Below are 142,169 nucleotides of genomic sequence, written 5' to 3' on the forward strand. Positions count from 1 at the left end.
AGCAAGTCCAGATAGGGTCCCGGAGGTCTGGAGAGTTAAAGGGCTAATCTCTATGGATCATCTGTGCCTCAAAGAAGGTCAAAATTGGCTTGTGTAAAAACAAGCTGTGCCTGGGATTAAAGCACTAGTCATTATGCAAAATCTATTTGGGTCTCACATGATGTATCATCCAAGTACCAATTAAAATAGCTTGCTTTAAATTCAAGATGACCTACTCATCTTTAAATGGGCAGATGGTAAAGCATAAAGGTATACTTGTCCAGAAAAGTCTGCCCAGTTGTCTAAGAATCATAAAGTTGAGCCATGAGGTATGAAAAAAAGCTAAATATTCCATTTCTTATACTTCTGTTTTTGTTCTGTTTAAATCCTTACTTGTCCATCATTTTCCTCCCACACATCCTTCCCTAAATCTGTCTCTCTACAACAGATAGCACGACTCAAACACTCTTGGCAAGCTGCGAGACTTTCACAATCCAAGAGAACAATGTGAAATTAGGAATCAGTATGAGAATCTGACCACTGAAGGGTGTTTTGAAGGTTGAACATCTTTAGAATGATAATTTTTCTTTTTTGTTTCTGCAAAACGAATAGATTTGCTGAAATGAACTCCAGAATTTTGGCTTCAGGACAGTACTGCTCTAAGCAAGCACAGTTGAGGTTCTTTGAGTTTGAGGACAGAAAATGGACTGCACTTCTGTCAGTATTTCCACAGGCCTCTGGATCTCCTCACCATGTTGACTAGTCATCCAAAAACCACCAGGAAATCGTGGTACAAACTGACCCAGACAGAATCCCAAGCGTAAAACCATGTGACGTCAACATGACCAACATCTATCATTAGCACATCTACAGATTTTATCTTCACAATCTCTTGCACATTAAACTAAAGCAGGTAGATCTAATGAGCTGAAGGCAATTGGCTTGTGAAAAAGATAAAGTGAATTACTTTTTTAATGAGGACATGAGTTTAGTTTAGTCCAGTGAAGTTTTGGGGGGGTTTTGTTTGTTTTTTTAACAGTACCTCAATAGATCTTTAGGGAAATTTGTTGGGAGGATACGACTGTCTGAATTCTGCTTTGCCACTAATCCCTGTAAATTACAGTGTAACTGCATCCATGGAAAGTTAATTCAGCCACTACGCCCCTCCTGTTCATTCCAAATGAAAACTCCTGAAATAGCATCTATATTTATTGCACCAATGCAAAAAAATATATACTATGAAATTACAGAGACATTTCTCCTTATTTACTCATGTACATTACCTGAATATTTCAAGACTATATTTAAAACTGAATGTATATATTTACACATTTTATGTGACAAATTAATCTGCCAAAAGTTGAAAATCTGTTTAAGCAAATGGGAAAAGAAGAACATTTCTTGGACTGCAGAGTTCAGACAGAAAAGGCTTGTTTATGTTTGTCAAAATAATCCTTTGTGTCAAATTTAAATTCTGATGTAAAAAAACTTATTGTGAAGTTGAACAATAATTCTAATAAAACAATTCAAGACTAAAGGTATAAAAAATATAAGTCAGTCACTGTACAAAGGTTTTCATTGTTGCTCAAACAAACATAAACATTAATTTGTTCATCACTTTGCAGAAGTTTTGCTTCAACTTTAGAGTTTAGATCTATAGCACCAGCCAAACCCAGCCTGAAATTTGGGCTGGGCCAAAATTATATGCTTGATGGTCGGGCAGTGTCGAGCTTCTGTGGTGCGTTTTTAATAAGCCTACAATAGAAACCACAGAGAGAAGCATAAACAAAACTGCATGGTATAAAGATGTGTTAATCTATTTATTCTAGTCTAAATAGAGAAGGACGTAGTTTACCCTGGTCAGAAAATAAATAAAATAAGGTGCAGAAGTTAATCGTCCTGTAACAAGCACAGCGCACATGTTGCCCGCCCTTCTCCACTCCTGCCAATCACAAATCCCAAAAGATTTGCACTTGCCTGACCCAGCTGTTACAACAGGCAACAAAATGGAGCTGGGAGATGTCAAACAAAAGCTAAAAAATGGGAAGTTACACTAATAAGTCAACAGACAGAAGAGTCAGAGGTCTGGAAAATTATTAAACTGGTAGCAGTAAAAAACAAATATGTTGAGTATACTTTGAACTCGTGACTCTAATTAGAGCTAATTTGTCGGGTTGGATCAGGTTTGGACACGTGTCTACGATCTCGGGTCGAGTGGGATTTTTTTAAAGCCCAATCTAAACTCTACTCACAGTTCTTGCTAATGTTTATTCGGGGGTTTTTTTAGACATCTGAAGCTATTAACAAATTCAGATACTTTTCTTTAAGCTCTGGAACCATATGTATACTTCACATATGGTTTTAAGGCTGCCTTTCAATGAATTTTGCCTTTTTGTGGGGTGGAAGGGAATGTCACAGCAGATTAGGCAACATTCAAAGAATTTAATTTCATATTCAGTCTTACTTGAGCGGGAAACCAGTGATAGCACTAGTAAGCATGACAACTTTACAGAAAGGTTGATTTACAGAACTTTGTCAAACCTTATTTTATATTTATTCATGCTATTTTTTTAAATTAATTACACTATTAACATTTACATGTATTGTTCATTTGTGTTGAAAATGTTTCATTTCCACATGGTTGTACTATATTTTAGTTAGTTGTAACTATTTGATTGATTGATTGATTAACTCTTCTACATGGATTTGGAAAGTGGGAAAATTGACAATTGAGGGTTTTTTTTCATTCAACAAACCCTTAACTGGTTTACGTGTGGGTTTATGAAATAATTGATTAACCACTAGGCACGAGTTTGATGCCTTCAGTTTGCAGCTGCAGGTCATGTGACCTCTAACCCCACATCCCACATGATTAATGATTGCACTGAGATTTTACCTTTGCCCTCACTTTATATTAACATGCTTATATTTGTCACAATAGTCATGTAAAATGTCTGCTGTAACATAAAACATCTCCTTTAAATACGACGTGCTAGGCAGTCAGCTTTTGCAAATTATGTTTGCTACAAAATAGCACTTTTGGTGACTTCTGAAGCAAAGACTAAAAGACTAGCTTTGAACACGATTACATGGGCAGACACTTACTGTTAGAGACACTTACGTATTTCTAACTTTAAGAAGAATTGCTTGCCATATGTTAATTTATTATTCTGCATTACCTTAGGAAAATCCCACTTTAAATTGTAATTCTATCAGCTTTGAGAATGATATGTTAAGAGTTATTTTTTTTGGTTCAGGAAGACAGGATCTGACAATGAAGACGTATTTAGACTCTGAATGAGATTCTTTAAAGTGCTTGCTTGAGTGGGCGTTGGAGAGTTATGGCTTTAGCTGCCCTGTAGTTTATGTGCGCTCTGGGTAAAATGCAAAGCACTTTGAGAACATTTATCATAAAACACTGGGAAGGGACTCTGGTATAAAATGGCTGCTCTGTTCTGCCTTAGTGTCTGCAATCTCATGTAAACTCTAGATATCAATAATGTATGATTCTATTGTTGATAAAAATGTCAGATCACCTATTATTTGTAGCTTCAGAAATTATAATGTGTCTCTTTTTTTTAGTTGTTAAGACTAATGCTCCCTCATTTGTACTATACTTTATGAATGATCACCATAGAAGTTAATGCTAATGTAGAGTTATACTGAACAAAGTAGCTTCAATTCAAGTTGCTGGTGTATGAAGAAATGTAACCAAAGAGAGAAATTCCAGACTAACAACACAGAAAGGTAAACATATGCTAAAAACAGATCACTAATAATAATAATCTGCATTCACTGATATTTTTGAGTAATTTGTATTCACCATTTAAAGTTTCTGTTTTCTCTGATTAAATACTTGATGTCATAAGATGGTAAACCAACATTAAAAGCCACAAAAAATAGGCCTTTTTTCTGCTAGCTCAACTTACATATAAATCAGCTAAATGTCAAAACTCAGAGCCCCTTGGTCCTCTTAATTTTTCTCCCTTTTGTGTATTTTTCCGAAAACATAAATAAAACCCACAGCCACTCTCTCCAAAGGACACAAGTAGTGGGGGACTCCGAGCACATTGGCAACATTTAGCAGGTGACAAATGGAGTTTCTCAGGCTGAACCAGCCCAGAAGGCTTACTCAGATGGGTTGATGAATGGAGAAGTGAGGCCAGACAGGCAGGTTTATTTTTATTACGTCTGTCAGAGAACCTTCGCTGTGTCTCCAAACCAAGTCTGCATTCACACTATGTGCCACTCCAAGAGGGGAGTAGTCTTGAATCTCAATGATGGACTTGCAGAGTGCAACTGTAGCTCTCTATAGCTTTAAATATTGCGTGGGGTGAAGGAAAAATCTTGAAAACGAAATTTACATCAACTATTACAAGTGTTTTCCCTTGTTCAGTAAGGTTAAAATAAAAAGAAGCAGAGGAAAACAGAAAAAGATACATGAGGGCGATATCCAAACTTCAACCAGAACACCCCAGAGCGAGAGAAAAGTGTGGACACCAGGTGACACAGCTACTAATTGAATCTAAAAACAAGACAATGAAGGGCAAACTTACAAGAAGTGGCGAAACACCCATCATCAATTCACTGAATTTCCTCCCCAATGAGAAAACACATGATGGCAGTGAAAAACACTGTTTCTGTATTTGGCTGCACAGAGAGTACTTTATCTACTTGACAGAGGATGTGAAATCACAGAAAAGGTGTGCAGAGAAGTGAAAGAATATTCTTTTTAAGAGAATGATTCATGGGCTCCTGGCTGCACAATTCATGAGTCAACAATGTACTGCGGGTGTCTTTTGGGGGTGTGTTCAGGGAGGGGTGTGTATCAATAGGTAATAAATCTCCAACCATTCCCAGGATGAGGACAGCCTCACAGGTGTCTCCCTGTAAACAGAGCAGCTCCAGCAGTACACACAGGTCATAGAGATACTGTGACTCTGCAGACCGGTAGTTCAGAGTGGAACAGCATTTTGTGCAGAACAAGGAAGTATCAAGGTAAAACGCTAATAAAAACTTTCACACATTCACAAATAGCAATGCAAAACAGGAAGGATGCGAAAGAGCTGACAAACTGTGTTCTGATGAAATTGGAAGCAGGTGAGACACCTTAAATAAAATTAGAAAGTTGGTTCTGGAGCTGAGCTGTGTAAAATTTGTGGAGAAGGCCTAGGGGGGCACGATGAGTACAAAAAAAGCTATCTGTCAGTTAACAAATGAATGGTTGTTTTGCTTATTTCCATGTCCAGCCAAAGAGGAGCTCGATAATGAGAGGTGTATTAACTCGCTGAGTCCTGCAAGTTAGTCTTTCTGAGTCAAATTAAGAGCAGCATTAAAACATGTTCTTCATTAAAATAGGGAGAGGAATCCTAACCTGCTTAACAGAAACTGGCATGACACAGACACAGATTTAATGTTGTGGTATCATGCAAAAGTCTACAACTTCCCCTAAAACCACCAAGAAAGCAGTCATAATGAGATCAAAGTGCGCTACCGGTTGATGAGATCACTAAAAACCCTTTGGAACCACAGTGATCTGTGGATAAACCTTTTACATTTTATTAACAGTATTTTATTTTTTTTACAACACAGCAGTTAAAGTTTCACATATATGTGCAATGTAGAGTTAATTTATGTTTTTTTATTAATTTATGTTTCTTTATTAAAAACTATAAAAACTTGCCATCATCATTTTTTTAATCTGCTCTTTTGTTGCCGTAGGAGGTAAACTTAGACTTTTAAAGTATGAAAAATATACATTTTAACATAATACCTAAGCTGTATATATAAATTTCCACAAGCTACTTATTATCACACATCGTTTTGTCAATTTTAAGCCTTATTTTCTATAATTTATATTGTAGCACAATGCAAATCCACTTGAAATATTGCAAACAATCATTACAGTCTGTTCTTCAACAATAGGTTACCATTTAACCATTTTTCCACCACAAGGATGTTAAAGCTCCAAACGGCATTCCTGAAATCAAATGATTACATATCTGAACTTCTCGGGTCATGACATCCTCTTCTGATGTGTCATCTCCACTCCAGTCAGCCAAAGAGGGTTCTCGTCTCTAGTTCATCTGGAGTTCAGATGGAGGCTCAGGGATTGTTTTCCCTGTCTGTGTCTGTGAGGTGTCTTTTAAGTAGCAGCCAGGGAGGAATCCTTTCAATTAGAATGATTTATGGGAGACCTCATTGAGCTTATTACGCATGGGCTAAGGCTGGGTGTTTTCCGCGCCATACAGAGGGTCATTTACGTGTTGATAACATGAAGAAAAATTGGAAGCATTGGAAGAGCATCAAATCTCATCCTGACTCTCATCAATCTGCAATAACTTGCGCCCCATTAGTTTTAATGAAGTCTGTCTAACCAACAGTTTTCTCCTCATTTTCAGCTGCATGACACAAACAACAGAAACAGACCAAGACAGTTTTTTTTCCACGGCAGTCTAACATTTTTGCATGATAGCAAAGGTGGATATTATTAAGCTTTCTCCTCTTCTGATAGATTTGCAAATAATGCATATTTTAGCAGTTTCATACACTACCTGCTGTCTCCCAGGGTAGTCTAATGGCACCCCTAATAATGTTATCTTACAGTGTGTCTGCCGTGCAAGGAAAGCTTTTAAATCTCAAACAATTATGCCGGTTCTCATTATGCAATTCAGCAAAGACATTTAACTGGAACACTTCAACTTTGTAAAGATGAAAAAATACATCTTTAGGCAGAGATAAAAGGTATAAACATGTGTTATTTTTCCCTTGTCTAATACAAAACAGAGTTTGGGAAAAGTTGGACTTTAACAGTAATTTTGAAAGTCAGCACAAAAATACTTTTAACACAGGTTCTGACAACACTGTGGCTTTGCTGAAGAGAAGACAGAGTACTGAATTTCATCTTTTGACAACAAAATGAGTTCATGTCAATTAATAAAATTGCCTTTCCAGAATTATAAAGTGCAATTATAAATTACAAGCTTGTTTAAATTAACTTTAAAGATATCATTATGTAAAAATGATTGAATTAAATCAATTATTTATTGATTTAATTTGTGCAAAGTTTTTTTTTTTTGAATTAATAAGTTCCACCATTAGGTGAGACACAGATGTGTTGTTCAGGAGCTCAGCACAAACCCACTCATAACCACACCACTACCCAGAACTGCCTGAGCGGAAGTTATTAAAATCGCATTGCAAAAGTAGCCAAAAGCGTGGCGGCAGCGTTACAAAACAGGTAAGGATGCTAGATCATTATAGACAAAATAACTTGTATCAGACAGCTTTCACTAAGGTTGTTATTTAGCCACTCAATCTATTGTTGTTCTTTCATAAGAGAAACACAGGTTCATTTCCTGACTACACGGATGAGCTGCCCAATTTTATGCCTGCCTTTGAAGATAATTTAATGTTGCTCGGGCTTCTCTGATTTCAACTTTGTAGGAATTATTTACAGAGGAAAAAGGGGCAAGGTGGCTGTATCAAAATACTCTATGCCCCAGGTGATTATCCACTAGTCTAAGGCTGGACCTATTGATGAAATTGGCTCATGTTTATGCACGCGAGGGGGGATTACTCTTTCAAACAGTCGGACCACCATTCCATTTCTTCAATATGTAATTATAAACGGATTAGTCTGCATTCGAAATGCAAACACTCTCCTTACTTGGAACCATATCCTGTTTCAAATATTATTGCCAGATTACACGTGAGACAATAAATGGAAGGTGTGTAAAGAAGAAACAGACGTATATGGTGAGACAATGCTTTTCGCTTCAAATCCACGGAGCTTCACAATGTTAAAGTCATATTGGGCTGCAGGCAATGAGAGCAAGAAACATGGTGAATTAATTAGCCTGGCAAAGAGAGAGTAGTGCCGTCCTGACCCTCTGATTTCATTGGTCCCTTAACCTGTCTGCCAGCTACATAATCATCAGCATTACTAATTAAGAAATACCAGTACAAACTCTGTCCTTGTTTTCTGGCATTAGACAGTTCTCTGTACTAAAGGTTAAAAAATGAGTATGCTCAGACTTTGTGGTGTGACCATTCATCTTACGTAACTTCAAACAATGATATTTTAGAATTATTAGCCTAAGTTTAACAGTGTTGTCGACTGACTAGTTTTCATAAAGATGTTTTTTTTAACAGTTAAGAAATAACAGAAGCAAAACATTTCACCAGAGATCCACCACAAAATGTAGTTATTGTGAAGGAAGGTTTTATATCTGACCAGAATCAATTGAATGTTGTTATTGGTGGGGCAATGAATGTTGTTATTGGTGGGGCAATAACAACATTCAATTGTTATTGAATGTTAAGCTACATAGATTACAATCAGCAGTTATAATATCTACGTGACTATTCATAGGCAACACAAATCAGTCGGCTGAGTGTCTGATTTACTCATTGAAATGAAGCTTTGCATGTTGTTAAAGAATAGATGCATCTCAAACAATTAGGATGTAGCTGAAAAGTTGATTTATTTTATTTGTCAAAAAAGACAAAGATAATTGATATATTTTAGATTCATTACAAACTGTGTAATATATGAGTATCTACGTATATATGTCATTTTCTGTGATTATGGTTTAAAGTTAAAATAAACCTAATTTTATGTGTCTCAGATATTTAAAATAATAAATAAATTGCATGGCACAACTACAAATCTACTAAAGTTTGTAGGAAACCCAACAAGCATGTGGGAAATGGGTGTCTTGTATGATGAAACCAAAATGAAACTTGTTGCGTTGCATGCAAAACTCCAAGTGTGGTGGAAAATGAACACTGTCACTGTACAACACCCATAACACGTCATTTGTATCAAAAAACATGTTGATTTCATCATGACAGCACAGACTGGGAAGCTGGTCAGAACTGATGGGAACATAAATGGAGCTAAAGTCAGGGCAATCCTGGAAGAAAACCTCCCAGAGGTTGCAAAAGACTTGGGACTGAGGAGAAGGTTCTCTCTGTCACAGAAAAATCACTAATAAAAGAAAACTCACATATTAAAATGGCACAGTTATCATCCAAATCTAAATATAATTGAGAATCTGTGCCTAATTTTCAAAATGAATGTTCACAGACGCTCTCTTCCAGTGTGACTGATCTATACCATTTCTGCAAAAAGGAGTAAGTAAATAATTCAGAGACATACCCCAAAGGTCTTGGAGCTGTAAATGCACTAAAAGGTGATTCTACAAAGCAGTGGGTCTGCAAGGCTGAATACAAATGAACAAAACACATTTTTACACGCAAGAACTTGTATAGTTTTTCTTCACTTTACAATAGTGAAGATCAGATAAGTTTTTACTAGCAGGAATGTTTTTTGTTACTCTACATGTGTATATATTTCTCTTATTTTTAATATATTTTATTATATTATACCGTTCTTTAAAAACTCCAACATGATCACTTTAACATTGTAGAAACAAGATACCAAACTTGATGGTTGACTGAACTAGACACATTCAGCACACATAGGTTACCTGAATGTGGCTCTTAAACAGGTTTTGTAAACTTTTAGAAACTAATAGTGGTTGTATGACTCTTTTCCCTTTAATCAGTAAGATGTCCCACTGCACAGTGTTATGATGCTTGCAGGGAAGCATTATTACAGCTAAGGGAGCATTTTGGCACGATAAAGAGGTGGAGGTTGAGAGAGTCTAGCCTAGTCATTCGTCCAATATGGAGGAGTAACATCAGAGACAGAAACAATAACTGCTCTTCCTCAGCAATGAAGCCTCCATGCATCCAAATGCAGAAAAATGACAGGAGGTGACGTTCCCGGCTGCATTACTTTTGAGTTATGGAGACGATTTGCAATTCAAAGAGTCTAAGGAGTGCTGACCACAACACTAACGCCTCCACAGGCCCACTGAGGCAAATAAGACCAGGGGCAATTTGCAGCACTTTTTGCTTGGAAACAGTTTTAGGCCAAGTCATGTAAAATAAAAATATGATAAATACCAAAACTAATGAGGCCAAATTTTGTTTTGAGATAAAAATAGGGGTGGCGTTGGGACTTCACTTAATGTCAAGGATACCTGCTCTTGGCTAAACTTTATTGGCCTTGAGCATGTTACGAAGCAGCTTAGATGTTCCACGGATAAATGGATGCTTTGCATATCTGCTTAGCCAGTGAAATCGCAAGTTAGGTGTTCTATTTAAAACAATGTACACATTGTAGAACTCTAGAACCGATCTTATGCAACAGGGACCAATTACTCCTGCCAGCTATAACGTCTTCATCAGGTCTGTTGGAACCACAGACGTACTGGTGCAATATTTCTCAAAGCTTCTCTTCTAGTCAAATGCAAAAAAAACTTGAACACATGTGATAAGTGATGGAGACTTACACCACCACTGCTAATATAGGATGAATAACAAAGGCCCACAGAGAGAAATAGAAGAGAGCAATTTTTTCTTACCACTGAAATGGTGCATTTTGTTGCACTTCTATCATCACATCACATCCTCTAGAGGTAGGACTGGATAAAGTGCATATATTTTAAACTTGTATACTACAGCAATGATTTGCAGATTTTCTTGCATGACCACCTGTAAATCTAATTGATTAATCGACAAGTTGACCTCTGCAATGTGAGAAGGCAAAAGCCATTTTCTCATGCAAAAGGATCAATCAACACAACAAAAAGGCATCTGGCTGCTAATCAGAGAATGCAGGCTCAAGGTGAAGATAACCAATTTGAGGTTTTCTGTAATTAAAACCTGAAAGAAATGACACAGTCTAGTGTCATTTTTGTGTATCATCAAGCTTTCCATCAAATGTAAGTTAAGGTAAGGTGAAAAGAGAAAAAAAAATCCTCACCGAGTTTTAAGTTGTAGTTTGTTGACAAGCACACATGACAAAAATCACTTTGATTATGTTTAACTTTAGCAAGAACTCAGTCTTTTTGGTTCCGAGTCAATTTGTGTTTGAGTTTAAACCAACAAACAAGCTCAGTGCTCACACTCTCAACTCAGCTTCTGAAATGTGTGGTAATTCAATTAAAACTTGCATTCAGTCTCAGTAAACTGGACATTTTCCAAGAGTGCATTTTACACAACACAAATACCACAGAAATATTTAAATATTAAACCTAAAAAGGGCACTGCCAGGCCTTTTAAATATCGAAGAGAGTATCCACATTAAAGTCTTTGCAAAATAACAAGCTGTTTTGCATTTGAAAGAAACGAAGCACTAAAATTATCAGAAATATCATCTCACATTTAACTTAAAAATGTGTTCACCTCACACTGACTTTAGAATAGCGAATATAGGTAAATGGTAATACTGGTGCAGCACCATAAATAAGAACAGCTTTAAAAAAATAACTTATTTCTGTAATTCAGTTTAGACAGTAAGACCCACATTACATAGACTCATCATACACATAGTAATATATTTTAATTATGTCTTGAAGCTCAAAAAAACTCAATTCAGAAATTTCAACTTATTAATTACAGAGTTGTCAGTCTACTGAGAAAAATGCCAATGCACTGTAAGGTTTATGATGTCAATACTTAGTCTGGTTGCTTTTTGCATAAATTACAACATCAGTGTGGCACGCAAAGATGTTCATCCTTCATCCCATCTGGATTGTTTGGTTTGGTGTCCCTCATGTTCCTATTGACTATACCCCGAGGCCATCTGAAAGTTTTAGGCCTGACAAGCTTGCTGGACAATCTGACACAGTGATACCAGGACCTTTAAATAAAGCATCTCTGCAATTAGCAGCATGAACAGGCATCAAGCCCTGCTGCAACATGAAATAAGCTTCTTCATAAAGAGAAGCTGTGATAAGCACAGGTTCTCCAGACCATCACTAACAATGAAACTTCACACTGAACTGTAAAGCAACTTTGATTGCGTGTTTCTCCAATCTGCAAATCAAATCAACATTTTACCTTTCTTTAGAAAGAGGCCTTTGGATAACAGACCAGTCATTTTTTGAAGAGGCTTCACACATAAATTGACATTTGTGACTTTGTGATGGCACTTGAAACAATGACTTCACCAACAGTCCACGACTTATCCCTGTTGCTTGTTGACCTTGTCTATCACACTTTTTCCTTTTATTCAACTTTCCATTAACATGCTTGGATACAGTGCTGCATGAACAGCCAGTTCTATTGTCGATGGGTCTCTTGAATGTTATCAATGACTCTCTCCTGGACAACTCCCAAGTTAGCATTCTCCCTCAGGCTTGTGGGCAATAGCATAAATTGTCTATATATATTTTTTTTCATTCCTGTTTAGTAATATTCCGATTTTTGAGAAAATGCTCTTGAAATTTTGAATTAAACTCTGAAATAAATCAGGTTGTTTATTATATTCTAATATGCTTATACATACATGTATACTACATCAGAAAAGGAATAAAATCCAAACCAACACATAACACACACACATACGGCATATTGCTGCCATGTTTTCTCAATGCAAAATATTTCTGTAGATCCTCATTCAAACCATGATTTCAGAACGAAAACACAAAATCCCAGTAAGTGTTTAAAAATAAGTAAATATATAATTGTTACAGACAAAAAGCATGGGAATTGTTAATTTTTTTCCCCCACAGAAGACTTAGGCTGAGAACAAAATGTTCACCATCACCCATATCTGATGTTTTTCAAGTTCCTATGTATCACTGCCTTTGGCATATTCCTGAAAACAAACTGATTCCAAGCCTTCAAATCTCAAATAATCACCAGGGCTGATTTATAGTAACTCTAACATCATTTTAGCAGGTGGAGAAGGTACCAAAAGATGGAGACAAATGATTATATAACACAATACAATGACAAATCCTATTAATTTTAACACTAAGGTCACAGTTTTCATTCAGAACTTGGATCCTGTTTTATTATTCCTCCAACTACCTATTCCTATGAGACAACAAACAACATAAATCCTTCTAATAGGATTATGGTCAATGAAAATATGTCGGTGCAAAGTGAAGACAAGAAAGGAGCCAAGTGAAGGAGAAAAGAAGAGGGAGGTACTTTCCAAATTTCAAGGTCAAAAATAAACAGAAATTCTCTAAGGTGGTTATCAAACCTGTTTCCTCTGGATCCATAGTTAAGTGCTGAGTTGTGCTTATTTATTTAGCTTCTGAAACATTCCTCAGGTAAAGCCAACAAATAAAATAGAAATCCACGTCTTAGCATTAATCTTCTTGATTCTGCATTCTCCTTTTCTCAGGTTTTCTAAATTACTTAAAAACACATCTGTAAATGAAAAAAACAAAAAACAACCTAGCTTTAGCTGTTAAATAAGAAGCAATTTATCATTAGCACTCATCTCCCTTTGATTTTCTAATGTTTGCTTTGGCCTGAAACTGACTTCTGCCCACAAGGTTATGAGAGTCCGTGGTGGGATCTAGATCTGCTGACATCCACAAATACAGGGCAGCCGTCATATTTACACAAAATGGCACAGGGTGGGAAAGAACCTCTTTATGGTAGAGTCTGAAAAAGGATTTAAAAAAAAGGACAGGCACAATTTTGCCTGTCACTTTGCATTAGAAAATAAAACCTTCCAGTTAAATGTGCACCAAGAAACTTCTAAACAGGCGTTCCTTCTAACAAACTACTGCTTGGTGATAAACGGTCCTGTGCTTCCAAAGGACCACCTACCTGACAGGAAAATCAGGTCATCCACCTGGAAATGGTCAGAGCCACAGACACTAACAAACAGTATGTGATTAAGGTTGGCTATTACTCAAGACTTTGGCTCACACACAGAGTAGACAGAGGTGTAAAGGGGAGGATATTTAAATTGAAGTTTCAAGTAAGCAGTGCACTGTATTTGTTCTCCACAGAAGCAGATGAGGGCCACCAGACAAAAAAATACTTCTGACTTTAATCTCAGAATTCTGATTTTTTTCCTCAGAATTAAAACTGTTTAAATTGTTTATGCACCATCAATATGGGATAGGCTTTCAGTGTGGATAAATTGCAGGTTTACAATTTCTATAAACAAAAAAAAGCCATTATGTGAATATTTATCACACAGCGTATTATCAACATAACTGAAATGCACCTGAGAGTGTTTGGTTATTTATTTGGATTTTAACATCAGCTGACTCAAAATCCATGTCAAAATCCACAGAACCTGAGCTTAAAGTAAAAAAAAAAATAATAAAAAAAAAGATGTCAAAATTTTGAGTAAAAAAGATTATGATTTTATTCCCAGAATAAAATCATAATTTTGAGACTAAAGTCTTTTTTTGCCCCAGTGGCCCTAATCTTCTTCTGTAGCTTTCTCTAAAACTGGACAATATTAACAAACGTAACAAAAGTTTAGAAATGAAATATAGATTCTCACTGCACCCAATTTTTGGTCATGTTAGTTTATTTGGAAAAAAAATAAACTAACACTTTTTTCAATCTGGTTGTACAGTTTTAAGTACATTTTCACACTACCTGAAATGAAAGTAATGGCATAAGCAGTATACTGCAGGTGCAGGAACGTTATGGCATTTAGTCATATTTAGACTGTATTCTTGCTTGTAGATCTTTAATAATTAAATTTGGTCATACCATTCTTCCCTGATCTGTTTAATGAACTTGTGCCATCCTTTTTAATTCTGAAGTTATTTTGTTACAATTGCCTTAATCACTAATGAGTCTGTGGGTGGAAATAGAGTTTAGTCTTTGGGCAGCAGAGGAACATCCATGCAGTTGTTTTTCCCTGTAAATCAGATAACAACCCCCAACAAGCTGGCCACCTAACTCCTACTGGGACAAATTAATTAGCACTTTCTGTATACAGTCTATCCCAAGCCATAAATACATAATGGCCAAAAATGAGTCATATTCAGACAACAGACATGTAGCACTGATTAAATACAACCATTCAAACAATGGCCAGCTATTAATGAAACCCCAAAAATTAGAAGCAAAATGTTGCTCTTATCAGTGGTAAAGTGGAAATTATTAAAATTTATAGTTTCTAGTCACTACAATTATTAGCTATATCTCAGCTGTGTCATCTAAGACCAGATGAAAGTGACAGACCAAAAAGAAAACATGTCACAATCAGCACAAAGAACAAGTAAATATTCTTCAAACTCCAACTTTAAGTCTTTTTTTTTTTGTCTAATTAATGTGTTAACATGGATAATAACTTTAGTGATCCTCCTCTCAAAAGCCGACTCTGTCTTTGCTAAGGACGATGAAAAATGCAGCAGAAACTGGCAGATCATTCATCTCTGTTGCCCCGGTGGGTGGCGCTGGCTACAGGTTGACTAATGGTCCTGCTGAAATGCTTCACATGTCTGAATAATGACAAGCTATAAAAGCTAAGCTGACTATAGAGTCAACTGGCGATTTTGTAGCATTGAAAGCTGTAAAAGTTTTAAAATAAAGAAATCACACTGGATATGATGATGTTGGGCCCAAGAATTTAGGCGGTACTGACATAATAGTATCTCAGGTAAACATGAAGAGCACAAAGGTTACAGTGCATCCTATAAGAGTGCTTTTTTATTCCAGACCTTTTTTTAACTATTAAAACAACGAATGAAAAGATAAAACTAAACATAATAACAGGTCATTGAGGTTTTTTTCTTAATTCAGTTTTAAGGACATATATCAAATAATTCTCAATAAATGCTTTACTGGTCATAAATGACATCTCTTATACTTGATTTTAAAAAATAACACATAGACTGTAACATTTTACTAAACAATATTTTGGAATTTTTACTCACTGACTGAATCCACACACATTTCAAATTCAAGTTAAATAGTATTTCTGGTCATTAAACTGGCTCCAGAGGAAATGACAAACCACACATTAAAAATGCTTTTTTTGTTTGTTTGTTTGTTTGTTTGTTTTGTTTTTACCATGAAAAATAAGATACCAGAATGTGCTTAAAATAATTTGTATTTTTTGTATAATATATTTTGATCTGGAAAAGCAGAGAGTTATAGATTTTGAAACATAGCTTGTCCAGATGGCAAAAATCAAATATGTGGCATTATTCCAGGCTTTTAAAAACAAAAGCCAGTTTCCATGTTGCATTGTTTCCTGGTTTGTGAAACAGAAAACAATAATTTTCTACCATTTGGCATTTCAAAGTGAATTAATTGCACTCACATATGTAGATTGCAATTAAAAGTGTAGAAAAATCTTGAAAGGAGAAAGTTGGATCTTTAAAAGTATGGCATTTTAAAATGAGAAATATGTAGGGACCACAAGGGCCCAAGAAAGACAGCACTAGAAGAAGGAGGGCTAAAGTCAGGATCTGTGTTGAGTCTGGAGTTTTACCTAATCTGCATTGCTCCTGCTAATACCCCTCCCCGCCTCCAGCCTTGCCCCCCTCTTCTGTTATTGCTCCTTCTGCTCCTCATGTCTGTTAAGTCAGCATGACATTTTATGATGCCTGGATATTAAAACGCAGTTTCTATTATGTGTGAGAGGGAAGTGGAAACAGCCATGCTCATGCTCGGTAATTAGGGGAAGCAGGCCGAGGGTGTATTTATGAATGCAGGGAAAGGCTAGAGGGGAACCAGGGGAATTGGTGTGTAATGTCCTGCTGTCAGAAACAGTTTTCTCTTTAACTCTATACAGAGCACCGTTAAGGGTGGAAATCATTTTGAATCTCATTTATGATCCATGATTCCTCTGAATCATTTGGTTCATTTGTCCTCTGTGATCAGTCCAACAGAATAATGCTTGTTGGAGTGCTGATGATAGTAGCGCTAAACTGTTTTAGCAAATAGCGCCGTGGCAGGATAGATTTGATTATACCTGATGAGATGAACGCAGAGGGGTAACACAGTTAGTTTAGTCTGTAACACAGGCTGCTTAGTGCTGTCAACAAGGCCATTACGCTTGTAAATTATTTTTCCTTATGTAAAAGTAATTGCAATACAATCCAATTCCTACGTTGTCCTACAGCTAAAAATAATATACAAGCTGGTCTTTAGTCAAGAACTATAATAGCACCAATAAGCATCATTGTGAATTTGCTTAGGAATACAAACCATGCATTTTACATGACAACCAGCACAAGTGTATTTTCAGAACGTTTTGCACTTGCATCACATTTGTATTTCTCTCTTCTTTTTTTGCAAACTGTGCAAACAGGGAAATATAGACATCTAACATGAAGTAAACTTTGGAGCACCTTCATCAATGTTCTCGGAAAACACAATTCCTATATTTTTTAAATTCTTTAAGATAAAGACGTATCCAGTTGTTGTTAATATATCGTTTACTTATTTTTTATTTCGACTGTACACAGCTGTAAACATGGTAAATTGGTAAAACCTAATCAAACCTTAAATTACACAGTGTACTGGTTTGGACATCATGAATAATGGAGCTTTTGCTGTCATAGCATTCAAACTAATAAATGACTCAATTTATAAAATATAACATTTTTAAGGTTACACTCTACAATCAGCCATTTTAGACAGTATTGCCAAATTTTGTTTGTTTCTTTTTTTAAGGGTTTTGATCATTTACACAAGAACAATAATGTGAATCAAAACATTTTTGTGATTCATTTACAAATGATTTTATCCCCAGTGTCTTTAGTTTATTGACCGAACCTGGACAAGACACATTTTGCCCAGGTTATTTTTCATATCAAACAAAATTGATTTATTTTCTTTTCTGGAATTTAAACAATAAGCTCTATCTTCAGTCATTTAGAGAAAAAAAAGAGTTTATGGAATAAAGAGACTGATGATTAGCTATCAAGTTTGCTTAGATGTGCTTCTTTTACACCTTGTATATTCATGATGTGGCTTAGGCCCAGTGAAGCTGTACTGTAGCTTGCTTTTCCCTGCACAAGAACATTAAACAATATTTTTAGTAAGACCCACCAGGCCCCCAGCTCAATAACAGTTTGAGGCTGTGAGAGAAAAGAGTGGAGGTGGTTCAGACACCTCTGAGCCTGGAGGGCTGCTCCGAGCTCTCCCAGGAACCACAAAGCAACACAGGTCACTCTCAGGTTTGTTGCTTTTCGTTTTCTCCACAGCTCAGGGACAAAATGAAGCCTTAACCTTGTAATCCAACCAATGTGTCCCCTGGTGGCCCTTCTGGATTTAAAGCTGGGAAATTACACTTCAGGCCTAAGAGGTAAGGTGGGAGAGATGTGATTTTTCAGCAAAGCCAACAGAAGCCGACAATTTAGATCACAAAACCAAGAGACCTGGAGTAAACACTGACTGTTGTTTGATCACACCTTCAAGTGCAATATTCTTTCTGACATAGGCACTGAAGTGAGTTGTTACTTATATAAACAAAGAATATATAACACCTGTGTTTATTTTTGATCTGATTTTATCTTTGATGGTTTTGTTTGGAAAGGTGGAGCAGGCTGAAAAGTGACAGCAGTCACTCTGCCACCTGTCACAGTGTGGTTTTAAGAGAAAACATACCAGCATTCTTTCTCCTCAGAGCCAGCTCAGGCCCTTCAGCCCACTCCATCTGCCGTACAATCAGCCCTCTGTTTGAGACTCTGGGTGGGTCCGTCTCCTTCCACCAACACTTCTGTGAAAACAACCTGATCTCAAACACAGACTCTCCCTCTCTCGCTATTCCATGGGTAAATACATACTGCTGAACCCACTTCTAAACCCATTGCCCACCACAGAGCAGGAGGACCTATGGGGAACCCGACCCCATTCCTGCCACTTACCATTATATTCATGCCCTTCTACTTAATGGAAAGCATATGCGTGGGTGTATTTAGCGCAAAGATGCATGTAAATGTAAGTCTGCCAAGGCTACACTGAAGCAATGTTGGCTGTGACTGTACACACCTATTTCAAAAGCTCACAAATGTTGGCAGGACACATGATTTAAGCCATTTCATGCCTTCACTTGAAGCCTTGATCTTTACCTACCAGTCAAGCATATTTCCATAAACAGCTATTTTGACAAATCTAACCGTGCCATCGTCTGACCACCGAGGTCAGATTAAATCAATGCAACAATTACACATACTAGCTCATTTTGCATGCGCAAAATGTTGCATGAACAAGTCTGCTCTGTTTAATGTCTGAATAAGCATTCTCATCAGACATGAGCATCACAATGCTTTTCTGCTGGACTGAGCAACACTTCTGCACAAAACGATACATTTTGCTTTTCAGATTAATGGCGGAGTTGCAGCCATGCCAGATTAGCCCCTGTGCACACAGAAACACTTTGCAAAAGTTTATATATATGAATGGATATTTACAGGCACATTTTGGAAAACAAGTGATACTCAGAAATCCTTATTAATTAAAATGTTAAAGAATGTTTCCGGTAATAATTGTCTGATCTTGTTTTATTTGTCTCTGAAAAGAAAATGATTTGATTTCAGGTAGGCACAGCAACTGTATCATAACACCAAAGAGAACCCTGAAATTGAAATATGAACAACCACTTTTACAATACTGACTAAGGATGTTATAATCATGTGCACCTGATGTGATATGCCTTTATAACATTAGAAATGGAATTTGAAAGTGGAAGTGAATGTGGATGAGTCCTAATTTATTCCTCCTCAACAGTAGAACTATGTAAATCATGAAACATGACACTTGTCTACATTAGAAACAGTTTTATGGTGGATAAGTCTTTAAAATCCATGATAACCTTTAACATTATATAGTACAAACCAGAGGTACAAAACAGCTGTGAATTTCATGTGGTAGTAACAGGTATCTATGGTTTAAGAACTAAACAGTTTTCTTTTCATTTAGTTGAAGGAGAAACAAAAGAAGAAAGTTAAACTCTAGATCTTACATGTACAGGACGACCTACTTGTCGTTCCCTCAGGTTGTCATATGATTCATTGTCCTGCTCTCTAACACCTTAACAACTCGACTACGATACATGACAGCAGGGACGAGACTTTCTGTGTGAGCATCCTCTGTACTCTCATTATGTGCTATGACACCAGGGAAGCTCTTAATGTATAATGATGAAAATGTGCCACTTTGACAAAAAAAAAAAAATCTTTGGCTCACTGAGAGAAACACATGAGCCGACATATGGTTCAGTGTATTGCAGTCGACATTGACATATTGTAAGTTGAGCTGCAGAGGGGCTTACATGAAGAGGAGGCTCGTCCAAACGCCCGACTCCATAGATCATCAGAGACAGAGAAGTCTCCCTCAGCCTGTTCGTGTTCCTAAAGTGGGCTCATTCAGTCTGAAATGAAAACAGAGAGAAACCCATTTACATTTGTGGAGTATGACTGCATATGTGTGTGGTATGAATCTCAGACGGGCCCAGCAAGGCAAGTCAGTTTTCTTTGCTCAGACCACACATGCAACATGCTTAAATGCACACATTTGACCACTAGAACAACCAAATAACACACAATTTAAAGCACAAGCCAAGAAAAACTAAGCTGCACTTTCACCACATCCACTCCCTGTAACAGAAAGCTCAAATAAGTATTTTTGGTTGCACTAGTTAAGGACTCTCAGAAGTGATGTGTCTTTGATGAACTTTGTCAAATGATACAATAATTACAAGTGCAAGTGTTTGCCAGAATACTCAGCCCTACCAGCTCGATCCCCTGGGAGGCTAGTCAGCCAAATAAACAGATCCGGTTTCTAATAGCTGAGACATGTAATGAGGAGTCATGCCAGATCAAACTGCTACCCATTACACTCATTCGTCCGCTAAAATATTCCTCAAGTTGACATTCCCCATTCACAATAGTGATTGTGCTGTTGCTGGAGGCAGGAGTCTTGTTTATACTGCCTTTTAGTAAGGCTGTCTCTATTTTGAGAACACACTGGAGGATTTTGTGTCTCCAGAACATCTTCGACACACACAAAAATAGACAGAGAAGAGTAAAATATACAGTAGATAAGCTCTCACTGACAGGCACACACAGGCGATAGCCCAATTGATTACTTCTGGCACCAATGCATCACTCAACCCATAACTCACAATGAAACTATAATCACGAAAGGCAGTGATACACTGTCTTCATTTCGAGACAATAAAGAAGAGGAGCAATTTTTTTTTAAAACGACTCTAACCTGTGTTTTTTCATTACAGTTTTGTTCCTTGAAGGCCACTTTATTGACAGCAATTTTGTCCCAGAGGACACCATCTATGCTCACTAAGACCAATGCCTGTTATCATTAGATCCTAAACTCAGGTATATTTGTTCTTGCCATTTCCACAATATTTCAGGTTGTTAATGTGAGAACTGACCTCACATTGCATAGGTCAACATGAATGTTGTCCAGGCTCAAATACAGAGTACAGGTGCATCTGCTCAGATTGGAATAGCATAAATAAGCATATTTATCTTTTTTTTTTTTTCAAATAAAATAGTGAACGTCTTACTGTATAGATACATTACACACATAGTAGTCAATTTCAGCATTAGGAGAGCAACACCAGAGGTGAAGTCCAGACTGGTTCTTCCGAGATCAAGACCAAGACCACATACTCCAAGACTAAGACCAGATCTTCCAAGATCAAGACCAAGTCCAAGGCTGAATGTTTAACTTCAACAAATATTTCAGGACATTAGTTTTTTGTACACCATACAATGCAAAGATTAATGGAAGAACAGTTAATCACTCAACTAAAAATATTGTATTAAACTAATAATGGTAATAATAAACTAATATGCAAGTTATTAAATGCAGCTACAGCTAGATACACATTGTCTAAACTGAATTAATCTACAAAACATTTGTATGAGAAATTGGGAATAAAAAGTATCAGATGTTAAAAAGCACACTGTTCCTAAAAAACACATCCTGGACATAGCAACACATTAGTAGACCTTTTAATAATATCATTAGTTCGTGCAGGTTTGCCAATTGCCTCACAGTGGGAATTCACAAAACCACCAGAGCCAATAAAATCTATGGTATTTATAAAAATCACCAAGCCAACACAAATAATCCAGGGACAACAGATTACAGGAGCCAAATGGAAATATTTTCTCTAACACAGATTATAGCCATGGCTTGATGAAATGAACATTATTATTATTATTATTATTATTATTATTATTATTATTATTATTATTATTATTATTATTATTCTACTAAGAATGTCAAAAACTCACTTCCGCTTACTTATATTTTGGATTAATCAAGAGCACTGTAGTTGTTTATTAACAATATAGTAATCCTCAAAAATAAGACTAGCCAAATAATTGTGCACACATTGTTATGCAAGTTTCACTTTTTCATTTGATTACCATCATAAATTCACTTTTTGATTATACTCCCATGTATTCAAATTCCCTTGTGTTGGGTTTTAGACGTTTACACTTTGATTCAAGTAGAACACAGTCTGTTATACTTGTATGAACTATAATGTACAAAAAGGAAAACAGACAACAATCACCAACCCTTGCTCAATAATAATATTTTCTACCACTGTGATATTGATAAACCTGTTTACATGTTTATAGACTCAGTATAAAGTATGTGCACATTAAGTGTCATATAGATAACTACAGTTTGGTTGATAAAATTCAATATTGACATATTCAAATAATCCTCCACCCCTTTGTCTTTTGCCTTCTTTTGCGCTATTCTTATTTCACTCCTGGTAATAAGAATCTGAATACATAAAAGATGCTGCTCAAGTCCTTCCTGTTTATATTAATGTTTTATTTAGTGTTTTGTATTATCATAATCAAAGTTCCAATAAAAATAACAAAGTGGAATAAAATATACATATCAAGTGACAGCCTAGTTCTGTAACCTGTCCCGTGTGGAATTTTGATGTTATGTTAACAAACAAATTAGCATTTAAATGAGTCCTGCATTTTATCCTTCAAGGTTATGTTGTTATGGATATTAAATTAGAGAGTGTGGAATTGCTTGTGTGTGCATGTGTGTAGCCGTGTGTGGTCCACAGGGTTGCCAACCAGCAAGTCCCCCTGAGAGGTGTTCAAGCGGGTTTGTTTAGGGTTGGCTTGGGATGGAGCGCGGGGTGGAAATGTGCACGTTCCAATGAATGCGGTTTTCGGCCTGTAGACACTTTAGTAGAAGCCTTCCAGACATTTCCAAACTGTGGAAAATGGACAACAGTTGGAGATGATTGTGTCCTTAAAGACGTTGTGCATGTGGTTTCTCTGGGTTGGGGAGTAACGTCTACATACAACACTTTGTTCCCATGGGCAGGATGGTTTGTCTGTGTGCTGGCCTGGTTAGGCTTCTCGTTGCGTTGGCTGAGCTCCTAGGGTAGCAGGAACAGCAGTAAGTGTTTCGACTGTTATTGCTCTGGTGCTACGTTGTTTAAACAGTAAACAGTGCTTAGCGGCGGCTGCCAGCAGGCTCAACAGTCAGTTTACATTGTAAACTCTAAAACCGAGACTTTCAGTGTTGAAAAAGTGTTTTCAAGATTTTCACAGTGATTGATCTCATGAAATTACTGCAAGGGATACGAAAGTTAAAATAATCACTAGTTTTTTAAGCGAGGTGTGATAAGTGCTGACTGTTAAGGTTTACTAATAATTTTGCAGAAAATGGTAGATAAAGAAACAAAAGAACAAGAATCTTAAGTAAAGCGTATTATTTTAGCGATAACTGTAACTTCCGTCACTGCCACGCATACCACTGAGGGGTTTAAAAATATAGATATATCAGAGTAAAGTCAATTTTATTATCCTTTCACTTCTTCACAGTAGGAAATACATGAATGAAACAGAAAGGCTAGTTCCATTGCACCTTCAGAACATACAGTTAAGTGTCAAATTATTCTTACCACTCGCAGATTAAGGTCTAAAATACTCATAAATTTACCAACATTTTACCAACACTTTATGGCCACTTTGAAAGCCATTTTATTGTCACAGAACCACATATGTAAGCATTCATCCATCACATGAAATCCCATTAATCTTCACCTTCCCAACCCCATTATTTTCACGACCACACAAGCCAACATATTACACCAGCACATGATAAGGAACCCATAAAGCTTACGTTGAAAGAAAATGTTGAAAAAATATAAATTATATAAACTTTTCTTCTACAAACATCTTAAAACTGTAGCATGCCTAGTCAGTCCCCTTTACTCTGATAAATCTCAATAAAACGCATAAGTCACCTAATTAGCAAATAGATTTCACTGGTAAGTAATTTGGTTTGATCAAAACGGAGGGAAAGAAACCAACTCTATTTTTGTCGATTGTACTTGGCAATATCAGATCAGTGTTAGTGAAGCATCTAATCAACAACACAGAAAGAAACAGAACTCGCACAGTGATATCAAGCATAAATATTGGCTGTCTTATGTTGCACACATTAAATCTACAACTAATATTGCGTTGAGTTCACACTTAATCTCTATGGCAAACTAATCTCCCATATAGATGATTCATGAACCTTTTCAAAAACAACTTTTTAATCTACCCCTTGCCGGCTCAGCAGCTACAATAAAATTTGGATTAACTTGTAAGATGGGTGATATGTGGATTTTTCTTCCTGATTCTTATACCAGAGCAGCTTCATCTGTCTGCAACAGTAAATATGTATGCTAATACAGTACCTCATAAAGTCTTTAAAAACACCTTCCTGTGATATTATGGGCTGGAAAAGCCTATTCAGACACATGCATACTTTCTATATGTCTATACAACACAAACAACTTGCCTCCATCAGCTAGTGTGCCAACTCTGCAAACTGACAACAAATATTTATTTTTTGAAAATTAGTGCATGTGTTAACTTGTTAAAAAATAAATCGGACATAATTTTTTTATGTCATGAGAAAAAACTGAAACAGCTTTTTTTCTCGGTTTTTATTTGGAAATTGTGTAAAGACAAAGCTTGAGATACTTAAACTATTTCACTTTCAGAGCCTTTCTTAGAGAGCCTTGGTAATTTAGTTTTTGTTCATACAATTTTTGTGGTCTACCACACCCCTTTAATCCATAGGTGGTGTCCAGCGATTTGATACACCTTGCACAGAGCTCCTTTGATTAAAGCCATGTGGGCTTGGTTACAGTTGGGTCCACTCCTGGTTGCCTGCTGCCTATTAATTCATCTGAAACTGTAGCTACACTTAAGGATCACCATTCGGACATTCCAAAGAAACACTGATCCATCACAGGGATGGAAACCTGGAAGCACTCAGATCCCCCCAGCAAATCATTTCCTGGAACCACCCTTAAACCATTATCCTGCCCATATATTTATTTATTTAGCGTCGCAATCCTGAGCAGTTTGGGTCATTGATAAAACCTAATTGGAGAATTGGAGAGCTTGGTTTCAAATATAAGCCGTAAAGAAATGTTGAATATGATTCTGTGGGTTGGTAACAGGAAAAAAGGGATTTACAAATTAAGTGGAAATCACTTTAGTACTTGAACATAAAAAAACCTGAAAGTCCATATAACAGTGCCATTTCATGGCAGTGGATCTGATTCTAAGTCCATTTACAGAAGTCAAAGGACGTTTCTGATTTTTTTTTTATTTCCTTAGCTGTTTGCAGTGCCACAACAGCTACATTAGGTACACATTTCTTATTTTTGAATTAATGACGTATACCTAACTTTCAAAATCTTAGATTTAGTAAAATTAGGGTCAAGTTTAGATTGATGTGGGCTTCTGTGACAAAGCCATTTTTGGTCCCTTAAAACACACACAGGTTTCTTTGGTGTGTACACATTACAACCGATATATCAATTTCATGGGTTTTAGTTCTAAAGCATTCTTTAAATGTATCCTTTTTTTACATTCATCATGAATATGGTTTTATTTCTAGATATGACTTCCCTCAAACAAATAAATGTTCCAAAACATTAGTGTGTATACCTAAACTACTGAGGAATCAGAGGGAGTAAATGTACAAGTCAAAATCTGTATGTATTTCAAGATTTCTAAATGATCAACCCCAGTGGTTATGCTCTGAGGCAAAAATGGACAAAAACAATCCCATCAGAATATTTATTATAAGGTTTTGAGAAGGAAAGAACTTAGACTCACTTCTGCTGTATCTGAGTCTTATTTTTAAAAGTACTAAGGATGAGAAGTTGTCAGAAATTATTTATTGTCATAAAAACAAACTAAATGCCATACTTTCTTCCTTTGTTCCCTTCTTCCTTGCTTCCTCCTTTTTATGATGACAAACTCTAGCTGGTGATTTTTAACAAATATTAATGATAATAATAAGGTGTTCGCTTATGCTTTTTGAAAAAAATTTTTCACTGTTGAATTGACAAAAGTATGAACATTTTCTGTTTACATCTCAGAAAAATGCCAAAATTGTCCTATAAATGATGAAATAGTTCCAATAAATAATGTCGTGTCTTATCAGATGTTAGAATTTTTAGGGATTTTACTTGATTTTTTAAAATTCTGAATAGAGCAAACCACTGTGAATGTATCACTCGTTAGAGTTTTGTGCCTCTTTTTTGTGTTTGCAAATGCAACAAAATAACTTAATTCATTTCCTATATATATGTTTTTTCTTTACAGGTTTTGCAAAAACTTTCCTCTTGCTGTTTTGTCAGTCAATCACATACTTAAGTACTTAGATGAGTTTCATTCAATTTGCTTGTGAAATATCTGATTTACAGGTACAAACTATCGGAGAAGAATTTTCTACGAACTCAAAGTTCCTTCTTGTCAGGTCAGAAGTTCATCATCAAGTCAGATCTCAAAATCGAACATATCCCATAACCCACAACAGTATAAGTTCCACAAGAAAGGATGTGAACCGCCCAACCCATTTAACTGTCCTGACAAAGACAAAGCTTCAGTGACATATGATGAGGGTCCATAGACAATTATAACTCAGGAATTGGCATATTAGAATTTTGCAAACACAATGATTGTGTGTGCAGACAGCGATGACAAAGCTCCTAAAAATAAGGTGTTGCCAAACACAGGCCAGACTAAAAAGTCAGACTTAAACCACAAGAGGAACAAATAAATAATACCTATGTTTATTTTGAAAAAGAAAAAAAAATGTTAGATTCACTTTTATGTGCATTTAAAAATCTAGAAGTGGTTTGCCTTCATGGATGCAGTGAACATGAAGGGAGTGAAGAAAGTACGCTCTGGCACACACACAAAGATGTACGTGAACGAGGGACTTGAAAGACCTGCTTAAAGCGTTTGAACTCATCATTACAAGCTCCAGCCTGGGGATCTGCTCAGCCTGACAGCCTTGTTGATAGATTGTAATTGTATGGTCGCAATTGATTGACTGAACCTTGCTCAATGTAATATGCATTTGTTAGAGGTTATAGGTAAAGGGAGAGGGAGTAATGACTTCCCTTCGTGTCCTTTGGTAAATGACTCTATGCAAACTCTGATGGACACCTTTCCAGCATGAAAGAAGTATATTTTTTGTGTTTCGGCATATCTATTCTGCTTACAAGTGAAAAGAAATATCCAGGTTCTTTTAATCAAATTTCAATTATTTCAGTAAAGAGGAGGAAACACTCCAGTTTTATGGCAGAATCGTTGTGTGTTCTCTAAAAGCAGTATTTTCCTGCAGCACCTCCAGGTAATTAATCATCCATACATGTTTTAAAACATCAGCGACTCTCCTCCTCTGTTCTCTTACTCAGTACTTTGCCTCTGTTGTACCAAGGCGTGAGTGATTACCACCAAACTAAATATATTTCATATTCCAAAGTGTGGAAAAAACACATATGGCGTGTTCTTTGAAGCTGTATTTTAATGTGAGTATAACCGATGGGGGAAAAAAGGAGGTTCAGTGGAGAGTGACTTCTAGTGTGCAAACGTGAGAGGTTCAGCATTTTCCTTTATGAAACTTAAATGAGCTCAACATTTGTGTTGAACTCTGCAAGCTATGAATGAGATTAAAGCAACTAGTAAATATAAATATTTATCAAATTTCTATAATTTATAGATGTTCTTGTATTCATCTTTTTGAGTTCATCAACTTTCTATTCTCCCTTGGAACAGCAGTATTTTGTTGTCAATACCTGAATATAGTTATTAAGTATTGCAAAGGTCATTCACAGTAGAAGTGCAAAATTAAAAGAAAAATTATATACCAATGGCCAAGTAAACATCCTATTAAATGTTTAAATTTCCAGTTCATAAGTTTCCATGATTAAAAAGTAGATACTTGTGATCTCATGTAAATTTCATCCGGGAGAAGAATTCTGAGAATAAATTGCATTATTTGTATGTTGTATGTTATAATGTATTTCAGTTGCTTGTTATAAAATATATGTTTAGTGGCTTTTTCTTTTATTTGTACTATGATACTGGTGTATAGGGTTAAAACATTCCTCTTTTATGCAATAAAAGTTATGAGGTGACGACAGAAGAAGTCAAATCAGCTTACAAAAGACTAAAGACTATTTCTCGCACAGAACAGAAACACTTCCCACTGCAGATTGTGTGACAAGCACATATGGCAGAGACACATGGCTCCTTCTTAGTGACACTCACATACTTTGCACACAAAGTTCCCGTATCTAACAATACCACCATTATTCTTTTGTTTCATTGAGCAACCTGGTGGAGCAGAGTGGATCTAAATCAAGCTTCTAAAAGCTGCATGTGTGTCTGAGATGTTTCCTGGGTTATCTGACAAAGACAGAGGACAAAATGAGAGACAGATCGGTTTCACCTCCATCTATTTCTCTTCTTCCTCCCTAAGCTAAGTCTCTCTGCTCTGCTATCCGGAGATACAACCGGATGACACCAGGCCCATCTTCCTTGTAGAAATAGAGAAGGGCTGTAAAAAGCCTTTTCCTGACGTCACCATAAGAACAGGAAGAAGCAAAGAGAGAGGTTATGGGCAGATTTATTTTTATTTTTTTTAAAGTCGCACACTTGAAGTATGCTTTATGTTTTGCAATTTCTTATTTTCTGGGGGTTTTTTTCACTTTTGTTTTCGCACCTGCAGGTATAGTCAGCAGCTAAATGTTTGTTGACTTAGGGATGAAGCATAAAGAACCAATGATCTTTGATGCTTTAAGATAAACTTGGACATATGAAGGAGGTGAGGTCTGATTTCATATTATTGTTTTAAGCTTTGGCCTCCTGCTCTGTTTTATGGGTCTCAGAGGACACTGGGCATAAAGTGCTAATTGGTTCCAAAGCGAACCATAAAACAGATTTCACCAACGACTGTCCGCCTTCATCATCACAGGACCGTAACGAGTGTTTTGCAAACAACACAGTGGGGCTGATAGGAGGCCAGGTGGGTAATTGATGTGGTTACTAAGTGGCTTATTTGCATTCTTTACGCATATCAAGCTAAGCAAGGAGAGAAATATAGGGATATTGCACACAGTTGGGGAAAAAACTGAACTCCTAAATGACAACAATAGCTGAAATTCTTATTTCAGATGGAAAGCTTTATTCTGTTTGCACTGTTTTTTTATTCCTTTTAACATATTTTTATATATTAAGTGTAGCATAGAATTGATATTAATCTTGATATCTATTAAATCCAATTGATATCTGTCTTTACTTCAGCCTGAAGCAAAAAAACTGAAGTTATTTGAAGAGATTTTTGGTTGCTCTTTGAAATACTTGCTCAAAGAATACTAGCATGGTTTTGTGAAAGCTTAATTAGACTACAAACTCCTTTCTCATAATCTGAAGATAATTATGTTTATGTGTTGTACTCTTGGATGACATGAACCATATTAAAATATATATAGAATTTATCTTTTGAGAAGGCAGTCTCCAGAATTGTGCTATTGTCAAAATTTCCAGCTCATTAACAGAAGTGTTTAGCTGACACCAGTGACAAGAGAGAAGTAAGAAATAATAAAGGTTATACTGTATGTGGCTTAATTGTGAACAATGCAATTATTAAGCGTGGTCAGACATAATATTACCATGCCTCCAGTGTGTTGAGCTAAGTTGGTGTGTTTGCATCTTGCATTAAAATGTGTCCAGGGCAAACACGTGTCATTCAACATAGAAGGATATCTAGAGCCATACATGAACCAGTCTGTCATGCAAATTAAAGATGTCACCTGTTTCTGCAAATTTACAAATTCATTGAGGGAAGTAAAATTTACTATCAGGTGATTCACTAGTGTCTCTTTTGTCAAATCACAGTTTATAAATATTTCAATAAGCTTGTTTATGCAACAGGTTTGGCATGAAATGAGTAAAGAGGCATGGATAATTATTCACAGTTTTGCCAAGCTTTATATGTTTGCAGCCCAATTCATAAAAAAGGACATTTTAACCCCTTAAATTTTAGCAACACATGTTGCCATGGTTTTTAAAACTATTTTCAATTTCACTGAAGCTTAATATTTTAACAAAACAGTTTTGGCAGCAGTTACAGCAATTAACAACTAAAATAAAACTTAAACTACAGAAACATAAGTTAATTTACATTCTCATGTTTTTTTTATTTAATTCATGTTCAATCATGCTTGCCAGTCACATTCTGCTGCTTTCATTTCAGTAATATGACACACCAGAAGGCAGTCAAACAAATTACATAAATCCAGTTTGTACAACCTGCATTAACTGGGCAAATGACTTTATTTTCTCTGCATGACTAAATGGTTCACTGCATTTGGTACAAAAGAACCATAGCTCTTCGTACTTTAATTAATAGCGTACCTTGGATTGTGTTCCAAAAACCTAGCAAGGTGCTCAAAATATGATTCAGTCTTCTCCCTAGCCAGGCTTCTGCTCTCTGGAAAGCCCACAGCAAACCAAACAAAAATATATTTTTTAACTCTTCTCTTCTGTTAAAACTCATAATGTGCTTAAAAAACCTACTGAAAGGAGTAGGTTGGACATATAGAAGATCAGGAAGAGACTGGGCAACACAGAGGAGAAGAGACTTGCTGTCAGCTCCTCTTCTGGTATAAAGAATCACTAAAGCTTTCTGTGCCAGATGTTGGCCAGGATCATTAAGCGTGTGGCTAAAGGAGAGGCTTTTACTCAAAGAGAGCCATGTACCAAACCTGCATAATCAGATCTCCCTGGTCCCCTCCAGCTAAAAAGAGAGCCTCTCTTAAGCAAATGAAGCTAAATAAAAATGAAAGTAATTTATCAGTGTTGCGGCCACTCAAGTTGTCACTCTTCATCCTGCCTACTCTCCATTCGACCATTTATTTACATCAAAACCATCAGCCCACACAAAGCAAATTTAAATAGAACCAACCTGAATAATAACAGAATAATACTTTAATAGTCCAAAAAGGAAATTAAATAGATCCTGTAATTGAATGTCTGGATCAGGATCAAAATAATGGTAGATGTAAGCCAAAAAGTGACTTCTCCAGCTGTCCGGGTGGACAAATTAGGATACAGATTTGGGTACAATAGAAGTGATGTCATTTCACTCCAATTAAACTTGCAATTACGATTTACCACACAGACTTAAAACTCTATGCTTGTTTATCGCTGAAAACCTGACAGTTAAGGAAACGAAAGACCATCAGTTACATAAATAAACAGAAAATAAAGCAAAAACAGTTCAGATCTTGGCAAGCCTACCAATAAGGGGTTTACATACTCCTTCATGTCCAATTACCTGCTTCCTATTTGCCACATTGAGGAGATTTTGATTCTTCATTCATCACGTGAGCTGCCAACAGCTAAAGAGCTCAAAGAGTGATCCCCGCTGCTACTGTGCATCAGTGATGCTGCTCCGCTGTGGCAGATTTCCCACCGAACACACAGAAGTGGGAGACAGATTATTTTCGCCAGACTCATCCTCTCCGGGGAGCAATATGTCTGTGTTACAGTAGTGTTAGTCACACAGATAAAAGTGCCACGCTCCACTGCAGCATGCAGAGTTTGGCTCCTTCTTCCAAAGTGGTTTTAAAACACAAGTAATTAGGCATGATGTGTTAACGTAAATGAGTGATTGTGGTGCGTGCTAGCTATTTCCTCCCTTATCAACCATAACAATTGCATTGTAGTAAAAAGAGGAAATAGGAGGGAGGCTTGCAGCCTCAGAGGATAAGTAATTTTGGATGGTTTAATCACAACTACTCTCTTGCGCTCTTAAGTACTCAAGCAGGTGAATTAATAAATTCGAATCAATAACACACTAACCTGGGACTATCTCTTCAACCACAACTACCTTCTAAGTTGTACACTCGCTATGCTTAAAAATACCATCTCTCTTTAAATTACTTGCTGAAGTATTCATACCCCTTGAACATTTTCACATTTTGTTTCACATACATAAACTTTGTGCTTTTAGTGGGAAACTGACATCAAGGTAACGCAAAATGATTTAAAAATGACCATGTTTTAAAAATCAAGTTCCCTTTATGAAGTTATACAACTCGTGAAAAAAAAAAATCCACCTCTGTATACTTTAATCATATTTTATGAAGACCATAGAGCTTTGTTAAGGAACAGGTAATAACTTTTTTAGATTAGGGATATTAAATCACATCCCAAGCTTTGAACATTGTACAGCACAAGATTGAATCATGCAAAGACACAATTTTCAAGTATGGCCATACTGCGAACCTACCATGCATGGTTGTCCACCAAAACTGACTGAGACGATTAATCAGAAGAAGCCACGAGGCCTTTGGTATCTCTGGAGGATCTGCAAAAATCCACAGCTCAGAATATGTCAACAAGAAATCTATAAGTTGTATACTCCACAAATCTGGCCTTTATGGGAGGGTACCATTGTAGAAAAATTCCACGAAATTCAAGTTGTAGTATATGTCACCAGCTGTTTAGGGGCAAACATTTGGAGGAGGGAACTCTGGCGAGACCAAAATGTAACGTTTTGGCCTACATGCAAAACCCAAAGTGCCAATTGAAACATGGTAGTGGAACCAGTAATGCTGGAAATCTGATGAGAATTCAAAGGAACACAGTTGGATGCAATGCTTAAAAATCTTTTACTGCCTGAAAAAAAAACAGAGTATGTTGAGAAATGAGTAGTTCAGATCAATTCAATTCCTTCAAACCCATTTATGTGTTCGAAGGAATATACACACAGAGATAAAGGCTTGAAAATTGATGTCCACTTTTTATTGGATAACAAAGAATAAACCATGCATGTTTCTCCTTCCACGTCACATTATGCATTAGTTTGTTTTTATTGATTACATGAATTCCCATGTGTTCAAGCGGTATGAATACTTTCCACTGAGTTCTTGAATACCAAACCTTTAAATTAATACGTGCTCTTGTTCTCCTTCTTTCTTAAAGGCCATAAAAAGAAAACGGGCATCAGTGGTTTGCAGCAACCTATTCAGCAAGATAGCCATGTCTAATGGGGTCATAATACGCTGCGAGATGGCTCTATCTGCTGGGGACAGACAGGTCTCTAAGCAGCCCTCAGGCCATCGCCTGAGGTCCATTTCAGGGGAAACTCTCAAGTGTTTCATAATCTGACGTTTTGATCACTGAACTGTATTATCTTGCCTTTTTAGCAGTTAGTTGGAGTGCGGGCAGGCAGATCATTACATGTTTTCATTATTGAAATAACCGCCTGCTTATATTCACAAATAGACATTTGTAGTTTATCTTAACTGGTTACTCTGATTGAGTGAAATAATTCAGGGGAGACACTGTGGGCACACAAGATCAAGCTAAGAGAGAAAAAAGCTGCCTATTATGAAGAAATGTTGCGTCAGCACCTGAAACTCCAAGACTTGAGATAGAAAATAAAAATAACAGGAAATGGCTTCTTTATTGCATTTTATTCTATTCCTATATTCCAGTACGTTGGTCTCTGAGGAGAACTGGCATCGATTGGTGAATTAATGCAAGCGTCTGTTCTTCCTTTCTCTCGTCACTCCTCCTCCAATTCAGTCTGGTTAAAATGCCTCTGTTAATCAGATTTCTTTTAAAAGAGAAAATAGAATCAGAGGTCTTGTGCCAAGATGCACTCTATGATACTCGAGTGTTCACTTCATCTTTTGTTTTTCAACAGTTTTCCCCAAGTGGTCTCAGAGATGGGTCTCATTTTTAACTTAGTTAAGCATGAGGTTTGAGAGATGAGAAACAACAGAGTGGGTATAAAAAAAATCTAATAATATAAAATACATGAAACAATGTGGGGTTCTTGTTTTGCAGTTCATTGCTATGGCTCTCTGCCAGTATTTTAGTACTTTGGAGATTTTATCTGATCACCTTTAGGATTCTTTATGTCTGAAACGAGGCCAGAGAAGAGGTGGTGACAGTTTTCATTGTTAACAACCGTGTTAGTCCCTTCCAAGGATCTCTTTTTGCTATCTGTGTCTGACATGATTTACCTTCCCCAAAGTTATTGCACTGAAACCTAGAGAGGACAGTTTGTTGTTTATTGAGCAGGCGCTGGATAAATGCAGAGTATGTTTTCTGTAAGGTGTCTATACACACACACACCCACACAGAAGGGCTACCTTTTTCTTTCAACCCTTGTAATATGTAGCATCATCCCAGCTACCGTTTGGAGAACCAAAAAAAATTAAAGAGTGTCATGTTTGTTTTTTTGGTTGAGGCAGTTTATTTACCTTTGTATGGAGGTAGCCAGAAACGTCCACAGAGACATGTTCATATAATACCCTGAGAGATAAACCACAACTATTCTGTGACTACAGGAAGTGTTCAGGAAGATTTAGCAGACTCTGAAGTGTTGGTTTACTGCTTGACTGGGCAGTTCTGCCTGCAAAAATATAATGTTTCCTGTAGCTACATCACACTATTCAGTATCATAAGTTAGCAAATGAAAATGTATGTTTTTGGAAACAAATTGCATGGACTGATGATAGTATTCCTTTGTTTGATATGTTGACAGAGGAGATGGCTGTTTATTTTTCTTAGAAGAGAAGTTCTTCATCCTGTAAAATTCATGGATCTGTTGTGCTTTGGGCTTGAGTTACAGCAAATGGCCCATAGGACATTTACAAAGAGAGAGGAAGGGTTCAGTTGAACAAATAAATACTGCAAGAATATCTAAAGCCAAACAGAGGATATCGTCTCGCACAAGATGACTAACCCAAGTTAAAAAGAAAACCCAGAGATCTCTACATAACAGTGCACATGCTGAATGATTTACCGGAGCAACCTAAACACTGAAAATCAGTGTGTAGACCACAAAAAGAGCAGTACATGAACAATGGCCAAGGATTTTAACAAGAACCCTCTGTGGGAAGCACAAGAGAAGTTAAAATAGTCATAGCTTACTGTCCAAAGTACAAGCAACCATCTGTATCAAATGGGGGTGTGTAGAAGCTCTTTCTAAATCAGGCTAAAATTTACTTTGCCACTATACTTGCCACTGTTTAGCTGCCTCTCTGGGAAAAATACTCATCTAATGGAAAAATGAACAGAAACCTTTGTAAAACATTTTCTATCATCTTCCTGCTAAAAATTATATTCATACATAACTGAACCTTTCTGATCTTTCATATGTTAATAACAATAAACAGCTGCCAGCACTAAATATATGATCAGCTCCTCATAAGTCAATCATAGTCAACTGATTTATAACCTAATGAGTGTGATGGATATTGTGAAGACATACTTAAATTTTAATTGCCGAATTTAGAAAATCTCAACCTGACTCAGCCACGACTCAGATAAGACTGATTTCTTAATTAATAGAGAAGTTGCTTTGTTTATTTATTTATTTTTTGGGTGTAATTATCTGGCTATGACCCTGAAGGAGGAAAATGCTCAACTCAAGTCAAGGCAAAATCACAGAACAAATGAACACCACTAATATGCTTCCCATTCGATTTATTTAAAGAAATACCTTCTTCAAGTTCTGCACCTCGTTCAGATTTTCTTGTGCTAGAGTTAGAGAGGTCCTTTCATTTCAATTAGCAGTTTTATTTCAATCATAAATAGATTAATAACTCAAAGTGAAGTAATAATACCTTGATAAATACATTTGCAGATTACACATCAAGATATTTGTTGAACAATTAGCTTTTTTTCTAGAACTCAAATGTTGTCAAAATTGTTCAAGCATAAACAAATAAATTCCGCAAGACATTTCTTTATTAAATGGCAATTTTACCTAATTTGTGCCTTTCTTCCTTTATAAGATTGCATCCCTCTATATGATGTCAATAGGGTGCCTGGTTTAGTCACATTAAATAAATTAGAGACAACTGCGGCAAAAGGAATAGGTGGAGATAGGAGTCAACTTTGATATATCATGTATTCAGTGGGACAGGAACAGATGTGACGTGAGATTCCTGGTATTTAACAAATTTAGATATGTACTGTACCTTCTGATATTGTCCTTTTTATTAAAAGTCATTATTTTTTTAGCATTACCATGAATCAGTGACGTATAGTTTCCTGCTTGTTTTATGTGTTCGATCATTAAAATGTGCAGTTAACTTGAGTGTATAATTTAATTATGCAGTATGAAAATTTTAAAAAACATGTGAACAAGACAGTGTCGGTTTACTAACCACAATTAGGTGTTGTATTTGGATCCTTTAAGAAGCCTTACATTTCTTTGCAGAAGATAAGCAGCTCTTGCACTACCATGAGAGCTAATCATCACATTGTTCCTGATGAATGGGCAGCCAAAATGATTAGGCACTCTACAAAAACTCTTAATTAGCAAAATCTCTTCCTCAATCAAGTATCTAAATTACATTTGTACAGTTCAGTGATTACTGACCGAAAAGGAAGATTCTTGAGCTGTAAAGAATAAGCTGGCCCATAAATGGTCCCACTGAATGGGTGACCACTTACTGAATGAATCATGTCCCAATAATTAAATTGTATAGCATAGCAAGAGTGTTAACTTTAGTGGATGTGCATTGAGCGGTTCTGACTTCTCAAAAGGCTTTTAAAGAAATTAAGTGATGGACTAAGACAATAATTTCTCTTTTCTGGGTCATTGATTGTTCTCCTTTTTTTTGGCTTCTTCAGACACGCTTTGCTCTGCTCCTTGATTAATATTGTGGGACCCCTGTCTTAATCCTAGAAACTCACATAAGTTAAGGCTTGGAAAGAAAAAAAAATACATTGGGCTGAGCTTTACAATTTAGAATGGCAGTAATTAAAAGGTTTTTGTTGAACTTTTATCTCTCTGGATTCCTTTTTCTGCAGAGACAAGCTTTCGACATTACCTTCAATCACTGGATTAAGTGTAGACTTATTTCAAATATAAATGTAAAGGAAATCAAACATAAATCAACTTTGGCTTCATTACTGAAAGAAATTTATATTCAAATGCATCAGTATGCTAATATTCAGCACAGATCAGAATCTGAATATATGGATATTGCTCACCAATCTATCAAGTTCTGCAAATGTTCATGCTGAATTTGAATGATCTCTCTCGCTCATATGTATTACTTATGTCATGCTAATGGTGGTGCTTAACCTTTAAAATGACAAGCTGGTTCAAAAAGCTTGATGATAGGGGTGTAATATCGACACCTTACTGCCTTCTTCATGAGAAATGTGTTGGACATTTTTTCTTACAGCGCTGATGATGTCCAAATCCTGCAGATTCCTCAGATTACATTTTGGACCTCGTCAAATTAGCAACTGCTATCTGTCTGGATCTGACAGTTATTTAACTGGTAACTGAAACAGCATATTTTTTTTTACATTTCATACCAATGATCAAAAACAATTAGTGCTTTAATCTTCTCAAACTTTAACACACAGTTCGGTTCTTGTTATTCTGTCATTCTTTAAGCATTCAATGTCACATTTATTCTCTGACTTTTGTTTTTCCTATTTAATTTTTTAAATAAGTTTGAACAATATAAAGCTTCTTCCTAATCAATAAGTAAGACCGTAAGCTAATGCCATTCATCACCTTCCAGTCGTCACTCCTGTTGAGTGATAGATCTCCCATGCAGTCTGTGTCTAAAATTACTCATAAAGACCGATTAGGGTGAAATCGGAACCTTCCTCTACTGAAACTTCAACAAATCATCAAAAAAATAGCTTTCTCGAGTCAACCAGCCACATGATCGACGAGCATTTCCGAGCGCAAGGCCGGGGTATTGTGTGTGCCATGAAGCTTATTTTATAGGGTCCATGATCGATGTTGTTTAGAGCGATTTAAGCGCCCCTTATGCTGGTGTCAGCATCTGACCCCTCCGCAGTGATAAAGCTATCAGAAGGAGAGAGAAGAAGCAGAAGTGAAATACGGAGGGAGTGTACATGTGTGCCAGATAAACTCCTGCATGCTGGGCACTCGTCCAGCTCTGGAGGGAAAATGCCTTCGTCTTACCTGCATAAAACGTAGGAAACACAGGCAGTGGTTTCATTTTTATGACCTGTTCAGTGCACGAACAGTCCGTTGTCACGGAAAATTGCACAAGTCATTAATAACCTATAGGGACCAGGTGAAAGGATGGAAACAGGTGAAAATAAAAGTCAATGTCAAGGGTGACCATGTTCTTTGCAACATCACTCACTGCAAATTAGAATGCTCCTAATTTGCAAAAGAAAATACATCCAAATGCAAAGACAAGAAAAGACAGTATTTGATGATTAGTAATTTTTCCCAGGAAAAAAAAAAGTGCTGGCACAAAAGTGGTCATCATCACAGAGGTTACTCTAGAAAGGAAAATCCACTGGGACAATAACCCCTCCCATCCTTTCTCCTCCAACCTTTATAATATAACCCCTACCCCAAATGAGTAGTTAGGGCTGTCATATGAAATTGAGACCTATTGGTTGTAATCAGGAAGCACGACACCCTGTCCCCTCTAAGAGCAGGTCACCTCTGCTCCCCTGCCCTCTTCCTGTTCTCGTCATTTCAGCCTTCATGAGCCCCATGTTTTATTCCCTATTTCTGTCTGTTCACATTTGTCTTGTCATTTTTCATCCTGCTGACTGATTACTGGTTACGCTGTTGAGCAGATATCCTCTCACAGTTCCCCTTCCTCTGTGACTTTATGACATTATTACATCTTTATCACCACCATCAATACTTCTGGACTCATAGTGGGATATTTGAACACTGAGTTTGTAGTGGAAGCACAGACTGTCGGCTTGGATTTAAAGTGTTGTTTCTTGAATAATGATCTGAAACATTAACCACAAGTCTCTGACTAAAGTAGTTTTCCATAAATTTTAAATTACTGACAATTCATTTAACCTGTAATATTATGCTAACTCTTTTGGTTTTCATGCTGAAGCCTGAAGGTTTTAGGCTGCAGGATGCCATGCTTTACCACACAGAAAGAACCTCAGCTGAGCCTTTCTGTATAGGTTTAGCATTTTCTTCTTCGGCAAATATGGATTTTCTCGGGTGTGATGGAGTAGCAACCTGGTCAAAGTTTGTTTCTGACATACAAAAGCATCAATGAATGGCACTTAAAAATATAAGAATTCACTGTATAGTGTGGTCCAAGAAGCGTTTTATTCTGAAAATGCACCTGTAAATAATGCAGTGTATTTTGCATCTCAGAAAAGGATTTTTCTGTAATGTTAGAATAAATATTAGAGGTTTTATTTCAATTTTAACTTGTTTGGGACATACTGTTTTTTTACTGCTCTGTATTATGTATTTATGTTTTTATTTCTTCACTTTCTAGAAATAGATGTTGGAATGAACTGTTCCTTTCATTGTTTAACGGTATATCTGGTTTAACCAACACATGATTTGTGGTGTGATCTGGTGTGATTCTAAAAATAATTGATCAAGTTTCTGAAGTTTTTTTAAGTCACAGAAACTATGCAATAAAAAAATGTAATATAGTAATTCATTACATGAAACATAATTCAAGCATTCTTAGAACTTTACAACATTATAAGACCAATGAAAAAAGGATTTTTAACACAGAAATGTTAAAAATTTCTGTGTTAACAATATAACACAGAAACAAAACCATATAACAGTTTTTTTATATGGTCCACAAAACTGTGCAGTCACTGAAGCCACAAAAGTTCATTATTAAAGAAACTGGCTGCTACTGGATTCAAGCATCTCAATGAAAAATTGAGTGGAAGGAAAAACTGTAATACAAATAGCTGCACAACAGCGATATCCATGATTTTCAGAATACTGTAGAACAAAGGCCATTCAGGAGCCTGATAGGGATTCATAAGGTGTGAACTGTAGCTGGAGTCAGAGCGTTGTGGGCCACTTCACACATACATATTCAGAACCTGGGCTACAACCGCTGCATTCCTTCTGTTGTAAAGATGTCATAAGAGTCTTACCTGGGCTAAGGATTGTAGTTCAGCTATCAAAAGTCCTCTTTTCATATGTAAGTGAATTTAACTGAATTTAGGAATCAAAGTCTCAGAGTCTGGAGAGCTGCTGTTGGTCCACTGTGCTTTAACCAGTTCAAAGTCAGCTATTGCATTTAATGCAAAAGGCGGGATGATGACCAGTAACTAAATGCATGTGCTGAGTAAACATTTACATAGGCAAACATCTCTGTGAAACAAAACTGTTTTTTGTCATTTCATGAAGTATTCATAATAATTCTTTACAGAAACAAATTATTGAAATTTATATGAAAATGACTACAACTCTAGAATAACAATAATGCTGTAATACATATGCTTTTAGATAACACTTTGATTTACTGGGAAATCATCTGACTTTACAATTCTCACATTTTGGAATGGTTACAGTTTTGGCTTTCGAACCTTGAGGTTTCACACAGTGACCTGGAGAGTATGCCTGGGAAGAGGGATGTCTCTGTGAACCAATGATCTGACCTTAGATAAGCAGAATACAGCAGATTACACACTTTTTATCTCACCTTAATGACCTTGAATGTGTCATAATGATCCGAACAGATAAACTAAAAGTGCACTTGAAGGTAACACTGATTTCAAAGCATTAGCTTAGAAAAAAAAATTGACTAGCTTTATAATAATAATTATAATAAAAATATTTTACCAAAAAAAAAAAAAACGTTTTACCAATAGCAGAAATATTGTTGACAAAACTATCTGATTTCTTCCTTTAAATTATAGTTGCAATGGATTGTATGTTTAACCTGAATTTTCAGTTCCAGTGTGTGAACATGTGGACCTGGAAGCTGTTATCCACTTTAAATTAACTCACAGAAGGTGTAACTTAAAATAAAACATGTTGGAATGTTGTTTTTTGGTTTCAGGTGCAATTTTATCTCAAAGACACTTTCAACACATTTTTCTTTTTAATTTAAGTGCATTTCAGTTTCCTTTGTACAAAAATAAAACAATCCAATTTAGGAGTGAAGGAAAAAAAATATATATTTTTTAAATGCGCCTGTAAAATGTTAAAATTAAAAACTCTCTCTATTTTTCTGTGATTTGTTTTCCTGCATTCATGTATATGCACGCATATACATGAATTGGTGTTGTCACGGTGGATGTAGCGTGTCTCTGCATACGTAATTTAGTGACTGAGGCAAAAAGCAGTATGAACGCCAACATTAACTTGATTGAAATGGCAAATTTTAACACGAGTAAAAGCATAATCTTTACCTCAAATAACACACAGCTTTAGGGTCAGAGTAGTGGAGCACTGGTAGCAATTACTATTGACACCACGCTAATTGTAGCTGAATAATTAATTCTCACTGTTTTGGAGTAGGGAGACCTGAGAGGTGAGAAGTGAGGTGACTGTGGCAGAGTCGTGCTCATAATGAAATTGTGACAAATTAAAAATGGGAATATTTTATTTATTATACTAGCAAAATGCTATTTATTCAAATTTGGTTACATTTTAAAGAGGAGCCTCTCAAGGCTACAGTGTGGGATCTTTTCATCAAAAATACACAATATACTTGCCTTGAACCCTAAAATAAGATAAAATTAAGATAAAAAGTTGGAACTTCATCTGATATAACCAGAAGATCTTGCTACTTTATGTTTGTCAAGATATGAATCGATTCAAATAGGTGAACTAAGTGTCGCCTGTAATGAGATTTGCAATGCTTGTCTGCCCTCTATTGGACAGAAAGCTAAAATGTACTTTTGTTCATGGAACAACATTGGCATTGGTGTTGAACATAAAATGTTTTTATAGGCAAATCTTTTGAGTCTCTTCCTTGTGGAAAACAACAAGAAAGCAACCATGAAGTCATAAACTGTGAAGTTCAAAGAAGGGGTTAAGCAGACACCAAGTAGTACATTTCTCATTTGTATAATGATAAAGACAGGGGGTTACTTTATTAACTTTCCTGATTTAGATTCATATTTAATCTACCCAAAGACATATAGAAAGTCATAATCATCTGTTCTATACAACTCTAGCAAAAATAAGAAATTACACTGAAATAATTTGCCTATTTAACACATTTAAAAATTTAAAGTTCTGGGTGTACTTTCATAGACCTCTATAAAAAAGGATGGCCAATTTGCAAGAAAATTGGACGTTTGAAGGAAGGTTAAAAAAGTTACTCATTTACCACAAAAATCCAAGCAAGAATGAATTATTGCTCTGTTAGATTTAGGATACTAGGACGAATACAAAAGGAGACAGAGTGTTCTTTTCATCGGCTCTGCATGTCTGGAACACTGTTCCTTTGGACCTGAGATTGGTGGTCTCAGGACAAGATTTTTTTAAAGCCAGCTAAAACATATCTTCGTAAGCCTTTTGGTAAATTCTCTAGCTTTTTATGAATTGTTGACTCAGGTAAATTAAGTTTTCCTTTACTTATTATTACTTTATTTCAGTTTTCTACAAAGAATAATTACTGTAGCTTAAAAAGAACTAAAAACCAATATGTAATTTTTTTGTCTGTTACTATTAACTGTGTGTCAAACTGATCACAAATATTAACTGAACATAAATTTGTGTTGTTCTAAATGATTTGGTGTTAGCTACACTCTATGCTACACCAGTTTGGCAGAGAAAAATTGAAGTGTCTTGCTCAAGGACATAATATGACGAAGACAGACAGAGCAGGGCTCGAACCTGCAACACGCCGATTACCAGACAAACGCCTACCACCGTCCCCAACATTACCCATTGTCCTTAAATCTGGTCAGCCATATTAAAGTGACATTTCTTCACAACTAACTAATCTACTGTTGGTTGTTAGTGGTATTATAACAAGATGGAAGCAATTAGGAATAACAACAACTCAGCCACAAAGTGGTGGGCCATGTAGACCCACACACCAAATGCAGACGTTGCTAACTTTCTGCAGAACCAATTGATACAGACCTCCAATCTTCACATGGCCTTAAGAGTAACTAAAAAGCAGCACAAAAATATAGGGTGATTCAAGGCAGAGAGACAGCATCAGAGTTTTGCCTCACCAGTGAGGTCTGAACTACTGTAGTGTTTTCTGAAATGATGACTCATATCTCTTTGCTGGCAATCAAATAGATGAGGGTTTGTTTGGTAGTTACCAGGATAGCTGCAGTTAGCTGACTGCATTTTGTCAAGTGTAGTTTGTAGCTGAGGGAACTAAAGTGTGGGGCTGTTTGTTCAAATGAGGGGCTCTGCCCCTTTGTTCCAATAACGGTATATCCAGCCTACCAGAAGGAATTTGGTCATTTCATGCTTCCAACTTAGTAGAAAGAGCTTGGAGATGGACACTTCTCTCTGCAACATGGCTGAGCAGCAGTGCACAATGCAAGAAACAGAAATCAATGGATGAGAAAATAATATCAATTATCTTGTTTATAGACCTTTATATATTGAAATCTCAAAGGACACATTCACATGTTGATAAAAAGCTACTGGATTGTAGTCACAACTGCCATCGGGCCTTTGCCAGCAGGCAAAGTGGGTGAAAGGTTTTGCCGATTGACCCACCCATTGCAAGGCCCCCTCCTACACAACTGTTACTCCAAATCAAAACAACTGACTGAAATCAGATTTGAAAAAAAACGACTGGCCTGCGAAGTCATGTACTTGAGTCTCAACCCAATAAAACACCTTTGGGAGAAGCTACGACAGCCAGGTCTTCTCAATGAACATCAGCACAAGACGTCAGAAAGGCATGCCAACAACTATTTTTGAAAAATTACACAACCGAGTCATACTGTAAGGTGTTCTCGTGTTTTAGACTAAATAATGCATTTTGTGTTTGTGTCGGAACTAGTACAGCTAAACTTTAACAACAGATCTGGTTGGTTTTCAATTTTGAATGAACTGGCTTAGTTCCAAGCTACAGACAGAAATACCATAAATATTATGTCTATTCCCAGTTTCCTCTACAGTCACATTTGCATACTTTATCTAAGTAGACATACATACTGTATATGGGGAAAATTCATGCACTTGGGATGAAAACAATTAGGAATGCACCAGCATATGGGCATTATTTTACAGGTAAGTTGTCTAATTATAACAACTCTGACACAAAGCAATTCAAAAGAGAATGAAATGTTATCTGGCTCTGCTACCCTGTTAAAGTTCCTATTAAATGCACTTATCCTGCTACAATTTACATAACTACATTTATAAACATTTTATTTACCACTGTATAAAATGTACTTAATGAATCAAAAATGATATGTTTTGTTTCTCCTTTTATAACCAATTGCAAATTTTAAGTGTTGGTTTAACCAATCTGTGGCTAAAGAGGTTGATTGGCTACACCGTCACTGAATATAGGACAACATTGCCATCTAGTGAATAAAATAGGGATGGTTTCCCAGTCAATGCTTAACTGCCATAGAACTTTTCTTAAGACAACTAAAATATCACTTTTTGTCTTCTAAAGAAAAGCATTTTAGGGTATTTCTTTTTGTTCTTTTGTTCTGTATTTTCTAAAGTGAAAAATATATGCATATAAATTCTCTGGCATACTTTTTGTGACCTGATTTTTCTCTAAAAATAAAAAAAATGAAAAGTTAGTTAAACTTCAGTTAAAGCTGGCTATTCCACACTGCAAAATGTGGCTGAATTTGTTATGTCAGGGTTAAATCAGCCTGGTTTACAAGCTGGAAGGTGAGAAATTTACTGACTAATATTTTCTTGAAAACATCTAGTCAACTTAAGGGCTGCACAATGGCACAGTTGTTGTGCAGCAAAAAGGTCTTGGTTCTAATCTCAGTCTGGGTAATTTGCATGACCTCCCTGTGCATGTGTGGGATCTCTCCAGTTACTCCAACAGATGATAAAACATGTCGGTTCGGTTATTTGGCTACTTTGGATACCTTTGGTATGAGGTTGTTCGTCCTGTGTGTCTCTGTGACTGTGATGATTTACTAATGACTTGTCCAGGGTGTATCCTGCTTCTCGCCTAATAACTGGTCCATGTGACCTGACACAGATAACAATTAAAGAAAACAGTTGAATGGATTAACAGTCAACCTAAATAGTGCAGCTGTCTCTACATGTTACTTGGCAGTCATGCACTACTGACAACAAACCAAAGCACTTCCCTTTGAAGAGTTCATCTTACGTTAAAAGAAAATAGGCTGGTCAACAGATCTTAATGACTACACAAATATTTGCTGCTTTCATTGTGTCAGGAGATTTCTGAGTCAGAATGAATTCTGAGGTAGCATAAACGTTGAACTATATTTGCAGACAACAGGTAATGACTCCTCTTGGTGACCTTTACTCTGAATGGCTGTGTCGAACAAGTCAAACCAGAAAGATCTGTGCCATCATGTTTACATTTATTGCTGGGTGTATAGGTTGTATTTTCTTGTTCGTTAAATTACCCCTGACTGTCGAGCTCAGCAAGTCCTAATTTTGCCACCATGAAGCTGGCTCAGTGATCTTAATGCCTGTTTTGAAGCCCATTCTATATCTCAGAAGACTTTTGTTAAATCTGTTTCCCATCCATGTCCCCCCTGCATTTGCCCTTCCTAGTCTTTTACCAGCATAAGACATCAACAGCTACAGAAACAATCCCTTCTGTAAGAAATCTACAAATCACCCAGCAGGGATCCTGGATATGAGGAGGCTTTCATATCATTGGAGCTTGAAAGCAGGGTGAATGCTCCAGATCTTTTGTCATCACCTTTATATTAATATTTAGCAGCTGTTGCAGGAATTTATACAAAACATGTCTAAAAATGGGGGAAACTAGAGTTGAATTTCTCACTGAGTCTGCAACATTAATTAGATAGGAAAAATAAGTAAAACGTTATGCCACCTAAGAGTTCTAGTAACAAAATCAGGCACCATTTTGACTACAGCAGGTCACATATCTGATTGAGACTTCAAAGGGTAATTTTATTTTCTTCTCTTTTTAGACGCAGACTTCCAAAACCTTATCATTTTAACAAATTAGCCTGGAAGTAAATAAATGTAAATAAAATAGTATCCTAAACAGGATTACCTTGGCATCAATAAATGTACAAAACACACAAACCTAAACTATTTTGACTTCAGAATTGAAAAACGAAACCCCCAAAATGGTAATTTCAACATAAAATGGTTGTCTAATATGTTAAAATAAGCTTTATTCAATATGCACAGAGTAGTACTTCATTGTACATTCAAATCAAGCTCCGAAAAATGGCCAAGAGCACAAGAGCTCTGTCCATGAATCAATAATTTATTGATTGGAATAAGGAAGCCCTGTTTACTTGAATTCTATAAATGCTAACGCAGCTTGAGTTAATGATAAAGCCTAAAAAATTATATAACATACCTTTTTTTTTAAACACAATAAAAAAAAAGCACATTAAGATATTAATGGAAATCCCAATTTCTACAAAGTAGGTAGGTAGGTTTTTCAGGGATTTTTCTTTTTTATGCTTGATTAAACAAGTTTAAAATCTGATAAATCATAAGTGTTTAATTTTGTCTTGAAAGTTTTAATGCATTTTAAACTTTAATTTACAACATCATGTAAGAAGTAAGTATTTTTTTACTTATTGCATGTGCCTCAGCAGGTTTTTCCATCAACCTGTTTTTTTTCCCATTTGTTACAAGTCCCAGTTTGTCTAAAAAAGCTAATTAAAGGCAACGTGAGATAAAAATAGTCAAGCTGTTTCTTAGCCTTGGTTGCCATATTAATCTGTTACCCAATGGGCTTTTCTTCACAATTATTTATTTAAGTCAAGCTCAAGAGTTGAAGGATCTCCCTTGCCCAAGATAAAATGTTATCAGTTTGATTTGATTTGAACCTTTGCTGCTTTTTCACAAAATATGTATTTATTGATTACAGAGAAACACCACAGTATTTTTCTGATTGGTAAAAATTCAAAAGGTTTCTCATTTTCGTCTTATTAGCCTCCTTAGTTGTTTGTTTTCTCCACAACAGAGCAGACTACACTGGAATACAGTCTAAAACTGGTGCAGATTTGAGCTGCTGTGCTTCACAATTTATGTCCTCCTACATCTCTGAGGCAGAATTTTCCATCATTTGTGTAGGTGTCCGCAAATATGGATGGAAGAGAAAGCTATCTTTTCTGGGTCATCAATCCTGATTCACTCTAACACAAATCCACCACATCCTCATATTTTGTAACACTTGACATACTACAAATATATACACAGTATACACAGCACAATTTGTGAAAAATGGTTAGTAACATGAGGTCCAGATGTAAAACAGGACAGCTTTGATGTGCATAAGCTTTTTAAGCATATGCGAAAACAGAAGGTGAAGCAGACTGAAGCTGTGCTGTGACTGCATAGAGCATGAGGTTATTTGGTCCATGTAGCATTAATCTTCAAAGACCATATTAATCGTTAAGATTGCTGTTTTGTTGGAAATGAAAAACTTAGCTGATAAATTATAAAGCTGACTGGGAGATCTTGGGGTGAAAATGTAAATCAATAGATTATTGTAATTTTTTTAACTGCCATAAATATTAACGTATCTATGCTGGCCTAAACTTTTGTCTCAAAACAGTTTGTAAGTAAGATAACCTAAACATCATGTATTCCAAAATGCATAAAAGTAATTACTATCGGGTTTTTTTAATTTTCAGACAAAACTGTTTCAGTGGAATGTGAGAATGATCATGACACAGATTTGTAGGCAACTAATAAAACTCACAAAACATTACATTGAAAAATGTTAAGCCTCCATATCACTATAATATCAAACCTAACAAACTGAACACCTATTCCATTAAAAAAAGAAATTGCACTGATTTGTTTTCCATGATTATAAAGTGTGGTTGTCACTAGCTCGAACAAATTATGTGAACTACACTCTGATATGTTAACTCACAATTCTAAGAACTAGGGGCTGCATAAAATACAATTTTCTGGCCAATCACCAATTGTGAAAAAGCCTGACCTGCCAATTGTGATTTTGGCTGGAAAACAGGTTTTAGACTGTATTCCAGGTTTTTTACCAACCGGGTGGGGCAGGTTTGTCAGTCAGCCCTCTCACACTGCAGGAGAGGAGCAGTAGCAGACCAGACCTTTCAGGAGGTAGGTCAGCTAAGATTAAAGAAGGTGGGGCCAATCAATTGGTGCATCCCAAAAAAGAACAAAATTTAAAATCAGAAGGTAGACCTTTCAAGCAGTGGCAATTCACATGACTGCATACTGATGAAAATCCCACTTTTCAATGCAGTGTCTCCTGCATTGAAAAGGGGGACACTGAAAGTCTGGCTCTACACAGAGCCAGACTTTCTTGTATTCATCTAAAATGTTCTTAATCATAAAAAGGTTTTTAAAACTGATAGATAAATAAATAAATAAATAAATAAATAAATAAATAAATAAATAAATAAATAAATAAATAAATAAATAAATAAATAAATAAATAAAAGCTCTGGACTTTGGTTGCTGGTTGTTTCAGTTTATGTCCAGTCCTTGTACCTGGCCATTAGACATATCAAGCCTGAAAAGCTATGTACAGCAAATAAGCAGCTTTTGGAAGTCATGTTGTTAAATGATGCAATATAAGTCCAGACAAAAGCTTGGCTTTGCTGGTGCTAAAATATTATTATATGTACTTCACTGCAATTTCATGCTAATTTACCGAATAAAAAAAGGAATAGGAACTGCTTCTTTGCATGAGGCTATTTGTAGTGTTAACGTACTTAAAAGATCCACCTCAAAAGTCTTGAGTTCAAACTTAAAAATGTCCATTTGTCCATCCATCCATTCATCATCCATCTACAGTTTATCCAAGACCTGGTCATCAAGGAAACAGCATACAGAGATCCCTTCTCAAATGACCTTATCTAGTCTCTCTCCGGGAGACTCTGAGGAATTCCCGAGCCAGCTGTGATGAGTAATCTCTCCAGAGAGAAGTGGGACTGCTCAGACCCCTCCTCCTGGTGACACATTTCTGAAACACCTAACTACTAAGTCATTCAGATGACTCCAGTTGTCTGAGAGAACACCAGCATAACTTGTAATTGTAGTTGAGATTTTTTTTTAGTGAAATCAATTAATATCAATATGTTTTATAGTCTCCCAACTGGGTCCCTTTAGCTACTTTTAGAGTGCTCCGTGCCTTGTTTGGGGGGTCAACAACTGTGAGCACATGTACTCATCTAATAAAACAAGTAAAGAAAAATTTGATTGCAAAATTCAATCACTATTTAAAACTTTAAGGAGAATATTTGATAGTCTGAGGAAGGACTCACATTCAGAATGCTGCAGTTAAAGGGGCAGTACTTTCCAGGCACGTTGTGCCATGTTATAGCTCAATCAAGTAACTGTTATTATTAAAAAGTTGTATTTATCAAACATGATTTAAAAGAAATTTGACTTCGCAATTTAATGCAAAGTATTTCTCAAGCACTCATGAAAGATTCACAGGTATGTTTTTAATGAGGCAACAACATTATAACATGATGCAAAGCTCCAAAAGATTTTACATAATTCTCATGGTTATATGGATGTTTCTAATTCAGATCGGATCAGATTGTGAAAAGGATGAATCTGTAAACTGATTCAGAGACAAAAACTGCAGCAGGTATATACATTAATAGACAAAAAATGTTTTACCTTATGTCGCTGTGTTATGTTGACTCCTACATACATTTGTTTCTCTTTTTATGTCTTTTACCCTTCTTTCTAGCTGAGAGTATGTCTCTCTGTTTGCTTTTGTCCATCTCTGCTTTATTTATGCCCCTGAGCATGGACACTGTCTCCTGCTAGTGAGCGATCTGCTGTCATCCCACCTGCTCATCATTACTTTATCAACACTGCAGTAATCGAATCTTTTCTCTCCAAATTGTTCTGTCTTCCACTGCAGCGAGACACTCTCAGGTCAGCCAACCTGCTTTGGTTAGGTCCCTGTTATTTTTCGCTGTGAACCTCAGGTTGTCCTTCATAAACCTGTCAACGTCAGTCAAACTCTTTACCATGTCATCCCTCATGATGTTCACTGCTGTCATTCTACTTCTAAGAACCACCTTGCCCACTCTCTGCTATCTTTCCCACACTCTCACTTTGGCTCATTCATTGTTGTTGACTTGGCTTTATTTGCCTCAAGCTTCTTTTACTTTCCTTCTTTGGAGGCCCCAAGTACTCTATTTGCTGTTAACATTTTAAAATATAATTTTGACTTTTTATTTGTATTATCATTAGTTGCAGTTTCCTACATCCATCTTTTTTTAGTCTTTTTGCTGTATTTCATTTTACCCACTTCTGGTTTATAAACAGAACAACTTTTTAAATACATGTGTGTTGGATCATGTATCCAGTTTTCCTGGACCACCTCATTTGTACCTTTACAACTTTAGAGCTGTAAAGGTTACACAACTTACCCTAAAATTAAATTGGCTTACCCATCGAGATTCTTTTTTTTTCCAAGAATGTTAAGAGTACCAACTACATTTAAGCTAACTGCAGTACCTCTCATAGTGCTTCTTACTTGGTACCTGTACAACTCAAACCGCTCGGGATTTGGAAAGTAGGACCATGTGGCAAGGCGTCTGACTTCGGATCAGAAGATTGAGGGTTCAAGTCCCTTCGTGGTTGTTTTTAAAGGATCGACACAAGTATCACATAGTGCATCTCTGCAATATTCCATATTTCAGTTCATGTTAGTTAAAAAGCAAATGTCTTTCTCTACATTATATTAAGATTTTTTTTTTTAACTGCACATATTTCATGTGAGCCCTCATCAACACTGCATGACATGCTGTTCATGCAAGACAAGCCAAATCAAAAACAATTGTCTGACTTGCATCTTACATTTCTAAACACTTCCATATAAAAGTCTTAAGTTGTGGAGTCCCTATCAAATCCTACCCAAGGCAAAGTCAAGTTTGTTAAAAATATTTAGGCCACACACTACACCAATCAAAGTTTAGGCTTATATTTTTTTCTTGCAAGCTATATATAAATCAAAAATCGTGTTTATATGCAATAATTTCCTATTTTCTTTATACTTATATGTAAAATAACCATTTCTATTTCTATATGCATGTTCTTTAGCTTTAACACATATTACTAAAATAAATAGTGCTTTCACTTGGATAAGTCTGTAACTTTCCATACAAAAGCAAATTTATTTAGTTACTTGAGTATCAACTGACATAATATGCTCAATTTATTCTGCTTGGTTTGCAAATCAATATTTTGTTTATATTTCCCCAAAGCAATAATAATATTAAATGTACAAATGAAACTAATAATGCTACTAGAACCATTTTCCTATTAAAACAATAATACCTTATCCTCATAACAGCGTACAGGACTCTACACTACTAGTATCGGAGTTAAAGTGAGGGTGGAAAGCGGTATCTGCTTCGTAACAAGCATAGCCTAGCCGTTCTGTTAACATGGTATAACTTTGATAAAACCACACATAAGTTGGTTTTAAAGCACCGAAATCATGTACAGTCTTGTTATTTGATACTTTGTATACATTTTAAGCAATATTACCTGAAACGACGGGAAGCAGCATGCCCTGGTTTGACGTTGCCTCGCTAGTGAGCGGAAGCTGCAACACTGTTCACAAGAAGGTTCCCTCCGTCTTTCAGACCCTATTGCCTTTACACTATACTGCCCCCCTGTGTCGCACTCCACAACCGCATTCACCTAGTCTCAATCTGATAGCAATAAGTACTTGCTAGAATTATTTTTACCTTGAAACTGAAATGCTCCTAATAAATTGTAAATAAACTATTCTCAATATAACATAAACAAATGTTGCTGCACAATTTGTGTGTGTCAAATTTTGAAAGAGGCACGGTATGTTGTTCAGACACATAGCGCCGTTATGTAGCACAGTCAAGTAACTGTTACTGTCAGTTGTTTTAGTAATGCTGTACATATGAAACATAATTCCAGCATCACAACAATGCTTCTCCATAATGTCAATTCTTTTGAAACTTTGCGGCTCAACAAGTTTTACAAAGAATATCTTAGCTTCCTGTCTGTCTTTTCACCGTCTTCCCTGCTTAGGCCACTAGGCTCACTAAAAGTCATATTCATTACTCCTAACATTTTGTCACTTTAAGGGCTCACTTGAGGCTTAATGTGCTTAGTAATAAGTTCAATTTAACCAACACAATTTTCCCTTTACTTTTTCTTCCACTCTTTCCATGGCTGCTCTTAGCTGACACAATTTAAAAGTAAATTTCCACATTCAAAAACATTTGTAAGCATTTTGAGCCAGTATGTTTACACATCAGTACTTCAACATCACTATCACGCTACTTTGCACTGTACAGTGTCATTGGCGTTTTATGTAAATGCATGTACCGAGGCAGCTGAATGAATGTTTTACTACTGAATACAACTACTGACAATAAAACTGAGCGATTGTGAAAGGGATGACAATGTGCCAGCCTTCTGGGGGAAAGATGATAAAGTATGAGTCAGATTATACAGAGGATGTTCTGCTTAGAAAACTGAAAGGCTCCTTTTAAACTAGGCTGAACAATAAAACTCAAAACTCCTTGAAGTTCAAGAGATGTATAAATAAAATGCAGCCATATATTAATAGTTGTTGCTCAAGTTTCTCAAGATTTATGTAAACTATTTCAAGGAAGACTTATAGCAGGATGCATTTAGCATTAGTTTAATGAGGTATTGCATGGTACATTATGTCAAGGCTTTGCAACACAATGTTCAGTTGACAACAATGGATGATAGTTCTAGATCAGTGGTTCTTAACCTGGGTTCTATTGAACCCTAGGGGTTCGATGAGTCGGTCTCAGGGGTTCGGCAGAGCCTCTACCGCGGAGGTGAAGACACACTTGTTTAAAGTCGTGATGACACGCCCCGCTTGGCCATCACTTGCTGCAAGGGGATCATGTTACATTGCTTGGCCAATCGGTGCTGCGGGAAATTTAGTGCATGCAGCAGTCAACTGTTGTAGTTGTATGTCGTGTGGTTTCTTTCTTAATATTTGAATCCATACTAAATATGTCGAGCAAAAAGAAGAAAAGGAACAGACTTTGCTGTGAAGATGACATGAGAGTAGCACTTGCCAAGGTAAAGCCACGCATATCTGAACGGGTCTCCCAAAAACAACAGCAGAAGTCACACTGATTTGCAGGTATGTACTTTGGGCAATAATTTATTCTGGCCTCAAAAAAGTATTTTTGTGGATTCAAAACGACAGAAAACAAATAAAAAAATAATAATAAGTTTTAAAAAAATGTTAAATTCTTCAAAGAAAATCCACATTTATTTTTAATTAGTAAAATAGTAAAAAACTATTTTTTGGGGCTGAAATTCTTTTATGGGGCCAAAATATTTTGGGGGAGGCCAGAATAAAGTAATACCATAGTTTGTTGTGAGTTCATGCACTGTGTTGGTTTTGTTCTTTGAGCAAGGTGTTGTTCATGCACGGCTCATTTTGTGCACCAGTAAAAAAAACATATACCTATGTGTTGAATTTGGGGGGAAAAATCCTATTTTATTTATCACTAAAGAAGGGTTACATAAATGCGCATATGAAACTGGTGGGTTTGGTACCTCAAAAAAGGTTAAAAACCACTGTTATAAATAAAATAGCTGAGCTGAGGTTTTTGGTTTACTATCTTATAAGAATTTCTCTGCTATGAAAGTCCACAACCGCTGTCAACAGTTGGGATCTTTAAACATTTTTAAATGAAAAGAGCTTCAAATTTTTCATTTCAAATTGTCAGATGACATAATGAAATCCAAAATTAACGGTAAGTTTCTCTGCGATTAGCTTACCCAGTAGCATTGATTGACAGCGCTAAGACCTTCTGCCTGGCTCTGTTCTCTGAGGCCTTTTTTGCGCCATCATACGGTGCCAAATGTTTTACTCCACACTTGCACTTAAACTGGTAGTCTTCATCGGAGAAGCTTCTCAAATTTTCTTCAGAATGTTTTACCAACTACTTTGGAGGTTGCTATTTTGACTTTGGTCTCATACGGAGAAATAGGTACATGTGTTTTGCTAATCTGGAGGCTTGTAAAGTAGGAGTGTAATATTTTCTGTGAGCTTATTTGCACAGGTTTCTGTACCAGCATAGTGAAACAAGTTTGTTTGGTATTCATGCTCCTAGACACAGAACATTTTCTGAAACTCGCTGCTGCATTTTTTTGTTAGATTTTTAACTATGTCAAACAAAATAGGTTCATGTTAGGATAGGGGTTGTGATTTAGTTTCTTTTCATAATTTATTTATTGGTTAAGGCAGAGTGGAGAAGAAAGTGTGGAATATATAACAGCTCTAAAAGACAAGTCAAATTGAAAGGAATAATTAATTGTTTTGTGAAATGGCATATTTGATACCTGCCTAAAGGTTATTATTTTCAAAAGGTACTTTTAATCAGACAAACAAACCTCATTGGAAGACACATTCTAACTCACTGAACATGACTGATAGGTACATTTGCTGGGTGATCCAGTACAGTGATTCCGAAAGTCAATAAACATGGTATTGGCACTTTCGGCAAGAAGCACAGGTGCAAAGTCCTTCTTAAAGATTAAATCATCATCTCCTCACCTCCACAAAGCTTGCCAGCAGAGGAAAACATGAAATGCTCATAAATCCCCTGGGAAGGGCGTGCCGTGGTGGCGTAGCGGTTAGCGTGACCCGTATTTGGAGGCCTTGAGTCCTCGACGCGGCCGTTGCGGGTTCGACTCCCGGACCCGACGACATTTGCCGTATGTCTTCCCCCCTCTCCTTCCCTGTTTCCTGTCAGCCTACTATCACATAAGGGACATTAGAGCCCACAAAAGACCCCCTGGAGGGGTGAAAAAATAAATAAAAAATCCCCTGGGAAGGTGTCTGTGCTGACTTTAAACTTGATAAAACAAACTGAACCAACATCATCAGATGACAGTCCACATGTAGAGAATACCCCACAAACTCCTTAATGGGCTTGCTTAACAACTCTCTGTAGAAATGTGATTGTACCCCTTCATTGTACAGCTTTTGGAGCTACATGTTTTCCTTCCACTCAATTTTCAATTCCTGGAAGGAGCACACTGTGAACCCCCAGCTTCTTTTGCAGTTATTTATTACAGTTTACCCACCTGGTGGGTGTTACTAGCTGCCCGCTGGACTATCTTCAAGTCACCAGTCTAGCCCATATAGTTGGGTAGAACATAACATGGCCATAACGTTCTTTGTGTTAAACATGCTTTTTATTGTCATATGTAATCTAATTTTAAGATGAATTAAGGCTGGGGTTTTATTGGGTGCAAAAGAGTTTCACAGAGTGAAATCCACCTACCTGTGATTTTCACTTGTTGAATTGAATTGCTGACTTAACTTTTTATTATAGATGCACCTGTATGAGCTGCTGAATTGTGTACAGGTATGTTTTAAAATATGCATAAGCAAATAAAATAAAAATAATCTTTAGATATTTTATTTTATGTACTTTTTTCTCTTAATGTATTTCCTGTACAATCGGAACACACAAAAAGTGATCATAGTCCAGTTTTCTTATTTTAGAAGGTCAAACAATACTATCACTTATTTCAGTGATCTCACTCATATCACTGAAATAAAATTACCAACATATTTACGTACATTTAAATAAAAAACTGAGGTGAGAAAAATTTTTTAATTAATGATGCGCATGTCACTGAGCCAACACGGGTGTTCTGGTTCCCATTTGGCCATCAATCACTGTATCCAGCATAGTTACTTTTAAAAAAATGTAATTAATAATATCAGGTCAGAAAAGTAGGCAGGTAGAGTGAATAATAGGAAATTACCTTCCAGTTGCTGTGAGTAAATACAGAACATCTAACATATCCCCCGCTGAGTAGTTGGACTGCAACAGAGCTCGGATGAGCTTGGTGCATGCAGACCATCAGTGCTGTGCATTCTTTAGCGGGGGACTAATTTCCAGACCTCCACTTGGGTCTGGGTAAACAGCACCGCCCCGATGGTTGTTTGTTTTAAGTGTGGAACGATCCGTCGCACAGCGCCGGGCTCGATTGACACTGTCTGCTGATCTGCTACTGCGGATTGCTCAGAATAACAAGGCTGCTCGCTAATTCCCGTCTATCGGGGCTTTCGCCGAAACACCGAGAGAGTAGGGTCCAAAAAAAAAAAAAAATCCAACAGGGCAGGCAAGAACGCCGCGCCACCGTTGTCCGCACCCCAGAATGGCTTCAGGAGATCTTTACGAGGTAGGATAAAAGCACGTCCACGCAATATGCTCTGTAATATTGACGAATTATGGAATTAGGAAGTAAAGGGAAGGGCGTCACGTATGTAAAAAGCGGTGTCCTAAGCCCTTTAAGAGGCGAAACTAACCCTCTTCACGCTTTACCAACACGGGGTTGGCTTTATTAATGCTTCTACTTAAAGTCGCTCCTGATATACTTTAGCATAATTCCTATCGGCTGTGGTAAATAGGATGTAATAGAGGGGCTGAACTCCTCAGTGTGTCGCCGAGTTGAAAGTCGTGGTAAAGTGACAGCAGCAGCGCTGAGCGGACGGGCATGGTGAGCTGCCACAGACTGAGTGATGGGCTCTCAAGGTGCGCATTTAACATACCAAAATATATATTTTGCCATGGCAGTGTTTATTGGTCGGGCGAGTGTGTGGTGAGATCGAACAAAACACGGCGGCAGTTTATATTTAGCGAGCGCTGAAAAGTGGTTGGAGTGTGCTGGCTGATGTCTTGCATTTGTGAAATAGTGACTCGGAAGCGTGGGGTGGAAAAGTTGCCCCCAAATTGGAAGGTCACGCTGACCCTTTGTGCGCAGCAGCATCACTCTGGAAACAGTGCCAGAAAATACCCAAAGTCCTGGCACTTTAGCCTCGTTATCTTGTTATGGTGTCAGATGTTGCAACTCACAGAGATGAAGGTTTGATTACAGATGACGTCGTTTTAAGACAAACAAGCATGCCTTTTCCATCGTTTATTAGCCTGCATGTGATGTGGAGCACATTGCTTAGAGTTGCCTCAAAAAGTCCAGCAGACAGCTGGGGTTCTCCCGATTTTCATGTAGATAATCTCTTAACTCCATAGAAAATACTGCAGGATGAGTTAAGGACAATAAATGAAATCAAAAACACTAGGTTATAGTTTTCACCCTGCTATTTTTTAAAATGTGCATTTCAATGTGTGTTTCGTGTATGAAACCGTAGAAAAATACCACTTTGATTGTTCTCACTTCTGTACACTTTGTTATCCACTTTTAATGTAGAGAAGATCAATTCAATTGTAATTTATTTTGTGAATAAGTCTTTGCCTCAGTGATATGAGCAGTACTTTTAATAGAACTTTTATAGTTCTATTTACCAAAATTAGACAGCTTCCTGTGCAACAAACACTGGCTTTGATGGTTTTTGATAAGCAATGGGTACTATTTTCATTAGCTATGTGAAGTAGGCTTTTTGTTTCTCTGTTTTTAAATGTATGATTTAACCAAATGCATGATTTAATCAATGCACTCAAAACTAACCGAGGAAAGGTTGGTGTGAGTTGTTTCTGTTCCAATATGGTAACAAATCAGATGTTGTTAACAATGACAATATTCTGGAAGTGTACAGGTAGAAGACATATGCTTCGCTCAATAAACTAAAAGTATCTGGGTCACCAATAACATGTAAATGTCTAAATTGTACTTTTAGAGCTTATTTAAAATGTATAATGTCTATTTACCATTTCATCTAAAATAATTTGGAATATGATAAAAATCCATATTTTTCTCATTCATTTCAGAAAGCAAAATTGAATTTATATAAATTAAGGACACAGAGTGAAATACGGCATATCAAACCTTCATTTCTTGTAACATTTATAATTATGGCTTACAGTTGATGAAAACTCAAAATTCAGTGGCTTAGACAATTTAAATATAATTGAAATGAATGCAAATATTGAAATGAGTGACACATATAACTTTCTCACAGTATTACATTTTTTTAAAGTGTCCCTGTATATTTAACTATGTACAAATAATCTATATAAGTTTATTCCCTACCTGTCTGTCTGTCTGTTTATTAGGACTGTGTAATTTTATCGATTCTACAATATTTATTGATATTTTTTCCCTCAGAAAGTATACATTTTTCATCCTCAAGTATCGATACATTAAATCGTACTTTGAGTTTTATGTCAACATGTTTATGTTTGAGTTTTAAATGACAGCTATCACACATGACATTTTTTACCCAGTCACACATGTACATTAACCTTTTGCAATTAATTAAATAATGAAATGAAATTGAAAAATGACACTATCTAGTATATGTGAATAAGGCAAAAAAGGTTATTTTTCTGTATAGCCAAATACACAAAGCCACACAATTAACATTTAAACAAAGCAAATGTATAACAAAAACAACATTTATTACACCAGTATTACACCATCAGTTCAATTAATTCAATCCAAGTCTGTGGAACAGTCACAAGATGTCACCAAAATCACTCGGTCCGTCTAAAATCTTTCAGAAAATCTTAAAAATATATTGTATCGTACCGCATCGAATCGTATCCTTTGTGGAATATCGTGATTTATATCATACAGTGTGCAAAATATCGCACATTGTATTGTATTGTGAAATTAGTGTATCGCTGCAGCCCTACTATCTATCTAGTTGTATTCTGTCTCAGTTTACTGCTGACAACATAGAGGTATTTGAGGCCAGGTTTAAATGCTGTGCTCACAAACATTAGTTGCTTACTTTTCCTTTAAGCACTTCTAGGAGAAGCAGTTTTGGAAATTCCTTGAGGGTAACTTCCACTTGTGTATTAGGCTAAAGATATTTTGTTTCTTTGCACACAAGAATGTGCCTAAAAGCCTGTGGTGCTTGATATCTGGTAAAAAAAACATTTTAGTTTAAGTTTTTTATGGCTAGTAAAAGACAATGTCCATCCAAAATGTTGTGATTTATTTTTTTTATTTGTCTGGGAGTTTGTAATAATAATTATAATAATAATAATAAAATAAATCAAAAACAGCTGCTGATTATTCCAGAGTTGGACGAGTTCTTTGATTCGGGACCATACTTCTGCAAGTTTTACATCATTCCTTCATTGAAGGCACCTTATTAAAATAAATGTGTCATTAGAGGCTGAAGATATAATTCTTTCTCAGGTTCATTGGAGCACAGACATATAAAATGTGTACTTACATTAACCTTTTTGCAGTACTCACACACACTTTTTTTTAAATGCCAGTTTTAGTACTTAGCCAACTAATCCCACACTTATATCTGGGTCAACAGCTGCACACCACCTCACACTTACTTCCTCTAATGCTGAATGTGTAAACTACTAGGTCAACTAGTTTCCCCTTGATGTTCTGAGATCAAATTAAAAAGTAGAGGTGACTGAGCATCCGGTGTGGATGCTCAGTCCACACCGGACTGTCAACTGCCCCAAGATTGTTGACATAGCTCAAACTGCTCAAACCGTAGAATTATTCAAACATTTTCTAGATTATTTGGAAGATTTTTTTTTAACCTTTTCTTGAAAGTTGCGTGAGATACTAAGTTTTTAGTAATCCTGTTTCTTTCACTGCATGTTGCATTCAGCATGTGTTTTATTGTTTGCTTGGGAACTAGTTTTGTGATATGTGATAATACATTTGACCTCAAACACCCACTTTTTTCACACTGTAAACACAAAATGTATTATAATGTGTTCCTTTTCCCCAGTATAGTAAAATTGCCTGTTTTATTTCTCTGAAAAGCAATGTAATAAAATTGGAATTAGCAGATGAGACTTGGGGGGGATCACAAATTTAGCATTAACCAATAAAAGCTTAATTATTGCATTTTTTTCCATTTATATAAATAGAGGAGTAGGGCTGGGGGATATGGTCTAAAATCAATTTGATAAAATTAGCAGTTCAACTTGACAACAATAAATGGACTTTAACTCATTTTATCAACCTCCCCATCTCTTTCATTTCTTGCTACAAACTGGACATATCACATGACTCCAACCTACAGACTGTACATGTAGTGCAGTGTCTTAAAAGGACATGAGCATAGCCTATGTTAGTTATGGTTCGCTTTGTACAACCCCTGAACCCCTGGCTATTGAGAAACGATTGCTTGCTGGAAGCATTGACGTGGTTGAAGTCCTATATTTTTAAAAATCGCTTACATTTGTCTGTGGCTTATGTCTATGAAGCTTAATGGAAATTGCCCGAGAGAAGTGATTAGCGGCCACAGGTGTCAAACTCCAGTCCTCAAGGGCCGGTGTCCTGCAGTATTTAGATGTGCCACAGGTACAAAACACTGGAATAAAATGGCTTAATTACCTCCTCCTTGTGTAGATCAGTTCTCCAGAGTCTTGCTAATGACCTAATTATTCTATTCAGGTGTGGGGCAGCAGAGGCACATCTAAAAGCTGCAGGACAGCGGCCCTTGAGGACTGGAGTTTGACACCCTTAGCTTAATCAAATGAATTGGCTGTTAATGTTAATTCAATATTGTAAGTGTTGCCAGCACTTACAACTCTTTGAAAACTACAGGCAGACTATAATCCTACAACAGCACAGAAAATTAACACTATTTCTCACAACTTCTCTTTCTGTTTGCTGATTGGATACTGGAGGAATCCAATTCAATGGGAGGAAGCCCAGATAGAGCACTGAAGAGAGATTAGAATTGAGCGGAGATTGACAATGACCAGGCTAAGCCTACCTAAACATTTTTACATAGCCAAAATGACAAATAAGACTTTTCTTTTTGTTCGTTACACCAAAAATACCGACATGGGCAAAATGATGGGAGTCATTGTCAGAATTTTGAGTTTATCACCAAGGCTTATAGCGGATAGTGTTCTTTGAACTAAACCTTCTTTGTTGCACATTATGAAACGCTTTTCGGTGTTTTTTAATTTGAAAGGTCCTCATGTATAGCTATGACTCAGCAGCAGAAGCATGAATGACACTGCTGTCTTGTTGTATCTTTTTCTGCTTTAAGAAACAACTAATGAAAGCGGCTTTAAAGTGTGAACAACAGACTATAATTTCACTGTTGATACTTTATTATTCAGGTATAAGTTTTGTAAATGGTTTTGGTGAACTTATACTGTGACTTCAACGCAATATTTTTCGTATTTTCGCTGTACATAATGAATTCTGTCTTGCTACCTTTAAAGTGAGATTTTATTTCTGGTTTAATTTTTACCATCACAAGGATTCATCACTTGTTTCATTAATATTAGAAAGGAGCTTATTTGGTAATACTAAAAACAAATAAACATTATAATGCATAATAATAGATTAACATGCATTGATGCAAATACATTTCCAAAAGCACTAAGCCAGTGGTGTCCATTTCCAGTTCTCAAGGGCTAGTTTCTTCCTCCAACAGAGCTCATCAACTTGCCGTTAAGTTCTGCAGAGGCCTGGCAAGGAAACCTCCTTTGATTCAGATGTGTTGAACCAGAGAAAAAATCTAGATTATATTTGCCCCAAGGACTGACATTGAACACCACAGCTGTAAGTCATTCATTTGAGACAGATCAGTGGTTGTTCATTTTTTCCCATAGTTGTGCTTAGAACCTCTTTACTTGTGTACTTGGCTCTTCAATGGAGCCAATTAAAATCAACATCCTTTAGCTTTGTCAATGTGTCCTTTCATCTTGATAACGATAAATGGACTATAACACATTTTAATTTATATAACTTAAATTAAGTCATATAATTGAACATTTTAAAGAAAGCACAATAATTTTTCAAAGTTTTCCACTCTTGCGCACTGTAGAAGGAACTTGCCCCTTACCTAGTATGTCACATTTTCAGTTGTCGCCGTAATTTTCCACCAGAATACATTTTGCTATAAAGTATGCCTGAACAGCAACTTTGGGGGGTAAAGGTGAAACCTAACTTTCCAAAAGTACTCCTGTGTGTGTATGTTTGTTTTATGTTTGTTCCACATGGTTTATCTGAATGGTTGATGTTTGCTATTTGACTTTAAAAATGCACATATACTCAGATGGCACTCATACATTTCATATTAATTTGACCTTTCAAGTCATCTGGCAGGCAAGGAATAAGGTGGAATATTTTGCACAAGGACATCTTGAATTAATTGAACTTCTCATAGCAGATTTAACTTTGGGTCATTAACTGTCTTTTTTGAGCTCTGTTGTTAAAACTGCGTCAGTAAGATGTGATCAAATGGATGCAACTTAAAGACTGAAGGAATTGAGATTGGCCAGGTCCTGAGAGAGACATTTTGCAGACCCTGCATAAGAATTTGACTTCAGCACTTTGTTGTCACTGTATGAAATTTGGAAAGAGTTCAATATTTGGCTTGAGATGGTATATCCAAATTCCATACTGAGTCTCTCATGCTGAATTTTGTTTTCTATGTGGAGTACTCTACAAATGTCACTTGTGATTTTTTTTTTAGCCCATTGTGAAGTGGCTAAAGAAAACAAAACTTCTTTCACAAAACATACGGAGAAAATATGAGATTTATTTTGCATTGTCCTTAAATAAAGCTATTGGAATACCAATATGTCACGCCTTTTTGTAGATCAGAGTGCCATGGCGAGCATGCTGTTCTGCTTGCTGCAAACATGTTAAAATAATTTTTAGATCAGCACCATAAATCAAATTTCAGCAGTCATAGCAGTATTAAAGTATGCAGTACTTCAGCTGTAAATGACTGTTTGGGTGTATGGGTTCTCTGGTAGGATATTTCTATGACCACCACCATTATGCCTTGCATGCACATTTTTATATCCTCATGTCAATATTGACCAACAGATGTTATCCTAATATAAAGCCTTGTTAATTTTTTATCTAGCACTCTGTATGGATACTATATTACATGTGATGAGTTGTGCACTGCAGTCCTAATAATCTTTCCAAGACCTGGTTGAGGTGGTGTACTTTATGGCTAGTTTCAGTGCAGTCTAAATCTGGCATGAAGGGGATTCTTCTAAATGAGATTTAACTTGAAAAGCTACAAAATTGACTTTTTATTGCTTTATATCATGATGTAATGCCTCCACCAAAAACATAGAAGGAGTGTTGCTTTCACTCATTCATATATGTTTGAGAAATCCTTGAATCTCCTGTGGCAGCCATTCAGAGGTGCTTATAAACCCCTACTTATACAATATACTGCATATTTACCTGAGGCTCCACCTTGGAGCTCAGTCCTCAGATAGGTTTCCACCCCACAGAGCAGCCCTCCCCTGCAAGAACATAAAAAAAATGTTCTCTCTCCCACAGTTGCATGAACAAATTGACAATCTCTTATTGCACCCAGCTTTAGGAGTTCTTGTAGCTTTTTTCACATATCTTTTGAACAGAACCTTTTTCTTGCATGGTGTCTGAAAACTAATGTATACAAATGTTGTAGTTGGGGGAACCTTTAAAACTTCAGTACTTGTGAGGTATGAAATGCCGTGGCAGGAAATAACTTTGCTCTCGGTCTTGCCATCTCAAGCAACGGTACTAGTTTCTGCTTTTGAGGAGCATGTTGGGGATAAGACAGGTGGAGCAGCTACATAAGGTCTATAAGCATACTGCAGATTCATTTCCATACTTAGACATGTCCTTGTATTCAGAATAGAAATCAAAATTACAGAGTGATCAAGTAGGCATAACTTTATGCCTCCTTGGTCTGAAGAAAATACACCATTAATCACAGCATTAGTCATCTCATTTGTTGAGTTCTGTGGCTCACAAAGCCAAAATCTTAAGCTAATAAACAAAAGAGATTTGTGTCATCTCTTCTAATTCCCTTCTTTGGTGGGCTGCTCGTGTTCTCACCAAAACCAGGAAGACAGAGCACATGATACCAGTTTTAAAGTCTCTACACTGGCTCCCTATAGCTCAAAGAATAGACTTTAAAATACTGTTGTTAGTTTATAAATCACTGAACGGCTTAGCACCACAATACATTAAAGATCTGCTGTTATTGTACCAACCTTCCAGACCTCTCAGGTCTTCTGGTTCTGGTCTGCTCTGCATCCCCAGAACCAGAACCAAACGAGGAGAAGCAGCTTTCAGCATCTATGCACCACAAATTTGGAACAAACTTCCAGAAAACTGTAAAACAGCTGAAACACTGACTTCCTTTAAATCTAGACCAAAAACTCACCTGTTTAGGATTGTATTTGAAACGTAATCAATTACAAATTTATTGATGAAACTTGACTTAATGTCGTGTTTTGATTGTAGATTCTATGTTGCATTGTGTTTCTGTGTTTGATATGATGTAAAGCACTTTGAAATGCCTTGCTGCTGAAATGTGCTATACAAATACCATTTGATTGATTGAGTGAGTGGTAAATCAGTTTTTAACAAGAAAAAATAAAACTATATTTTGAATAATGGACCACAGCAAAGTATGTAGTAAGCATATAAAGTTTATTTATTAAGCTATTTTCACTGACAAAAGTCACAAAGTACTGTTCAACATAAATCACAATTAAATTGCACAAAGTTTAAAAACAAGCATAAGAAGCATATTAAAATCCTAACAAAGCTTTCCTTAATTCCATGTAATAACTTCTTAACTGATTCAAGCTATTGTATTTTGGTAAACAATATCAGGTATTTATGTAATAATTCTAAACATATTTTATTTTAACGGCGATCCTGCTGAAGCACATATGTTACTGGTGTTGTTAATCCAAACCAGAGTGATGACTTCCAACTTACCCAGGTAGATATGACCAACATCCTGACATGCACTGGCTGGAAATTAAAGGCAGAAACCAAATCAAAATAAACCAGAGGAAGCTTTTAAAATTTGTCCTTTGTTCTCATTGTGTTTTGCATTTGGAGCTCTACCCGCTGTGCTGTGTGGAAGAAGATTCTTCAGTGAAATATTCTTCATTGTTTTATGACCAACTCCATCAAGAACTCTTTAAAATGGCTACTTTTAGCATTTTTTTTTGCTGTTAAGGATTTCAAGTAGCTTTTCAGTCTGTTTGCTTATTGACCAAAATGAGTAATGCAACAGGTGACTCCCAAGATGTTTTCTGCTAATAGTTAGCACTATGTCTTTGCAGCAGGGGATACAGGTGTTTTTCTCAGTATGAAGAAGAAATGATCATTTGTAGATTCTGACCTTTTCTATCTCCAGTATGGCCAAATATTGCACTAATGAGTTACAAGGGACCATTTTTCTAAAGATGCAAAATATGCAGAAAACCTCATATGCAGGAAGCCTCATAGTATAAGTACTAGTATATTATGGAAACATTAGAATTGACTCAGAGTGTGTTTTCTTTCTCTCACTGTTTACACGTAAACAGTGACCAAGCTTAGTAACTGCAATTGTCTTTTACGTTTGCTTTTGTTTGTTTTTGTTTTTGCAAAAGGGGTCCATAGATTAATTTTTTTTCTACAAATAAGCATTTCAAAGTGTGGTGTGCATTTGTGGTCAGCTCCCCTGACTCCGTGCTTAGTGGAAACAGATGCAGCTGCAGGATGTTCAGGTCTGTCTACCAGCTTTGCCAGCATTTGAAGAAATTTTACACACATTCTCAATCTTCCCTTCAGATCTGAGCACTTGCCACTTCCTTGTTGTAAAGAAGCATCCACACAGCATGATGCTGCCTCCATATTTTTCTCTGGTGATTATGTGTCTTGGGTGTTCTAATCCCACCACATAAAGTGTTTTATATATAGGCCTAAAAGATTAGTTTTTATTTCATCTGACCAATGTCCCCACTTCTACATATTTGCTGTGGCAAACCGCCAGCTTGAGTTTTTGTTTTATTGCAAGTTTTCTTGCTCTGTACATGCAAATAGGTTTCATGTCAGCTACTCTCAACTCTACCACCTGTGCATGGGAAGTGAATCTCTTCACAAAACTAACATTATACTAAGATTAAATTACACACAGATTAAATTGTATTTGCTAGCTGAGTGACATCTGAAAGTAATTAGTAACTCTGGATTATATTTAGAAATATCAAAGTAAAAGAGACTAAGTTCAAATACATCCCACACTTTCCCATTAAAAAAAAATCTTTTCTACTAACCAACAGGTATCTGCTACTAACATGGTGGTAATCATGTATAATTTAAAAAATTAATTTAAAAAGCTTATTGAAACGTGTAAGTCAGGGGATGCATACAAAAAAATCTCTAAGGCCCTGAACATCTCTCGAGTTCAGTTGAATCAATCATCAAGAAATGGAAGAAATATAGCCCATGTGTAAAATCTGCCTAGATTACGCCATCTTCAGAGTTATACAAGAAGTGGACTACTGAGAGAGGAAACCAGGACACCTTCAGCTGAAGTATTTACAGCTGAAGCTTCTAGGAGAGTCTGCACACAAAACCGGTTGCCTGGGTTCTTCACCAGGCAAATCTTTATGGCAGAGTGGCAATCAGAAAGCCACTCAAGAAAACTCATATCAATGCTCCACTAGAGTTTGCCAAAAGGCACATGGGCAACTACATGGTCAAGTGCAAGAAATATTATTGGTCTTATGGGACCAACATGGAGCTTTTTAACCATCAGATAAGACACTTAAGTTTGGTGGACACCAAACACATCACCACAAACACACCATTCCCACTGTGACGCATAATTTTGGTACCTTCATGCTGTGAGGATGTTTCTCGACAGCAGGCCCTACAGGCTTATAAGGACTTTTAATTGAACATGTTTTCCAATATTTTTGTGAAAATATTCATACAGAAATATTAACAAACTTTTCCAAATTTTATTAGAAATCAGAACAAATTGGTTATAACTACCTACAGTAAAATAAAAGGCCAGTCGTACACCTCATATTTTTTCTTGGTTGTAAATTAAATAATATTTTGAGATCCGGCTTTGAGTCATGGAATATTTCACTACTGAATGAAGTTCAAACAACTCACAGTTGGGTAATGGCAAGCATGAATCACCAGTCTCTGTAGTGCTTGGACACCTTGTCGCTGATGAAACATTAAAATGTGTTGGAGTTTGATTGAATTGTTTCTCATCTGTATTAAACAGATTACTGGCAAGTTCAAACTTAATTTTCTCAGATTCCTTGTCAGCAAATCAATTTGTGCATTCAGTACTAAGTAGGCTGAGGTTTTAAATAAACAAAAGCACATCTGCCTCTGTATTTTCAGATTCTCTTTGTTTCTAGCTTTTCACTAGGTAGTTTAAATGTTCATTCAGGTTTCAGCTTGAAACGCTTCAAAGGGCAAACACTGGGATTGCAAGGCTTGACATAATGCTGTCCAAATGGATTTTAGGATTTGTAGTTTAACTGAGAGGCCATTATGGAAAGTATGATACAATAAACTAGTCAAAACTGCAGTTACAAACTGTTACAAACTCTTAACTTGTCGTAAAATAATCATCAATATTTCTCTTTGACAATATACTCATCTGGCTGACTTATATTGCCTTTGATTATTAGGCTAGGAAGGTCAACCTGTTGCTGGTCATGCTTAACTTTAATTAGCTGTGGTGAAGAAAAAATACATTGTTTGGCTTTCAATTTTGTTTTAGCACAACTCGTGTGTTTTCTTGTTTAATTGTTGATTAGATACACACTTATTCCTGTTTTCAACTTGCTCAGTACGCTTAATATTTTTTCACAGTAATTGATTTTAATTACTGTAGATATCAAAGTACGTCAAGTACCAGGTAATTGGATAGACAGAACAGTAGAGCTGAATACGTTTTCCTCACATAAGTCTAATGCAACACTGAAGTTGGCTATCATGGCATATGCTTGATGTTTATGTTGTTCACAACAGTTTTGCATGTAGGGAGAAGCTACTTCCTTTTCTCACGAGTTTTAGTGCTTGTTCAGTAGGATAAACTAATGCTTGTGGTCAGAAATGTGTTCAGCTGCACATGTAACCACACCTAAAAATTATGTCAGCTGTGTATGTTATGACTTTTTGTAACCTCTTGATTTGCGGTGAAATTTGTGCAGGTGAGATTTGATAACATCAATAATTCCAGCCACACTTTGCAAATATATTTTATTTGAACTCTTTCAAGACTGTGTAAACTATGGTTATTCCAAAGTGTGGCACATTTTGTTTATGAACATTAGGCTTCTGTGTGACATTGGAACTTTTTCTACTGAAGTTTTTAGTTCTTCCATATTTTGTTAATAAAACTTTTTACTTCTTTTACTGTGCACAAAGCATCTGAAAGCATAAAGTATTACTACATGCAAGTTACATTTGAATAAAAGAATAGACTGAAAACTGTCACCACAGGAATGGAAATTGTACTTTTGGGTTTTTTTCATGCAAGTTGGTGTAGGAAATAATGCAGAGATTTTAGAAAATCAATTCATCTAAACATCACAAATTTGTGGTGCAAATACGAAGCATTTATTCAAGAGAATGAGATCTGTAATCCAAAACCTTCCCCAAGTGCTAAAGACTAAGCCTCACAAAAGAGAAGCATAAGAGAAGCCAGTGTTTGGCATATCAGTCAGGAATCAAAATGCAGAGTATGCTGAGATGATGTCCAGAGACAGTATGACACATTTTAGCAGGTTTAACATGAAGACATGTACAGGGAATTCTATAATCTGGAACAGTGTTCAGGAAAAGATGTGCCCAACATTTATATATAGGCAAGGTTTGGGTACCTATCTCAAGGTATAATATGGTTTTAAAAAATCTACAGTTTTCACAGTATCAGTGTTTTCAGTAATACCATTCAATACCAAATACACCACACATGACACTAACAGGTTTGGTCCTAAGATTTGTGGTGTACAGCCACACAGCAGGAGTAACACACTACACACAAATTGATTTCACTCACCAACACTTGGATGTCGTCAGAAAATCTCGCAAAACCTTGAGGCCAAACGTGAATTCATAGTAAACAAATATGGCGGACTAAGCAAATGTGATAGTTCATGGACTATATTTAACAGAGAAAAAGCAATAAAAGATTTCTCCAATGTCCTCTGGACACTCCGGGACACCATGGCAGTTATTTTATCTCTGCTCCACTACATAAAGGACTTCACATTAAATACACACCAGTCAATGAGAACGTTACACATAACTTCCATGCACGACACCTCCACATCACCATCTGTCTAAATTAGAAAAGATCTTATTTTTGCCAGACACCAGAATAGGTCCGGAGTCGATCTTCAAAAATCACACCACTCCGACAGGAGAATGCACAAGTACAGCATCTATATTTTCAAAATAATTCACCAAGACAGACTACATTTGCTCAAAATACTAGCCACATTAATAAAAATATGGGTACATTTATACTATTATTTATGCATGTATTATTATTAGCTATGCATACACACAAAAGTACATAATTTTAAAACCTATTAAGTCAAGTTCTCTTGCTCAATTCACTGTAGGAGTGTCAGAGTACATGAAGTTAGAGAGCAGTGAAGGAAAAATTGTCACTTTGAAAGTTGAGAACTCCAGTATTTTATGACAACACTCAGCCTTTTTATCACTGGCTTTATCGTACAATCTCTCATTTCCCACACATGCTTCTTGGAGCACTTCTGAGGTTCTCAGAAGGGCGGAGTCTCACATAGTGTAAATTACAGCAGATCCCTTCATGATCACCTTACCAGCTAAGTTTGCAGCAGAACAGAGACGCATGCAGTGTAAATCCAGGCTTAGAATATGTTTAAACCTTCAAACTTATACATTCATAGTAAAGGACCAGATTATGATTTTTCAATACCTAATCCTTTTGGTTCTGTTGGTACATTTACCCAACCATACACTAATCTGCACACATGAACGTTAGCATTCCTTTCTGAATACAATGAAACCTCCAAATATAAATCACATTTGGTTGAACAAACAATTACTATCTTGAGAAATTGTATCTGGGAACAAGTTAACTCATTAAAAATATTAAGCCAAAGCATACCCAGCATCTAGTCCCTACATAATAAGCAATATATGGTGAAATATTAATGAAACACAAAGAATAAACACAATGCCTGTGGGACATCCACCTGTTTGACATGAATACAGTTGAGGTGCTGTTTTCTTCTTTTTTTGAAAGGAAGAAGGCTATTTGAATGAAAAATCAGGGAATATATCAAGATTCCATCTTAAATTTTGCACTGGAACCATAAACAAGCATTTAAAAAGAAACGGCTTTCTAGAACTGTCCAGCTGCCTGGACAAAATGACTTGGCTCACCAGCGCTGTTTTAATTCATTTCAAAGATACTCAATCAAGTTTAAGTCAGGGCTCTGTGCAAGCCACTCAATTTCCCAAATCTGTTCATCCATATCTCTGTGGAACTTGATTTGTGCACTGGTGTACAGTTACGTAAGAGCTAAAATACAATAATATACACACACATGAACTTTAATGAAGATGTTGTACATATTTTGCTTTCTGTGATACTTTTTGTTTTAATCAAAATACAGCTTGTATGACACACCTTGAAAAACAGAGGCAGAAGACATATTACTTCATATATACTCTAAGGTGGCATGCTAATCGGTCAGCAGATGTGCGCTTTTGCTGAACTTTACCAAACTAGAACCTTTTGTAGTCTATTAACGTGTTAGCTAACTCCTTTAGCTAAAAAATAGTTCATTCATGAATCCGTTATCTAAACCCGCTTATCCTGGCAGGGTTGAGTGGGGGCCTTTTCATGAAGGTATCTGGAAGGTTGGAGGGTATGTGAGCTTCTTAGGGTTCAAAGAATTTTATTCTCCAGATACATGACAAAACAAAGGCAGTGACAGATGAAACAAAGACCCATGCAAGCTCAATGGTACATTTAGAACCACTAACTATCCTAGAAAATGTTTTTAACTGTGGGATGAAGCTGGAGTACCTTAAAAAAAGTCACACATGTACAAGATGAGCACACAGGAATTTAAATCTGTAATTTTCTTGCTTGTTGGGTGACAGTGCTAACCACAAGAGCTCTAGCAGTTCTTGGTGTGGTTTCTCGTGCTGTTATGATTTGCTTGTGCATCAGATCTAAGCTAAAGGATTTCTTAAAGCTTCGAAGAATATCTCAGAAATAACTCCAATTTACACAGTGAATTTGAAAGGATACCATATAAAGATGTGTGAAATCTCTAGTGATTCCTTGTTCAAAGCAGTATCTTAGAAAGAAAATAAATGGTTTAAAATATATAGCACCTCTTTAAGCAGTAATTGCTTATCACTCTAAATATCACATCTATTAGATTATGGGGATCTTGGCCATAACTGCAGAGAAAGGATAGGCTTTGATCATGACGGAAATTAGCTCAGAATATTTCTCCCAAGAGAAGGATGAAAAGATTATTTGGCCTGAGAAAGAAAAATTAATTATTGGACAACCACACAGAATTTGTTGAATCAAATCTAAATTAAAGAATATAAAAATCTGATATGGTGACAAAAAAGTGATAATAACCAGCCTGGTAAACACTGAAAATTAATTAGATAATTGCTAAGAATATAGGCATTTTTTAACATCATTAAAAAATCTCTCAATCGCCAATGTTTTAAGGTGTACACGTTGAAGGTTAGCCTACTTCTAATTGCATACTAAAACTGACCTTTGGTAATATTTTTTTATTAAATATATAAGTAACCTTCTAGTTGTGAACTAAGTTTTCAGCCTCATTTACCTTACGATTCTCAGAAAAAGCTACTTTTAGGGACTATCAGAGCAGCATGAACCCATTGGAGGGGTTAGAGAGAAAGTCAGTCAAGCTATGATGAGCTGTCACAGCAGCGTATCCATCTATCTCAGATGTCTGGTGAAACATCAAGTGAAAAAATAGGTGACTGTAGTGATTCTCCATTCGTTTTCTTCATGATTCTGCAAAAAAAAAAAAAAAAAAATCAGTAAATACTGACCTAGTTATTGCTGTAACTACAGTTCCCTCAGGATCAGTGTGATGGGTTTGGACAGACATCACTTTTTTTTATTTTTTAACTATTATGCCCTCTTCAGATTACATGGGGCTATATGGTATTGATTTCCACCTGGAAAGTTTGGGGCATGAGATAAATTGCTTCAAACAAAGCATTTTAAATATTCCATGAATGTAGAATCAATCATAAAGTGATCATACTCTTACAGTAACACAGCGTAATTAACATGTCATCTCTGAATGTTGCGTCTTTTAGGATTTTGCTAAGCAGATGTTGGTCTTATCAGTTCTAAGCAGGGGAATCAGCAAGCTGCACACTTTACAGCAGAATAGCTGATCTAAATGTCTGCAAATCTAGTAGAAGAGATGGTGTTCAATATGTGTCACCTTCACTCATTCACATACTCTACAAAATCCAGTCAGCTCTGACTGTATATTTTCTTCTGCCTTTGTATTTGGTTTTTCTTAAACATTTTCCTGTTTGTTTTGTCAGAAGACTGCTGGTAGCTTTTTTTCTGAGTTGTCTTGCTGCGACATAGTGAAAGGCTGCAAAGATTTGATTAGCTAGGTCTCTTGAATAACTTTTTGCTCTGGTGGCACTAAAGTGCCCAACACATTTTTAAGGTGCACCAGCACACAGGCTAGGTGCACCCAAATTTTCAACTGTTTTACATTTAACATTGAAGTTTTACAGGTTCCCTCTTCCTTTCCAATCAGGAAAGGGGGGACATATTTTTTTATTTAACAATGGGCATGGTCCTTACCATGCCCAATAGATATCCTTATACACGAGGTAAAAGTAATGCAACAAAAACAAGTGGAACACGTGGAGCCATTTAGGTAATTGTTTTTAGCGGGTCATACCCAGTTGTGGGAGAACCAATGGAAAACGTATAAAACACAAGCAGATGAGAAAATGGGTAAATAGAAATTCCAGCTGAAGAGGATGTAGCAGGAGAGCTTCTTCGGCTGCAACTTAGACTGTCATAAAGTGTACTGCTGCAGTGATCATTGCATCCAGCAGGCCCATAATGAGAGAAAATCAGGGGATCTTCGCTTATCCTTCTCTGGCCCTGTGGGCCGATGCACATTTATGGGTTGGCCCGAAGCTGTCATAATTTAACCAAAAAGTATGTTGAAAATAATTTTTTTTATTGATATTCTTGAAAAACATTCAATAAAATCTCTCGGCCCTCATTTGTATGCTTCTCTCACTCATGCCATGGTTCATTCTGGATTTTTTCTGCTACTTTTCATTTCAAAGTGCTGATGTTTGTGTTTCATAGTTCTATGAGGTCTTTTCTGGTGAAATTCTACTGTAAAACGCTCTTACTTGTGGTCTGACATTAGAGAAATGATAGCGCCTCACAGCTTTTCTGGGCTCCAGTGTGCTCACTTATCTTTCCTTTTCAGAGGGCTAGCTCTTATCTTGAACTTGGCAGATATCACAAAATGAACATTTTGTCACTGCCCGGTGAGACTCACAATAGAGTACAACAGAAAGTTTGTCTGTGTCTGAAGGGTTTTAGTAGATTTGTAATTTTAACATGGTATTACTGATATTTAAGCTGTTTGTAAGCAAATAAAAAGGAGCAAAGATCAGATCCTAGAACATACCTTGTGTAATGTAACGTGATTAAATGGGGGGCTACTTCCTCCCTTCCTGGTGGGTTTGGTGGGGATAAAATATGTTAACAACATAGCAACTTTGATTAAAAAAAACAGTTTTTAAGTCTACTTGTTTCAGATTGTATATACTTGTACCACCTTTTGCAGGGAATGATGTTATAATGGGTCAGTAAAATCAGAGGGTGACTTTACATTCTTACATTCAGAGTTTTTTCTTCTAAGGATGGAAAGGTGCAACAGATGATGCTCAGAGCTGTTTTTATTTTTCTTTGTATTGCTTTCCGCTTCAAAGCCGAGCTGTCAGCTTAGCATAGCTAAACAGATGTCATCACAATCTGCAGTGGTGGATTGGTAAAAGCTCAGCAGGTTTAACTGTTTCTTTGCTGCACCCTGATGTGCCACCTACAGTAAATCACTGCCATTGCTTTGGTTCCCCCAGATTGTCTCTGTGATGAATGTCCCCAGGAACCTGTAAGATGACGCTCTCTCCTCACAGTTTCTGTTCATATGGAGTCAGACAACATCCTGTCTTTGTCTCCTAAAGTCAACCAATATCTATTTGGCTTTGCTAGTGTTGAGCAGCAGGTATGGAGTGCTGCTGTGCCACTTCCTGAACCTCCTTCATGTGTGCTGAGTCATCCCCTCCAGTAATAAGTCGCACCACTCTAGTGAATTTAACTCTCTCGGATGTGTCAAGCATCAAGGTGAGGAAGCAAAGTGGGCTTGTTTTACCAGCTCGTGGGTAGCTGGTGAAGAAGTCTTTAATCCAAGCTTAGATGAGGATAAAGGGTTATTACATGTCAGAAATATGTGTTTAACAGTCAGTTCATAAAAAGTATCCTGATGTAGTTCTTTTTGTGTTTTTAATTAACCATTCAGTTCATCAGTGTGCCTGGTTTCCCTGAATACAGGATGGGGTAGACCAAATTTAGGGAGACCTTATGACAAAGTGAGTGTAGCAGAATCAGTGGTTCAGAATCAGATCTGACTCTCTACATTTATCAGCACCTGTCACCATACTCAATAACTCCTTTCATTAGACCATAAAATGTACATGTTTATACCAGGACATGCCTTATACAGAGGAACAGACTTGCTGTGATCAGCCGCTAGGGTTGTCGTGGTGCAGAATTTTCATGTTATTTATATGTGTTGTCTGTGTATTTATTGTCTATTTGGGTAATTGCTACACATTAGCTAGCATCAAGGATTACCACCACCATTTGGCCTTTCCCGTTTGTCAGCCTAATTAGCAAAGTTCCTCAGAATAACACTTTTGCTTTTGCCTTTTCGACTAAAGAGGATTGACTAGCTATGCTACCAGAGTTTTTAAACTTCTAGAAGCAGCTCACCGCTGATTCTAATGATAGTTCTGTCCCCGTCTGCAAGGAACTGAAGGGGCAGATTGCCTGTCTCTGCAATGCTCCCCAAGCTATTTTCATCTTGGCGAGATTAAAACAGTTTAGTTTGAATATACTCATTTGTGTCATAATCCATACAAAGAATTCCTTTTTTGCATCAATCATATTGAAATATTAAATACTTTGATAACCCTTTGCTGTTCTCCAAAGAAGTTGCTAGCCTAATATTAGCACCATGAGTGGGAAATTTAGTTGTTATGCATACACTAGCCATCTTGAATGGTTGATAAAATATTTTAGCCAACCTTTTCTTGCATCCAACCCTAATGTGCTTTATCTGTGTTCCCCTCAGGTGGAGCGGATTGTGGACAAGAGGCGAAACAAGAAGGGCAAGTGGGAGTACCTGATCAGATGGAAAGGTTATGGGCGTAAGGAGGACACCTGGGAACCGGAGCATCACCTGATGCACTGCGAGGAATTCATCGACCAGTTCAACAGCTCAAGATGGCATTCACATAAACGACCTAAGATCCCAAAAAACCACGGGGAGCCCCTCACAGCCAGCCAACATTCAGCTACAGAAAACTCCCGGGCGCGGTCTGAAGCCCGTAAGAAGAAAAGGACTAGTGGTCCAGCTGTGGGGATGAGAGTTGGACCCGTTTTAGGAATTGGAAGTGGAGGGTCGGGACTCGCTCATAAACAGAAGAAAGTAGGTGCTGGTGCTGGGAAACCTCCTTTAGGGGAGAGAATGAGCAAAGCCATGACATACAAGGCTCATCCATCAAGTGGGCCTCACTGTGTTGCCCTATTGAGGGTTCCTCATAATGGACTTCAGAACGGAGAGATGGAGCCTCTTGTGTATAGTACAGCACCAAGGTCACATAGACTGCCGTCAGATAGGGGGGAAACAGAACTAGGACAAAGAGATACCACTGGATCACAGTTCACTACTGAACTAGGTAAGATGTTAACTGAGCAAATCGTATGGTAAGCCCAGATAAGATTATAGTACATTAAAAAAAAAGTTGATTTGTGACAGGTTTCACAATAGAGTCCACAACACAAACACAACACTGCCCTGCTGGTGGTAAGTGCAAAAAAAATTTCTGTTTGCCTGTAAAGCAGAGACGTCATCGTCAGTGGCTAGTGTCCTGTTTGTTATAGATGTTTCTCTTGTTCAAGGCGCCTGGATGAAGTTAATGTTCATTTCCAGGTCTCTATGGAGCTTGACAACATGCTGAGTCATGTAAAATGGATGTGGTGGAGCAGGAAACATTTAAGATATGCAGAAAAGCCCGCTCTTGAAGAATGCAGTTGGAAAGCATTTATATAAAGTTATCGCTCAATTGTAGATCCTTAAATGTTCAAATTAGTTTCAACCGCTTATTGTTTTATATATGGGAATTAATGCTAAAAATGGGTTCAGTAAATGTTAGCTGAGTAAAAAACTGTCCTAAATCACTTTTAGTAAAATTGTATTTTTGAAATATGTAATTCTTTTTTCACACAGTTTTACATAGTCTAACATAAAAAATCTATTAAAATGATTTGTTTTTTCCTGAACTTAACCTTTTCCAGGAAAATAAAATAGTTAAGCTCTGTACTTAAATATCTAATCCAAATCAGCTCTGTACAACCCCCACAATGACAAATTACACCTAGGAAAGATTGTGGTGAAAATATTGACCATCCATTATTGCTCCTGTTGGTTTTTCACTTTATGTCACAGTTCATCATGTATATATCCCCTTGTCATTAATGATGTACAAAACAGAGGTGGGTGTAATATTTTGACAGATAGCTCACTCCACCAATTACATTCAAAGATATTGCAATGGTTAGATACACTGACTTTTAAAATTGTCTGTGGTGCACAGAAACAGGATATATATTTACCAAGATACATTCAGAAAATTATGAGAAAGGAAATGTGGGCACTGATGCTTGTTGATTATATACTAAGGGTTAGAAATTTACAGCTTAGGTGGGAGAACCTGTCAACAGGACATCTATGCTGTTCACAAATCTGGCCTTTAAGGAACAGTGGCAAGAAGAAAGCCAGTGTTAAAAGAAAACATACAATTTCCAACTTGGAGTTTGTCACAAACTATGTGGTGAACACAACTGGAAGAAGGTGCTCTTGTAAAAGGACACCAAAATTTGGACATTAGAAAAGTAACACTCCATATCAGCCTAAATACACCATCCCAACAGTAAAACAACAGCATCAAACATAAGTTTGATACTGTGGGGAGAGGGAAAGTTGGTAAGAGTTTAAGAATGTGGACAGAGTTAAATACAAATAAGTCCAGAAAGAAACCCATTGCAGGCTCCAGGAGAGTTGAAACTGTATAACATACCTTTCTACTATAAACCTTGTGATTTGAATGAAGCTTTACTGCTGTTCCGGAGTTTTTTTTATCCCTTTAGCTGTATTGCTGAGTATTTTTTCACAAAAAGTATCGAGCACAGACTGCTTTTTCTGAACTGGTCCAGAAGCATGGTAAAAGATTGCCAACTAATTTAAATTGGGGATATGCAACATTATTTCTTGGGTTTCTTGAATTGATGTCATTTTTATTATTTTGTTTCTAACTGTCGGGTCACAAACAAATATTTTAACCCTTGGAAGAATTTTTCAGGGAAATTTTCATGCCTTCAAGTCTCAAGAAAAGGCTTTTCAGAACTGTTTTTAGTTCTGTTGTTTAAAAGTTGACCAAGTCAATACTTTTCACAAATCCAATATGAAGAAAACTTTAACATTTATAAGTATCCAAGTTATTAATCTCATCCCATTTGTTTGAACCCAACTACATGGCATGACTGTCCAAATAGGCTCAAATGCTCTCAGAAGCCTGATCAATAAAGAAGCTGAAAATAAGACAAAATAAGAAGTAGGTTATCATTTAAAAATCCTTTAAGCGTCACATATTTTCCTCCAATTATTGCAATTTAAAATTGACATTTCTAAAATGCCTTTTCTTCTCTATGACAGAGTTTTCCTATTCCATGATAATCAATGTACTCTATGATAGAGCTTAGTGCTGAATACTTTAGCAGCCTCACATTTATAATGTAGAGAGCTGTGGTTTTACACACTGGGGCTTGTTAAAGCTCCCAATGAGAGGTGATAACACCTTTTGAATTTCACTCTTGGGTCACAGTCCAGGGTCTGATCCATGGTAGTTAATCATTACTGCTGTTCTGAACAAGTCTTTTTTGATTTAGCAAAATTCTGTATCAACAGGGATTCCTCTCTTTTTTTATTATTTGTATTGATGTGTAAAGAAGAGTCTGGACAATTTGTTATCGTTCCATTTCTTGGTGCTGCGTTGGTTTGTAGCTGCTGTAACTTTGAAAACAAAGAAATAAAGTAAAAACCTAGATATTGGATTTTTGGGTAAAAATGACTAAAGTAGTTAATTTCCCAATTACTGAGATTTCCCCTCCAGGCCCATCACTAACCAAAATGTATATAGGAAAAGACAGCAGTTCAGGCATTTACCATCTTGCTTATTTTCCCATTTAATCATGGAATCATAGCATTAATATAACTGTCAGCTAAATAAACTTTCTCTTCAAGGAGGACTCCTTTAAGATCAAATCGTTTCCATATGTTACCCACACTTAGCAGGTGCACCAGAATGTGAACTTAAACATGCTTTACAAGGATAAATATTTTATCTGTCAGGTATTTATCCATGCAACATTCTCTATATGCTAACAATAGGGTCACATTATTGTGTTGTCTTATAGCAATCAGTCACTCTGACAGCCACTATACATCCTAATCTCCTAATCCTCAGAAGAATACTTCACTCATCTCATTCAACAACCTCAGCTCCACTCATTAATCCACTGCAGTATGTAAATATATATGTAAACAGTATATATTTGGTTGCCAGTACTTGACACAAATGTTCCAAATCTTTAAAATCACAACACATATATTATCAGAAATGAGAATAGACATTAACATATCTATTTCTCTATGGATATTTACATGGAAGATGGGCAAGTGAGATGTTAAAAAGAGCATGTTCATGGAGAATGTTCATTATTTTCCTTATTATTTTTATAGGGACTATTCTCACCCAGTCTTTGTCCACAATCTCATAAGTTCTCAGCACAAAACCTTGCAGCTTCAAAGTAAATTCTTGTGGGCAATAAAATCTCATCTCTTTGGTTCAAAAATTAAATTCACAAAAGTATATTATTCACTTTTAAGAGACTCTTCTGGAGGCATGCTACTTTTGCCACAAACTATTGAGGGACCAGATCACCACCAACTGAACACAACCATTTCCTTAACAGTGCTGTCAATTTAAAAAATATTTTTTAAGCACTTCAGAGGTGAAATCAAATCATTGTTTCTTAAAAAAACGGTCTGTCAAAAAACATGCTTTTTAAAGTCATCCTTCTGAATATTGGATGAATTGGCAGTACAGTGAAAAGGCCTCACCACATGGGTTGTTGTGAAGGAAGTGGTGTTTTTTTCTGAGTGACTTGTGCTCTTGTGTACTCCCACATCATGTCAAGATGTTCTTGGATAAGACATGAATTTCTTGCTAAACTTGTTGTTCTTTGTCTTGTTTTTTTTTTTTTCCACCTGACTGTCGTCATAAGCTGAGGTTGTGCTTTGACGGAAATCCTCTGCTCAGTGTGACTGTGCTACAAATCAAGGTTGCAGCTCTTAAATATTAATGAAATCAGGCTAGAATTCACTGAAGTCCACCGTGAAACTTCAGAGAATGAATTGAGAAAAAGCCTTCAGATGATGCAGATGTGCTATTAAGCTCATTCAGAAGTGACTCAGTTTCCTCCAGTTTCTTACATAATATTAGGCTGAAGCTGAGTCCCCCAGATGTTGTATATTTGAGACACAATGAGATCTGTTATGAAAAAAAAAATAATTAAAGAGTATCATAATGGAGCTGAAGGGATAAGAAATAACATGTGAAATTGGATGATTCTGTTCAACATTTACATTAAAATATAGGACACCATGCAACACCTGTGTGTTTGTCTAACATATTTGGACTTATGAACATTTAATATCTATTTCAACAACAATAAAAAAAAATCTAATTTAAATAAGCAAATAAAAATTGAAAATGTTAATGAAATATAAAAAAGAAATTCAATAAATTACAGCAGCTCCACATGTATTCCCACTTAGAGTAATTGAAATTACACACAATTTTATCACATCAGGTGCACATGATTAAATGGTCTGTATTAAATATTTTGTTGATGGTATGCTCCTGACTGTTTAAGTGAGAGTGAAAAGCATGGTGGGACACAATGAGATGTCTCAAAGAAAAGCACTTCTAGAATAATGTTCTTTGGATAGTTTAGTCTGAATTATTTGCACAACAGAACTGAGGGCTTTTTTTGTGTAAACAAAGTACAGCATAGTAGGAAAATAATCTCAAACCAGGTGAGAAGCATAGAGCTTCATATATCATGGTGTGAGCTGTTGGGCTGCTGCAGAACCTGGCCAGCACAATAAACATAGAATCCACCATGAAGTGTATCTGAGGGTGTTTGACGAAAATGTGAGACCATCTGTAAATATACAAATGCAATGAAGATGACAATAGCCCAAAATGTACCAGTATTTTGGTAACATACATGTATTTTTTTTTTCAATTTAGCTAAACTAATTGTAAGCTTATACAGTTTAGAAAAATAAACACACTTTGTTCCAATGAGTTGCTTGTATATATTCCCAGCCACCAAGGGTTGGCTGGGAATATAGAAAGGGAAAGATGCGTGTGGAGTTGAACCCCAGATCTTGATCTAATGGAGATGCCATGGGGAGACTTGAACCAGGCTGTAAACTCAAAAGATCTTTTAAAAATCTCACAGCCTCTGTCAGGTGTGAGACAGAGGCTCACACCTCTCTTTTCTAAGACTGATGGTAGAGACTGGTAGATCCCTATAAGAAGCATCTCATTAAGGTAATTTCAACCAACTGTATTACACACTACGGAGTGTTATCTTTTTTCCCGGTTAGAAAACACACTTTGTGGTTGATACTTCTCTTTGTAGCAATCCCTCTTCCTAAAGAAGCATGAAGCAACAGTGGACAGTTTATTGCATTGTGTCATTACTTTGGCGCAATACATCACTATGAGTTTGCAGGTAGTGACCGTTTCTATGTTAAAGACATAAGTTTAAAGCAGGAGTAGCTCCTTTTGTGGCTTCATCTACTGTAGGAGAGACACAGCTAAATATATAGAGGCTGATCCAGAAGTAAAATACATGTCATGAAAAGACAGTTATTCACAGCAATGCTCCTTCAGTTTCTTTGTCTAAGAGACAAACACAACAAGTAAAGTTCAGTAGAAAAAAAATTGTCATAATTTTTGTCCTTAAGACTGCAGGTTCAGATAATAATCACTGACTTCCAGTTTAAGTGAAAATGAAAGTCAGTGATTCTTTTTTTTTCTGAACACAGAGCTAATTTCTGCTCCAGCTTAGACATGAAAGCAATTTTTTTCCTTCTGTTTCAACAAGAATTATTCTGTAAACTGCAGTTATTTTACCATTTTTTTCCCATCAATTTGAATGTGTTTGACAAAAATCACATGAAAAGAGCTGACATCACACAGAGCTGCAAAAAGAGCAAATGGAGTTTAATCATAAGTTGTCAAATACAAACTCCCTTAGAAAGAAATAAAAATGATCTTTTCTGTCACCCCTCATTCAGGCTCCTCTCTCACCAATGGGAAGATGCATCTGCACAGCTCAGTAAAGAGGAAGTTGGCGGAGGAGAAAGGCTACGTGTTTGACAAGCGGCTCAGGTATAACGTGCGACAGAACGAGAGCAACTGTCGATTCAGAGACATTGTGGTCAGGAAGGAGGAGGGCTTTACGCATGTCCTGCTCTCCAGCCAAACCACTGACAACAATGCTCTAACACCAGAGGTGAGAGGAAAACCTGCCAACAATTTCTTCCTTTTCATTTGTCTTGTCCCTCTTGGGGGTATTGTTCAGTGCTGTATTGGTAAATAAAGTTCAAGGCAACTTTTAAATGCCTCACATTTAGTATTAGGTTGCATTTAGGAATACTCGCTGTTCTGTGATGTAAGCTTATTTCTACAGCACCATCCCTACATAAGGTCATTCAAGGATATTGAAACAGAGAATTGCAGTAAAAATAAGAAATGTGTAGAAAAGCTAATCAGTTCCATATATTACAAGACGGATTTCTATCTGTTGAATTTTTTCCACATTTCGCCAGATTGCATCCATAAACATCAGTGTATTTCATTGAAAATGTACTGGGTAGGCCTACACAAAGTAGTGCATTTCTGTGAAACAGCAGAAGACTACTGCTTTTCCAGGTAAAAACCTAAAAAGTATGGTGCAGTTGAATTCATCCCTCTTTGCTCCGATAGCCCTCCCTAAATAAAACCTAGTCCAATCAATCACATCCTTGAACAGACACCATCTGTGTGTAGTTAGTATGAATTCAGTTGTTCTCTCCAGACCTCAGATCTTTGCCAGAGAATATTCATGAACAAAAACATAGAGAATGCCAAAGAACACACCAGACAAGTCAGGAATAAAGTTGGAAAGACATTAAAACTGTGAAAATCCTTAAGACGTGGCCTCCTACATGAAATGAGGCGGGAGCAATAATCAAGATCACAGTGACTTTCAAGTAGATGCAGAGATCCACAGCTGAGGTGGGAGCATCTGTAAATCTAAAGGATTCAAGTTATTTTTGCAAGGCACCATAACCACTCCAACTGAGCTTTTTATGTGCCAGATCGAGGAACAGCAGTTCTGTTTGACATCTGCCCAGTGTGATGGTGTCAGCTGCATAAAGCTGCCATTAGCGTACTTCTGGAAAAAAAATGTCTTCTGCCTCCTGCCAAAGCCAGCTTTGAAAAGTTTACTATGAGGGCTACAGGCCATTTAATCCAGAGTTCAGCCATCTGTTTTCACAGAGGCAAGATGATACTTGAACAAGTGGAAAGATTATGCTGGTGATTCAAAGAGGAAAGAAGCTTGTAATAGCCTTTTGAGAGAAGTGCAGACCCTAAAGAAGATTTCCAGTGTTTCAACTGATCTTCCTGTAGCACCATCAATGCTGCACAACATTCAAGCATTTCCAAGAGGACCACTCTGATTACAAAGATATATATTTTGCAGGAGCATCATTAAAAGCAACAAATATTTTTTGGCAAAGACTGAATGCATTGCACCCACTGGTAGCGGGGTCTCCCTATTTTTAGAAGCATTTCTGATTAGGTCTGGTGTACCAGCTGTGTTCTCTCTACAGGCATAAAAGATGCAAAATCTGCACCAAGCTGCGTTTGCCGGTATTTCCATAGTCTCCTCGATCACCTGCTGACGCTATGTCAGCTAAACTCCCTTCACAAAATCAACCTGGAGCGACAATTTGAACAGTGCAACCTGCCTCCAGAGGTTTCTCCCTGACTTGATCTGGTGTCAAATAAAGAAATTACTCTCAGCGGAACTTCCCTGTTCAGAAGTTGTGCTGAGAATAAATTCTCTCGATGAAACGGCATTCATTTCTACAAACTGAATTGTCAGTGGCGGTGAAGGTAAAAAAAAAAATGTGAGAGGCAATTCAGGATGTCAGGTAATGGCTTTCTTCTCAGCTGCTTCATGCGTTGTAAACTGGCTGCCTGCAGGATTCCACCAATATGAGCTTGGATGCTTATTTCCACAATCAGTCAGCAACAAACTGCTACATTTTCTGTGGATTGATTAAGTTACTTGTTTTCTAGCTACATGGCAGCAACTCTTAAGTTGTTGTGGGTTTTTGATTTTGGGAAATGTTTACGGCAAAAGTTTACACATACAGTACAGACCAACAGTTTGGACACACCTTCTAATTCAATGGGTTTTCTTTATTTTCATGACTATTTATAAGGCAAGAAATCCCACTTATCAACCTGACAGGGCACACCTATGAAGTGAAAACCACTTCAGGTGACTACCTCTTGAAGCTCAGAGTGTGTGCAAAGCAGTAATCACAGCAAAAGGTTGCTACTTTGAAGAAACTAGAATATAAGGGCTATTTTCAGTTGTTTTACACTTTTTTGTTTAGTGCATATTTCCACATGTGTTATTCATAGTTTTGATGCCTTCAGTGTGAATCTACAATGTCAATAGTCATGAAAATAAAGGAAACTCATTGAATTAAAAGGTGTGTCCAAACTTTTGGTCTGTACTGTACAAGTTTGTCTATTTTGAGCCTTCATCTCTTTCTTTTCATTTTCAGCATTGCTTTAATATGTGTTTCTAGAGCTCAGGGTTGGGCAGAGATGATGAGCTGGATCGCAGTCATCCACCTCAGCCTGATAACTCTGAGCAAACAGGTTTTTTCTGCTGCTCACATGTTACTCTGAGCCTTCACACAGGACTGTTCTCGCTTTGATGCAGCGTTGTGGGCAAGGCAGCCTGTACCTCACAGGCACTCAAGTGGCCTAAGTGAGGCTGTGTTTATGTGTGTGTGTACTTTCATGTGTAACAGTAAGCCCATAAGATGTGGGCTTATCAAACAGCTCTGATACGTCCTTTTGTGCCTCTCGTTCTTTGAAGCTGCAGAGACAAGGCAATCCCTGGATGTGCTTGCTGAATAGGTTCACTTTAGAAAATCTGGAAATTTATCCCGGTACATTTTTCCAAGGAGGAAAATCTTTCTGAGGCCTTAAGTAGAGTACTTTTTCCTGTTACAGAAGCTAATACGTCATAGCATTCCTATTTTCTGTGCTGCTGTAGAAATCATTGGTTTTAAAATCATTTCTGGTAAGGTTTTAAGGTGGTTTGACTATTACTTGCAGGATAGATATGTTCCTGTGTTTGTTGGCAAGTCTGTCATCCTCAATCAAAATGATCTTTGGAGTACATCAGGGATCCACTCTTAAAATCCTCCTGTTTTCTTTGAACATGTTGTCATGGGGGATGTCATCTGTAAACATAGCATTAATTTTCCCTCTTATGCATCTGCACATCTATTTATTCCCTTCTAAACTCAATTTTACATACAAGCTACAAGATATCAAATGCTGGATGGGACTGAATTTACCAATCGCTCCTATTGACCGGACACATCTGACCTTCTTAGCTGTAAAGTTGGACCTATCCTTTTAATTTTTTTTTTTTTCAATATTCACTTTATCTTAAGTAAGCATGTCAGTTTAGTTTTTTTTTTATTATTATTTTAATGCAGCTTTTGAGTCTCAGGAAGGTCAGTTCAAGTTAATCAAAAATATACTGTATCTTGAGATAGTGATTCATGCAAAATTAGACTGTTGTGACTCATCATATCTTTATCTGAGCCAAGAAAGCTTACAATCACTACAGATAGTTCAAAAGGCAGCAGTCAGACTTCTTTCCAAAACCTAAAAAAGAGACCACATTACTAGAAGACCATCAGTAACTACTCTGGGCCTCCTTTGAAGTGTATCTAAAATCTCCAAACCTGTTTCTCACCTGGCTGAAAGGTCAGCTCCTCTGCCAAAACTCTCCAGGCCACACCACACATTCAGCTGAGATTGAGGTTTTTCGGTCAGGGAATTGATTTTCTTGACTCTCCGACATGCAAACTCATGTTTATCTTCAAAATGTCTTTTAAAAACATAGTTTATATGCAGGTATCCCATGCCTCATACAAGCTATGTTTTACATGTGTTCTAAGAATTTTTGTTTTTCCGAGATTTTATTTTGATTGCAAGTTTAATTTGAGTAGTCATGTTTTATTAGCTGGTGGTATTTTTTATCATATTGCTGCTTTTACTTGCTTGTCCTCTTAATTATTTTGAATCTTGTGTAGCACTTTGCGACTTCTGTTTGGAAAGGTGCAAAATGAGTACTTTATTAGTAGTAATTATAGTAGTAGTTAGTTTCAAGTAGTGTTTTTTTGTAAACTAATATTTTGAGACATCATTTTAAGATAACCTCAAAGCGATAGATCTGGTAATCTCTTCTACACTGTATGCACCACTTTTACAATATATTTTGTAAGCCAGTTCACCTGTGTCTATTCAATAAAACATACCCTGTCCGTGGCCACACACACAGAGAAAAACTCTCTCTCTGCTGCAGCACCATTAGGGGTAAATGCTTGGTTAGAGTCTTTTATGAAAGTCCTTCAGGCAGTGGAAGTATTTTCAATCTTTGATATTTCATCTATTCACTTTGAAAAGCTCTTCAGTTGCTTTGGCAGTGGTTGCTGGCAATTTGGCTGTGGGCTGCATTCCCCATTGCCATCTTAAATGCTCACCAAGGAGGTGGGGGGAGATTCTGAAACCTAATAGATACTTCCTGGTTATTATTATCACTTGGTTTTGTAAGTGTAGCAATCTTTTCTGAGTTTTTTTTGTTGTTGTTGTTTTACCCTTCCTAATGTCAGGTCAGAGTCATAAGCATCCACTTATAGTCAGTTATTTCGAAAGTAAAAGAGAGAAAATAATAGACTTTCCCTTACTGACGGTGATGAAATACAAAGTCTAAAGCAGCAGAGACTAGATGATTGTTTGGGATATACATGCTGTATCCCTGAGTTTTCACTTCCAGGAAGCTGTTGTTCATAGTTTCTGAATTGGTGCCATATTTGTTTGTTTCCAAACACCCTCAAGATGTCTCCTGGCTGCACTTGAATGTCACTTCGACAGCCCTCTTCCGTCTTTCACACAGAGCTGATCCAGCATCTGTTCGTCTTCGCTCCATGTTTGTGAGCTGGGTTTTAATTTGTCTCGCTAAAATGCCGTCATTTGTTATGGAACAGAGAAAAGCAGCTGTTTTTCTATCACTCCAGCAGGCATTACATCGATTCGGATTAATTTCCTGTAAACTTGTGTTGTTGCTGAACATAAAGCCTCTTCTGTAACCTGAGTTGTTTTACAAACCATCATTCTACATTTATCAGACTCTCGATGTGTCAATCAAGAGGGACAAGTCTTTACAATGTCTGTAAAAAGGCTTACATCCCTGCAACATAGGGAAAATATAAGCTCAGACTAAGGTCACGATCAATTGGACAGGACAGATTATACGCTTGATGAGACATGGAGTATTAAGTTCAATTTAAGGTTGGATATTTAATATAGGTCAAGGGTGATAATCTGATTAAAACGCATTATCAGAATGGCGATTGACTGTAGATGGTAAAGTGGGTGGGGCGGCAGTTTCTAGGGAACCAGAAACTGCCACCCCACCCAGAGCCCACTCTGGTCTTCATTGCATGAGACAAAGACCAAAACATGCAAGTTGATACCTCTATTCTCATTTTAAATCATTTCTGGTGCTTCGTTTTAGTGTTTTTGAACTGCAAATTTGAGGTATAAAAATCAGTAGTTTTTTTTTAAACAATGTGAATATGTGTTCATGTTAAGTAGGGAGGTAGTTTGCTTAAGCTACGGTACAAAACGAATGAGTTGTGATGTTGATATGGTAAAGTCGGCAGCTGTTAGCAGCGAGGCTGTCAAACAAATGAGATGCTGAACAACTTGGCATGTAAATATTTTACTCAGACTCCATCCTGGGAGAATATTCAGAGCGAAAAGTAAAGTCTTTTTCAGTCTGACATTTTTTTTTAAGAAAAAAATGCAAAAAAATCACTCAACTGTTCAACTGTAAATGAAAGGTATACTTGAAGATTCCAGCAGAAACTGCATTCAGATTCTAATATGCTGGCCTGAACTCTTATCACATCCCAGATCACATAAACGTCTACACAGTGTCTTACAAAATTATTCATACCCCTTGAACTTTGTCAACTTACGACCACAAACAAATACCTGTTAACACAGCACCTTTTGAAGTTTTACATTTAAAAAAATAGAGTTGTGCTTAGTCTCCACCTTTCTTTCAGTTACAGTTTTCAGCATTTTGGTTTATGTCGCTTAAGCTTTGCACATCCAGAGATATTATTTCCAGTTCCTCTTTGCAGAGTAGCTCAAACTTAGTCAGATTGGATGAAGATCATTGATACACATCAATTTTAAAGTCACTACAGATTTGCAATTGGATTTGACTAAGCCATTCACCTAATACATCAATGTTTTATGGATTTTTATGTAAAGGTGTCAGAGTAACTGGGGCTGAAATCAAATGCACACTTTTCAGTACAAAAATTTAAACCATGTAAACTTCCAAATGAAGTACCACATCATTTTGGTTTATCAGATTAAATGCTTATGAATTGCACTCGAGTTTGTTGTTGGGTGACATAATGGAAAAAGTTCTGTTTGTGTCAATGCTTTTGAAAGGTACTTTCAAGTTGCCCACTGATTTAAGTCAAGCAATGCATTACTTTATCTTTATGTTGCTACAGAGAGCTGACTTGTCGTGAAGACTAAGATGAAGTAATGTAAACTGGTGAGAAATATTTTCCTACTTGCAGCAGAGCTGTGGAACATCAGCAGGTCGACTGTCGTAGCTTTTATTGGACCTGAGGCAAATCCTTAACTTTGGTGTCTGCTCTCTGGCTGCATGTAGATGGACCATTTCCAGGACTAGACAACTTTGTCCTGACAGGCTTTTGGGAATCCTTTGTCAAATTGTCTGTGACACAGTTTTATGTTCCAATTTAAGATTTTCTTGTCTTTCTTTTTTTCCTTTTCTTATATTTTCTAAAAGGAGCAAATCTTGTAAGATCTTCTGGCTCACATCTGATTTGTAGTTATTATTTATGACTGAGGAATAATTAATTCACTTCATGTTCACACCAAACATTTCCTGCCCTTTAAATTGAATTCTAACACATTTGTTGTCCTCATTTAAATAAGCCAAAACACGATGGGATCAGCCTGCTATCAGTTTGTGAAGTCTATTGTCTGCCGATATTGTAAACATTTCTCACTTGTCTGTTTGCTTACACCTCTACAAAAATTGCTGCCGCTTCATGTTGCTCACTTGTTGCAGGAGTATGATTTGAACAAATCATACTCCTGCCTGACAAAATTTGACATCTTTCCATCTGTTTCTACAGATCATGAAGGAAGTCTGTCGAGCTTTGGGGAATGCTGCGGCTGATGACAGTAAGCTGTTACTCCTCAGCTCTGTGGGGACAGTTTTCTGCAGTGGCCTGGAGCCCTCCTACCTCATAGGGCGTTTGTCCACCGACCGCAGAAAAGAGAGCAGCCGAATCGCCGAAGCTGTACGGTAAGACAGAACCTCAATCTTTCATGATATGCACTAGTTGTGGGCAGAATCTACACTCATCTCTCTGATACCCCTTCAGGGACTTTGTGTTGGCGTTTATCCACTTCAAGAAGCCGATTGTTGTGGCAATAAACGGGCCCGCTTTGGGTTTGGGGGCATCCATCCTGCCTTTGTGTGACGTAGTGTGGGCTAGTGAGAGAGCGTGGTTCCAAACACCATGTGCAGCCCTCCACCTCACCCCCTCTGGATGCTCCTCTTACACCTTTCCTCAGATTCTAGGTGTAGCTTTGGTGGGTCTTTGCTTCTGTTCGGTCTATTTTTATCTAAACAAACCACATGAATAGCTCATTTTGATAAATGTAAGGATTGCATGACGCACTGAAAAAAACATCCTCTAACTGCAGGCCAATGAGATGCTTTTCTGTGGAAGGAAACTCACAGCACAAGAAGCATGTAGTCGAGGTCTGGTATCACAGGTTTTCTGGCCAACCACATTTAACCAAGAGGTGATGCTACGCGTTAAGGAAATGGCATCATGCAATGCTTTGGTAAGGCTATAACTAAAAAAACTTGTAAGACTAACCTATTTGTGATACATAACCCTAATTAACATTCTATTGCTTTTCATTTTGTTCCCAAAGGTTTTAGAAGAGTCTAAATGCTTGGTGAGAAGCATCCTCATCTCAGTGCTAGAAGAAGTGAATGAGAAAGAGTGCCAGATGCTGAAGCAGCTGTGGTGTTCAACCAAAGGACTGGAGGCGCTCTTCAGCTACGTGCACAATAAGAACAGTGAAAAGTAACCATGCGGAGTCTGAAGGACGAATCCGGTTGACGTGGGTCTGAGGCTGCCTCAGCAGGGATGATCGAGAAGAGGATGCTGGGATTTTCCAACTCTGCTGAGGGTCTTTGATTCACTCCGTCAGAGAAGAGTTTATGGACTTTTGTCTACTTGTCTCTAAAAACAAAATAAATCCCATCATCATCATCATCTTTTGTACTAGGGCTTCTTTTTGGACCCTCTGTGTAATAACGTCCACGTTCTTTATGTAGCAGTCGGGGCCCGGTGTACATCACTTAGAAGCAGAGGGACTGTCGCAGAGTAATCTCACTGCAGATGATAAATAAATCATATATGTTATTAATATATTCATATATTTATTTCAGATGTATAACTTAGCTGCTTTCTGTATTTGAGCTGCATTTTTTGGGTTTTTTTATTTTGCTCACTTATGTCTTGAGTTGAAGGGTAAACCAAAGTCTGGTTAAGCAGTCTGTTTGGTTTTTGACATGCACTTGCACATTCACTCTCATGTATGAAATCTAAAAAAAACCCTATCGCTGCTAGTAAATCAGTCCGAGGGATTGTTCAAGAGTAGAGGTCAAGAAGTACCACAATTTAATACAAATCATTAAAAGAAGACTAGATGAACTAAATGTGGATGTGTATAAGTACCAGCAAATAGACCACAATGATTGATATCTCTCAGAAATGTCGAGTTAAAGTTATTTTCATTCAATCAGGCAAATGGAAGCATGCATTTATTTATTTTTCTAACAAAAAACGGCACAGTCCAGTTTTACTTAGACCATTTTCAAACAGCAAAATATTATTTGGTATTGCAGCAATTAAATTCTTTTTTTTTAACTGCTGACCAGCGTTTTTTTATGTTTTCACTGGTATTTTAACAAATTTTTATTGTGATGAGCTGCAAGTCTGAAGTTGGAAAGCCTCCATCCCATCTGTGCCCTTCTCCTTAGTGCCCTCCACAGACTTTCTCAAAGATTACTTCCAATCAGAAGAAACTTGGTAAAATTAAAACATTACTTGAAATTTAATTCTGCCTCAGGTATAAATGAGTTTAGTTGTGCAAAGTAATCTTTAGTCAACATGTCTTCTTTCTTCTTTTCGGATTGTATAATCAGATTGTTTGATTTGTATATAATCAAACAATTATATACAAATTATAATTGTTTGAAATGACATCTACCAAATTTTACCAAATTTTTGTGAATCTGAAAAAGTAACGATAAATAACACTAATTTGTCAAATTCCCTGATAGCTGCACTTACCGCATCATACTCCAATAAATTATTTGTGGTGTTGGAATTATCAGTTAATCTAAATAGTGCGGGTTATTGGGGAGATGTGAAAGGTTTTTAATTGCTTGACACTCAATAACTAAAGTATTTTTTTAGGATGAATAAAAATAATAATAAAATAATAATAATAATGATAATTTTTTTTTTAAAAAGCTTTGTCTTAGGATGTCAGTAAAAATGTCAAAATTCAACATTTGTCACTTGAGCCAGCCTGGTCCTGATCTGCATGTAACAATGGAGGATTTCATTGAATCTGATATTTTGCTAAATGTATTCTATTAAGGGATCTATTTTGCTTCACCAAAGTGTATATGTATGTAGGTCTGTGTAAGTCGTTTAGTAAGAGATGTCAATAATTTTACAGTGAAGAGGTATTTGCATGTAATATATTGTATTGTACGTACTTCAGGGTATGTTTTTGTAGCATTGTAATTATTTTTGTATTTATTTTAGATAATAATTAAGGTGGTGAAGTGTCATGTGGCTTCCCTTTGCTTTCAGTAGCACTGCGGCACTTTTCATCCGTCTTAGCCTAACTTATATGCCCCAGAGGTTACCCTTGGATAAATTCAGAGTAAAAACTGATTTTAAAAAGTTTTTGTGTTGATTACTTTTATTGTAATTGATCAGATGAAAGTCAATTTCTCATCTTTTGTGTTTTGCTGAGACCTATGGATGAGAACAGCTTGAGAGAATGAGGTTTGTTGGATTTTAAACATAAAACTGTGTTATTTAATGGCATAAAACTGATTTGGTTTTTTGGTTATTCATTGAAGGGAATTATGCAAGATTTCATCAAGTTGTTTTTTTTTTTACCAAATGACAAAAGCTAAATTTAAATTTTTAATCAAAGCGAGGAACATCACAGAACAAGGAAATTTTCCCAGAATTTGTTTTAACAAGTAATTCCTGGGAGTTTGTAATCACTATGTATGCCTGTAAATATAAGATGACAGAATATGATAAGTTGATTGCTCTGAGATTAAGTAAGCAGGACCCTCATGCTGTGACTACTGTGTCAGTGAATGCAAATCACTACATTCTGGTGACTCTAAAATGAGGTTTTATCTATTTATTTCTTTATTTATTTTGTTTTATAAATGTATCCAAACTTGTCCATTTAGACACATTTTTAACATGACTTCAGATCTAAATGTTCATGTTTAAACTGCTTGATAATTGAAGACAATCGTTTGTTACTTTTGCCCCATTGCTGATCATAAATGGCCATATTCCCACCAAGTGTCTGAGTTGTTTTTGTTTCCTTTTTTTAATCATGTGTGCTTGGATGTGTTTCATTCATAGTTCATTTCTTTGTCTAAAAGCACACTTTGCAGGCTATTTCATAAATGTTGGTGCTAAAATGCAGAATCAGTATATTTACAGCTCCATGCAGCAGTTTTTGTTGAATGATGTTTTGCATTTTTATTGGTACATTACTGCCATCTTCTGCTGTGGATAGTGAGTTAAACAAAATTCAACCCATTCTTCTTTCTATTTTTTTTTTTTGTTCACAGGTTTCTTTTAGCTTTTCTACTATTTATTGTAGTTTGTTGGAATGCTTCACATGAACCTGTGTGTCATTTTGTGACAGCTTTTAGTATTTTCGTTCCACGGGTCAACCTGGAGGTACAATCTTTCCAGGAGAGCAGTGCCAGCCCCGAGGCCTTTTCTCCCTGAGGGACCAGTCAGAAGCACCACTTTGGCTGACGTCGTGAAGGTTTCCAAACCAGATGCCTAAAATACCTACCCCGCCTTTTATGAAGTCTTGTCCTTGCAGTCAATCTCCATATTTCACGAGTAGATGAAATATGGAGATATGATTGTTTTTGGCCATATCTCTCTTGTACCTGTACAAGCCTGTACAGCACGGTGTCCAAAATGTGGTCTGTGGGTCATTTAGTGAAACAAATGCATCCCTTGCAGCACAATTTGTTCATGTACGTTTAAAACAAAAATCTTTAATGCTTAGATTTTCACTAATAAAATCTCAAAATTGGAAGTTTTGGGTAATTTACAAAATGTTTCTCTCTTATTGACAGGGTCATTTTTAATCTTTTAACAAATATGACCACAAATGTATTTTTGCTCAAAAAGCAGATTTGGATCAATAATGAAACTTGGCTAAGTACTTTAAGCATTTTCAAATAAATGTTTAGTTGTTTCTTTTTTCAAATAAATCTGACACATGCTTTAGATGGAAAAGTCAAGAGAAAAAAAGAATGGACACAACATATCTATTGCACATGTTCCTCCAATGTGTCATTCTCTCTATTTTACAATCATTTATTCACAAAACTGCAAAACATTTTAACTCCCCTCCGTAAGCCAACCTGCTCTTTACTCACTGCAGACCCGACTTGAATAATCCAGAGATCTGAAGCTATGAGCTCAAAGGCTTTTCCAAGAGGCTTTGTTCAAGGTAAGAGGACCGAACAAGGATAATTGGACTATACTTATGATGGATCCTATAAAGGGAACCAGTTACTTAACCTTGCAGGTAGGTCTTGAGTAAAATCCTGTAGGTTCTTCCTAGGCATAGTCCAAGCAAGCCGTGTGGGAATCCCTTCCTTAGTGGGGAGTGGATGTTTTTAGCTTGATGTCATTTGGTCTTTTGACTCATCCCTAACTGCCAAATTGAAAGTGGTGTAACCTTTAATCTGTTTGGATTTAGAAAATTCTATTGTTCTCATCTCAGTCACACATTTTTAACATAATATGGGGTTTGATTTTCTGTGAAATGACAAATAAATACACTACATAACAAGGGCGTAGGTTTGGTCTAAGTTTTGGTGGGACCTTACAACTTAGTGACGCCCCCCCCCCCCCCCCCCCCCCCCCGGACAGACAATTTTTGACCAGTGGGGAGGGGGGGCAACCACATTGGTTTAATAACCCCGTCCCCCCAACCATAACCATAACTTCATCATACAATCTTGTGTATACAACCAGATACAGTCATACTCAGCAGATCACTTCAAAAACACTTTTTTATACCAGGCTGTAAAGGGTTAATCTTACTGGTATGGGAGAACACAGCACAACACTGTTTCTCCACTAAAATATATTACACAGCTGGAACCATGTGATATAAATATATATATATATCAATGGCTGGGACAAATGTGGTATTTACTGAATTATTTAATGCAAATTTGAGTTTTGAGATGGAGAATTTGACTTTTTATTTAAAACCAAAAAATCTGGAAACAATATAAATTCCCATTCAACAAACTTTCACAACAATAAACATCTTTGTCAGCGGGTGCAGAGAGATTCCTGAGCGGTGTAGTCAACAAGTACAACGACTGAAACCATCACGTTAAAATAAAGTAAAAAGAAAAAATAGAAATTCTAAGATCAATTAAACATTAAAGAAGAGAAAGAAAGACAGTGTTTATCTGAAATGCTAGACTTTTATTCTCCAACTGACCTGCATGTTTTAGCATCTGCTCTTAGAGCAGATTCCAATATTTACTCTGTAATTACAGAGGTAGAAGCTTTGCACCAACCAAACCAATGGCATAATGACATTGTTTTGCAGCAGATGATGATGCGATCAGCTGTAAATGATATTATAAATCACACTTCAAATTTAGAAAGAAACATAACCATCAGTGTTCCTCTGCGTTGACAGAAAACCAGTCATGGGAGCCTTGCATACCGTCTCCTGTTCACTTTTATGTCCCAATATTTGTGGATGTATTAAAACTGCTTGGGTCCTTCCTTTATCCTCTTCCTCATTTCTTCTGCGTGCTTCTTGCTGCGCTCTCGTTTTTCCAATCGCTATGAGATGAAAGGAAACATAGACACATGAGAAAATTATTAGCAAAATAAATTATATACTGATTCATAATTAACTAAAAACAAACTGACACACCTCTTTCTTCAGACAGTGACGCATGGCACGGTCCATGTCATTACATGTGCCAAAGAACTTCATGACATTGTGCTGACGGAGACATGAAGAGATTACATGGTTTAGTTCAGAAACGGGTGGTGAGAAAACAAGGCGGAGAGCGGCTTACCTCTTTGTGGCACTGTCTCAGGAGGTTTATGAGTTCATTGCACTCGTCTGTGTGCAGGTGAGGTGAAAGGTCAGGGTGCATTCTGAGTTAAGGAACCACTGCAGCAACGCTGAAAACAACAAACGAAGGTGGCGCTAAGAATAAGACCACACATCTGAAAAGCACCACAAAACCTTCCTAGTTAATACTCTGGAGAAGCATGGATGGTTCTCCTCACTGTTTCCAGAATTACATTAACCACAGTACTGCTAGATGTCCTCTAAAAGGATACTAATGCCTCCCCATCCCTCTCCTTCTTGATTTGTCATTGTGACGACCGACTTCCCTGTGGACACTTACCTGAAGAAACATAAGACATGAGCATACAACACTGCATACAGCAAGTCATCAAACAAAAGTGAAATGGGAGACATCACCTCATCCTAGTCAAAATAAACACACACATTAAGCGCGGCTTTCCTCCGTTTCACATTTAGCATGCTCGGATGTGACCCTGCTGATAGCCAGACCTTCTAGTAACCCTTAACGTTATTTATTGCAACTCTCTTGTCAGTTCAGCTGCTATCCACATCATATTCCATCACCAACAAGTAACAGTGCCGTGATCAGGCAACTCGTACAAAGAAATCAGTATTTGCTGAGCTCCCAGTGAAATAAGGCTCAGCAGCGAAGTGCACCCACACCTCCAAATTGAGCATGGTTGCTGCAAAAATGAATAAAGTTGAAGAGAGGGCAGGGGGGGACTTTGTAATGAGTAATAAGAAGGCAGCAGCAAATTTCTTATCATCATATTAAAATTACTTTTTTTCTAAAATTGCAATTAGCCAGACAGAATAAGATGATCATGGAAGTGCTGAGTGGGTTTATTTTGGTGTGAAAGAGGACTGAATATCACATGCAAGAGAAAAATGACAGTCACTATGAAGAGGCAGTTTAGGTGTGTTGATGGATGTCAAGATTAATCAAAATAGAAATATCTGACAAACATATTTTACAATAAAGTGACATTAAATGGTGGATATCGTAGATCTAATTACAAATATTACTAAAAATGTTTGACTTTAATTGTTGCTTGTACAAAATACATTATTAGTAGTATATTTGTCCAGAAGAATAGATGGTTTTGATCTTTTAACTTCTATTCTAACTAGCAACGCAGTTATTAGGCCATTTGAGATTATAATATATCCTAGAACATACCGATGAAACATTTTGTCCCTCTACATTCATCGTAGAGATTTATAGTATTAAGGAACCGGAAGAAAAGCCAAGGGTCTCTAGAATGCTGTAAATCTTCTAAGCTATTTGAAGACACTGAGCCCTGTCGGCTGAATAAAACTTACCAGACGTAAAGCTGTATCATCTGAGAACTTTCCCAGCCCACCTCGATCTATTGTCAGGTTAACTAACAGGCCTTAGCTAAAGCAACACACATATTTACATTCACTAAACAACAGATTAACACTCCAAAAACAACAAATCTGTAACTAGATGCAATACCTGGTCACGTTTAAGTGTCTATTCTCAACGTTAGAGCAAAAACAAATACAATCTCCTTGAAAAACGTGGAGCTGTAGGACATTGGAGATTCTCACAACGACTTCATAACGTATGGCACAAACACTGTGGGACAGAGCGAACAACGAATCATCGTCCGAGTTTATTTAATTTTGACCAATCGTGTGCGTTTGATGAAGAAAAGGCGGGACTTGTTGTTTCAAAGGGTTGGAGGAAATGCAAGAGAACTATCTACTACCTGTATCCGAGTTTGCATTTCTTACGTTACATGTTTAGATAAAAAGCAATATTTAATTTTGCTGTGGCATTTGAGATTGTTTATTTTTATTTTTCAAACTTTATTAGAAACGTTACAAAATGAAGTAAACAAAGGAGAAATGAACGTAGTCAACAATGAACACTAGGCAAAGGCCAAGCCTTTTAATTATATCATATTAAACAAGAAACGTAAATTTATTGTTTATAGACGTTTTTACATTATGGAAATGTTGAGTGGTCTCATTTCATTCATAAATCAACAAAAAATATTTGTATTGAATTACAAAATATTAATTTATCAATATGATTTTAGACAATTAAATATGTAAATTAATCAAAATAGGTCTGCCTATTTGCAATAAAAAAAATATATTGTTTTTTGGGTTGTTTTTTTTCAAAAACAAACTTTTCATTCATACTGACTTTAGTATCATCGGAAACGGGTCTGTTAAAAGCAATACTTCTCCAACTCACCAGAGGGCGCTAAAGCACACATAGAACGCGTGTTGTTAGCTTCTGATTGGTTGATTCATCCTGCCTGTGGCAGAGGCGGTTTGTTCGGAATGTCTCAGTAGCTCACAGTTGCTAACACGTCTGTTAAACAGTACAAATACAGTTTTATAGTACGCAGATTGGGTTTTATTTGTTGCCTAAGGAAATATGGATAATTCGGCGAAACACTTACTGCAGCGACTGGTGCGACGGATCCCTGCTTCGATGCTAAAATCCACGCTGGACAAGTGGGAGCGTCTGACCGCAGAAAAGCGAAAATCTTTAGATTTCACTCAGTCAAAATGGATCATAACCCAAGAACTAGTCGCCCTTTGTGAGGTATATTGAAGCTAATTTCTCTTGAGTAAGATGTATGTATATTCCTTTCTGTTTTAAACACACTGTGGTGCGATTAAGCAACAGCAATTATTGTATGTAAATGTGATATTGGTTCAATTGAACAATAGATGTTATTGTTGTTAATTGTTTATTTTTCTTAACAGAAAAGTGAACTGACTGTAAAACACATCACAGAACTTGAGATGATATGTAAGTACAGTTCTTAAACTGTGGTTTTAACTTTGCGATACTTTTTCATGTATTATCTTGCAGAAACCTTTGTAAAAAAAATGCATGCAGATTTTATCAATAAAAGAAAAATAAGACATATTTTTTTCTTTTCAGACACATCTGCTTCTTCTCCCTTTATGAAAATAATACTTAGATGATGCATTGTGTTCAAAGGGAATTATTATTTATTCTTAAAGCCATTCATACAAGCCTATAGTAAAATTGTACCGATGTTTGAAGGAAGATGGAGAGACTATGTGTCTTTTTAAAGGTGGTTTTCCTGGATACAAACTTACTTGGTTCACCTGAATGGAAAAAAAACTCACTTTAGTTATAATGGGAGACTTTTTGCCCATTAAAGCTAATTTTAGATTAGACAAATGATGAGGGAAGAGGTTTTTATTTGACAAAAGAAAGTGAAGCAAAACGAAGCCCAAAAATACTGTCATCATAGTCAGCACTTCAATACCGTTATGTAGCAACATTATTTACATAAAGTCAAAGAAACATAACTTTTGGCAGTCTGAACACAATCTTATAACTGCAACCATTGCTGTTAGTTATTTAATTAATGGATTACAGTAAAACCTGATATTTAACTTTGGTTTCATTGTTTTAGATATCACTGAGAATCCAAACCAGGGAATGTGGCACACCTTCCAGCTTGTGGAACCTGAGGGTAGGTCAGAACAAGACTATCCACCTTATAACTTTAAAATGTTAAAACCTGATAGTTTGTTTTAATTTATATAAAAAGTAGAACTGACATTTCAATTATTAATCTGCTCAAATCTAGGTCGTAATGTGCACCAGTATAAATATAATTTCAATTTCACATATTTCATATTTTTGCTTTTAAAAAAAGTTTTATGTTTATTCATAGTAAAGAAATATCATTTTGGGTATATTTTGTAAAATATAGCTCATCTCTTTAATTTAATGATGAGTAGACATTATAGTGTGACCATAAACTCTGAATTTTACTGCTGAAATAATTGTTCATATTTTTACATCCTTTAAATGAGATTTAACCGCTTTCTGTTTGTTTGTTTGTTTTTTGTTCCCAGATGATGCTCACTCTGTGGAGCTAATGCAGTTTAAAGAACAATTCAAATCCCATCTCAGAGAGCTCCAAAGAAATGTGAGCCTATAAATGCTTTTACAGTTGCATTTGTCTTTAACGTACTGTTTGAAATACCAATGATGTCTTTTGATTTTGATCAAAGGTGTCGGTCAAAATTAAGAAGCACACAGACCAAGCTGTTTGGATCCGAGTTGCCTGGGGAGACGGCTTATCTTCGCCCAACCACCTGAAAGCAACATATGTTGTTCTTTATCTCCAGACCCCTTATGTTTTTGTTAATGCTTTGTCTTCAAAGCATAAGCCTCTGCTCTTGCAGGTGAGGTGAAAAACAAACATTTTTTTGTGTGTATTTTAAGTACTTTCCATCTTCTAAAAGTTATTTTTGCTGCAGGCTTTGACTTTGTCCACCAGACATCAACAAATTAAGGCTGCTAACCTGAGTGGACAGAAACTGACCGCTCTCAGGGACCTGCTGATGAGGCAGTACCAACAAGTAAGCCAGCCTCCTCTGATGAGGTAGCAAAACACTCCAGTAGTTTAAGTTTAATGTATTTTTGTGCCAGTTTCTTATTTTTAAGGGTTAAAAGAGTTGTTTTTACCACAAATTTGCCACAAATTGTTAGAGAATTATCTGATTTAACTTTTTCTCTTTCTTTAGGTGTTTCCAACAAAGTACCCCAGCCCTCTCGCAGAGAGTGATCAAAGCATTTCAAGTATGTTGAGTGGAATTATCTGATCTTCTCCAGGCAATTTATTTATGTTGGATATCTTGCTTTCTTTAACATTGCAATTTTGTTATTACGTGCTTGGTTGTGTACATTTAGAGCTGCGCGTTGAAAAGGTGCAAGCTGAGGCATCAGCAAACAGACATCGAATGGCGGGAGAAACCTTCGGCGATGGGATGTTACCTGCACTGCAATCTGCAGTCTTTAAGGTAAAATGTACAATAACTGAATATAGGTCACGGTTCAACACAGAAATGTAACATTATTCATTCTTGTTTTTATTTGATTTTTTGTTTTCTTTTAGCTGGAAACAAAATTCAAAGACCCCACTAATGAAGCCATGACACAACGGGATGAGCCATTCATATGTAGTGTTAAATTTTCAAGTTCCAACCTCCTTGAATCACTCAGACATTGTGCATCCTCAGGTATGAGAAGTGTATTAGTCACAATCATAAAAACAATTATACATTTAATATATTTTTTGAAAACGTTTCTTTTCTCAGCACATGCAGTTCTCTAAATGTCCACAAGAGGGCGCACACTTATTGTAGAAACCATCATGCGTGTTTGAGTCTAACTGAATGAGCCACATCGTGTATTGATGAACTTAACATATTTTTAGAAACAGGAAAACCTTATTTTTATTTTAAAAGAAAATAAGTTGAGTTTTGCAGTTTTCTAGTGTCAGCCTAACTCTCCCTTATGTTTTCTTCCACTTTGCAGGAATTGCCTCAACCCCTGTCACACCCATGCTGTCATCTATTCCTCTAAAAGGAAGGAATTATTTTGTCATTACGGACAATGTTCTGACTGCTTAATCATAACTGTGCCAGACACAGCCCTGATTTTCAATTGGCCCCTACTGGAATGAGTCACAACTTTTCCCACACTTTCAGGTAAATTATTGTCCATAGACATTTTAGTTTAAACCAGACCATTTTAATAAGCCTCTCTTAAAAATATATATATATATATATATATGTTTTTCTCTTTTTTATGCACCTTATGCCATGTAAATCTGGATTTTTAAAGCTAGTGGCTTTTTTTACTTTATGTTGTCATGGGTAAGGATTGTACAATTAGTAATTGTTGAGTTACTCTTAGTTAAGCTCTTGAAGATTGTCTTTTTAGTACCTCCTGCATAATACATACATGTTGTATAATAAAAGTTTTCCTTTTTTAATCAAAACATTAGTTGTGCAGTTTTGGAACAACATTAGTTGTGCAATTATGTATATATATATATTAAAGTTGTCTATTAAAGTGTTTCTTTTTTTGCATAATTTATCATATCTGAAATGAAACAAGCTCTCTCTAACCTTAAAACCATAAAAATTGGAAAAAGTCATATTTTTATTTATGCATATTCTAATATCCAGAAGAAATAACGTAACATTCCAGTTTCTTCTGTTATGTAATGAAATTTAGATGGGATTTTGGATTTGCGTTTTTTTAAAGTGTAATAAAAACATGGTTTTAAAACAAAACATTGTTTCCTATGTCCTATATTACTACAATATTAACATATAGAGCAGATTTGGTTCCAGTAATAAACTATGTATTGACGTTCCTTTGTAGTGTTACACCATGCATCAAAAATCTATAATGTTTTTGTGACTCCATCACCAATTGCTTCCTCAGACAAGATGAAACAGGCCAACAGTGACAGTTGTACATGAGAAAACTGGGTTGCTCATATAAACTTATGAAATAAATAAGCATCTGCTTTATTTAAAGCATTTTTCAAACATTTTGATTATGCAAAAAAAAGGTACAAAGTATTAATCAAAAATTGAAGCATCTACATGGGAACTCATGTTTTTCAAAATAAATTATTAAAAGGTCTGAAAATTTCTTAAGAATTGCCCACTCTTTTAACTCTTAAATATTTATTTAGGTAACATTTATGCTTTTAATTGGGGTCTAACTGAAAAAAGTCAGTCCTACTTTACAAAACGGAAGTTGTCTCGGACGTGACGAAGCTCCGCTTTGTTAACGTCACCGTAGTAAGTGGTGATTGGCTGAGACGCCTTTCAGTCAAAGCTGAGGGGACGTTTGCCCCACGCTAAAGTCCCTTTCAGTCAAAGCGGAGGGACGTCATGCCCCTGTTCATTCAACGCTCCTGCTGGGGGGGCTCAATGCGAAACGGAATGGACTGTCAACAGAGAAACATGGCCGTTTCTGCAACGGCCAAGGCAAATAGCAGGCATGACTCGACGGCAGGCGGCGTGAAATGCTGCGAGGAGCCTATGCCGCAGTGTCGGGAAATAATAAAACCTACCATCATCGAGCTGACCAAAGAAGTTAGGACGAACATCCTGTGCACCGTGGAAGGATGTGGCAAGATTCTCCCCAACACACCTGCATTGAACATGCATCTCGTAAAGTCGCACCGGATAAAGGTGAGTAAAGCAGTGAGTGCAGGTAAACCTCCCAATATAGCTTAAATGTGGAAATAACTGCAATGCTAATTTGGCTAACTCGTGATGGAGAACGCCCAAAAGCTGGAAAAACGCAAGTCATCCAACTTCGATTTAGCTAATTTACAGATCAGTAGTGACGAGATAACAAGAACTATTCGAGATTTTTCCAGTTTTATACGAGTACTGCTTATGTAGTGACAGTTTACCACTGGCTGGTTAGCTACATTTAAACTAGCTGTATGTGCCATCATGTGTTATGGTTTATGTAGTTTTTTTTTCTTCTTTCCTTATTGCAGCCTCTTTATTTAAGAGAAAAATAAAAATCACACACAAAAACCACCTGCCATTTTTTGTTTAATATACCTTATCTTACCCTAGTAAAATGCACGTGTATGGTTTGCTGGTTGCACAAAGCAACAGAAACGCCAGCATTTTGTCATTATTATACTGTTATTTGTTTGCTTTATACGCTGGAATAGGTAACTTTTATCAAATATTTCACTATTTTATGACGGTATGGTACAAGACAAATAATTTGAGAAAACAATTGAGCTCCTCCACCTCCTTCCAGTGGTCCTACTGCCATCTGCAGGAATGCCTTCTTTGGATCAGAAATGACCAATCACAGCCAGGAGGAAGGTCTTACCCTGTTAATAGCCTTCAGCGCCTACACAAGTGTAATTGCATTAGCACAGTATAACAGTATACATATATAATAATATAAAACTTCCCTATTTCAGGTATAGTAACAGATTACAAAAATTCAAACAACTAGTTATTTACTTGATCATACTTGCTCAGCTAGTTCCTGTTTGCATAATCTATTTGTAGTTAGTAGTCTGTTGTACTTAATGTTGATGCATTTCAATTTTAAGAGGGGAAAAAGTTACTTTCAGAACTGACCATTTACAGATCATCCGTTGTCATGGGACAACTGGTTAATACCAGTCTATGGTTAATCATTCATTGCATCTCTAAATGTATTGAAACATGTATTGATTATGATAAAATTATATGTAGCGTAATCACTAGGATCAATCACTAGGATCAGTCACCAGACCAGCAAAGCGAAACGTCCCTAAAACAACTAGCAGTTAAGCACCATGGTCATCACAGATGAGTTTTAGATTTAAAATATTTTTCTTTTAACCAGGAACTTTGTATCTAACTGTAAATCTTAATAAAATATGGTATAAAAACCATTATAATAATAATATATATAAAAATTAATGTTTATAATCATTTTAACAATGATTAATTCCTTTCTCAATAATCAATCAATAAAACATTTACTGCCATTGACAATCAAGAAATTCTGGTTAAGAAACCTTTTATGTTTCCATTGGTATTTTCAACCAATCTCAGATGTTATGAACTCCAAGGTTTTAGGTTGGAAGAGCTCTTTGCCTTCACCCTAACATTTTGCTCGCTCTGCTGATTCTCTTCAGGACAAGGGTCACTTTAAAGTGTTAGTGTTACGTCCAGTCTGAACAAATGTTTAACAAGATGTAAATAATACTTTAAATCTCAAAATGTCGGCTGTATGAATACTTTGGAGCTCTGTCACCAAAGAACACAACGATCCTAGTTAAACAGAACAGAAATGTGCATGATCTGCCTTTTATATTAAAATCAGTGAGGACTAAGACGGCCTGTTTAATGTGAACATTTGGCACTCTGTAAGGTTTACGTTGGTTTGATAAAGTGTATGTAGAGACAGTTTAAGCTCTTGGCTTAAAGTCAGACAAACGTCCGCACTGGATCGGACCTTTCTGTGGGTGGCTGTAATTCACTGTCTGCCCTCCATGAATGAAGTTCCTTTCTGGCAAAGGCTCCCCTTTGTCCAGCGACAGACTAAGCTCTGTGTTTAAAATAGGTGAATGTGAGAATTTGAATTAGCACTTAGTAGTGAATGTAGGCAGGCTGGAGAAGTTTTTAAAGAACCAGTAAACCCACTGGATTTACCATGAAAACGCTGTGTTAGCCATATAAATATGACGGATGGCAAACATTGTGGGTGTAGGCAAGTTTGGAAAAACATTAGATCAACTTTACTGACCTATTGTTTTGTTCCCGATAATCACAATCTACTGTATGTAGTTAGTTTTAATTTTGTTAGTGTATCTACATTGGATTTTCAGATGAAAGAAAGGAGCAAACTCTGACATTTAATTTGAGTGAAAACTTGGAGACAGATCAATACGCTCCTTTGTGAAGCTCCTATTAGTGGTGATAATGATAGTCCAGTGGTGATAAAGTTCTTGGATACTGCTGCTTCTCACTTTGCACTTCTTTTTCTGAATTATTCATGACTTGAGGCTGCCAAACTGAGGCCTGGTGTTGGTATTTTCATAGAGGTACTGTAGATGGAATGTTTTGCTTTGAACAGACTATTATTGCCACTCATAATCGTATTTTACAGTTTCTCAGAGGAGAGAAATGATCCCTGCAATCACTACGTAACAGTTGTAGCTCAGCTAGCTCTTTTAGCTGCATGCTCATAACAAATATTTTGACATTAAGTAGGCTTCATCACTTAACCATAAGATGACGATTCCAAGGCAACCAGCAGGAAGACCAACAGTTTTTCATGTGGGATTTTTGCCCTCTCACTTCCCGCTGATAAAGCAGAGGCCCTTTAATAACCACCCTCAGCTTGTCTTCTCCCTCTAGCGTTTCACCAGATGGAGACGACCTTGGCTGCTGAAAGATGACCGTATTTGTTGTGGCAGTGGTGCTGCCTGTTTATGGTGTGTCAGATTCATTTAGTGAAGCTCCCTGGGGATATTAATCTGTTTTACTCAATAACAACTGAAGTTCTTGAAATGCATTAAAAAGAAGTCACGATGGCAACAAATCTTGAAAAAATACTAAATGTTTTATGTGTGGCACTTCAAATATTTTTGCTTTCATATCTGTTACAGCTAATGATATAGTTTTTCAAGTCATACCATGAGTTGCCTACTAAAAAAATGTAAGTTCAAGCCAAAGTAAACATCAGCTACACACAATTTTACCTACATTTTGAACTAAGTGTATTTAGTTTAATTTTAACTTCTTGTTAACTTTGCAGTTTTGAAGTGCCTTAAATCACTTCTGCATTTGTTGAGTCAGAATCAAATGTCCCCGTTGAAGACATTGTACATCTTTAATGTGTAAAAAAAATTGCAACTATTTTAAATGTCTTTGCTTTTGTTGTCTTTTGGCTTTTTGCGGTGAATAACCTCTTCAGGATGGAATTGTCAACCCCACAGTCAGAAAGGAGATGAAGGGCTCACAAAAACTTTACTGCTGTCCCATCGAGGGCTGTCCCAGGGGCCCCAACAGACCTTTCTCACAGTTCTCCCTGGTTAAGCAAGTAAGAACTCTCACCCTAAAAATCCAATGATTTAATAGTCTCTTTGTACCTTTCTAAAAGACTACATTAACGCATTGGTGGTGTGAGACTCACTATAAAAAGTTTCCTCCACTTTACACTAGACCCTAAGAAAAAACAAAAAAAAATAACATGGTGCTTTTGTTCTTTCAGATGGTCGGATTGTTTAGATCAGCTAAGTTTCAAACAATTAAATATTTGAGTTGTTTGATTTTTATCACAAACAATTTATTTAAGATGTCTTCTCAGGTTCGCTGAAAACTTGAAGTTACTTCTTCAAGTAACTTGAAGAGGTTTTGCAGTGACTATTTTAGTAACAAGACTTCCTTATATAAATTTAATGTTCTATATTTACTTAGGCCTCTAATAATCTATGTGGTTATCAACTGTAGTTTGCCACTATCATGTCATACCACAGTGCCATCAGACCATCTGTCTAATATTTAGTAGGTCTCTATTAATTTGCTAACACATTATTCTTGTTTGAGGCTCATCTTGTGAGTTTCAGGGTGGGCTCTCTGTGGATCAGGCATGTGGAGTTGCACCCTGCAGGCGGTCGTTCGCTTTGGGATTTGGGGATTTAGGTAGTCAGGCCAATTGCTTGGACTCTTTGGCATTTGCACTGTGTCAATATTATACGGATAGTTATATTCTAAAAGGAAAAAAAAGACATGCCTGGTATAGGATGTTGCCTTGTTGTGGTTAGCTGTTGCCATGAGGGATTGTGTTTTTCAGCAGCATGTAGGTGGGTGGTATCCTCATGAATGACAGAAGCAACGATTCCCCCAACAGAGCATTGTTTAGTCATGTAATAATCATTGTTCTTCCTTTTTCCTGTTGGTTTTTGTCCTTCTGTTAATAAATCTTTTTTTTTTTTACTTTAATATGTGTCATTGTAGCATTACATGAAGATGCATGCGGAGAAAAAACACAAGTGCTCCAAATGCAACAACGGCTACAGCACAGAATGGGACCTGAAGAGGCACATCGAAGACTGTGGGAAGACCTATGAGTGTACATGCGGCTGCCCCTATGCTAGCAGAGCTGCTTTGTTGTCTCATATTTACCGTACTGGTCATGAAATTCCTACAGAACACAGGCATGTAAAAAAAGAGAGCAAATGGGATATTATTATACTTGTGGTTTATTGATTGATTGCTCTTTACCTAACTTGTTTTTCCTTGTTTACAGAGTTCCTCCTGTAAAAAAGCGGAAGATGGAGAAACTTCTGAGTGTTTCTGAAAAAGTGAAGGTTCATGATTCAACTGTTCAAATGACGCCCGCTGTTAAAGAAGCGACGGAGACGGCTCTCCCCTCTGATTCAGCTGTGTACATCCTAGAGCCAACGAACCAGAGCTCTAACCCCCACAAGGGTCTTCAGAAGTTGCTCCTCCCAAAACCCAAGATGGCTTTAGTCAGCGTTCCAGTTATGCAGCTGGCCCATCTACCTGTCCTTCTTCCGTCCACAGAAGGTGGCCCTCTGAGGTCTGTAGTGCTTGCAGTAGACAACCAAGGCTCTGTGAGCACTCTTCAGCTCCTGCCACAAACTCCAGGAGCGGTCCTGCCCCAACTCGATGTAAAAAGTTTAGCTTTCAAGGATTACATGCCCTCTTCACGTTCTAGCCAAGGTCCTATCAGCACAGGGGTTCAGGTCAATCTGGATCCTGCGAGTACAGACGATTCGGCCGGCTGTGTGGCAGGACAGAGAGGAAGAAGCACCTCTACCAACATACAGACAGACAGGTCCTACTTGTCAAAAATGCCTCCAGTGGCCGGAGAAGGAATTGGACTGTGTTCTGTGAGCGAGTCCTCAGTTTCATCCTGCTCCCAAACAGACATTAGTGTGAGTGCCCAAGTCCTCCTGCCAGTAAGTGTTGAAACTCAAACATTTGTTTCCAGAGCCAAATCCACATCATCTGTTGGAGCTCAGACTGACAGTCAGTGCCTGAGTCAAATTACTTCGGCCTGCTCATCTGTGCTGCCTTATAAAACTAAGCAGACACAGACATATTTTGCAATGCCACAACTGGAAGAGAAGGCTCAGGATCAGGCCGCAATGTGCTCCGATCTGTTTGAGAACGACTCTCTCAGCGTTTCTACCCAAACATGTGCAGACATAACTGAGGCCCTCAACGCTGCTGGAAGCAATCTATACGAGGACTCAAAGTCAGTGGGTGGTTTGTGTTTCGGAGTGCAGACACATGATCTTGGTGGAAGCAACATGGCGGATAATCAGACCCAAACAATAACCCTTTTAAATGACCTGGAGAACATTTTGTCTGATCACCAGGTCATCACAGAGGCCTCTGCTGGCTGTGGGTCCGGCCCAGGCTCTGTTCAGGAGCAGCACAATGGAATAGACTTTGACTTTGAGGAGTTTCTTAATGCTGTGCACATTCAGACCCAGACGGAGGAGAGCGAACTGGGTGTCCTGGGTGGCGACACACCTCTTTCATCTCTAGACATTCAGACTCAGACTGATTTCCTCCTCATGGATGAACTGGACCAAAGTGAAGGACAGAGCCGGTCTCAAGCCAGCGACCTGGAGCTATTTGACACTCAAACTCAGACTGACCTCAATTTCCTACTAAATACTGGAAGTGGCATGCCCCTGAGCAACATCCTGCGACATTCAAGCTTTTCTATAAGCACAGAGTCCTCAGATACTGAAACACAAACTGATCTCCCCTCATTTGCTGGAGGTCCTTCCTCACAGACCCACACAGGTCAGGGTGAGCATGGAAGGATGCTGAACAGCACAGAAACCCAGACCATGACCAGTCAGGCAGAGGGCCTGGGGCACCTTTTCCTGACCAGTAATGAAACACAGACTGTAATGGATGACTTCCTGTCAGCAGACCTGGCATGGAACATGGAGTCACATTTCAGCTCCGTGGAAACCCAAACATGCGAGGAGCTTTGTGCTCTCTTTCAGCACTCTGACAAACCAAACAGCTGAAAAGCCTCACAGGGAAGTTTTTCCCAAGCCGCTTGCAGAACAGGGTTATGATATACCGCTTTCTTCTAGGGGAATGAGTCTGTGTTGCTCTAGTAGCCGTTCGACCATTCCAGAGGGGGCGTCACTTCCGGAGCATTTCCAGGTCTACATCCTGACATGGGGCTCCTGCACAGTCTGGAAAAATTACAAGATTTTATTTGACCATTTTGCTGGTCTGGAGAAGTATGAAAAGAAGAATGCAGAGGATGGGAAATGTTTGATTTTTTTTCATTTTTTCCCTGCCTTTATTTTCTCATTTTTAATTTTCAAAAGGACATAAATCCAATTATGTTTCATGAACGCTGTGGCTTTTGCATTTGTTTGTTTTTAAATGATTTTCTTTATCTCTGATTTACCACACCAGAGCTTTATGTACAATTCTAGCCATCCAGCATTCAGAAATCAAAAAAGGAGTCATTTTTCAGACATAAGAAAACTTCCAATTAATGTTTTAATACAACAAAAAGAAATGCCACACAGAATCCAGTTTCAACACTGTTTCAGGATGTGTGGAACCTATACATAAGATTTCTCTTCAAGATCTTCAAGGTTGATGATTTTGTGTTCAAATGTCCAGAATGCTATAAAAAGTAGAATAAACTCTGGAAATTTGAGTCTGGAAAAGTATGAAATTTCAAAATGAAAAATATGTAGAAACCCTGCTGATAGCTTTGGTGCACTTTATTAGATCAGTGGGCATGATTTATTAGCTCCTGTGACAGTTTACATATTTATTTGCACACAGAGTAACATGTTGTATGTGTTTTGTCTGAAATGCCATTTAACCCGTATATTTTCACCACAAGTGATTTGTGACGTCAAGTCTTTTACAGTTTCGTTTTTAAATTACCAGGTGTTAAAGCTTCTTGAATTCCTTGCATCTCAGCAGTATAGGATGCAACAATATGCATTGTTTACATTTAAAAAGCGCATGAAACCTTTACATGGTTGGCCGCACAACACGGCTGTCGTATCTGCACTTGTGCATTTGACGGCTGCCCTCCTTGAAGTTACTGTCGGCCTAAGGAAGACTGTACGCTCTGCTTTACATGCTCTTAACATTTGAAGTTTATGAACGACATGACCAATGTCTTAAGTTAATTTTCCTCTTAAACACTAAGCTCGCCTTGACATAACCGATCTTTGCTCCAAGCAGCTAAAATAAATTTCAAATATACAAGTATGCATTCATCTGTGGCACAAGTTTAAAAAAGTAATTGTTGAACAGTAGTGAGTTTTTGCACACTTTTTTTTTTATTTAAATGTGATTGTGATGTTTAATGTTGTGGGAAAACTAAAACTTTATTTTTTTTGTTGCTTGTAGATAATTGCTCCAAGTCATTTAATGGGCTTGGCTGTCATTGTCTTTGACTTATTCATTAGCTGGGTGTAAGTTTATACAGTAGCAGCACTGTGTGCTGAAGCTATCCTGTATTGTTACTGTGCAGTAAACGGTGAGTTAGACCTAGGATTAGCACTGTTACTGTATGTTTACCACCCGATAGACTGAAAGTAATATCCTTGAGATAACTTTTTAATTCTGTCTTGTTCAAAAGTGGCAAAATTGAATTTCTTTTTCTTTTTAAATACTATTGAACTTTTTACCTCACAGCAGAATAGATTATGTTTTAAAAGAGAACATGCTTTTTGTTTTGTCTGTGCCTTAATTCAGGTATTAACTTTGGTTTTGTTTCATAATAATTTGCTGCTTTTAGAGAAAACACGGATTACAAGCATATTTACAGCATCCATTTGTCCCTACATTGCATGTGTAATCAATTCAGGAGGAATGCTATCAACATGGTTGCATGATGTACCAAAATATTTCTGGTTGGATTTGGTCATTTTGTCGTGTGAAATGATTGCTTTTCAGCACATTATTTCAATAATAAGATAAGTTTCCATCTTATTATTTAATAGGTAAGTAGTTTTGTTGTTACACTTTAAAAACAATTGGAAACAGAAGAATGTATAGAAAATAGCACAGTGTCTAAGTGTACCATACTCATTTAAATTTTTTTGCACAACATCCTAAATGACGACGGATATTTCCCTGTCTCAAGTTGTTTTTTTTTGTCACATTGTAAATTTGACTATTTATTGTTTTGAGATCTTGACTTCTAGTTTGTGGTTTTTGAATTCAGAAAAACACAGCGTTGCTGTTTCCAGCTTTAGTGGAACAGACAAATGCCTTGCTTTAGAAAGAAAATGTTTAATCTTTGTTGGTCTTAATTGTCAGCAACAGTATTTTCTCCCTGTAAAAGGAGTGCATGCACAATTTATGTTTAGAGGAATTCAGCTTCAGTTGCCTCAATGCGTAGTTATTGGTTGCCTTGATTATTTGTTGAAGCTACTCTCCAGTTGTCAATAAATATTGGAAAAATATTGTGCTATCTTTTTTTTCCAAAAGTTTTAAAAAAAAGCCATAAAAAGCTTTGCGAGAGCTGCATGTTAAAGTAGTTGACTGATGCACAATGGAAACCATACAAACAAATGATTTAACAGGGTTGTCAAGTGCAAAAATTTTAATTGCTGAAATTCCAATCTGGTTTAGAATTTAATATCCACTCAATATTGTGCATATTCAATTCTAGACTGTTGAGTATTGCAGCTCTAGGTGAAACTCAACCTTTAAAAATCTGATTTATTATGTCAGTAACTCAATTCAAAAAGTCAAACTTGAGTTGTATTTCACACACTGATATTTTTTTTCAGTGTTACTGGTCATTTTCATTATTTGGCTTGTATCTAACAAATCCCAGAAAATTTGAATATTACAAGATTCATTAATCATATGTAGAAAGGCTTTGCACACATTGATGGCTTGAAGACTGCTGATTTGACAGTTGACCAGTTGTTTATTTATTGCTCTGTATTAACTCCTCTTTTAAGATAAATGTTATTTATTTGCATTTTATTTGGAAATCAAACCCTGAGAGTCATGCTTTCCAATATGTGGGCACTTGTGCTTAAAACATCCTTCTTTATTGATTTTGTGTAATACTCAATTTCTTTCTAGAAAACTACGTTTTGGGTAGTGGATATGTTTGAATTTTACTGTTTGAATTGAATTGTTGAAATAAAACTACAAATGGCAATAGCCTGAGTTATTGAAATAAACCTTTGCCAAGTCAGATTAAAATAATTGTTAAATTGGAAGGTGCACAATCGAAAGCTAATTTTCTGTACTATTGTGATCAAACTATTTTCAATATAATTTAACCAAATGTTCATCCTGATTTGTATTACCTGGCATTAAGAGGATCAATATGGCTTTAAAGTTTGATGATTTTAATATAATATGTAATAAAGCCACAGTGATATGCTATCATTAACCTTAATTCCCTCTGCAGCTCATCTTCAACTCTCAACACAATTTAAAATAGCATCATATTACACTGCACTGGAACAGCAGATCTTGTGCTCCGCTCATCAGACACATTCGTGGTTTCAAATTGCATTTAACGCCTAAATAGGTATGAAGTATAATTGCTGTTCACATAAAATTCATGATAACCAACAGAAACGGTCTGTGAAGCCATCAGAAGCATTGAAAAAGGACCGTCCGTGTATAACAAAACGCTTAAACTTTCCATGCATTTATTTGATTGAATTGAGAGATGAGACATTTGTTTCAAAAGCCTCATGTAACACACAAAGTTCTGATTCTTAGATGAGCAGACTCTTGGCGGGCACCAGGGGTGGGATCAAGCCTCTTGGCATGTTGTTCCCCAGAGAGTACGCTGTGGGATGCAATGTGTCCATTTTGGGACATATGGATGATTTCTTCCTGCTCGGAACAGAAACACAACCCTTAGGGAACAAATTGGGGCTTTGCTGGCATTGCTGGCATTGCTGATTGCTGTCGGTAGCAGCTGGGGAGGAAATGGGACGCTCTAACTTAGCCGTAGCATCCAGTCCTGTCCGAGTTGCTTTGATCCCCTTCTTAAGCCTGTAAGGGCTTTTTACATCTGCCGTCTTCCTGCCTTTGTTGTCCTTCTGGAGTGAATTGATAGGAGGTAAAAATTTGAAGGTTTTGATGGGGACCATTGTAACGTCATGCCTAACACTGGGCTTCTGAACTTTCAAGGCTCTGTACACTAAAGGAGAAGATTGTGAGGTTTGGCGAAGCACTGGACTTGTCTCTCGTGCCACCCATTTCTTCTCTGAGGAACCTGGTACGGATTTCTGAGTGGCACTGTGGCAAGGTGATGTTGCTTGATCTTGAGGTCCCAGTTGATGGCTCAGTGATGCAGCGTCCTTTACGTTAGGCTGGCCTGGATTTGGCTTGCAGTGCTGCTCCATCAGGCTGGCTGTGCTGCCTACTCTACAGGGCGTTCGGTTGAAACCCGAAGTGGTCAGGCTTTCAGCCTCCTTGGGCTTTGCCATGTCCTTCTGACTCATCATTATGCAGCACAAAGGAGAGACTCTGTCCCAACCGTGGACCTGTTGTAAAACCAGATTTGAAATAAAACTTAGCAATAGTTTTATGAATAGACATAAAACCTATAAAATAAATTCTTAAACTCTTGACGCTAACAAAGAGAAATGATGTAGAAAACTTTTCAAAGCACAAGTGTTGCCAAATGAAGGTGTTAGTGTAAATACATTTTGGTCATTTTAATAATTTCCTGTAACCCTTTAGCACCCTCATATTTAAATAACTTATAGTTAAAATATAAATATTCATATCTGTCAAAGATGCATAAATGTATTTCTATCTCTGATCTAATAATGGAAGCAATGGATAATTACTTTATTTTTTTACATATTTATCTAAAATGTTTTGATGAAGAGATTATAATTGAATATGTATGATAAAAAATATAATTAATCTTCTTTCTGATTTGTGCAATTAATGAAATACATTTTTACAGAAATGTATATTTATAGGGCCTGAGGCTCCATTGTATATATTTATATATGAGTGCTAAAAACATTTGAGTCCAATTGCAGTGGATAACAATTAGGGATTCACTAATTGTTCGTCAGGTGAAGTGAAAATGTCAACCAGGTTTAGTTAAAAACTGTATTATTTATTTTTTGGAGACACACAAGTCAGGCTTTCGCTTGGATTTTTTTTTTTTAGATTTCTCTGGCAGATTTAGATTATGACAGATTCTCCAGGATTAAAGCAGATAAATGAGAAAAATAAGATCTTGGCTAGAGGTAATAATCTGACAAATTTAAAAAAGAAAATGAAAGAATTACAAAATGGCATCTTCAGCGTTTGGGCACAACCACTGGCAGAAAATCCCCTTTCAGCTCTCTGGCTTTCATTAGTCTTTAGGAAGTGCTGAAGTGGTTTGAAAAGAAAGTACACCAATCAGTGAGTACACAAAAAAGACCACAGACCTCTTGAGAAGACTTGTAAAGGACTAGTTAGTGTTGTAAAATGATTACAACACTTTGGAACTTAATCCAGGAGAACGGTTGGTAAAAAGCTTGAAGCACACAGTTTGAGTTTCAAGAACCTAATAACTAATAAATCTGCTGATGCTCAGCAACTGAAAACTGGCTATTTTGGGGTTTGAGTGACTCTACCCGATGTGAGAGACGTCACGCTTGAGTGTGGAAAGTGAATAAAACAAAAAAAAAGGCACTAAATCTTTTAACATAGATTTAGATTGGTTTGGATAACCTTTTTCTCAGAAACTGTAATATGAAAGTCAAGATATATATATTTTTTTTTACTCAGGTTATCATTATGTCATAGTTTGAAGCATTTAGATGTGACAAGCAGAAGGAAAGGGGACATGCGTTTTCACAGTCCTGTATGGAAATATGGTCTTTAAAAAGAAAAACTCTGATAGACTTATACCTACAGAACTAAAATTAAGACAATAAGACAGACGGGAAAAAGCATAAACATTACTTACAGCATGTTCCCAACCGGGGTAACAATGCCACTTGTGTGGCTCCAGATCTCTCATGAAGCTCTGCTCACTAATGTCTAGAAGGGCATCAATATGTGTCCTCTCTGGCATCTCCAAAAGCTTTGACTCCAAGTCCTCTATGTTTATTGCTGTCTTGTAATATTTTTGTTGCTCCTTCACGGCATTGTGAACTTGTGGCGCATCTTAGGAGTTGATATAAGATATGTGAAATGTATAATCAAGTGCTGTTTCGGTTAACACAAGATACAATTCCAAAGCTTTTACTAACCAGACTCACCAAAGACACTCACACAGACTCCTTTCAACATTTTTGAATGCGTCAGTCCACTAACCTCTCACAATAGCATGCGTTACTGGTTGTGTTTACTCCTGAACTGCAGCGGAGGAAGTTGTGAATGCCTTCAGAGAGCAGCCGTGTCGTCGTCATGGTAATGGGAAAGCGTGACGTTGAGACCGTGGAAGGGCAGGACACGACGCAGCACTAAACTAACTAGAATATGTCATTAATACGCCGACAGCGTGTGAGTGTGAATGTAAGGCGGCAGACTAATCAAACAGTTCATTTAAATACAATACCAATTGTATGAGTTTGGATTTACGCATGCGTCGGAAACTGTCGATTAGAACAGAAAGCTCCTTAGATGTGAATAATAATATTTTTGAACTGCATGTATGTGTTTGGGCGGAGCTGCATTTTATAACGTCGAAGTGAAAACGGGGAAGTTAACAGGTTTTATTGCTTCAGAAGGAGGAAACCATTTTGGTCAGTTGATACGTGAACTTCTGCACGTAGGCTGTTGTTTACGTCAGTACGCTCAATTCATCCAAGGTAGCTCTGAAGGGAATGCTAGTTTACTTCTTTAAAATGCAAGCGACTGTTACTGACGATTTTTACTCGTTCTTCCTCTCTCTCTTGCTCTCTCTCTCTCTCTCTTTCTGTTTTCCACTGAGCAGAACGTGAGCTCGAGTTGTCATCGCTGCAGCTGCAGTCCAGCTCTCAGCTGCGGAGCAACAATCCCTCGGTTAATTGGTCCAGAGCTGCGGAGTGTCAGCGTCTGACGCAACAGGAGCACCTATCCGCGAGGGGGACACTGATACCTGAGCACTTTATGTCTTGACTCGCCGGGTGTACTTCATCACGACCAACTCGGTTCTGCAGTGCAGGTCACCGTGGCGCTGAAGCAAAGCCCCAGTGTGTGCGTCCCATCCGTGGCCATGCTGCCTCCGAAGAACTGCCTCCCGAGGAACTACAGCTGCATCGCGGGGCTCTTCGGAAGCCTGACCGCGGCCAACCCGAGACTGGAGGATGGAGAAGAGTGTGATGTGATGAACGGCTCGTGTGAACCCATGGAGAACCCGGTGGTGGACGAGAGGCCACGGGGCAGGGAGATCTTTCTGAAGACCCCGCAGAGCCCGAATCTCCGCCGTAGGTGCAAATCGCTCCCTACGCCTATGGAGAGGGCAAAGTTGGAGATCGCACGCAGTAGAAGTCCGACCAGTCAGAAAAAGGTGCGCTTCGCTGACTCCCTGGGCTTGGAGCTCATAACTGTGAAGCACTTCGACGATGCGGACGACCCAGAGGTGCCGGAGCGCATTTTGGCGAAGCTGCCCACGGCGACTCTCCATCACCTGGACACAAAGTTCCCCCGGGCTCCTTCGCAGTCCGTGTTCATGGAGCTGCAGTTCACAAACCCAGGCACTCTACCCGACTTCGAGCAGAAAGTCAGAGAGGTGAAGGTGCTGCTGGAGACGGTGCAAACGGACGACTTCACCCTCTCCGGCTTTGTGCGCGTCTTGAATCTGGCCTTTGAGAAGAGCGTCTCCTTGCGCTATTCCCTAAACAACTGGATAACCTTCATGGACAGCTTGGCCACCTATGTCCCAGACTCGAACGACGGTGTCACTGACAAGTTCAGCTTTAAGATTGTCATGCCCGCCTACTTAGATAACGGTAGCACCTTGCAGTTCGCCATTAAATACTGTGTCGGCGGGCATGAATTCTGGGACAATAACAACGGGAACAACTACAAGGTGCGTCGCCATCGGCTAAAGATGTCGCCACCTCGTGAGTGGGAAAATGGTTGGATCCACTTTATCTGAGTGATGGGCTCTGATTTTACGCACTCGATTAGTGCGCTATCTGCGCGTAATGATCTCCGGATAGTCCTTAATGTACGACTGTAGCCTGTTAAATGTTTGGATTCATTTCTTCTGTCATAATCAGCCACTAACATGCTGTGACAGAAAATATTGACCCATGCTATTTCCAAACAGCTGCCCTGTTGTGATAATATTACATTGACTAGATGAGCCTGACAGGGTCCCAGCAGGAGGGGCGGGGATGCGGTCTGATATATAATTTTTTTTTTTTTTTTTGCCTTCATGTCAGGGCTGGTGAAGCTTGGTGCCCTTTGGGGAGGAGACATGCGCAAATGATGTAATATGCCACGGAAAACGCCAGCTTCAGGCTTTACTACTCACGCCAGGAGAAGTTGTAACATTTTGCATTTTTGTTTAGCGGGCTTTTGGATTTAACGGTAAACAGAGAGCCTTACTGCATAGCTATCTGGGTCCGGAGTCCCACAGTGATCTCCTGCAGTCTTTGGAGGAAAATACGCACACCCTTGCTGAAACAGAGGACAAAATCTAAATTAAATAATTTAACATAGATTATATAAACATCAGAGATATTAATATGAAAAAGATATTTTATGTACTAAATAATAATTTCCTATGAGATTCTATCAAAAATGCCTTATTCTATTTGAAAAATATATGTTATTTTTGTGCAATATTATCACCTTTTGGACAAAACGAACTATTAAATAGTTATCAAGTGATGTTTCCAGCCAGCATTTGTGTTTGGTCGCCATGTGAATCTTGCTGTGGCTGGTTTGGAAACTAAAGACTTTAAAGTTTTATTTGTGACTCTTGGCTGTTTAGCTCAAAGTACCAAGATAAGAATACCAATCCTACTGCTTTTCTTTTTTTTTAGATGACCTAGATCTTGTTGTCAGATTTAATCACAATTCTTATTATACTCCTTTTTTCCCCCCAGATAGTAAATGGTACAGTTATTGCACAAACCTAGTTTTAAGTGGACCCTAGTGTATAACTGGCTTCTTGTCTGGAACCTACATGAGTGAACTACTGACAAACCAGTTGTGCAAAGCCAGATGAGAACCATGAAGGTATTAGCTGGATTTCATATTAATATTGAGAAAGCTATTTCAAATTTAGAAATACATCTAGGACCCATATGGATGCATTAAAGTTGTAGACAATCCCATTTGGGACCCATTATTCAGCACAGGTCCTTCTTGAATGTGCTCCACATGTGAATGCTGGCTGGGTAAGGGCAACGTAGTTGGGTTGTAATTTGCCTTCGTGTTATTTTAATCTGTAGCATTAATCCGATTTTATTTTCAGAAAACAAAACAGTGCAATTCTTTTAAGCCTGTATGACTAGGGTTGTGTTTATACACAATGGGAACCACTTCTTCTTACACGCTGTCTTGAAAATCTTTCTTTCGACCGACTGCACTGCTCCAACATGGTTGTTCTTCCAATCAGGAAAACATATGCAGAGGCTGTATGAGCAGTTAAGTTTACCTCACTTTATTTATGTACTTCCTCCTCTTCAGGTCAATGGTGGTGATAGAACAGATGGTATTTATAGTAATTATTTTTGCATTCAAACAAAAGCGTATTATTGTATATTCACAGATGGAAATATTTTAGGTTCTCGATTGCACTGTTAGCGTTGTTTCCACAAAGCAGTTTTGTCTGTAGACAAAGTAGCTACTACAGATGACTGCGTTAAACAGCTTCTGCTGCTGTAAAGGTACTCAATCACTTTGCAAGGGTGGGTGGGGGTAGTTGTCCTTTTGCACTTCACAGGAATGACCAAACAATGTCAGCCATTATTTATTTCTGCAGCCCGTCTCACTGCTTGTTTTTCATGCTGTAGTCGCGGATGCATCTGATTTATGCCATGGTCTTTTCAACATAAATTGGTCCTACAGATATATATTTTTATTGAATTCTTTTTAACTTGGTCCCCTGTGCAATGTACGCACTCAGTGCTTATGGTGAACTAAAGCTTGTAAATAAACTTGAATGCAGATACCGACTTTGCTCTTTCCTCTGCTATAATAATGCTTGAAACAACAGGAAGCAGAGGAGGAGGAACACTCGGCGTGCTTATAATTCCAGTCCTCTGAGTGTAGTCTGAACATCACCTTGGCCTTTATTTACATCCCCAGGGCCTCAGAGGAAAGTTTTCCACTGGAAGACCCCGGAATGTGGATGAAGGCTATTCCTGTAACCACTTAGCTTGGGGTTTGGAGCTGTTCCCATTATGAATCCATCGGTGGTGTTGGTCCTCAACTTTGACACACGTCAGCACCCAAAGACTGAGGCTAATAATTGGCTCTGATGAGGTGTGAGGGAGACTCAGTGACATTTGCTACCACACATCTTTATTATGTACATAGTTGCAAATTACTGTGGATATAAAAGGTCTCGTCATGCCAGATTCTGTTATACGTTGTTGAAAACAACATGTTGTCCGTCTATGTGTACACTTTGGTCAAGCGGTGTAATAGAACACAGCATTGATTTTCAAAGATGAGATAAATAGATAGAAACACCAAAAAAATATCCCAGCCAACAAAAAGTGAGTTTCTTACATCGAAGACTTCACCGCCGCCTGATCGGATTTTCTATGTTAGAAAAATCTGATGAGGTTTCTTAACTTGAATGACTTTTCACATTCTCCCTTCTCGTGGTACTAAATTGTAATAAACGTGTACAAATCAGTTTTAGCTTCGATGTTATTGTTATTGGTGCATCCCAATCAGAAAGTCAACAAAAGGGCCTGAGGTTTCATTAGACACTCACCTGTATGTAAACATCGTAATTTGCATCAAAACACAGAAATATGTTACTGTGTATGTAATTGTGTCCGTGTTTCATGCTGAATGTCTTCCTATTGGTGTTCTGTGTATTTTTGAAGCATTTCCAATCTTTATTGGTGCAAATGGTTCAGTCATTCAATGCTGCAAAATTATAGGAAGTTCTCTGAGTCAATTAACACACACGTCTAATTGTAGAGATGGAACATATTATTATGTTTAGTCTTGCAGTAATTGTGGATGTTGTTTGGATTTGCTTGATTTTTACCCTGATATTAGCCAGAATTTGAGTCACACATCTGAAAAAAAGGCATGTACACTTTGTTTCGATGCAAACTGCTCACTATGTGAGTGATTCGTATCACGATTGATGGGGGACGCAAGTGAGGAAAGATTGTAGACTTTATGAACTCTGGACAGCGGCTAGGGACATGTAAAGTCTGAATAGGAAATGTAAGATGCACTTTGGTGCTTGATAGCTTTTTGCATGAATGGCTCATGATTGTAGCTAATACTGAGCAGTCAAAGCAGGTCTAATGCAGTTAGAGGAGGAAAAGGGATGTGTATTTGTCTCTGAAAGTTTCTCCTTGGAAATCTTTTCCAGCTTTTAGCACATTGTGCTGCTCTTGTGTCTCAGTCTGTCTAATGTATTATAACTTAATGACACTGGTATTTTTTTTTTTAAATTTATCTTCTTTTATTTGCATCTTTTCAGAACTATTTGTTTTAACATCTACACTGTGAGTTTCGTGTCCTTTATTCTGTGAAAGTTCTTCATATTTGCACGTTAAGCAGAAACGTACTGTCATGTTTACGTTTAGCTTGTAATGTAATTCCATACTTTGTTAAATTAATACTTAATAAAAGCTTTTGTGATGGAAAACAATCTTTCTGTTTCTTGAGCTCACAGCCACCCAATTAGACGTGTAAAAATATTTCTTGGTTTTTCTAAGTGACTGTACCCCCACGTAGTTCCAGTAGTAGGTCAGTCAGACATCTCATTTCTATATAGACCTGCCATTGGCCACCATTCTTGAAGCAGATCTCTGCAGCGGGTTTCAGCACGACGCCATTATGAGCCTGCCTAAGGACATGTCCTTGAATTGATTTCGGGTCTGACACCGCTCCTCTGTTTACAGAAGGGGTGCTTGAAACAGGAGAAAGTGCAGGAGAAGGTGCCATAAAATGGGAGAGACATTTCATAAAAAAGAAAAAAAAAACAAATGTATCTTGTGATAAAGACTAATAGAGGAGTTCTTTAAACCTACAGAGAATTAAGGAAGGTGCATTTGCTTTTCCTTTAATTATTTTAACATTTATAAAGGTTATGTTGACAGAAGATAACGCCTCTGTTTATGAAATGCAGAAGTACACAGTCAACATTTATTTCTCGCTACCTGTTCATGTGCACACACATGCATCAACAGCATTTCCTATCATATATTTAAATTCTTCATATGCAGACCTTTTTTCTTTACAGTCGCACAGAGCTTAACACTCTAAGGTAAAGACAGGATTCACTGTCTTTACTTTAGAGGACACATGACATGTGGATAATTGGGGTTCAAAGCGCTGGCCCTGCAGTTAAAGAACTACTGCTGATCCATTGAAAACACGGCCATATTGGATCTAACGTGAAGCATCCACACATTTTATTCCGACATACATCATTTTCTTGATCTGTTTTTGCAGTAACATATTTAAAAATCCTATGTTTTTGCAAACTAGGCCAATTACTTAAAATATGTTAATTATTCAAATTGGAATACAAGTGTCTCTCAACATTACTGAAAAAATAATGACTTTCGAAATTTCGGTCAGAGACTGCAACCCACATATTGTTTCATTACACACAGGTTGGCATATTTCAAGTGTTTATTTGTTTTAGTTGTGATCATTATGGATTATGGCTAATAAAATTCTAAATTAAAGCTCCTCAGGAAATTAAAGATTGCTAACTTCACAGCTGACACACTGCCACAAGAGGCCATTACTAAAGAAAATGATCGTTGACATGGTGCAGTATCCAAGTACACTGATGGAAAGGAAAATGTTTTGTAGAAAAAAAGTACTCATACTAAACACATGAGAAGATAATATAGCAAACCCCATTCAAGAGTTTTAGGAAGACTAATAAGGGCTGTCTTAATACATAAACTGTGCCATAGGCTTATTGCCTCTCTATCATGTTTTCCTGATGCAGTAATAATGTACAACGAGCCACTAAATATTGAGAGCATATACTGTGCTGTACATGGACAGTATCTTAAAAAACATTCCGGTCAAAAACTGTCAGACATAATAATTGAAGTGAACGAAAGCAAAAAAAAAGTCTAAACATATATGCACGTAAGAAATAAATGCTTAGCTTTTTGGATTGAGTTACAAAAATAATTTTACTTTTGGATTATATTTTATGTCTTCTTGAGATGCAGCTGTGTACCCTCTGGAGTTAATCATCCGGCAAGTAAAATAGGAAACACCTTTTACTGTAAGGAAATTAAAGTAATTTAATTAGTTTGAGTTGGCCTTGCTGAGCACCTGTAAAATAAACCAAGAATAATTGCATTACTGTTTGAGTTTGTGTAACAGGTTAAGTGTGTGCTGCACCTGGGTTTCTGGGGTCATATTTAGAACATGTTGGTTGACATGTTAATCTGTTTGTTAACCAGCAGTGTCGTCACTGAGCGGTCTTGGCTCACAGTCAAAGGAAGCTGAGTGACGGAAGCGTTGAAGGCTTTCTGACAGTTGGTGAGTGCTCTGCGCAGCAGCTTAATCCTTTCAGCAACCAGTGAATGTGGCTCCATATGGCCAGTCAATGAAAACCTGCTGTGAAGCTAATTTGATTCTATGATTGGACCTACTCAGCAGCTTGCTCAATCAATCTTATGATTCATCCAGTTTCACTGAGAAGTGAAGCAGGAAATTAAGACATGCGTAGTTAGTTTTCATTACAATGTGGCTCATATATCTTAGTCTTTGATGTATTTATCTCTTGAAGATGTGTTGGATTTGCCACCATCAGCGAAACATTTCACAGCAAGCTTAGGCTTTTTTTTTTTAACATCATTCTTGCATATTTTTAGCCATTCAGAGCTAGCCACCCTTAGTGGCCCTTGGGCTCTAAGCGGCTGCTTAGTTTGCTTATGCCTTGGGCCGGCTCTGGGTCTAGAAAATAACCTTGTGGTGGTTTTTCTTTCCTTTTTTTTTTAGCATTTCTTCATGTACTTTCTCAAATAGTTTCCAACTTGGTACTTCCTCATTCAACATTTGCAACTATATTTTTGACACACGATACATTTGGTTTGGATGACCGTTTTCCTTAATAAATTAAATCCACATTTCAGAGATAACTTTTTTATTTACTCGGCTCATACTTGACTGATATTATTTGATAAACTGAAACATTTATGCATGACAAAATTACTGTGCATTGAGGCTTCAATATCTGCTCCGAGGACATGTTGACATGTATCCAGGATCAAACCTCCAAATCTGGACAATTATTAAAAAAGTTGAAAACCCTCAACTCTCAAGCCACAGCTGTTAAGACCAACCAAATGAGTACAGTCAAATCAACAACAATGTGTACGGCTTTCTGTGCATTCAGCTGTGATAATCAGACAACATTGTCATGAAGTGCAACAACCAACAGCTGCTTACATAACTCCTGTGTTCATGTGATGATGACGCGCTCTTCACTTCCCCCACAACCCCAGGCCTCGGCAACAGCAACAACAGACCCTAGGACGCCTTTTCAGACCAGTGCTGCTTCTCTCACCTTACCTGGAGCGTCCTTCACCTCCAATAAAAGGAAGCCACTGCAGAGCACACAAATAAGTTCTGTAGTTTGAATTTTAATCCATCATATGAGGCGTTCACAAAGATAAAAAGTAAAATGTATCCAGAGATGCTGATTCAGAGGCAGCTGCAGCCACATGGGGTCAGGGCATAACCTGGTCGAAGTGAGCACTAGATCTGAATAATTGATCTGCTAAATGATCTTCTACTGCTATGGAAAATTCATTATGTTGTTTTGAACTCACCGTGTTGTCTTTCCTAAAACCATGCATCTTCATGTCATAACATTCACTTAGACACTCTCACAAAGATGGAAAAGACAAGACAGGACAGGAGTCTGACTCTATCTTCTTCAACATTTCCCAACCTCCCTCTCTACTAAACCCACTTTGACTCATCTGTCTACCTATTTTATCACAAAAAAAATGTAATGTGAACAATCTACATCTCTTAAGTTGGGATGTATATGTAAGCTTTACATATATATTGAATAATTGTTTTCTATAAAACACAATAAAGTCAAGCATGCGTGTAAATCAAATACATATTGTAAAAGGAGCAGCTTATCTCCTAAACTCCCCAACTATGCTTTTAGACATGTATAATAATTCATGAGGATATCATGAGATATTAATAGAGACGGCAGCTTTAGTTTTGTGACAGGTAGTTGTTTGTGACAAAGGCAGATCTGGTATTCTCCATGAGAGCTTCTATTGTTTGAAACTCACTGCTTAACGTGGAATTTATTTGCCTTCAATCCAACTTTTAAACCCGTTGGCTTGAAGGCAACGGGTTTAAACCTCCAGTCCAACAGAACTCACCTTATTCTTACAATGATGTTTGGACTTTTGGTTTAAAAAAAACAAAACTCAGTAAATAATGTTTTGTTGCTTTATTTATAACCTCCACAATCTGTGGAAAGCTTCTCAAAGGATGAATCAACTAACCTAAAAAGGTTTGTTTATGAGTGAGTGCCATGGCTTGTTTCACCACAAACCATATTTGGATGTGTTTCAGGAAAATCAGAGGGAAATGCTTCTGAGGCAATACTTTCTCAGCAAAACAATGGCCCTTAGCCATTTCTGCATGCCACATATCAGACTGATAAATTACAGACTGATGTAAGGTTGTATGGGACCTTAAGCAGAATTTGATTTGGAGTCCCTTTTGATGTCAGGAACATCAAAACAAATATAAAAAAATATATATCTATTGAGGCAATTGATATTAAAGCTTGTCTGGGAGGCCCAGTGATGGTTCAGGGGCCCTAAGTAGTGGCTTACTTTGCTTAGAACTTGGGCCTCCCAGTGCTCTGGTTAAAAGGATCCGTTTAATCTAGAAGATAATAAGATCAATATCTAATTACATGTACGCAATGGCCAAACTAGTCTCTTCTTTAAACTTTTGTTTTTTCTTGTTCTTTGGTATCCTGCTTTTTCTGCCCTTTTTGCTCCAGTTTTGTATTGCTTTTGACCTGAGTGATCATGTTTGATTTGATCTTCTAAATTTACATTTAATTAACGTTTCCATAAAACTGACAATTATCTGCTGACCTCTCCATAATACAACATAATTACCTTTTGTTTATTGTACACCTGTCTGTTGTAAATAGGTATATTTATTTCCTTAGTTTTCATTTTTGATTTTTATAGCCAATCTTTTACAGCTTTTTTAAGGAGTAGTTTTAGTACTGCTTACCTTTGTAATTGTTACTCTTTCTTTTCCAGTATGGACAAGTCTGCTGTTCCATTAAGTAGATGAGTGGGACTGCAGCCACAGTAAATTTTTGCACAGTCAAGAGCAAATAATTCTGGGCCAGAGGCACACACATAAATTATCCACTGATCCTGACAATTTTCAAGAGCAAACCAGAGATAAGCGAAATGACACATTGAGAGATTCAGGAATAGACAGAAATAAACAGGCAGGAGGCAGATTAGAGTGAAGGCACGTACAGAGGAGCTGTGTGTTTAAGCTATACTTAACAGACTATTTCTTATCAGTCCCAAGCTGACAGGTCTGTCACCGCCACTCAGAAAATGCCATCAACGTGAGCTACTCCTGAGGATTTCCTTTTCAAGTAAAATGTGATTATTGAATATATCTGAGTGATTTCTACTATATCTACTTGTAAAGAATATGATGAAATGATCATTTTGTTCACACGTCACTTACCTTGGTGTTCTTGAAAGCACCAACCCAAGAACCCTACTTTGACTAGCACTATTTCAACTCAGACTAGGACTGATCTGATATTCTTCATCTTCTGCAGTTGTAGCTTCAAGTATGACAATATTTAACTCCAGTAACTATAGATCAGTTTCATATTCAGCCATAGAGACCAATCTACAGCTACTACTGATCTACTTTATTTCATGTTTTATTTCCTAACCAAAAACAAATAAATAAACAGACAGTACAGTATTGACCAAATTATAGTGGAGATGATTTCTTAGGACCTCAGGACATTGTGTTCTTTGTGCACAGATGTACATGTCTCATTTAAAATACCTACAGCAGTCTCTGTTATGCGTTTATGTACAAGGTTGTGCAAGAGGATCTATTACTCATTGAATGGAGAAGGTCACCCTCAAATACACTCAACGTTTCATTCTAAGGATGCTTTTCTAAGAAGCCCTGGATGTGCAGCTTTTTCTAGCTTTGTATATCAAGTGACTTTAGATGCTCATCTTTGTCTCCTCCACCGGCACTTTATCACAGAGAATGATGTCAATGGCTGTTACTCCGGCTCTCATTTACAAAGGAAGGGGAAAAAAAAACAAAACGACACCACTATCTGCTGTTTGGAAGCACAGCCCGACGCGTGAGTGATTCAGCAAAACGTGACCGCTGTCAGTACAGATATTTGTTAGTGGCTATCCCTCCCTGCAGCTGGATGCTCTGTGTATCCACCAAGCAGCAGAAGCGACCCATAAATAAGAAAATACAGTGAACTTGTTTATGCGTACGTATTTGTGTGAGAGGCTGTGTGTGTATTTAGGCTGCCCTGTGCACGTGTTTCTGCCTTTGTTAACCCGAATCATATCCTTTTCAGCCTTTCCCCTGTATGTCTGTGAGCACTGTTGGCTTTGGGTGCACAGGATTCACAACAGGTCTCATAAATTAACGATGATGGTGCACTCTCTCACACCTCTCGTCTTGTCTGGCTTCCATCCCAAAGCACTCTCCGGGTCTGTCTCTGAGTCTCTCTCACAGACACGGGGAGGTCACATGGAGCCAGTGTGTGATGACATGAGCTGGAGTCTTGACTTTCGACGCCAAGTCTAGTTTTATGGTATTTTTTATTTGATGCAATACGTGGATGTGTACACAGTGCTGAAATATACATAAAGGAAATATTTCAGTTTATTTCAGGGCAGGAAATGGCTGCAGAATTTTAGGTCAGCTGCTGAGCTAAACCTCAGACTCCACTGAAGAGTTCAGTTGTCTGAGTATAGTGTTGGGTTTTATAGCTCCAACATTTATAGCACAGATGCTTAAAAGGTAGGATTAATTTATTTAACATTTCAAGATGTATATATCCTGTTTCATCGGGTACTCCAAAACTTTAAAAGGCATTTGAACAATTTCAAGTTTTTAGAGCATTTTAAGTCATTTTTGCTGTTTAATAAAATAATGCACAATAGCAGAATTACATCTGAACTGTTTTGAACACCGATTGATAGAGCTGCATCACGCTAAAGATATTTTTCCGTGTATTTTCTTTTTTATTCTGTGCACACGTGTAGAAGAAACGGTTTCTGTGTGACGAGTCAAACTGATGATCTTCATGCATGTGTGCACCCAGACTCCATATGGTGTCTTATGTGGAGAGGCGATTCAGGCTCTCTGCTGCCCTCTGGTGTTCTATCATCTGAAAACTTTACTTTCTACTTGATCCAAATCACAACAACTCAAAGTCTATACACCATCTTAACAAAAAGGACAAATCATACATCATTCTGTATGCAGTTGATAACATAAAAATGATGACATACCAAATTATAATACCAAGAACTGTAACATAATTTAGGGTTTGTGTTGCTTTGGTTTGAAAGAGATTCATTCTGTAGGTGAGATTTACAATTATAAATATTTTAATGTGACCTGCTAACACCAGGGACTGCTAAAGCTTCCTTGGAGTGTCTGGAAAACTCACACAGGTAAACTTATGAAGTCCAAAGAGAAATAAAATATTAATCAGGGCTGTTCGCTTTGAACGCTTTTAAATGCACTGCCTTTGCTGCCCCCCACTCCTGTATTTACAGGTTGCTTTTTTGTGCAGGTTTTTTTTTTGCAGTCTCACACTCTGTCCTTATTATGGGAACAGAGTGTGAGTTACAGTTTTTTTTTCACCTCCAATAAATTTCATGTTTTAATTTTTCTGATCTAATGAGAAGGGCAGTGCCTTCATGGCTGCAGCTCCAGGGACCTGTCTTCCTTGTCTTTGTTTTGTTAATTTGTCTTTCTTTGTACTGAAATAAAATTTTGTTCTGCATCTGAACAATAACAATAAAATCATTTTGATTCTAATTTTGGTAACTGTCATTCACTGAGGGGAAAAGTAACTTGTTGCAGTTGCAGTCAATGTCACTCCAAGTAAAAAGATATGAAAAGCCTTAAAATAAAGTAATCTCTTTTTGCAGTAGCACCATTATCATTGAAAAACATTTTAAAATTCAAATCTTTATTAAAAACATAATGCACCTTATTTACTGTCCTCCTTCAATAATTCAACAAGTGCAATTTGCATACTTGTAGTTTGACATTAATAATGTTAAATTCATATTTTGTATCCCGGGCTGTTTCCAGCAAGACGTTTTCAAGCCACACTCTGAAAAGGAGGAGTCAGTATTGTGACTGTACCAGTAGGATAAACTTTTAGCCCAATAAGAAAACATGGGGAGCTCCAGAATAACAACATTTCTGCAAAATGGGATCTGAGCTGATGAAAAAATATAATTTTTTTTATATTTCTATAAAAAATAAATGCAAATATTTATTCAGTGCGGCTCTTTTGTAAAATTAAACATAACCTCTTTGATTTTCAATGACTCCAATCCTTTGGTGAATAATTTTACCAAATTATTTCGACTGACATTTTTTTAGACTACATCTACTGATTAGTACAACTTGTTACAGACACAATTAAATCCTTTTAAAACAATGTAGTTATTCTGGGATTATTAATAAATCTTTACTGGCATGACATCAGATTACTTGAGCTCCTGTTCAAAATCTCCAAATGTGTCTCATTTATCTGGCTATGCCACATGTTCAAGTGAACACAATCAAGAAATGCCTTCCTGAGACACAGGCCACTACCTCTGTCTCTGTCCTTGTCTTTGACGAGACACATCACAGCCTCAATTTTTCTGGATTTACGCCTGCTCTCCCTCCCAGTTCACCCTCTCACACTCCATCTGGTCCCTCCAATCTTCACAGCCCAATCTTTCTCTGAATGCATTAGCTCGAACATCATCTATGTAGGAGGATCACATTTAGACTCCCACCTGCTCATTTAGTCCCTCTTTCAGGCGTATGTGTCCCCCACACAAGAATAAATATAAAAACAAATCATTTGATCATCACTGCTGTCTCTTTTCATCAGGCTTCACATAGCTTTTCTTAGATAAGCTGACACTTCTCATCCTGTCACCTTCTCTGCCTCTCCAAGGACTTCACTGCTGCCATGGTGACCAGCTTCTGCAACACAGGTGCGACCCTGACCTTGTGGGCCAATTAGCCTTTCATGTCTGTGGATTAATTATACCTGTGTCTCTTGTTGCTTGCAGTGTGTTCGTCTGTTTTTATTAAAAGTGACCATGATTTTCTCTGGTTATCTAACACAGCCTAGACTTGAGGTAGAGGACATTTCTGTGCCCCATTAAGATTTGGCAGGTGACAAATGGAGGGCTTAAGATGTTGAATGGGGAGTAAATAATCAGACTCTTCTGGTTTGTGTGGTTTTAGCTGATCAGCCATCAGAATAGAATAGAGATTCAGATAAGAACATTTTGGCACAAACTCTGCCCCACATCTACATAATCTCCCACGTTTTGTAAGGAATAACTGAAGCATTCACATAAATTTTACTCAAAACACATATCAATATTGTACAACAGAGCTTAAAGAGGACAAACGAAATCTATATGAGTGCCTTGCAAAAGTATCACACTCTTTAAATTTTTCAAGATATTGTAAAACAAGCCACAATTAAAATATTTATTGTTTGTTTTTTTTTTTTAAGTAAGATGATGGACACTGTAATTTAGAAAATGTTCTTCAAATACACATCTTCAAAATATGGCATTCGTATATCCAGATCCCTTCACTCTAGTGTCTTAGAATAAAAGAAAATGGCAACCAACTGGTTTCAGAAATCACCCATTCAGAAAATACTGTTCACCTGTGTGTAATTTGTGTCAGCATACAGACAGCTGGTCTTCAGAAGTCTTATAGGTTTGTGAAAGAATATTAGGGAACAAAATATTATGTGGAACAAGAAACACAAAGGACACAACTGCAAACCATGGAATGACATGGAATTTCTCCTATATTAAAAGCTGGGCATGGAGGAAATTAATTACAGAAGCAACCAAAAGGCCCATGGTGACTCTAGGGACTGCTAACCAATGCTTGGGACGGAAAATCTGTTGACAGGACAACTATAATCATACTAGATTTACTCAGCGATAGCAACGTGACTGAGTTTTCTTACGTTTTCAGTTTATTTACGACCAGGCCTTGAAAAAGACTTGTAAAGAAGTACAAAAAAATCTATTCTTTATTCCAACAGTATATTTTTACATCAGCCACATGCCAGGAAATTACAGATTTTAATAAATTGCTCACACCACACCCATTAGCATCCCATAGATTTCGTCAAAACTCCTGTTTGCCTGTAAGATAACATTTAATATTTTCTAAAATAATTTCACCAGTTTGGAGAAAACAGATATTTGACCGCTCCTCCTCATCATACGGTCTCTCCAGGTGCAGTAGTCCAGAATTCAAAAACGACTTTCCTGGAGCTTTTACTTGAATCCCTTCTTCACACACCTGAATCAAGTGAATGGCTTGTTACCAGGCCTCTATAGAGCCGAATGTCACAAGGGAAAATAGTCATTTGATTCTGGAAGCTTGAGCGCTTGTTGATGAGAAGCTCAATCTTTTTTTTCCATCTAAGTGCCAGCAGAGTTTAGTCTTTGCACTGTGTCCCTCCCAAACAAGAAGTTGGAAAGCAGACCTCGTGTCCTCAGAATACCCTTTGCTGTAGTTCTCTAACACAGACTAATGGAGAGCTTTTTTTCTTTTACAAGTCTGCCACTTGGTGAGATCATTATTGGACCTCATCTTGATAAGGGGTAAGAAAGATACACTCCTGTTGAATATAGAAATTTGTTCCTGAAGGTAAACAGTCATGTATTACTGATTAGAGATTTTGAACTACTGATTAAGTTCTGGAAAAAAAAGCATAAATTGAACAATAACCAACACCAATTGTGACATCAGTAATTTGGTTAAATTGACTTAAAAATCTTATCTTACTCCACTTCAGTGTCTTTTCCTAATTTAGTTCTTGTTTTTCAAAAGAATTCACTGTGAGATCAAGTTACTGCAAGATAAGATTAATTTGTTTCCTAGTCAACATACTAACACGTAATTGTCCTAGTAGATAAAAGACTCTTTCATGTTGTGAAACTGGTACTTATATCTGGTTCTGTTCAGTTCCTCTTAAGCAGAAAGGAGTTTCATACTAATGCACATTACTTGGCCCAGTTTTCTATCTATAGAGTCAAAAGGCATTATAGAAAGAAAAGGCCTGTTATGTTAAGAAACCAACACATTACAATCAGGGAGTCTTAGACAAGACTAATCCAAAGAATATAATCAAACATGACAACTACTCCAGTGAACAGTCAAATTAGAAATTATACACAAATGAACAAAAGATAACAGACATATTAAAACTTTGTGGATGATTCTGAATATTTTAATGTTACATATTGGCATTGGAGCATCTGAATGCAGAGACGAGGACTGTAGGTGCATGGTGACAAGCAAACAAATTCAAGATGCAACATAACAGGCTGTTGAGATTATGATACTCACTGAGAAAACTATAAACTTTTTTTGCTGCAGAGTGTGACTTCTGGATTGCTGGATAGATGAGGCAACGAGAAGATCGACAGGAACTCAAAAATAGATTTTGACACTGAATTCCTGAAATATATTTTTAAAACTAATGCAGGTGTGTGTTTTCTATGTACATGTAAATAGATGCACAGAAGTCCGCAGCTTAAGTTTACAAAATATTACAACATCAGATCCAAAACGTAATTTTGACGAGTGATTGTTATCCGGGTGAAGGGGAGACTTGCTCTTCCAATTCTTGACCACTTGATGGCAGCATAGGTTTAGTGTTTGGGCTTATGCTGCAGAACAGAGGTAGACTTAACAAGCAAATAAATTGAAACCTCATCCTCTGGGCCTTTGAGGAGTCTTGTAAGGCGCTGCATTAAAATGTTCTTATTGGCTGTTTCTGTCCCCCCTCACTCTCCCCATCTCTTCTCTCTGTCTTTTGGGGAGGGTTTGTAAGGACTGCTGCCTATTAAAGCGTCTGTGAGAGCAATGTGTTGAAGAGGGGCCAGCTCAGCTCTCAATCTGAAGAATGTGTTGGCATATACAAGGGGCGCCACTGAAATGGAACTTTAATTAATTTACACGAAAAGCTGAACAATCGTAAAAGCGTAAAAGCAGACCTCAGCGCTGACAACTAACAGCTTAGGTAATCCAGGCTGGAACATAGCTTCCTTTAACCTGAAAATTAGACTTTTACGAGGGCTTGTACTTGAAGCCTACTCCTATGTGTAAGGAGGGGAAGATAGCAGCTGAGTGTGAGTGTGTGCCTGGGCGTCAGATGGTAGAGGTGGGCTGTGAATGAGCCTTTGATCTATCCAGCCAAGTTTCCCCTGTGGACAGCAGCTGTTATGATACACACCGTCTAGTAGCAACAGATCCTCCCAAGATGGTTCCCCAGCGCTCCTCTCAACTCTCCTGTCCTGTTTTCTCTTTATTTTCTCCTAAGGCAGTGATTAATGAAGGGGAAATGAAAACAATAGCCCTGCCAGTCTGCAGGCCAGTGGTAGTCCTGCCAACCTGACAGCAAATCAGAGAGAGCAAAACTTTAGGTGAAAGTCTGTGATGGAGCAGAAACTGTTTAAACTGCATTTTCATGGAGGTCTTTTTATGAGTTTAAACAAGGGAGATTTATTGTGCAAGCTAAACTGATCATTATGAGGGACATTTACATACTGAGTATGGTTCTTGTTTGAGTTGCATCTACAGAGAGAAAAAAGATAATACAGTTTAATGGGTACATGTTAATATAAGGTGCTTTATCCCAAGGAACCGCTTTTATCATGAGTATTTGTAAAGATGGAGCAACTCAAGGATTCATTCTTTCATATACATTTTTGTGACTTATTTTTTTGTAAATATTATTAGTTCAAATACAGTATTTCAGACCTGCCACACTCTTTTCTCTACTAGCTTGGGCATGACTGGGTCTTCTGAATTGCCAAATTAGTTACTAAGTGGCTTAAGGACTGGCCGTGATTCTTGTAGCCCTTTCACAACTCTTGTTTCACTCCCATAAATCTATTTATGGGCAGAGAAACGTGGCCTACAAACCTAACTCAATTGCACAAGTTCTGTCAGGAGAAATGGACCAAGAAATGGTCCATCAAACTCATTGATGAGTCATTGATGCAAGTCATGCAGTTCCGTGGCAATGCTATCTAACCTTGAGATAAGAAGCTAAATTTGAGGGAGGTTTGAAAAACGTCCAGAAATAATTGTTTATTGTACTGGCATTTTGCAATAATTTCAGTTATCCTACCTGTGTGATTAAATATAGCAGGTTTCTATACACTGTACTTTATGTGTTCCACATCTCCTTCCTGGAAGTTCAACAAAAAAAATTTTTTTTGTGTGTCAGCAATTTTTTTTAAATGTACTTGTGAAGTTCTGCATGGCCGGCACCAGGCGGCCGGATTTGCAGATCCTTTGCAACTTTTCCCTGTTTTTCGTATTCACTTTAGGGGTAGCATAAGCTGCTCCAAGCCGTACATTGTGCGCAAGCGATTTGATAGACAGAATACCGCATTCATTAATTTGGTCGTTATTTACATCACTCCAAACGACAATATTTTATCCACTGCAGTGGACCAGCGGACATCCCACTGCTACACAGTGTGGAATCACATGACTATGAGCTTAATCTTGAGCAGCAGCAGTAGGAATACATGCATGCATGATTTCGCTGTGTGAAACACTGGAACACTTTACCCTGAATGTGCATTTTATTCTTTGTTTGAAAATTTATTTTAAATAAAGTTCACGCATGGATTTTGGTTTACATCTTTTGACTGCACTATCTAAATTCACAAGGTTGCATATTTAATAAATAAAGTGCCGCAATCAGAAATTTTAATTACTTTCATTATGCTTGGGCCAGCAATTTGTTTCTAAAGAACAAAATAGAATAAATAGAGGTATTTGCCTCCATCAAAACCACAAACTCAAGGTTCTCCATTGTTGAATGTTGCTGCAAACTTTATCATCATCAGAGCTATACGACTACAGGTTCTGTGCGCTCACCGCCCGCCCACATTCCCACGTTGCTGCCTATGTTCACACCTACAAAAGTGAAGAACAGACTGCAGTGGAGATGCTCCAAACTGGGGTAGAAACTAAGCAGACATAACCGGCTAGAGTGAGACTTGACGTTTGAAGAAACGGCGTACGTGTGTCTGTAATGCTCTATTTATCGAATTATAGCCTCAGAAAAACTAAAACAGTAGATCACTAAAGCAAAGACAAGCATTAGGAGCATAAAATAAAGATCTGACTTTGATCAATCATTGTAGATTTTAAAATGAATTAAAATTTGATTTCATTGAGACTTTTCCCTGTCCTAATATTCAATTCCTCATCTTTTTCATACTTTAAAAGTGCAGTTATGTAATGATACTAAGTACATAAACTCTACATAGAGGTACAATAAAAATGTACTTTAACTTGTCTTTTAGTAATTTAATAATCAAACTGCTTTTAAAATGAAAACTTGTGTTTTATGATCTTTGGTTCTCTGTGTTGTTGAATGAAGGTTTGTGGAGCAAACACACGTGCAGTGCAGTGTGGTCAGGACAGGGCCGAACCGCAGGCACCCATGTGAAATGAGTCAGTGAACAAACTTTTATTCCTCCTCTGTGCTGCTCTGTTATTAAACTACCTCAGCTAAACTCCCAGACTGTGGATAATTCACCTTTGCTCATTTATTCTGATGTGTATTGACACAAAAAGTGGCCGTTCTCCCTGGACACTTTAGTCTATTCTGTGACCTTAGAGGGAACTTTCTCAGTGTGGCCTAATGCCAGCTGAGGGGTTGGAGCACCATTTATCCCTGTGGTACCTGTCTAGCACGCTGATTGGGTTACTAAGTGTGTGCTGGTACTTCCTTGGCCATTCAAGACTTCTAGCTCTGCAGGCGTGTGCAAAGGCCTACAAAGATCCATTTACATGCTCATCTCTCCTTGAAGCACAGGTTTGAGATGAGGTGTGCATGTTCACGTTTACATGTATGTATACTTTTAAATGTTTGCTTTTTTTACTCAAAGAAACCCAGACATACATTTTCCCTTTCTCCTATTTTTTCCATGACAAACATCTCTTCCTGATGTAAACAATCACTTAGGTCATGTACAGTATATTTAAAAATCCACGAATCGTTATTGGTAGTGGTTCGTCCAATAGAGATGCATCTTTCTCTCGTAAAGCAAGCCTAAGCATGACAAATGTGTTGTGAATGAATATTGTGTTGCTGGTTCACCCCATCTCTGTGCATGGAGCTCAATGCCTCTCCACTTTACACCCCAAATATATATCCTGGTGCGCGCACACACACAGACACAGCTAAAGCCCCCCCACGGGCATCAGTCAGTGAACCAATCCATCACAGGACATTTGTGTTGATGTGATGAGGTGGAAAAAAAGTGTAGCTGAGTGAGGAAGAAAAGGACAGATGTGGGGTTAAAGATGAAGAACAGGGCAATGGCGAAAACACTGTAAAGGGCTGATCACAGTGATGGATGAGGGAGAAGATGGTGGTTGATAGTTACCCTCCTTTTTTCATTAAAGTTTTTCTCAAGCAAGAAAAATGAATGTCTGAAAAAAACGTTAAAAAAAATGGAGAGAGGCTGAAGCCAGTGGAGTTTAAAAGGAGTGGAAAAAGAGAAAAATCAAGACAAGCGAGGTTTCCCCTGCAGGGCTGTGTGGCTGGCTGTGTGCTCCTGTTCTGTTAGGCAGCCGTGGCTGGCTAAATAAACAGTCGTAATTGGCTGTGGAGCCCCACTAGTCTGGGGTTTCACTCGCTTTCATCCTCTGGAAGCTGCTGGGAAGCTGTGGGAGAGGTGAGGTGAGGCATCATGAGAAGCACACATGTGCTCAATCATGCGTGCTCACGGGACCAGCGGACAGATGTGAATACGGTACATAGGTGAGCTCTGAACATAAAGAGGCTGTGGCTTAATTCCGTCCTCGTCCTGTCTCGACATAAATTGTGCCACACTGGAATGTGTCAGTGAGCTGCCACCATCTCTTCCTGCATTTCAGCTCAAAGAGCGTATTATGACCACCTGCTCAGCATGTCAGGGGGCACAACATGTATACGCACACGTCCTTATGTTTCCTTTAACAGATGATCACTCCGATAAAATCAACAGCATCAGTGACTGAGCGTATTCAGAGCTTTAAGGAAAATGACCGAACTGAAATCGACACCGTGGTCCAACAATAAGGCACAGACATTTTTGTGGTTGGTGGTTGATGAGGAAATACAAAGGGAGCTAGGTGTTGGTTTGTTAGATACAAATCACGTCAACACCCAAATCGAGTGGAGTTGAGTAAAGTCAAGTCAAGATGAGGCGAACAGATACAAATGGGAAAGAAAACCAATACTCTAAAAAAAGACTTTTGGCTTTACTTTCAGCAAGAAGTTCCTATGACATATAGACTCAGGGGAGCTCAATACAATGCTTACAACATTTTTCAATTTTTTATTTTTTTTAAAAACCATTTATTCTTTTACTTCAACTTCTCAATAATCCCCTACTTTGTGCTAGTTTTTCACATAAACCCCCCGATAAAATACAAAGTTTTTAGCTATAATGTGGCAAGATGTGAAAAAGTTCAGAGTTTAAATACCTTTTTAAGGAACTGTAAGTCATACTAAAATAAATGCCATATATAACTGCCTTGTGGATGTTTAAAGTTGAGACGTAGAAAGACAATGAATTATTAATTCCAGGCTTCAAATAATTTTCAATCAACTCTAGAGAATAACAAGTTTTTTTTTTCGCTCTCTTTTCCCACGGCCAGACTTTTCTCCATGGTTGGTTCCATTTGGTGGGAACCTGCCAACAGAGGGTGTCCTATGAAAAGAGAACACCTATAAATACTAAAACTGCATTCTCAGTGCGATGGAAATGTGCTGTCTTAGTAAAAGAAAGTGGAATATAAAGAGACTCTCACTCTCACCACGTTGGCCCTTGTCCCAGAATGACTGGAGAGAAAGTATTGTGAAAGAGGTTGTCATGGTAGAGAACAGTAGAACAGAAAAAAGGAGAAGCACTAGAGGGCGAAGAGAGGAAGATTTGCTGTCTTGATTTCTTTTTTGTGACTTGTTTTTTTCATTTGGCTTGAAAAGCAAAGCAGAAAGAAAGAGACAACATGACTGATCAGAAATTGCTTTATTGTGTAGCCAAGTTGCACTGCATACCCAGCACAGGGCTTATAAACAGCATTTGATATAAATTGTTCCAAAGAATGAACCGTTCTGCAACAAACAATGTCACTTGTTAAAAATGTTGGCGCTTTGCAAAAGTTTAACATTGGGATTGTTATTGTTTATGTTTATTGCCCACGTCCTTTTCTTGCTGGACAAAAAAAAGAAAAAGGAAAAAAAAACAACTGCAGTCACAAATAATAGTAGTTTTGATCTTCACAGTTTTAGATTATAAATCCCAAGCCTCTAAATGATGGCTGTAGAAATAATGCAACTCACATATATATTAATTGACTGTGAGAATGCTTCACATAAAGTTGCAAGACTGAACACAAAGTGTTTTAAAAGACATATTCACTGAGCCGGATTATCTCTGTTCCTTATTTCATATAGTTACAACTACACTGAATTATATACTGTCTAAAACATAAATGTAGACATTTTATATCTACTTTCTATCATTTTAAGTATTGAAATTTACTCTCTGAAGAGGATGTGTTCCCACTGTGTTTTTGAGCATCTCCTGAATATTAAAAAGTTTGCAGTGGGATCATTTTTGGCACAGGAGACCCTGATTGTGATTTAAGGAGCAAAAGGCGACTCCGGCCTGAGATCAGCACCCCAGCCTCCCTCCATCGCCACTGAACTTCTCTCCCTTCAACTTGTACGACTGCTGACTCTTACACGGCTCCTCGAGCAACCTACACACCCCAGGAACCCACACGAGCCATGAGAGGATATTCTGTGTCCGAATATACACATGGGCGTGCGTGTTTTGTGGAATCAGAGTCTCCTTATACAAGCTGTGCATGTGTCAGGCACCTCATGTATCAGACAGCACCTCTGCTTGCTGAAGCAAAATGAAAGCAAAGCAACCGGTTTTCCTATATCTGGCTCATATATGCCGCTCAAGACCCAGACACACACATGAATAATTGAGTTCAAAGGTAGAACATGAAAAGAAATTTTTCCTTTTTGAAAGCTAAAAATGTACATATGAATATGGTTGTAAGGAGTTAAGCACTCCCCTTTGGGGCAGAAAACAAGTGATTGTTCTGCCGATAAAAATGCGAAACCACACAGAGAGCGACAGAGGAAATAAGGACGTTATGGGATCGTTATTGAACAGTGAATATATCTGAAGATGTAGAGAGCAGACAAGGTGCAAAATTATTTAATACGGGCAAAAGTGGATGGCAATAACTTTTTCATAAGAGCTCCCTGAAGATGATATTTTATCAGCAATTCCCTTGCAGCATGAAAGAAAGAAAGATGGAGTGGAGAGAGAGCTTCTTCCGAAAGCGGCAGGCAGCCAACAACAACAGCCGACTCCAGTAGGTCGGCACAGGAAGGGGGAGGAGGGGGCAAGAGAGTGGATCTGTGAATGTGTGTGTTTTGAGGGAGGGGGGGTGGACGGGTGGGATGTGCTGTTAAAGCCCTTATGTGTGCACCCTGCTCTCCTCAAGCGTTCCCGTTTGTTGTTGGCGAGCCAGAGGGCCTTCGGCTGGACTCGGTCCCGTGGGAGTCGTTGCACGGCATTCCTTTCCCATTATTCCAGGCGTCTCTTTACGAGCAGCACCATCCCCGGATTCGGCTGGCCTTCCCTCTTGCCCCTGATGTCCTGTGTTTTCATCCTTGTCATTATTTGTTGGTTATTAGCTGCTGCTGCCCAGCTGAATGATGGGGATGTGCCAGAGAAAAGGAAGCGGGAGGGAAAGAGTGATTTTACGCACTCTGAAGCCTTCCCCAGTGTTTGAGTGTGTGTTTCCCTTTTTATCATTAATCAAAACCGACAGCGTGTCTACGTTTTACAAGACCGAGAAAAGCATTTTAAATATGTCTCACTAATGCTGCCATCCGAACCTGCAGCAGTGAGCAGGTGTTCCACGTGAATATTTTACTTCTTCATCATGCTTTTGGTTCTCCTCATTACCTTCTGTCCTCGGTCCAAGTTTTCACACCGTTCTTCCTCTTTCTTCAGTCTTCCTCATCTGGGTCTCGGTGACCTGGCAAGGGAGGAATGCTCAGATCAGAATGTCATGACTTTAAAAAAAAAAGTCTCCACCGGGAGGGGTCAGGGCCCTTGGGCCTGGGAGGGACCTCCTGACTTACGGGCTGACTGACAAGTACAGGTGAAAGTAGTTCAGGTCGTCCTTGTGTCAGTGAGGACAAACACACACATTCAAACACATGCACACATATCAACAGGCTCCAGCCGGGCTATGCCTTCTGTGGGAAAGAGGGGAAAGATCAACCACAGCTGTGACTGGGTTCACTGCACGGGAAAGTAGATGCTTCCTGACCCAGAAGTCATGTGGCGATATCACATGACTATTTTTGATCTGCCTTGATCTACAGCTTTCTCTGTTTTGAATTTGCATTAATTTTGCTTCCACAGGGAAGAAAAAGCAAGATGCCCGTCACAAGGCTCAATGACATGTAACCAAACAAAAAAAACAAAAAGGGGGATTAAACTAGAAGCCAGGGCTTATTTAGCTTCTTCCTCATTAGCTTCTGTCAGAGTTAGATAACCCAGGCTGAACTAACAAATGGTTTGAGCAATGGCATACCCACACTGTATGTTTTTTTTTTCTTGTACAGAGGAAACACATTCCTTAGCTGCACCTCTGACCTTGGAGAGAGTGAAGAGATCCTGCAGAAATAAAGGAATAAATAAATAACAAAGAGTCCAGGCTTTCCTCCAGATGTTACATGAACTCTCTCCGTCTTGTGTGAGCACAATGGGCTTCATTTACAGAAAAAATTACTTAGCAAAACCTTTTTTCTGGCAATTACTTGATGCCTCCTTTTTCATTCTAGTTGTAAACTTCGCTTGAAGGTTTTCGTAATTGGGAACCTACTCCCTGCTCTCCTTTAAGCAATTGAGCTGCTGTTTCTCTGGGTGGATTCCCTCCTTTGCTACCTCACTGTTTCATGGCATCTGCACCCTGACTTCCTCCATGGCAGGATGAAAACTGTTGCTGGTAGCTATACATTGCTGTTATTTTTGGCATCAAAGTTATATTTCGTTTTCACACCCCATCCGCCTTATTCTTGTAACCCACGACAGTTTAGGTGAATTATGTTTGTGACATTCTTACATGTAAACAGATGGTCTCTAGCAAATCAAAAACATTTTTTTAAAAATGGTAGAGAATCAACTTTTACACCTTCATCTTTAGAAGGTCTTTGGTTTCAGGGTTTTAAAGTAGATGGTTCTTAGTGATAACTTTATATTCAGATTCTTCAATGACATTAGTTCTTGGTTCCTGATCTGTTGATAACCAAGAGCGGTGGAACTACCTATCACAGGAATAATGTTTAACCCATGAGCTTGTTGAAGTTTTGCTGGCTTATGCGCAGCAACATTAAGTACCAAATCTTGCATGAATATTTCCGTGAGTTTGCGATTATTGAAACAGACAAATATAAAAAATTCTGTTAAAATCTAAATTAGTTACTTGAAGAAAATATCTCTCTACGGGTGATTTGCCCTTTAACTAGACAACTCAAAACCGTATTTTAGAAATTGCGACGTGTTTGCAATCATCAACATTGTCTGAAACTGATGGCTGAACATTCTTCCTCTTCTTATTAATAGACAGGAGAAATGATGGCTCCGTCAATTATGACAATTTTCGTACCTAAAGCCACAAAGCAGCCTCAAGCTTTTGTTTGGGAAGGTAAACAAATGTTCTTTGTTTCTTTTGATAACAGTCCCACTGTTGGTTGCTGGGGTCCTAAAGCATTTGCAACCAAACCAGCGTAAAGTAATAATCTTAGTTTTGATTCATTAGGGACATGAAAGTTAAGCTTGTTTTACAGCAGCGATGCTGCCTGAAAGTTTAGCAGGTCGTGTCCATATAGGAACCAATATTACAGTACATGCTTTTTGGCAATGCAAATTGCTCCTAGCCTCCACTGTACGCAAACATACAAAAATAAAGACTGGATTTAAGAACGGATTGTTATTTTATTTGTTTTAAATTTACATTTTATATCATGATTGTGAAGAGTAAAGAGGACACTAAATTATCTTTCCCCGACTTTGCTCTGTCTGGCAGGATCCTCCAAGTCAGTGATGAGGTAAAATATTTGGGAGGTTACATCACCGCTGACCTGTCTGATGATAGACACATTTACAAGCAGCACTGTATGAAATATGTACAAGCTAACATGCTTCTTCAGAAATTCTCTAAGTGTACTCTTTAAAGGATATTGTATTCCAATGTGTACTGCCCACCTGCGGCAGCATTACAGAAAAAGCAGCATGGATGAACTTCAGGTCGTGCACAATGATGGCATAAGGATGCTGCGTAAGGTGCCGCAATGGAGTAGTACCAGTCAGATGTTTGTAAATGCTAGTGTACCAACTTGTACTGCTCTGGTTCGAAACCTTATGTTCAGAGTATGTGTAGGTTAATAGACTCTGTAAACACAATCATACCAACTTTGACCAACCCTGTTCATAGCTCAGTTAGGTTCTTCTCTGGTTTGTGGAATCACTACTGCCTTAGTTTAAATCGTAATGGATGATCATTTTATTTTTATTGTTTTTTGTTGTTGTTCTGTCTGTTTTTGTTTATTATGGACCATATACAGTATGTATGTATATGTCTGACTAAAAAGGCTTGATTGATTGATTAAAACAAACCAATTAAAAAACAAGTGTGGGTAACACTAGAATGGCTAGAGTTAGTCCACTTTGACGTATACCTATATCGGCTTCGATAGTCCAACTGGCCTGAAGGATTTTATCTAGCAGGTGCTTTTGTTCAGTAAATAGGGCCATTACCTTATCAGTACCCTGGTAATGGCCTCAACGCATCTCACAGTTGCACAATAGACTTAGACTTCGACTTCGACTTAGACTGACTTTGTTGTCATTTTCAATGCACAGGGTGTATAAAGAACGAAATTTCGTTGCATACGGCTCAGGATAATGTTTGAAGTTCCAATGTTGTGAGTAAAATAAAAGTCTGATGGCAAGTAGGAAAAAGCTGTTTCGGAACCAGGTGGGCCTGCACCGGATGCTGCAGAACCTCTTTCCAGAGGGCAGCAGGGAGAACAGTCCATGGTGGGGGTGTGAGGGGTCACTGATGATGTTTCGGCCTCAGGACACGCATCCTGCATCGATGGTTGACCTGAC

The 142,169-nt window shown here is 37.4% G+C and overlaps 6 protein-coding genes across 14 annotated transcripts; 4 read left to right on the top strand and 2 right to left on the bottom strand.

Annotated features, from left to right (window-relative positions):
- Positions 1 to 55,932: 55,932 nt before the first annotated feature.
- Positions 55,933 to 92,320, top strand: cdyl2 (chromodomain Y like 2). 2 transcript variants are annotated; one of them, XM_005804977.2, is made up of 7 exons: positions 55,933 to 56,220; positions 75,183 to 75,789; positions 81,546 to 81,763; positions 88,809 to 88,981; positions 89,061 to 89,271; positions 89,386 to 89,529; positions 89,623 to 92,320. In XM_005804977.2, exons 1-7 carry the CDS (start codon positions 56,197 to 56,199, stop codon positions 89,779 to 89,781), a joined length of 1,536 nt encoding a protein of 511 aa, XP_005805034.1. In that variant the 5' UTR covers positions 55,933 to 56,196; the 3' UTR covers positions 89,782 to 92,320. The 2 variants fall into 2 exon arrangements, with proteins under 2 accessions (XP_005805034.1, XP_023188478.1); XM_023332710.1 differs by lacking the exon at positions 55,933 to 56,220 and adding an exon at positions 56,397 to 56,573.
- A 1,928-nt stretch (positions 92,321 to 94,248) lies between these two features.
- Positions 94,249 to 96,728, bottom strand: cmc2 (C-X9-C motif containing 2). 6 transcript variants are annotated; one of them, XM_023331954.1, is made up of 6 exons: positions 96,611 to 96,720; positions 96,454 to 96,529; positions 95,382 to 95,449; positions 95,111 to 95,181; positions 94,963 to 95,034; positions 94,249 to 94,868 (listed from the first exon to the last, which is right to left on the bottom strand). In XM_023331954.1, exons 3-6 carry the CDS (start codon positions 95,416 to 95,418, stop codon positions 94,788 to 94,790), a joined length of 261 nt encoding a protein of 86 aa, XP_023187722.1. In that variant the 5' UTR covers positions 95,419 to 95,449; positions 96,454 to 96,529; positions 96,611 to 96,720; the 3' UTR covers positions 94,249 to 94,787. The 6 variants fall into 6 exon arrangements, with proteins under 6 accessions (XP_023187722.1, XP_023187723.1, XP_023187724.1 ...); XM_023331955.1 differs by lacking the exon at positions 96,454 to 96,529; XM_023331956.1 differs by lacking the exon at positions 95,382 to 95,449 and having other exon boundaries at positions 95,111 to 95,219.
- Positions 96,729 to 97,441: 713 nt separating this feature from the next.
- Positions 97,442 to 101,216, top strand: cenpn (centromere protein N). 2 transcript variants are annotated; one of them, XM_005804976.2, is made up of 10 exons: positions 97,442 to 97,717; positions 97,882 to 97,927; positions 98,568 to 98,627; positions 99,016 to 99,089; positions 99,175 to 99,348; positions 99,424 to 99,525; positions 99,691 to 99,745; positions 99,857 to 99,966; positions 100,062 to 100,185; positions 100,484 to 101,216. In XM_005804976.2, exons 1-10 carry the CDS (start codon positions 97,547 to 97,549, stop codon positions 100,576 to 100,578), a joined length of 1,011 nt encoding a protein of 336 aa, XP_005805033.1. In that variant the 5' UTR covers positions 97,442 to 97,546; the 3' UTR covers positions 100,579 to 101,216. The 2 variants fall into 2 exon arrangements, with proteins under 2 accessions (XP_005805033.1, XP_023188553.1); XM_023332785.1 differs by lacking the exon at positions 100,484 to 101,216 and having other exon boundaries at positions 99,424 to 99,548; positions 100,062 to 100,180.
- A 599-nt stretch (positions 101,217 to 101,815) lies between these two features.
- On the top strand, positions 101,816 to 110,942 carry atmin (ATM interactor). The gene is made up of 4 exons (XM_005804956.3): positions 101,816 to 102,162; positions 105,416 to 105,541; positions 106,459 to 106,658; positions 106,751 to 110,942. The coding sequence occupies exons 1-4, from the start codon at positions 101,860 to 101,862 to the stop codon at positions 108,516 to 108,518; spliced, it is 2,397 nt and encodes a 798-aa protein (XP_005805013.3). The 5' UTR covers positions 101,816 to 101,859; the 3' UTR covers positions 108,519 to 110,942.
- A 1,198-nt stretch (positions 110,943 to 112,140) lies between these two features.
- Positions 112,141 to 114,816, bottom strand: c4h16orf46 (chromosome 4 C16orf46 homolog). Its single transcript, XM_023332169.1, has 3 exons — positions 114,732 to 114,816; positions 114,437 to 114,636; positions 112,141 to 113,003 (listed from the first exon to the last, which is right to left on the bottom strand). Exons 1-3 carry the CDS (start codon positions 114,760 to 114,762, stop codon positions 112,227 to 112,229), a joined length of 1,008 nt encoding a protein of 335 aa, XP_023187937.1. The 5' UTR covers positions 114,763 to 114,816; the 3' UTR covers positions 112,141 to 112,226.
- A 90-nt stretch (positions 114,817 to 114,906) lies between these two features.
- LOC102226666 (protein phosphatase 1 regulatory subunit 3E-like) lies at positions 114,907 to 120,253 on the top strand. 2 transcript variants are annotated; one of them, XM_023332171.1, is made up of 2 exons: positions 114,907 to 114,987; positions 115,409 to 120,253. In XM_023332171.1, exon 2 carries the CDS (start codon positions 115,670 to 115,672, stop codon positions 116,552 to 116,554), a length of 885 nt encoding a protein of 294 aa, XP_023187939.1. In that variant the 5' UTR covers positions 114,907 to 114,987; positions 115,409 to 115,669; the 3' UTR covers positions 116,555 to 120,253. The 2 variants fall into 2 exon arrangements, with proteins under 2 accessions (XP_023187939.1, XP_023187938.1); XM_023332170.1 differs by lacking the exon at positions 114,907 to 114,987 and adding an exon at positions 115,203 to 115,283.
- The last annotated feature ends 21,916 nt before the right edge of the window (positions 120,254 to 142,169 follow it).

The sequence above is a fragment of the Xiphophorus maculatus genome, chromosome 4 (genome assembly GCF_002775205.1).
Source record: "Xiphophorus maculatus strain JP 163 A chromosome 4, X_maculatus-5.0-male, whole genome shotgun sequence".
NCBI classification, from domain to species: Eukaryota; Metazoa; Chordata; class Actinopteri; order Cyprinodontiformes; family Poeciliidae; genus Xiphophorus; species Xiphophorus maculatus.

What these genes read in the sequence shown, in the direction of transcription:
- LOC102226666 (XM_023332171.1), top strand. Translation starts at nt 115,670, where the DNA reads ATGCTGCCTCCGAAGAACTGCCTCCCGAGGAACTACAGCTGCATCGCG.
- cmc2 (XM_023331955.1), bottom strand. Translation starts at nt 95,418, where the DNA reads ATGACAAATCAAGAAGGAGAGGGATGGGGAGGCATTA. An exon ending in AGAGGGATGGGGAGGCATTA is followed by an intron (nt 95,182 to 95,381) that starts GTATCCTTTTAG and finishes GAATGCACCCTG; the next exon opens with ACCTTTCACCTCACCTGCAC. An exon ending in GTCACTGTCTGAAGAAAGAG is followed by an intron (nt 94,869 to 94,962) that starts GTGTGTCAGTTT and finishes TTCATCTCATAG; the next exon opens with CGATTGGAAAAACGAGAGCG.
- c4h16orf46 (XM_023332169.1), bottom strand. Translation starts at nt 114,762, where the DNA reads ATGTTGAAAGGAGTCTGTGTGAGTGTCTTTG. An exon ending in AGTCTGTGTGAGTGTCTTTG is followed by an intron (nt 114,637 to 114,731) that starts GTGAGTCTGGTT and finishes TCAACTCCTAAG; the next exon opens with ATGCGCCACAAGTTCACAAT. An exon ending in ACCCCGGTTGGGAACATGCT is followed by an intron (nt 113,004 to 114,436) that starts GTAAGTAATGTT and finishes GTTTTACAACAG; the next exon opens with GTCCACGGTTGGGACAGAGT.
- cenpn (XM_005804976.2), top strand. Translation starts at nt 97,547, where the DNA reads ATGGATAATTCGGCGAAACACTTACTGCAGCGACTGGTGCGACGGATC. An exon ending in CCAGCTTGTGGAACCTGAGG is followed by an intron (nt 98,628 to 99,015) that starts GTAGGTCAGAAC and finishes TTTTGTTCCCAG; the next exon opens with ATGATGCTCACTCTGTGGAG. An exon ending in CAGACATTGTGCATCCTCAG is followed by an intron (nt 100,186 to 100,483) that starts GTATGAGAAGTG and finishes TCCACTTTGCAG; the next exon opens with GAATTGCCTCAACCCCTGTC.
- atmin (XM_005804956.3), top strand. Translation starts at nt 101,860, where the DNA reads ATGCCCCTGTTCATTCAACGCTCCTGCTGGGGGGGCTCAATGCGAAAC. An exon ending in TAAAGTCGCACCGGATAAAG is followed by an intron (nt 102,163 to 105,415) that starts GTGAGTAAAGCA and finishes TAACCTCTTCAG; the next exon opens with GATGGAATTGTCAACCCCAC. An exon ending in AGTTCTCCCTGGTTAAGCAA is followed by an intron (nt 105,542 to 106,458) that starts GTAAGAACTCTC and finishes GTGTCATTGTAG; the next exon opens with CATTACATGAAGATGCATGC.
- cdyl2 (XM_005804977.2), top strand. Translation starts at nt 56,197, where the DNA reads ATGGCTTCAGGAGATCTTTACGAG. An exon ending in CTTCAGGAGATCTTTACGAG is followed by an intron (nt 56,221 to 75,182) that starts GTAGGATAAAAG and finishes TGTTCCCCTCAG; the next exon opens with GTGGAGCGGATTGTGGACAA. An exon ending in ACAATGCTCTAACACCAGAG is followed by an intron (nt 81,764 to 88,808) that starts GTGAGAGGAAAA and finishes CTGTTTCTACAG; the next exon opens with ATCATGAAGGAAGTCTGTCG.